This window comes from Heptranchias perlo, chromosome 1 (genome assembly GCF_035084215.1).
Source record: "Heptranchias perlo isolate sHepPer1 chromosome 1, sHepPer1.hap1, whole genome shotgun sequence".
NCBI classification, from domain to species: Eukaryota; Metazoa; Chordata; class Chondrichthyes; order Hexanchiformes; family Hexanchidae; genus Heptranchias; species Heptranchias perlo.
In genome coordinates, this window is record NC_090325.1 from 137,364,371 (window position 1) to 137,499,660 (window position 135,290).

General features: G+C 42.5%; 3 protein-coding genes across 6 annotated transcripts; 2 read left to right on the forward strand and 1 right to left on the reverse strand.

The window, feature by feature from the left end:
• Positions 1–13,972: 13,972 nt before the first annotated feature.
• Positions 13,973–64,368, reverse strand: zbtb49 (zinc finger and BTB domain containing 49). Of its 3 annotated transcripts, none has more exons than XM_067991407.1 (8): positions 64,065–64,368; positions 54,144–54,312; positions 51,946–53,129; positions 29,147–29,193; positions 22,980–23,053; positions 22,089–22,171; positions 19,359–19,520; positions 13,973–14,837 (listed from the first exon to the last, which is right to left on the reverse strand). In XM_067991407.1, exons 2-8 carry the CDS (start codon positions 54,299–54,301, stop codon positions 14,146–14,148), a joined length of 2,400 nt encoding a protein of 799 aa, XP_067847508.1. In that variant the 5' UTR covers positions 54,302–54,312; positions 64,065–64,368; the 3' UTR covers positions 13,973–14,145. The 3 variants fall into 3 exon arrangements, with proteins under 3 accessions (XP_067847508.1, XP_067847498.1, XP_067847488.1); XM_067991397.1 differs by having other exon boundaries at positions 54,144–54,308; positions 63,776–64,368; XM_067991387.1 differs by having other exon boundaries at positions 63,776–64,368.
• Positions 64,369–64,419: 51 nt separating this feature from the next.
• lyar (Ly1 antibody reactive homolog (mouse)) lies at positions 64,420–89,968 on the forward strand. Of its 2 annotated transcripts, none has more exons than XM_067991420.1 (9): positions 64,420–64,534; positions 70,141–70,309; positions 71,299–71,413; positions 81,098–81,205; positions 82,902–82,985; positions 85,789–86,188; positions 86,964–87,041; positions 89,257–89,342; positions 89,612–89,968. In XM_067991420.1, exons 2-9 carry the CDS (start codon positions 70,188–70,190, stop codon positions 89,747–89,749), a joined length of 1,131 nt encoding a protein of 376 aa, XP_067847521.1. In that variant the 5' UTR covers positions 64,420–64,534; positions 70,141–70,187; the 3' UTR covers positions 89,750–89,968. The 2 variants fall into 2 exon arrangements, with proteins under 2 accessions (XP_067847521.1, XP_067847531.1); XM_067991430.1 differs by having other exon boundaries at positions 64,420–64,522.
• Positions 89,969–126,079: 36,111 nt separating this feature from the next.
• On the forward strand, positions 126,080–132,976 carry tmem128 (transmembrane protein 128). Its single transcript, XM_067991443.1, has 3 exons — positions 126,080–126,280; positions 129,544–129,688; positions 132,866–132,976. Exons 1-3 carry the CDS (start codon positions 126,187–126,189, stop codon positions 132,885–132,887), a joined length of 261 nt encoding a protein of 86 aa, XP_067847544.1. The 5' UTR covers positions 126,080–126,186; the 3' UTR covers positions 132,888–132,976.
• Positions 132,977–135,290: the final 2,314 nt, after the last annotated feature.

The window sequence follows — 135,290 nt, forward strand, 5'->3', positions numbered from 1 at the left end:
TCCTAGCTCTTTTAAAGGCTGCACTGCTCCACTCCAAGCTCCCCCTGGTGCAGTAGACCTGTGCTGCATGGGATTTGCTCCACTGAGCTGCCAAAAGACATGCAAATGAGCTGCCCCACTAATTACAGCATACCAGCACTGGATGACATTGGCGGGCACAATTTCTGCCCAAGGGGCACAGCAATGGCCCACGGGAATTTCAGGGCCAATTGTTTCAAAAGAACAGTTACCTGTTCTGGTTACCTGTTAACTAGTTATTTCAAAACATCATGGTCATTTTCACATTAAAAGGGTGTGGGTTTTAAACCAGTGAATATCTTTTATTTTTGACTCTATAGATGCAGTTATTTTTTTGTGGGGAAAGGGTCCAAAGTTCCTCAGGTCATGATCCCGATGGTTACACTAGGATAGTGCCTGATGATACCCTTCAGTGCTGATCCTGCCGGATGTTTGCGGGGTCAGTGGGAGGGCATCTCATTAGCCTAGGGTAAGAGGGCGCAAGCATCAATACGGGTGCATCTGTGGCTTTTGCCTGCCCCAATCTTATAGAAACTCACCCATTTCTTCTCTCTTGAGGGAGGGGGAAGGGTTTTGCCCAGGCTCCCTTCCTCCCACTACGGCCAGATGTTACTCAGCCACAGAGCAAGAAGCCTGATTTGGATATTTTTTTTAAATTCTGAAGTCTCTGGGGGTCCAGACCACTTGCCTGGCCTGGGTCCCACTGGTTGGCCTCACATACATCCTGTGGAAGCTGGTATGTCTGCACTTACTTGGGTACCGACAACCGCAGAAATACTGGGTCTCTTTCCATGGTTAGGAGTGGCAACTTCGGCTTAGCGTATCTCCGCCCCTGGCTCCACTCCCTGACTTTCATTTGGTGTAAAGTTTCACCTCTTACAAGGCAGTCAGGAAACGGCAGAGACCTAGCACAACCAGGTCACCACTGTTTTCCTGGGGGTTTCGCCAGTGTCCTGCCAGAGTTATGTGTTCTTGCACCATGCACCAACTGCCCACATACTCTTATTAGGTGAAGAACTGAGGGGATCCATCCAACTGAAACAGATGGATTTGAGTGACAGCTACCCCTGGGACTTGCCTCCACAGCTTTCCTGTCAAGAGTTAAATACTGGGCCACTTCCACAATATTGTGCTGTCCACAAGAGATCTTTATTGTGCAATTTAAGGCTGCTAAGCAGCTTCTTAATCATTCTCAAGTTAATTCTGAAAGCTTGGATTCCAGTCAAGCTCAGGGACAGGTCTCTTTCCTCTGATGGCTGTCGTGAACACAAATAAATCAATTCTGACAGCACTAGTGCAGTTCCTAGTTGGCATGTACAGCACAAGCCTGTCAATTGTTTGCTGCTTTTAATTTCACACCAAAGTGAAAATAACAAAATTGAAAATACAACATTGTTTTATTGCGGCCGGTCTTCAGCTTCCAATCTGTTGACTGGACAGTATTTAGATTGGACAAGAATACAGATAATTTAATGAAATTACAGACATTGTTTACAAAGCAAAATAATTTGATTAGTTCTGCATTGTTGTCACTAAACTCTAATATATGGACATTTAAGGATAAATGTTGTGATTCACAGTGCTCCATGCTTCCGATTTTCCACCAATTACTTTTAATGATCTGAAAATTGGGAGCACTGCAAATCAGACATGCTGACCTCCATCCTCAATTCTCCAATCCACCCACCCGTTGACTGAAGCTATGGTACCGGGAACCCCACCTCGCAAAAGTTAACCCATAACTAACTCAAACTAGAACTGATCATCGTACTGTATATATGCCCAAATTGATATTAAGGCCAATTTTTCTGGGACCTGCATTGGGGACTGAAATAGAATGGAAGATTGGAAGTGCTCCTCCCCACCCCGCCCCGAGGTCACAGATTAACACCCTAATTTCTTGTTGATGTTAATTTTAGAATGTGGGGACAGTTACATGAGTGAGCGCAGAGAAGGAGGGGCAGAAAAGTGGAAAACTGCTACAGGCTTAAAGGCTCGTGGCAGCTTAAAAGGGATGCAGCTTCTTGGTTCTGTGGGAAAGCCTGCGCAGGAAACACTAGAGTAAATTGTGCCCTTTGGAAAGCTTGCAACCTCATTACAAAAATCCTGGAAGTTATATGTGCCAGAAGTTCAAAATAAAAATTGCCAAGTAGAAATAACTAGTGCCAGATTTAAAATATTCTGCAAACGTAAAGGCACCCTGCTTTGATAATGAGGCAATTTCCCAGCATGGAAGGAAGGCACTTGAGGTTGTAGTTTACAGAGCATGGCAAAAAGGTGGCAGCACTGTCCACAGGACATGGGCTCAATGCAGGAGGGGGAAAGTAAGCGTGAAGTGTTACACCTGTAAAGCTGCTTATGAGCTCCTAATGTATCCCATCCCAGAATGTAGTTAAATTAGATAATGGCCCGGAATTTGCTCTGAAAATAATGGCAATCCTAACAGGGCTCAGCGTTATTACAGGGCAAATGGAAGAACAACTTCCGGCGAGCTCACATGCGCCGGCAAACGCAGAAACCCGGAAGTCGCTCTACCAGATGCCCTGCTCCTCCGAAAGCTGGGTGGGAAGGACAGCTTGCTGGCTGACTCACCGGTCAAATGGCTACAACGGCACGAAGTTGCTGCACTGCCCAGCTGGAAACAAATTATTTTTGCCAGGAAAAGATACGTCCAGTATTTTTAAATCTAACCAAAATTTTAATGGCGTTGTGAGTCTTAATGACTGCCAAACTACCTCTCTGGCACCGAAAATTAACTTTTACAAGCGTGGAGTCTCATTCCTTCAAAATGTAATTGTTTTTGGACATTTAAAAAAAAAAATTTTTTTTACTTTTTCTTTTTTTTTAAACTCTCTTTTAATTCAATATTTCTTACCCTCTCTTTATTTCATTTTCTGTAACTGATTTTACATTGAATTTACTAATCTAACTAACACTTCCTGATTCTGTGTCTGCATGGCTGATTAACGATGCTTCAATCCGTTGGTTAAGGGGATACACAGTTCCTTGCCCCGCTCACACGGCTCACAGATGCCTGCGAAAGGGCGTTGTACTTTTTTGGATCCCCATTGCAGGAAGTTGGCCCCCCAAAAGCCAGTTGATAGTTTGTGGGTAAGTTTAAATCTAATGAACAGCAGGCACCGTTCGTTCGCCACTCAGTGCAAAATCTGGGCCAATGTAACCCTGCAGATTCTTCTGCCCACTTAGGAATATCTTCCCAGTCACAACCTACATACACTGATTCCACACAGGTGCTTGAATGGATCTAATGCATGAAGAAACATTAACCAGCAGCAACCGCTATTTGGGCACAACTCCTTATTAATGCGCCAGGAGAGGAGTCAACTAATATTGGACAGATTCCCAATACTACTGTCAGTGTTGAAAGTCTCATATGTCTCTGCTGGAGCAGGCCCTTTTATCAGAAAACCTGCAACTATCCACGAAATCTCCCAGTTTGAATAAAGAGCTATAGAGCTGAAAGGACTTGAGAGAGGTGGCAGGAGATGGTGAAATGGATGGGTAAGTCAGGCGGTTTGCCTCTTTTTAATAAACCAGTTAGGAGACACTGGGTTGCCCCAATGTTATCAACCTAAAATAATAGAAATCTACCAAAAGGGACCCCTTTTTAGAGGGGCACAAACAATAAACACCCAAATCATACCAAAGAAAAAGGAAACATATCAAATTAAATCATAATGTTGTTGTCGATGTCAACTATGCAATCCAATCCCTGTGGTGTCCATTGGTTGCGGCAGAGTACACTTGCTGGCACTCACACAGCCTCCGTAAGTCAATGGGATCTGTGACCATGAGGAGCACATCATCGGCATAAGCCGAAAGAATGACCTCCATGCCCAGCTCGTGCAGAACCCGTCCCGACAGCCTCTTCCGCAAGAAGCGCAGGAAAGGCTCCACGCAGATGGTGTATAATTGGCCAGACATGGGGTACTCCTGACGCACTCCTCTCCCAAAGCGAAGGGAGGTTGTCAAAGATCCATTAACCTTAATCAGACGTTCTGCGGCAGCGTAGAGAAGGCGGATCCAGGCGACAAAATGCTTCATGATCCCGAATGCGCGCAGAGACCCGAATAAATATTCATCATCCACCCTGTCGAATGCCTTTTCCTGATCCAGAGAAAGGAAGGCAACTAACAGACCAGCCCTCCGGGAATGGTGGACCAGTTCCCAGACCCGATGGATGTTATCATGGGTGGTCCAGCCTGGGAACGTGTAGGACTGGTCAGGGTGGATCATGTGGCCCAGCATGGTGCCAAATCGAACAGACATGACCCTGGCAAAGATCTTGTAATCTGTGGGGAGGAGGGAGACCGGGCGCCAGTTTTAAGTGGCAGAGATCTTCCTTCAGCAGCAGAACAACAACTGCCCTGCGCTAAGAAAGGGGCATCTCCCCGGTCGCCAGACATTCCCCCAGGACCCCCGCGTAGTCAACCCCCAGAACGCCCTGTGGAACTCCACGCTCAGCCCTAGGGCTTTCCCCTAGAGAGCTGGAGGAGGTCACCGTTCGGAACCCTCCAGGCTGACCTTCATCAGGTCTTCCCACAAAACTCTGCGAGCATCCTCGCTGAACGGATCCGGAGAGAACAGAGCCCCATACTACGTGTGGTCCAGTATATGGACCCCACCCCAAGGAACAAAGCAAGCTCCATCCACACTAGCTGGTGATCCGAACACAGCACTGGCCGTGTGGAAGATGACAGAACGCAGGAGACATAAGCCCGGGAAATGTAACGGTGATCAATTCTGGACCTCCCCGCTCCAGCCCTCACAAAAGTGAAGGCAATGGAGTTGGGATGGAGATTCTGCCAGTCGTCCACCAAGTCGAAGGACCCAACCAGGTTCCTCAACTTCTCCATCGACAGCAAGCACTGCTGGTGACCGGAGCGGTCCCTCGTCTCGAGGGTTACATAGAGATTACAGCACAGAAACAGGCCATTCGGTCCAACTGGACTATACCGGCGTTTATGCTCCACGCAAGCTTCCTCCCTCCCTACTTCATCTCACCCTTTCAGGATACCCTTCTATTCCTTTCTCCCTCGTGTGCTTATCTAGCTTCCCCTGCAGGGTGCAGTTGAAATCCATCCCACCCCACCCCGAGATAATGCACTCACCAGCGTCGATGGAGTCAAGGTAAGTGGACACTTCTTCAAAGAAGCGCACTTGCTGAGCACCGGCCGGGTGGGCACACAGGTCCCCGAGGCAAACAGCGAGATGCAGCAAGCGGCCTGGCACTGCATCGTTGACCAAGATCTATGACTGAAAATGTGAGGCCGACAAGATGGCCACCCACTTGAAGTGGTGGCAAGATGGCTCATGTAGCCCCTTCCCTCCTAATTCCAGAATCCACCTAATTTCGTCTCCCGAAACGGTGTGGGTTTCCTTCCCTCTCAATCATAATTTCAGAAAGCCAACACTGATGACATTCCTTAGAAGATGAAACTGATGATATAGGTGGATAAATAGACCTTAAGTTCATTCTGCATTTGGTTTTATGATTGTCCCTTTTTCTATCCTCACAGGAACAGCACCAGCAGATTCCAGATTCCTTTGTTCAGCTGAATGCAGAGTGGCGACCGCTGAAACAGGCCAGATTATATGTACTGCTGTATTGATTCCAGTGTGTCAGGTGACTGGGCTCTCAGTGAGTGATAGCCTAGTTCTGTTTCGCAGTAAACTCATGTTGTATCCAGATGTGTCAAGCATTTCTTCTGTGTTTGCCACTGATAGAGGGGCTCAGCATCTGCCCTGAGAAAGATGAGTTTGGAGGCATGAAAGACCCCTGTTACAGAGGGACAACACCCTCAAGTTCTGTAATTTTTTTGAGTGGAAGAAAATACAGTGGGCCAGATTTTGCTGGAGGGGAGCATCCTGTGGCATGCCCTGTTAGACTTGTTTGTGCACGTTTAGGTTTTAAAATTTTTTGCTCACAAAGTTGCTGGAAGTGCGAGCTGATAACCGTACGGTGAAGGCAACAGGACATCTGGGACCTTGGTGAAAAACGGGACAAACAGTTTATCTCCTTAACTGATGAGATTTAAGGATTGAGAAATAATCAGAGAAGGAGGCTGAATTAGAGTGGGTGAATTCAATGTCAAATCAGATACAGGAAGAGAAATAGAGAGGAAAAGAAAGTTTGGATTAAGGGAGAGGGAAAGCTAGAGACAGAAAGGAAAAGTAAGAAAATTTTTTTTAAATTTGACATTTTTAAAATCTCCTGTAACAATTCACAACCTGAAGGAATGAGACTCCACACATAACTGTTCACTTTCTAGGCAAGAGGTTGATTGGTAGTCATTAACAATTGTCTTGTTGTTGAAAAGATGCTTACGCTTATAATTATTAGACTTAACTTTCTGTGGCGAGCTTAATGGGCAATTAATGTGAAAATGCAGCAACTTCATGAAAATCAAGGGGAGGTTAAGGGTGAAATGTCGTTTTCGCAAAGCGGCGCATATCGACCAGCAACTTGTGACGATTCGCAATTCACGGGATATCCCCTCCTCACTACAAGTTACTGGTCGATTTGCGCATTAATGACGGCGTGCGTTGTTCAGACGCCATTATTTTTTCAGCAAAATCTGGCCCAATATCACATGCTAGAACATGTTGTAGATGGGTGCACTATAATCAGCTGGCCAGCACTACCACCTTGTGGAGTACCTCTAGCCTTGCAGTCTAGAGCAGCTCATTGCTATGAAGGCTCACATTTAATTTCCCTTAGTTGTGCTCGTTAACACATTCGTATGCAATTCCTTTGTACGCTGTTTTAATGCAGTCGCTAAACTGTTTAAAATAAATCTATTGATTATCACTCAAAGGATGGTATGTGAGCGTGTTAACCAGCATGTTACCAGAGGGATTTAAACCCCTAAGCCATTTGCAGTGTGCACTTCTGGTACATTGTAAAATGTGACCAATTCACATTTGCGATATACTGAGAAACCAAAGCATGCATAATTTTCTAAACTGGATGACAAAAACACATGCAAACACTTGTAGGTGTTCCTATTTGGAACTAATGTATGTCCCCCACCCCCAACAAGTGTACATAACTACTACCTTCAAAGTAGAAATATTGGTTATTTAATGACATATTTTGGCAGAAAAGTAAGTGAAGGATGGGCTTAATCAGATTTCTAGGTTGTAACCTGTAGTGAAAATCAGCATTATTTCTAAATGCTGGATTAACCTGTTTAAATTAACACCAGCACTAATCCAGGCTGAACTGTTCTTTTTGTTTTGACTGAATCCAACAATCATCTCCTGGGGGCTGCTTTGCTGACAGGAGAGCAAGTCAGATTTGTAGTGTTATCTGTAAATACCCACCGAGATGGCCCAAAGACACTGGTAATTTCATGTAGCCTCCTAAAGTGATGTGCCATGATCTTACTAGAGTTTACACACTTACTAGCTGTTAGAATACAGTAGCATTTTTTTTCTCATATCTTAGGATATTCTAGGAGATTGTATCTATTTTTGTACATTACAGATGGCTTAACAATGAGGACTCTGAAATGGCCGTCTCCACTAATTTTAGCAAAACAGTAGATGTAACTAAAAAGTGGTGTGATACTGCTTTTTATTCGCATCTACTTTTTCTTTAAAACTTGTGATGACAGGAATTTCGGCCCCAAATCTAACTGGAGAAAGAGATGAGAACAGATAGGGGGCTGGGATCAGGAATGCCCATTCTGGACAAAGGGGAGAATTGTGGTTAGTGAAGGACGGGGAGTTTGTTGTGCAGCTTTGCAGGAGAATTTATGGGGCTAAGAAAACAGGGATCTGATGTCAGCTGGAACTGTTTAGGCAGACGAAAGTGGGTGCGATGCTGCAGGCAGAATCAGTGGCATTGGGTAACCCCAGTCCTACTTTCATCGCTAGGGATTAGTTGTGATGATTCGGCAGCGGAAGGATCAACCAATTCATCTGTGGTGGAAGTTCAATAGTTGTTGAGCCCTGGAACCTTTGAAGGTGGACTTTTTGGATAGACCAGGGACAAGAAGTCAATGGTATCCTGAGGGCTTAATGCCTGCTATAGCAGTTACAGGACACAATGTGAGAAAAGTAATGCTCTCATTTCTTGTTGGCATTTCTGTCAGAGTGTATATTTTTTCCATTGCTTGTAATATATTAACAATACTAGTTTATAACTAATTATTGCACTGTGCTCATCTTAAAACTATAATGAATACCAATGATTCAAAGTCAATTTGTGCTTGAAGGAGTAAAACACATCTTGAATTATATGACCTGCAGCCATCAGCAAACCATTTCTCCAATCAGCCTTAAATAAACAAAAAAAAACATGGAACAGTTGGGTAGGATTAGCTGATAACCACGTTCTATGACATTGGTGTAATTAACTTGAAATACTGCCTGATCCTCTACTTAATATATTTATATTTAAAGCATTATTTTAAAATTAGCTGATTGTTAAGGCATGAAGAATGCAAACAAATTCAACTAAACCTTTTCTATGCCATACTATGCAGTATACATAGAAAATTTATGGCACAGAAGGAAGCCATTTGGCCCATCGTGTCTGTGCCAGTCGAAATAGAGCTGCCCAGCTTAATACAACTTTCCAGCACTAGGTCCATAGCCCTGTAGGTTACAGCACTTCAAGTGCATATCCAGGTACTTTTAAATGTGATGAGGGTTTCTGCCTCCACCACCCTTTCAGGCAGTGAGTTCCAGACCCCTACCACCCTCTGAGTGAAAAATGTTTTCCTCAGCTCCCCTCTAATGCTTCTACCAATTACTTTAAATCTATGCCTCCTGGTTATTGACCTCTCTAAGGGAAATAGGTCCTTCCTATCCACTCTATCTAGGCCCCTCATAATTTTAAACACCTCAATTAAATCTCTCCTCAGCCTCCTCTGTTCCAAAGAAAACAACACCAGCCTATCCAATCTTTCCTCTTAGCTAAAATTTAAGTCTAAATCATTAATATATACCACAAATATCAAGCGACCTAGTACTGAGCCTTGCGGAACCCCACTGGAAACAGCCTTCCAGTCACAAAAACACCCGTCGACCATTACCCTTTGCTTCCTGCCACTGAGCCAATTTTGGATCCAATTTGCCACTTTCCCTTGGATCCCATGGGCTTTTACTTTGCGACTGTCTTCACAAAAGAGGGGGACGATGCAGAGATTGTAGTTCAGGAGGAGGAGTGTGAAATATTGGATGTGGCTACAAGAGCAGGTCAGAGGTTGGATATTCTTCAGCCAGTCTGCCATGTAGAACCTTGTCAATAGCCTTGCTAAAATCCATGTAGACTACATCAAATGCATTACCCTCATCCATCCTCCTTGTTACCTCCTCAAAAAATTCAATCAAGTTAGTCAGACACGACCACCCCTCAACAAATCCACACTGACTGTCCTTGATTAACCCGTGCCTTTCTAAGCGACGATTGATGATGTCCCTCGGGATCAAGTCCTATAATTTGCCCACCACTGAGGTTAGACTGACTGGCCTGTAATTACCAGGTCTATCCTTTTCTCCCTTTTTAAACAATGGTATGACGTTAGCAGTCCTCCAATCCTCCGGCACCACGCCTGTATCCAGTGAGGATCGGAAAATGATGGTCAGAGCCTCCGCTATTTCCTCCCTTGATTCTTTTTACAGTCTGGGATACATTTCATCCAGGTGATTTATCTAATTTCAAAGATCCTAAACCCCTTAACACTTCCTCTCTCACTATGTTTTTTTTTATTCGTTCATGGGATGTGGGTGTCGCAGGCAAGGTCAGCATTTATTGCCCATCCCTAATTGCCCTTGAGAAGGTGGTGGTTAGCCACCTTCTTGAACCACTGCAGTCCATGTGGTGAAGGTTCTCCCACAGTGCTGTTAGGGAGTTCCGGGATTTTGACCCAGCGACGATGAAGGAACGGCGATATATTTCCAAGTCGGGATGGTGTGTGACTTGGAGGGGAACGTGCAGGTGGTGTTTTTCCCATGTGCCTGCTGCCTTGTCCTTCCAGGTGGTAGAGGTCACAGGTTTGGGAGGTGGTGTCGAAGAAGCCTTGGCGAGTTGCTGCAGTGCATCCTGTGGATGGGACACACTGCAGCCACTGTGCGCCAGTGGTGAAGGGAGTGAATGTTTAGGGTGGTGGATGGGGTGCCAATCAAGCGGGCTGCTTTGTCCTGGATGGTGTCGAGCTTCTTGAGTGTTGTTGGAGCTGCACTCATCCAGGCAAGTGGAGAGTATTCCATCACACTCCTGACTTGTGCCTTGTAGATGGTAGAAAGGCTTTCGGGAGTCAAGAGGTGAGTCACTTGCTGCAGAATATCCAGCCTCTGACCTGCTCTTGTAGCTACATCCAATATTTCACACTCCTCCTCCTGAACTACAATCTCTGCATCGTCCCCCTCTTTTGTGAAGACAGTCGCAAAGTATTCATTAAGAACCATACCCACATCTTCTGCCTCCACACATAGGTTACCTTTTTGGTCTCTAATAGGCCCCTACTCTTTCCTTAGATATCCTCTTGCTCTTTATGTATTTATAAAACATTTTGGGGTTTACTTTAATTTTACTTGTCAATTTTTTTTATGTCCTCTTTTTGCTTTCCTAATTTCCTCTTTAATTTCACCCCTGCACTTTCTATACTCCTCTAGGCTTTCTGCAGTATTGAGCTCTCGGTGTCTGACATAAGCTTCCCTTTTTTGCCTTATCTTACCCTGTATACTCCTTGTCATCCAGGGGCTCTAGATTTGGCAGTCCCACCCTTTTTCTTTGTGGGAACATGTTTACTCTGCACCCCTTGAATGTCTCCCACTGCTCTGACACTGATTTACCTTCAAGTGGCTGTTTCCAGTCCACTTTTGCTAAATCACTTCTCAGCTTAGTAAAATTGGTCTTCCCCTAATTTAGAACTTTAACTCCTGTTCTATCTTTGTTCTTTTCCATAACTATGCTAAATCTAACTGAATTATGATCATCACCACCAAAATGCGCTCCCACTGATATTCCTTCCACCTGCCCAGCTTCATTCCCTAAAACTAAATCCAGAACTGCCCTCCTGCTTGTTGAACTTTCTACGCACTGGCTAAAAAAGTGCTCCTGAATGTAATTTAAGAATTCTGCACCCTCTATACCTTTTACACTGATTCTATCCCAGTTAATATTAGGGTAGTTGAAATCCCCTATTGGTTTTTCACTTCTCAGAAATTTGCCTACATATTTGCTCTTCTATCTCTCTCTGACTGTTTGGGGGTCTATAGTACACTCCCAACAGTGCGACTGCCCCTTTTTTGTTCTTTAGCTCAACCCATATGGCCTCATTTGATGATCCTTCTAACATATCATCCCTCCTCACAGCTGGAATTGTTTCATTAACCAATATTGCCACCCCCCCCTCCTTTTTATCCCCCCTGTAACAAGGAATGTTGAGCTGCCATTCCTGCCCCACTTTAAGCCATGTTTCTGTAATAGCTATGATATCATACTTCCACAAGTCTATCTGTGCCCTCAGCTCATCTGCCTTATTCACTATACTCCTTGCATTGAGATACATGCCATTAAGCACTGCCAAACTCCTTTGTTGTCTAGTATGTGGACAATCATCAAAGTACCTGTGAAATCCAAAAGTTTGGGATTGCGTAACTACAACTGTAATTATATCAGAACTTTACGCACATGAACGGGTTTCTGCTGAACTTCCGGTGGCGGTACAGGACAAGCCCTGAGGAAATTCACCCCCCCCATTACTCTCCCAACATCACCCTTCTTTGGCTTAGACCCTGCTGTGCTTCATCCCCACTCTAGTTTAAAGGCGCTGGACCACCATCTCACTCCCTCCCATCCTTGGGCCCTATTCCCCTTCCATCCTCAGACTCCACAAGCTCCCGCCCAGGCCTACTTTCTCTTTCACCTGTTTTGGTTATATCCACAAACCGAAATAGCAGGTCACAAAGTTATGGTCTAGGGTGGAACACATCCTGGTGTGTGAGTATATGTATGTATGTATGTGCATATGTGTGTGTGTACATGTGTACACAAATTCATGTACATGCATCTGCAATTGGAAAAAGATTTCTGCACTAGCAAATAATTGCACAACACTAATAAAGTAGCTCTTAAAAGCCTTTACAAATACTGTAGCTTAATTAAAGGAGCAATTTTTGTGCAATATTTACTTTACAAACACCAGCTGATCCCAATGGCAAGTGAAAGAGACCCGAAGAAAGTTGGAGTTATTGATGTAGTAAGAGAAGGTCTACCTGACCCAGATGAAAAATTTTCAAGTGTTCAGAATCTCTGACTTTTCCAGCTGCTTAGCTTACCTAAGAAAGGATATACTTGCCATAGAGGGAGTGCAGCGAAGGTTAACCAGACTGATTCCTGGGATGGCAGGACTATCGTATGAGGAGATTGGGTCGACTTGGCCTGTATTCACTACAGTTTAGAAGAATGAGAGGGGATTTCATTGAAACATATAAAATTCTGACAGGTCTAGACAGACTGGATGCAGGGAGGATGTTTCCCCTAGCTGGGGGGGGGGGGGGGGGGGTCTAGAACGAGGGGTCACAGTCTCAGGATATGGGGTAGGACATTTAAGACTGAGATGAGGAGAAATTTCTTCACTCAGAGGGTGGCGAACCTACGGAATTCTCTACCACAGAAGGCTGTGGAGGCCAAGTCACTGAATATATTTAAGAAGGAGCTAGATAGATTTCTAGACACAAAAGGCATCAAGGGGTATGGGGAGGGAGTGGGAATAAGGTATTGAGATAGAGGATGACCTTTACTCCCTCATAAGGTCAGAAATGGGGATGTTCGCTGATGACTGCACAGTGTTCAGTTTCATTCGGAACCCCTCAGATAATGAAGCAGTCTGAGCCCACATGCAGCAAGACCTGGACAACATCCAGGCTTGGGCTCATAAGTGGCAAGTAACATTCGCTCCAGACAAATGCCAGGCAATGACCATCTCCAACAAGAGAGAGTCTATCCACCTCCCCTTGACATTCAATGGCATTACCATCGCCGAATCCCCCACCATCAACATCCTGGGGGTCACCATTGACCAGAAACTTAACTGGACCAGCCATATAAACACTGTGGCTACAAGAGCAGGTCAGAGGTTGGGTATTCTGTGGTGAGTGACTCACCTCCTGACTCCCCAAAGCCTTTCCACCATCTACAAGGCACAAGTCAGGAGTGTGATGGAATACTCTCCACTTGCCTGGATGAGTGCAGCTCCAACAACACTCAAGAAGCTCGACACCATCCAGGACAAAGCAGCCCGCTTGATTGGCACCCCATCCACCACCCTAAACATTCACTCCGGTGCACAGTGGCTGCAGTGTGTACCATCCACAGGATGCACTGCAGCAACTCACCAAGGCTTCTTTGACACCACCTCCCAAACCTGTGACCTCTACCATCTAGAAGGACAAGGGCAGCAGGCACATGGGAACAACACCACCTGCATGTTCCCCTCCAAGTCACACACCATCCCGACTTGGAAATATATCACCGTTCCTTCATCAAAATCCTGGAACTCCCTTCTTAACAGCGCTGTGGGAGAACCTTCACCACACGGACTGCAGTGGTTCAAGAAGGCGGCTCACCATCACCTTCTCAAGGGCAATTAGGGATGGGCAATAAATGCTGGCCTCGCCAGCGACGCCCATATCCCATGAATGAATAAAAAAGGATCAGCCATGATCATATTGAATGGCCTACTCCTGCTCCTATTTTCTATGTTTCTATGTTACCTTACTCATGGTTTGCGGACTGTAAGGAATTGAAGAATCAAGCAGTGTTAGATAGGAAGAGTTTGGTAAGTCTATCAAGTCTTTGCAATGAACTTGCTTCTTATATTGAAACAAATTGCTGAGGCATTTGGGTTCTATAAGACAAAGTTATTTTTGTTTATAAAAATAAGATGCACCACCACAGACTTTATGGTCCCACTGATCAGATTCTGTTAAATATCTAAGATTGCATTTATTAAAACTTACAAAAATACATTTCCCGAGACTCCCCCCCCACCCCCCCACCCCGCGAGTCAGTAATTACACCAAAAATAAAATCAAAAAGTGCATTCTAATTGTCACTTATATTAGTTGAATTTCTAAAATAATAGACTGTCATTGATCTAACTCATTATCATTCTGCAAAGTTTTCATAGCTAGACCCCACAGCGTCAGGCTAGAGAGGAATGGTCCTTCATTTGTTCGATATGAAACACTAGGTGTATGATTTCCAAAGGGCACGTTAATGTGAATGTCCAGACTAGTCACTGATGATCGCACAGTTGAGGGATTTTGGGATGGCAGCGACTCTTCAGGCCTTGGACTGCTGTCAACAGTGTGAGTATGGGACTGATGGGAAGCTTGAGGCTTGTCGGTTTTGGCAGAACTCAAGGCCATCTTGCTTTGATGATCAACTGCTTGTTGTTGAACCAAAGAACTGTATTCAGAATGAGAATTTTCCTGCATAGTTGCTGATGTCTCAATCACCCCAGCAGAAGGCTGTTCTGGGTCACCACGAAGCTTGTCTAAGGGAGATACAGGCAACAGTGCAACTTGCATAACCTGGCTGAGCGGCTCAGAGTTTGGTGATCTTTGCTCCACAGACTGTTGATAATTTTCCTCAGAGCTGTCAATTTCTTCATTTCTTACTTCATGATTTCCGTTGTACCTGCAGTGCATTCGTTTGTGTCTGTGCAGAACAGCTGAACGTGTGAAGCACTTGCCACAGGTCTCACAGTTATATGGCCTTTCACCAGTGTGCGTTCGGACATGGCGACGCAAATCACCAGAACCCGCAAACCGTTTCCCTGCAAGTTAAAATAAGAAAGGTCATTAGGGTATTTACCATGTATACACTGTTTATGTAATTCAGCACCAAGGAAAACTGTTTTTACAATTGACACCAGTTCAATAAAAGGTAGGATTGTGTCAAATTAACATGACATAAATGTAATCCCCATCATCTCTACCTCTAAAATGTCCTAAACAAATAAAGAAAATGACATTCACAAAGTATCCCATGTTAGCTATCAAGCTGAAATGTCCATCTGTACAGACATAATATGCCGTTGAAATTAATTTTTCTGCTTGTGCCATCCGCACTATTAAATTAAGCGCTTTGAGCATTTTTATGATTGATTATAGCACATCAATATTAGGACACTATGTAACTGTTAGTGAAATCTATTAAGAGCCTGCTATAAATTATGGTCATTTTTTTGTTTGAGTTGTTCCAATCAATTAGCAGCAACTGAGATTGTAGCTTTCATTAATGTTGATAATTTTTTCCTATTGTCACCAATGTGGCAGAGCTTTCATATGATCGAAATTGGGATCTTGCTGGTGAAAAATCTGTGATCTTATTTGACAAGAAATTGATGAAGAGGGAGAAAATAGAATATGAGAGTAAACTAGCAAGGAATATAAGAAACAGGATGTAAGAGCTTCTACAAGTATATAAAAAGGAAGAGATTAGCAAAAGTAAACGTCAGTCCCTTAGAGGCAGAGACAGAGAAATTATAATGGGGAATAAGGAAATGGTAGAGATGTTAAATAAATATTTTGTATCTGTCTTCACAGTAGAAGACACAAAAAACATACTGGAAATAGTGGGGAACCAAGGGTGAGAGTGAGGAACTTAAAGTAATTAAGATTAGTAAAGAAAAAGTACTGGAGAAATTAATGGGACTAAAAGCCGACAAATCCCCTGGACCTGATGGCCTACATCCTAGGGTTTACAAAAAGAGATGGCTGCAGAGATAGTGGATGCATTGGTTTTGATCTTCTAGAACTCCCTAGATTCTAAATGGTCACCGTGGATTGGAAGGTAGTAAATGTAACCCCGCTATTCAAGAAAGGAGAAGAGAAAAAACACAGAACTATAGGCCAGTTAACCTGCTATCAGTAGTAGGGAAAATGTAAGAATCTATTATTAGGGATATGGCAACAGGGCTGCATTAAGGTTACGGTTAGGGTTAGGGTTAGAAAATTACAATATGATTAGGCAGAGTCAACACGATTTTATGAAAGGGAAATCGTGTTTCACAAATCTATTACAGTTTTTTGAGGGTGTAACTAACAGGGTAGAGAAGGGGGAACCAGTGGATGTAGTATATTTGGATTTTCAAAAGGCATTTGATAAGGTGCCACACAAGAGGTTGTTATGCAAGATTAGGACTCATGAGATTGGGGGTAATATATTAGCATAGATTGAGGATTGGTAAATGGACAGAAAACAGAGAATAGGAATAAACGGGTCATTTTCGGGTTAGAAATCATAGGTTACAGCCATTCGGCCCATCGAGTCCGCACCGGCTCTATGCAAGAGCAATCCAGCTAGTCCCTTTCCCCTTAGCCCTGCAAATTTTTTCCTTTCAAGTACTTATCCAATTCCCTTTTGAAGGCCATGATTGAATCTGCCTCCACCACCCCCTCGGGCAGTGCATTCCAGATCCTACCCACTCGCTGTGTAAAAAAGTTTTCCCCTCATGTCACCTTTGGTTCTTTTGCCAATCACCTTAAATCTAAGTCCTCTGGTTCTTGACCCTTCCGCCAATGGGATCAGTTTCTCTCTATCTACTCTGTCTAAACCCTTCATGATTTTGAATACCTCTATCAAATCTCCTCGTAACCGTCTCTGTTCCAAGGAGAACAACCCCAGCTTCTCCAGTTTATCCACGTAACTAAAGTCCCTCATCCCTGGAATCATTCTAGTAAATCTCTTCTGCACCCTTTCTAAGGCCTTCACATCTTTCCTGAAGTGCGGTGCCCAGAATTGGACACAGTACTCCAGTTGTGGCCAAACCAGTGTTTTATAAAGTTTCATCATGACTTCCATACTTTTGTACTCTATGCCTCTATTTATAAAGCCCAGGATCCTGTATGCTTTTTTAACCACTTTCTCAAACTGCCCGGCCACTTTCAACGATTTGTGCACATAAACCCCCAGATCTCTCTGTTCCTGTACTCCTTTTAGAGTTGTGCCCTCTAGTTTATATTGCCTCTCCTCGTTCTTCCTACTAAAATGTATCGCTTCGCATTTTTCTGCGTTAAATTTAATCTGCCACGTGTCCGCCCATGCCACCAACCTGTCTACATCCTCTTGAAGTCTATCACGATACTCCTCACAGTTTACTACCCTTCCAAGTTTTTGTGTCATCTGCAAATTTTGAAATTGTGCCCTGTACACCCAAGTCCAAGGAGGATGCAAAGGGAAATAGGCAGGTTAAGTGAGTGGGCAAGAAGGTGGCAGATGGAGTATAATGTGGAGAAATGTGAAATTATCCACTTTGGTAGGAAGAATAGAAAAGCAGAATAATTTTTAAATGGTGAGAGACTAAGAAATGCTGGTAGCCAGAGGGATATTAGTGTCCTTGTACACGAATCACAGAAAGTTAGCATGCAGGTACAGCAAGCAATTAGGAAAGCAAATGGTATGTTGGGCTTTATTGCAAGAGGTTTGGAGTATAAGAGTGAGGAAGTCTTACTACAATTATACAAGGCTTTGGTGAGACCACACCTGGAGTACTGTGTACAGTTTTAGTCTCCTTATCTGAGGAAGGATATACTTACCTTAGAGAGAGGGGGTGCAACAAAGGTTCACTGGATGGATTCCTGGGATGAGAGGGTTGTCCTATGAGGAGAGGTTGAGCAGAATGGGCCTATATTCTCTGGAGTTTAGAAGAATGAGAGGTGATCTCATTGCAACATATAAAATTCTTGGAGAGCTTGACAGGGTAGATGCTGAGAGACTGTTTCCCCTGGCTGGAGAGTCTAGAATTAGGGGTGATAGTCTCAGGATAAGGGACTGGCCATTTAGGGCTGAGATGAAGAGAAATTTCTTCACTCAGGAGGATTGTGAATCTTTGGAATTCTCTACCCCAGAGGGCAGTCGTTGAGTATATTCAAAACCGAGATTGATAGATTTTTGGATACTGAGGGAATCAAGGGATGTGGGGATAGGACAGGAAAGTGGAGTTGAGGTAGAAGATCAGCCATGATTTTACTGAATGGCAGAGCAGGATCGAGGAGCCGTATGACCTACTCCTGCTCCTACTTTTTATAAGAAGGGACAGTACACTGTTTTAATCAGGGCATTATCTATACTTTTAGAATATGTAAATGAATGATCAGGTATTTGAGATACACTGCTAACATCAACAGTGACTTGTTAGAGCTTCTCTAAAGGCTCAATAGATAACTGCATCATCAAGTATGGTACTAAATCACAGATTGGGAAGGTCTCAGGCTTAATCTCTGATCTATGCTGACATTAAGGCATTACAAATGGGCTTGAGCACCCATGGTCTGGAGATGGAGGGTTGGGGAACATTAGCTAGGGTTCCTGCTTTCAATTGCTGTCCCGTCTGGAAGTGTGTGTGTGTGTGTGTGTGTGTGTGTGTGAGAGAGAGAGTGTGTATACGTATAGATAGATGGCTCAGCTGTGGTATCGTCCACAGTTGAAGAACTTGCTGATACACACTGCTGCGGATCATATCTGAAAGAACGGCTACTTGGCTGAGGTACCGAAAGGTGTTTGACACCAATAGAACCACATCCCAGCACAAGACAATGCCTTTAGGAGAGGAGGGGTAGAAACAACTCTTAAGAAAAATGTTTCACTATAGTATTCCCTCAACTGAATTACTCTTGAAAAGTTCCATTTTTTGTTTTTGTGGCATTCCTCATATACATTATGAAATGCTGGCCTGGCAGTCCTGGGTTCAACCAACTGCTCAGAGTGATGAACAGATGAGACTTCAGGCAAAGAAACCTTTAAAGGTATCAGAACACGAATCATCCTGAGGAAAAGTATCTAAGTTTTCACAATATAAAAGGTAACATAATAATTAAGAAAAACAAAGCATTTGATTTTCAGCTACAAAAAGACACTTAATTTTTGTAATCATGTTCATGATTTGGAAGCTGAAAGTCTATATTTATATTTCTGAACTAAAATTCCACACCTATTGAAAAAAATTACATCATAAAAAAATCCATAAACTTATCAAAACAGAAATTTACTGTTTGAGTTCTGGGATTTCCTTTGATTATTACAGCACAATCTAACCATGCAGTCCATTGAAACATCCTTTCTCTATCCACTCACAACATACGCTCAGCACCCTCATTTGTATTGGTTAATACATATTGTGACAATAAGTACACTACACAGCACCACCAGGGATTAAACCTGAGACCTTCCTGATCTGTGTTGTTCGGCTACTAACTGGAAAAGCTTGCTGAGCCATCAGTGAACCAACAAACATCATAAGAAAAAAAAATGTTAAGAACACAAACATAACTAGATGTTTTAACAATGAACCTACCGCAAGTTAAACAATTATATGGTCGCTCTCCTGTATGACGGATTCTGTGTTTGACAAGCTTTCTCTGCATGTTAAAGGACTTTCCACACTGGTCACAAGTGAACAATTTATCTGCACTGTGTGTCTTCTTGTGTTCCTTTAAATTACTGAAGTTACTAAAACCTATGCAAAATTTAACAAGTTAAAATTTTAAAAAATCACACATACTGCAACACAAGTAATCAGAGAATTTGATTAGTTTATTATCAAGTAGCGTTGTCACTAGCATGTCAGTACAGTATCAATATGCTGTAGGAAAAATTGTTTGTAAACTGATAAACTAGGAGAAACCCACAAGCAGTAGATCACCTCAAATTGCTCTCATCATCGTCACCAGTATTTCTAACACAAGGTAAGTTAGAAGAAGAAAATCTATTATTGTATTGCAGAATTTTTTTTTCATAATTCAAGTAGTTATACTTTTTTAAAGTCCTACTGAAAACACTGCCAAGCATGAAGCCATGTGATTTTTTTTTCCAAAACCAGCAAGGGTGTGAAGAAGTCAGCATGGTGCATCAACATGCTGTGCTAGGGGAGCAGATTTAAACCTGTGATTTTCCACAAAGCCAGTTACTGTTCGCAGTAGCCCTGATGGCGGGTGGTTAGGAAGAGAGGCCAGGTTTGTGTCCAGTGGAAGAGTAAAAAAAAAATCAGGAAAATCACACAAGCCACTTTTGTGCTCACAGATGTTGGCCGATAAGCTGAAGCTCATCTGTTTGTACTGTTGAGTTGGAAAATAGTCTATTGCTATGTTTGGAAGCTTAAAAAAATGTGAGGAGGAAAAAAGAGGGCAAAAACTAACTAAAATCATTAGTCTGATTCCAGTAACATCAGCTTTGGTGAATAGTTTGTAAGCAGCGTGTGCTGTAGCTCTTTGAAAACAAATGGAAACTGAAGTCTGGGTGGCCCTTGACCTTTCACTTCTGTGATTGGAGTTCCAAAGCAGCCCTAAAGATTGTTAAAAAAAATCTTATGGTTACGTAGGATCGAAGGTCAGGTAAATCAAAAGAGCTCCAGTCTGGTTCCCATTGACACGTGTCTTCAGCACAAGACAGTCTATTCATTATCAGACATTAACTTGGCAAATAGACTGGATAAGATTATTATGACAACATTAGAAATAAGCACACAAGAGCATGCTTTAACTGTGCATCAAATCACACTGTTGCTCTACATAGCATCTGACCAAATAAGAAATTGTGACTTAGTAAGAGAAAAAGGCACAAAAGGCAAGAGACCATGATAAAAAGAGATGCCCAAAAGACAGAAATTGAGGATACTCACTAACAGACCTGGTTTCCCATCATTTTTTTTAAGTTAAACTTTAAAGTCTTATGGATACAATAACAAGTTGTGAATTATATCATAATTTATGAACATAGGAACAGGAGTAGGCCATTCAACCCATCAAGACTGTTCCACCATTCAATGAGATCATAGCTGATCTGCATCATAACTCCATCCACCCGCACCATACCCCTTGGCGAGCAAAAATCTATCAATCTCAGATTTAAAATTATTAATTGAACTAGCATCTACTGCTTTTTGTGGGAGAGAGTTCCACACTTCTACCACCCTTTGTGTGAAGAAGTGATTCCTAATTTCACTCCTGAATGTGGAGATGCCGGTGATGGACTGGGGTTGACAATTGTAAACAATTTTACAACACCAAGTTATAGTCCAGCAATTTTATTTTAAATTCACAAGCTTTCGGAGGCTACCTCCTTCCACATCGTTCACCTGAGGAAGGAGGTAGCCTCCGAAAGCTTGTGAATTTAAAATAAAATTGCTGGACTCTAACTTGGTGTTGTAAAATTGTTTACAATTGTCACTCCTGAATGGCATGGCTCTGATTTTAAGGTTACATCCCCTTGTCCTAGACTCCCCCACCAGCAGAAAAAGTTTCTCTCTACCTTATCAATTCCTTTCAAAATCCTAAAAGCCTCAATCAAATCACCCCTTAATCTTCTATATTCCAGGGAATACAAGCCTAGTTTATGTAATCTCTCCTCATAATCTAACCCTTGGAGCCCTGGTAACATTCTGGTGAATCTGCACTGCGCGCCTTCCATGGCAAATGTATCCTTTCTAAGGCGCGGTGCCCAGAACTGTACACCATACTCCAGATGTGGTCTAACCAGGACATTGTATAGCTGTAGCAAAACTTCCTTCCCTTTATATTCTAGCCCCCTAGATATAAAAGCTAACATTCCATTAACCTTTTTGATTATTTTTTGTACCTAACCACTGAATTTTCGTGATCTGTGTACACGGACCCCTAAATCATTTTGGACCTCTGCTGTTCCTAGCTATTCACCATTTAAAAAATACTCGGATCTATCCTTTTTTGATCCAAAATGGATGACCTCACACTTACCTGCATTGAAATCCATCTGTCATAGTTTTGCCCACTAGTCAATCTTGTAATATCTCCCACATCGAGCCATGTCTCAATTTGCTGTATGTTGAAAGACAGCATTGCTAAAAACATGCGTAGCAGTACCGATTCCCTCTTTAACTTAATGGTAGTAATGGACATTTCAAAAGGTTTTAAGTTGGAATAATGAACTCAGCTTTACCCCGTCTTTGCCTTCCATTCCATCAAAAACACATTGGATCTTAGATTAAAGGTCAGAGTTCATACATCATCAGTTTATAGATGAAGAGAAATGAAATATGGCAAACACAAACCTCGGCCACAAATGTCACATAGGTGAGGTTTCTGGCCTGTGTGAATAACAATATGGCGTTGTACATCACCTGAGGCAGCAAACCTGAAATAAAGGACAAGGTTTTAGAGATAAAGAAAGAACTAGTTTGCTTTTTTAAACAATGAACCATTACAACTTTTGAAATATTGTACACTCTCCCATGCAATAGACTATCTTCCCCACAAAAATCTCATGCAAACTTATAACACCAGACAGTAAAATTACCAGACATTCATACTGTGCGTTCTTTTGAACGTTAATCTGGTTATCTCATTTCTATCTATAGTACAGAAATCTTACCACAATTTGAAATCCCTTATTTAGATCTAAAAATGTTTTGTCCTCTCCACACACTCTCTATATGATGTGATAATCACTTTACAAAATAATGGCATGCACACCAAATAAAACATGGTCCTGTTGCCTGTTAGCTTTGAAAAATATCCACCCAGGTACCCCTGACTTTACCAAACTCAGGCCTCCCTGTCTCTCCAATCATCAACCCAACTTGGCTCTCTTGGCCTTCCTGACCTGACACAACTCTTCAGGTTTTCTCTGCAATCCGCCCACTTATCGCAGACTGATCCTCGACACAACAGGGTCAATTTTAACCTAACCCACCCGATGTGAAATTGACAAGAGCGGGTGTAACGCTGGTTTTTACATCCCGCCCGATTTTAATCTCCAGGGGAGTTCCAGCCGATCCCGTGGGTTTCCCACCCAGCGAATTAGGTTAAAATTACCCACAATGTGTCCCGTCTGTCCCGCGGCTACTGTAACCGGTCAAATCAGGTCTCATGAATTAAGCAATTTACACTACAGTAAATAAGTCTATCAATAATACGTTTTAAAAATAGGTTGCTACCATTACCTTTTGCCACAGATCTCACAAATGTATGGCTTTTCACCAGAGTGTCGTCGTAAATGAGTTTGCAGATTTCCTGCCTGGCAAAAGTTAAAATTAAAATTTAATCCAATAAATTAAAATCCACAACACAAAGGGATATACAAGCTTAAACGCCAACTTCCCCACCATATACAGTCATCATCATTCTTTGTATAGAAGTATCCTCCACACACCACTAAGAGTGAGACCAGTCCCCAACAGAAAGGCAATACAGCCTTTAAGATGCTTTTTATGTCTCTCATGACAATTACATGAGTTAATCTTTCCCACACCAGGGTGGTTTATTTCAGGGGCCATAACTTCTTTGCCCAGCAAAGGCACTGGTAACAACAAACAAAAAACAGCAATACATCTGTAGCAGAGATAATCAGATAAACCAGACAAACACATTAACATATACAGAAATTTCATTGGTTTATCTAGATAGGACGATCAGACAAACTGCAACTTGTGTGCGTCCAAGTTGTTTTGTTTTAATGTTCCTTGACTCGACGCCATACCACTCCAGGTCTCCAACCTGGCAACACCACTGGACTCTTCAGACCTCACGAAGCCCACCCGATTCTCCACCATGGGCCTCCTCAATCTCCACATGTCCGCTCACCCTACTGATCTCCTTGACCTGACACAAATCTCCAGATAGCCTCTATCCAGCACACCCAGGCCTCCTCGATCTGACCTAGCCTTCCAGGCCTCCCAGAGTCTCCACAATCAGCACCTACTGCAGTCATATTCACGCATGTCCCATGGCTGTTGTAATCAAACAGATATATAAGCAGCTATAATAAATGACTGCAGCAATAACTCTCTACATAACTGATCTCTCTGAAAGGTACAGAACATGGACAACTGGACATGTGGGTATGTGAATGATACTTCCATTCATCCATATATCAACAGGTTCTGACTTAATGGTTCCTCAGAACAGTAAGAAGAATCTTTCAGGTCTACATTCAAAAATACAAATACCAACACCCCAAATATTTTTTAGCAGATCCAAACAGCAGTGTTTGGCAGATGTATTGACGATTAATCCAACAGTTTTACCGATTCTTTCCAAATTAACCTTGAGGTTGGTCTAAGATGCAGCTGCAAAGCAATACTAATGGCTTATAACATTTACTGATGGTTGCCTCCCCACTAAATGGGTAACAGTGTAAAACATATTCCACTAACTCTATTTGGAAATTAGAGCCCAAATGGCATGAGGTCCAATTGATAAAAACAACTGTTTTTAATGAATTGGTCTAGTCTGTTTCATTGTAAGGTACAACTGGAGTTACTAACTTTCTTGGCCCCAAGTCATCAAGACTGTTTTCTATGTTGTAAATTCAAGATTACAGGAACTGAATAGCTCTAAAAGAAATGTATATAAAGCTACCAGAAACCCAAATTTAGATGCCACAAAGGCAGCAGAAGGTTATATGTTGGGAAATTCTTTCAGGTTCTCTTTAAGCAGCAGATGAGCGTCTGCTCCCCCAGAAAGTATTCTGTTAAGGGAAAGAGGGAAGACTGCCACAGCTGCCACATGTGCACATTTGGAACTTGTTTTCAGATGCCTGTTTGGCAGCTGCTAGAAGTTCTTCAATTAGTGAGATCTCACAAGATACGGGATTGTGGTTTTGTACCAGAGAACAGATTTCTTCGATCTCTTATTGGCAGAAGTCTCATTGAAGACCCATGAAATCATCAATATGGACGGTGGAAGACATTCCGAAAAGGAGTGAACTCATTCAATATCCTGGACATCAATTGCAAATTGTCTGTGAAAGGATGCAAACTTCTGCCTTTAACAAAGACCGAAAACCTGCCTACTATGACAGTGAGATCAGAAAGTCAAAATCTGAGTGATGTCCATGATCTGCTTTTCCAATAAAGGGTAATGAGAATGACCTCAATTTCATCCATCCATAACTTCTGCAGAGCTTTAAGAGTCAGAGTAAATGAAAGGAACATATACATGTTCCTCAAAGACATGGTTAGACTGCCAAAGTGGTTCAACAGTTTCTCTGACTGCAACAAAACTAGAAGTCTCCTATTGGAGTGTGTTAGTCTGGGATTTATGACTGGAAAAGAAAGCAGTGTTACCCCCCCACCATGGCAGGGGTTTACTCCTTGAAGGCCATAGTTTTGAACCAGTCAAAAAAGAAACTCTGGCTGGATTTGATTTGTACTGACCCAGGCTTGCTTAAAAGGTAATTTCTCCACTATTCCTCTGAATCTGTAAGAGTTAGGAAAATGTTTTGATCCATGAGAATGCATAAAATTCCAGGAACATGCTTCATCACATAAATCTGAGCCTATGCTCACGTAACTTTTGTGTTGCTACTAATGCTAAAGATGCATCTAAACAAAGGAACTAGAATATATGTCCCACTGTTTCCTTAATGGAGGCACACATGGGTGAATAGCTGTTACTGATAGTTGGGTAAGATGACATAAATTCCTTGAGAACAACTATACATAAAAGTTCAAAGCAGATAGTGATGGATGGGCAGCTCCTGATATTTAAATGCACTGAAAATGCATCATGACACAGAGGGTCAGTAATGAAGAATGTGACTCAGCACTAAGCATTGGGCTCGATTTTCAGACGTCCGAGACGGCGGGTTCGTGGTGGGGGGGGTTCCAAAAATCGGGGATTCTTGGGGCGGGTCCCACTTAAACCAAGTAATTAGATAGTTCAGGTCGTTTGCAGACCTGATTTGTAGGATATTTTAGGAGGGGTGGGATTTTCAACTCAACTGAGCGTGTTTCCCCTACTGGGGTCAGCACTCCCAGTTGAAATGGACGTGTGACAGCCACCAGCCTGTTGTAGCTGCAAGGGTCCATTTGACAGGTGACGGGGGGGGGGGGGGGAAAAGAGACCCTGACTCATTGCAGGAGGCCACTCTGTCACTTTGGACAAAGTTTGGCCTCCACCACCCTCCTCCAAACAAGAAAATTCACAAACTTGCACACTTACCCCGGTGTCCAGACATATGTACCTACCTTGCGGACCCCCTCAAATGTACATCTTCCGGATGGGGGCCGCCGGAGCTGCAGTCATGACCTCCTCGGAGGACGAACAGCATCACCAGCCTCGCCGTCCACCTCTGACACATGGAGCTCCACAACAGAGTGCTGTGACACATCCACCTGGACAGCAGGAGGGAGGGCAACCGCAGAGAGAGATGCGTCGCGGAAGGCACTATCCTCGCCATAGGGTTCACAGACCGAGGCTCAGCTTCCTGGACCTCTCTGAGCAGCAGTGCACACGGAGGCTCAGAGTCACTCGACATGTAGTCGTGGACATCTGCAGCCTCCTTCATGCCGAGCTGCTCCCGGCTGGCCCGAGCACCATCTTCTTGCCTGTCGCTGTCAAGGTCACCAATGCCCTCAACAACTTCTCCTCCACATCCTTCCAGGGTGCCACCGGGGACATCGCTGACATCTCTCAGTCGTCTGCACAAAAGAGCCCTGCAGATACACCTACACCCACTCTGCAGTGACACAATGGGTGACATCAGGTGTGGGTCTTCATGGTGATCCTCAGGAAAGGGCATTATTGCACAAACCAGACAAGATTTGCAAAGACGTGGCAGTAGTGGTGATAATATAATATGTAATGTGAGCTGATCAGAAATGAAATATATGTAAAAACCATGACAAACCCTCAAACACCCTTGTGCATCCCCTTCATGCTCACGACACGTTTGTCTCACGCTTCCTACTGCACATATGTAATGCATGCCTTGTGGCTGCAACACAGGTAGTGGCAGGTTGAGTGAGGCTGACCGTGAAAGAGATGCATGAGCGGGTGAGTATGAGATAGAGCCATGAGATTGTATGAGGATTGGGTTGAGTGGTAGTGGTGGGACGAGTACTGGCAAGGTGAGTAAGTGCAGGTAAGATGAGGATTAGCTTTGAGTGGGTGTGAGGAGTGATGTGATAGTGTAGTGTTGGCAGTGCAGAAGGAGATGTGGGGTGGGGGTGGTGATGTGGCAGACGGAGTGTAGGGGAATGAGTAAGTGTACTCACTTCGGCTGACCTACTTAGGTCATTGAAGCGCCTCCTGTATGCAGGTGCATGATATGTTGGTGGTGCTGGTGACCTCCTCTGCCACCTCGAGCCAGGCCTTCGTGGTGGCAGAGGCAGGCCACTTCCTCCCGTCCACCAGGGAGAAGATCTCTGTCCTCCTCCTCCTCCTCCTCACCCCATCCAGTAGGACCTGGAGTGAGGCATCATTAAACCTGGGAGCAGCCTTCCACCTGGGCAGCTCCATGCTGTAATTTTGGCTCCTTTCTGCAGCATCAGTCAGCGGAGGACTGCCCCTTTAAATAGGGCTCCTCCAGCTGACAACCTATAATGCGGCTGCGCAGTTCCGCCCACTGCGCAGCTTTCCAGCGCAAAACCCAGAAGCCAACGTAAGTGCCTTCAATTAGGCTGCGATCGCGTGCAGAGCACCCCGAATTCACTGGACGCGTTACCCACGCGCCCAGTCGACCCCCCCGCTGCCAACCTGCCTCCTTTCTAAAATCGAGCCCATTAGCACCAACCACAACAGAATTAGACAAAACACAATCCCATTGAAAGAATCCCAGGAGCCACAAGATTGGTTGGTACAGCAGACCTCAGCACTAAACTACCAAACAAATGCAGCAATTTCTGTGGATTGCCCATTCCCTATTCTGGACTTGTGATAACTTGGCACCAAATGGCAATATGGATCAATGTGCCTTTGGCGAGGGTTTTCTCTCTTCAGCTAAAGACCTAGACCAAATGATCAGTATGGCCAGTACGCAGCTTGTATTCAAACAGTATTTTGAAACATCTGTGCAACTTTCAAGTTGAGGTTTTGTCATAAGCTGCAATAATTTGGATGATTTCCATACTCAGTCCTCTGTAATTTAGCCTGAATAATCTGCAGTGGCTACCTTTGTTATTACCAGTATCAGATTGTTTCTTCCTGTAACTGCTGTGTGATCTGATTGGAACCAAACACCAAGAGATGTCAATGAACATGTTTCAGTAGGGTTGGAATGGTAACTTCTCCCCACTTACAAGAAAAACCAGGGTGAGGCAACATCTCCATTTGAAACATGATCGATGTAGATCGTTGTGCTAACATGGATGAGCATTTTTGTGGAGATCCTGGCCACAAAGGACAGACCAAAGGGCAATATTCATGTCTGAAACATTTTCCTGCTACTTTAAGGTAAAGATACTTTCTGTGGCACATCACAATGGCTACAAAACAGTAGTCACATTGAGAAGTCACTCCCATATAGAAGCAAATCCTTGTTACAGTTTAGGATCTTGTGACCATTTTCCATTGAAAGTATTTGACGAAACAAAGTTACTTTAAATGTCGTGTTTTAAAAGCATATTTTCTACCTGCAAGTGCTTGTCCCCATTATCAATAAACACCTCACATCCATAGTGTTGGATGTTTTTTTAAATCTCTTTCTGATTATGAACAGTCAGGAATAAAGCAGTGTTAGACACTTAAAGGCAGTCTCGTTTTTGCAACAGAGAAGCTGCAAAGGCAGAAAGATCCCAGGAAAGCAAGGCTCAAAAAGTTAGCATGCAGAGGAGTTAGTCTGCTTAAGTCAAGCAAGGCGACCCAGTGGAGTAGCGTAGTGTGTTCGTTATCTTTATGTTACGACACGGAGATAAGTTGTATCAATTGAACTAGGTGAATCTGATCTTAACTGTTGCTCTGTATGTTTAACTTACTGTGTAATAAAGCAGTTTAACAATTCGAATCAAGCCTTGCCTCATCTAGTGTTAACTTGGTCCACTACAGAGAGACTGAAGAAATACACGTGCGAAAGACATGAGGGTCTGGTCCAAATCACAAGAAGATGTTATTGTTACATCACTGGGTTATGCTAGCGTACAAATAGATATAGGGCAGTGTGAGTCACTGCCATAAATGTAAGTTGCTCAGACCACTGAAGGGAACGACTGACACCACGGTACCCAAGAAGGTATCTATGACAGACCCAAATTTGTAACAGTCCCGCCCCACACAGGCAAGGTATCAAATTAAAAGATATCAAAATTTTGAGCCTTTAACCTTGTTTAACAAAAATAGCAAAAAAAAATGTATAATACGGATGACCATACTTTTACAATAACTATTTTACCTGTGAAAAGTGCTTCCCGCAAATGTTGCACTCAAATGGTTTCTCTCCTGTTAAATACAATGAAATACATATATTAGGAAGATAGTCAAAATTATTCACAATAGACATCGGTCATCCTTCCTTTGTATATGTATACTGGTCACCTACAACATTTAGCAAAAGAAGAAACTTTAAATGGGTCTCATTATCAGGAATCATTGACAAAAGTTATGTAAAGTACCAAGTTGTCAGTTACTTATTTAATGACAATAGTTGCTGCCATCTGGCTTCCCTTCAAGTAAAAAGTGGCCTTAGAGTCAATTCTACTCCTCTTTACACCTTTCTGTGTGCAGTGAAGTAACTGGATGTATAAATAATTAGGAACATGTTTTTACCAAACTATAACATTTGGTGCACCTCCTGTGGCATTGCTCACAGAAAAAAATAATTTAAAAATATTGAACAGTTTAAAAATAACCTATTATTTGTACTTTATTAGTTCTCCATATCAACCTGTTCATTATACATAATTGTAAAAGCTTTACTTCTGGTAAATTGACTTATCTGAAGTACATGAAGCATCCTGACTGAATCAAATTTCATATTGGCTGAAAAATAAAATATTGGGCATGATTTTCACTCGGAGCCGGGTACCCCGCATGTCCGTAGATATTCGCTTGGGGAACTCGAAAGCGAATTGAGTGTGTCGCAATCTGCGATCACAACTCAACTGAAGGTGATTATTTGTGCTTCCGGGTTTCACACACGCCAAGCAGCCAGATTAACAGGCTGGCTGCCTGTCGGGAGTGAAAGGAGCTGGAAATCAGAGAGGGGGGCGGGAGGGAGAGATCATCGGCCTTGGAAAAAATCGGAGGGAGGGGGTCAGCCAGCATTGGTGGCGGGGGTGTCCAGCATTGGGGACGGTTGGTTGTTTGGGGGTGGGGGGAGAAAAAAAGAGGTCGGCCGATCGCGGGGTTCCTGTCAGCCAGGTGAGCTTGTCTGGACTGGATGAAGCACTCCTACTCTTCTGGGTCCACAAGCAGTGCAATAAAGGCACTCACCTCATGGATCCAGCCCTTCCCACCTGCTTTCACCTGACGTAAATTGGAAGTGATGGGAAACCAGAACAAGTAAAGTTAAATTCATTTTACTTTTGTAATACATAAAATATTAAGTACCTCAACTATTTCAATTAAGTATATTGCCCTTTTAAGTATCGGCCCGCCAGCTTTAAGTGGGGGCGGGACTTCCTGGTGTCTGTTGTGCACATGCATACAAACTTGCCTGTGTTAAACCCAGAAGTTGGAGCCGTAATGCGGTCCTGTTCCAAAAAGTTATTATTTTAACCTCCCAACTGCCTTCTACCCACCCGTTCTTGGAGGTTAAAATTACCCCCCTTGTGTCACTCTCAAAAGAATTTACATTCACTAAAAATGCAGGAAGATTTTAAGGAGTTAGGAAAGAGAGTAAGAAGTAGGACCTCAAAAGTAGTAATCTCTGAATTGCTCCCGGTGCCATGTGCTAGTGCGTATAGAAATAGGAGGATAGAGCAGATGAATGCGTGGCTGGAGAGATGGTGCAGGAGGGAGGGCTTTACAATCCTGGGGAATTGGGACTGGTTCTGGGGAAGGTGGGACCTGTACAAGCAGGACGGGTTGCACCTCAACAGGGCCAGGACCAATATCCTTGCGGGGAGGTTTGCTAGTGCTGTTGGGGAGGGTTTAAACTAGCTTGGCAGGGGGATGGGAACCTGAGTGAAGATTCAGATGGGACAGAATCAGAACTGGAAATGGAAGGCAAAAAATTAGTAAGTGACTTAGGAAGGCAGAGGAAACAAAGGTTAGAAAATAAATAATAGCGAGGGAGCTTGGCCGTGCTTAATGGTATATACCTCAATGCAAGGATATTAGTGAATAAGGCAGATAAGCTGAGGGCACAGATAGACACGTGGCAGTACAATATCTTAGCTATTACAGAAACATGGCTTAAAGAGGGGCAGGAATGGCAGCTCAATGTTCCTGGTTACAGGGTTTTCAGAAGAGATAGAGAAGGGGATAAAAAGGGGGGGGGGGGAGGCAATTTTGGTTAAAGAAACAATTACAGCTGTGAGGAGGGATGATATGTAAGAAGGATCATCAAATGAGGCCATATGGGTTGAGCTAAGGAACAAAAAAGGGGCAGTCACACTACTGGGAGTGTACGATAGACCCCCAGTCAGAGGGAGATAGAAGAGCAAATATGCAGGCAAATTTCTGAGAAATGCAAAAACAGTAGGGCAGTAATAATAGGGGATTTCAACTAATCTAATATTAACTTTAGGGCTTTAAACTAAATAAGGGGGGGGAGGGGAGGGTCCCGGTGGGGAGAAATCTAGACTGCTAAAGAGAAAAGACAAGGAAGCAGTGCAGGAAAGTGACTGGGGTAAGGATAACCAGATTGTGTCAGGAAGGGACAGAGCGTACAAACAAAAGAGTGCACCAACAAATGGGGTCCGGGTAAGAAAAAACTGTAAGACAAATAGGGCCATAGTACAAAAAAAAGTTAAGATGTCTAAAAATGTTAAAAAGACAAATCTAAAGGCACTGTATCTGAATGCACGAAACATTCGTAATAAAGTAGACAAATTAACAGCGCATACAGATGTAAATGGATACGATATAATTGCAATTACAGAGACATGGCTGCAGGATGACCAAGACTGGGAGTTGAATATCCAAGGGTATTCGATATTTAGGAAGGACAGGCAAAAAGGAAAAGGAGGTGGGATGGCGTTGATAGTAAAGGATGAAATCAGAGCAATAGTGAGAAAGGATATTGGCTCAGAAAATCAAGATATAGGGCCCGATATTAGGAGGGCGGCGGATTGGCAGCGAGGGGTCAACTGGGCGCGTGGGTAATGCGCCCAGTGAAATCGGGGTGCTCCTCACGCAATCGCAGCTTGATTGAACGTACTTACCTTTGCTTCCGGGTTTCGCGCTGGAAAGCTGCGCAGCGGGCAGACTGCGCATGCGCCGCATAAGCTGTCAGCTGGAGGAGCCCTATTTAAGGGGGCAGTCCTCCACTGACTGATGCTGCAGAAAATAGGACAAATTGCAGCACGGAGCAGCCCAGGGGGAAGGCTGTTCCCAGGTTTAATGATGCCTCATTCCAGGTCTTATTAGATGGGGTGAGGAGGAGGGGGAGGACAGAGATCTTCTCCCCGGCGGGCGGGAGGAAGTGGCCTGCCTCTGCCACCAAGAAGGCCTGGCTCGAGGTGACAGAGGAGGTCACCAGCACCACCAACATATCGCGCACCTGCATACAGTGCAGGAGGCGCTTCAATGACTTAAGTAGGTCAGCCGAAGTGAGTACACTTACTCATTCCCCTACACTCCATCTGCCCCATCACCACCCACATCTCCTTCTGCACTGCCAACACTACACTATCACATCACTCCTCACACCCACTCAAAGCTCATCCTCATCTTACCTGCACTTACTCACCTCGCCAGTACTCATCCCACCACTACCACTCAACCCAATCCTCATACAATCGCATGGCGCTATCTCATACTTACCCTCTCATGCATCTCTTTCACGGTCAGCCTCACTCAACCTGCCACTACCTATGCTGCAGCCACAGGGCATGCATCACATATGTGCAGTAGGAAGCGCAAGGCAAACGTGTCGTGAGCATCAAGGGGATGCACAAGGGTGTTTGAGGATTTTTCATGGTTTTTACTTCTATTTAATTTCTGATCAACTCATATTACATATTATATTGTCACCACTACTGCCATGTCTTTGCGAATCTTGTCTGGTTTGTGCAATAATGCCCTTTCCTGAGGATCACAATGAAGACCCACAACTGATGACACCCATTGTGTCACTGCAGAATGGGTGTAGGTGTATTTGCAGGGCTCTTTTGTGCAGACGACTGAGAGACGTCGGCGATGTCCCCGGTGGCACCCTGGAAGGATGCGGAGGAGAAGTTGTTGTGGGCAGTGGTGACTTTGACAGCGACAAGTAAGGAGTTGGTGCTCGGGCCAGCCGGGAACAGCTCGGCATGAAGGGGGCTGCAGATGTCCACGACTACATGTCGAGTGGCTCCGAGCCTCCATGTGCACTGCTGCTCAGAGAGGTCCAGGAAGCTGAGCCTCGATCTGTAGACCCTGTGCCGAGGGTAGTGCCTTCTGCGACGCATCTCTCTCTGCCGTTGCCCTCCCTCCTGCTGTCCAGGTGGATGTGTCACAGCACTCTGTTGTGGAGCTCCACGTGTCAGAGGTGGACGGAGTGGCTGGCGAGGCTGGTGATGCTGTTCGTCCTCCGAGGAGGTCATGACTGCAGCTCCGGTGGCCCCCATCTGGAAGATGTACGTTTGAGGGGGTCCACAAGGTAGGTAAATGTGTCTAGACACTGGGGTAAGTGTGCAAGTTTGTGAATTTTATTGTTAGGAGGAGAGTGGTGGAGGCCAACTTTGTCCAAAGTGACAGAGTGGCCTCCTGCAATGAGTGAGGGTCCCCACCCGTCAAGTGGACCTTTAACTGCCACAGGCTGATGGCTGCAACACGTCCATTTGAACTGGGAGTGTTTTCCCCAGTACGGGAAACAGTCCCAGTTGACTTGAAAATCCCTCCCCTCCTAAAATATCAGGTCAATCAGGTCTGCAAATGACCTGAAGTACCTACTTAATTACTTTAAGTGGCATCCTGCCGGCTTTAATTGCCGGCGGGAGTCCCACATGCGGGGGCTGCGTGCGCATGTAAGCGCGTCACTGGGGAACCCGGAAGTGAGCGGGTTGGAGCCGGGTTCTGGACCCGCCCCGGGAATCTCCGATTTTCGGAGCCCCCCAGCCATGAACGCAGCCGCTCGGGGGGTGTGAAAATCGAGCCCATAAAATCAGTCTGGGTGGAGTTAAGAAGCACCAAGGAGCAGAAAGCACTGGTGGGAGTTGTCTATAGGCCTCCAGACAGTAGTGGTAATGTAGGGGATGGGATCAAACAGGAAATTAGAGATGCATGTAACAAGGGTACTACAGTAGTCATGGGTGATTTTAATCTACATATAGACTGGCCAAACCAAATTTGCAATAATACTGTGGAGGATGAATTCCTGGAGTGTGTACAAGATGGTTTTTTAGACCAGTACGTTCGGAGCCAACTAGGGAACAGGCTATCCTAGATGGGTATTGTGCAATGAGAAGGGGTTAATTAATAATCTTGTTGTGCAGGGTCCTTTAGGTAAGAGTGATCATAACATGATAGAATTCTTCATTAAGATGAAAAGTGAAGTAGTCCAATCCGAAACGAGGGTCCTAAATCTAAACAAAGGAAACTACGAAGGTATGAGGAGTGAGTTGGCTATGATACATTGGGAAGCTTCATTAAAAGGCATGACGGTGGATAGGCAATGGCTAATATTTAAGAAACACATGCATGAATTGCAATGGTTATACATTCCTTTCTGGCGCAAAAACACAAAAGGAAAAGAGGCCCAACTATGGCTAACAAAAGAAATTAAGGATAGTATTAGATCCAAAGAGGTGTCATATAAAGTTGCCAGAAAAAGTAGCAAGCCTGAGGATTGGGAGCAGTTTAGAATTTAGCAAAAAAAGGACCAAGAGATTGATTAAGAGGGGAAAAATAGAGTATGAGAGTAAACTTGCAAGGAACATAAAAGCAGACTAAAAGCTTCTATAAGTATGTAAAAAGAAAAAGATTAGTGAAGACAAATGTAGTCCCTTACAGTCAGAAACGGGAGAATTTATAAAGGGGAACAAGGAAATGGCAGAGCAATCAAACAAATACTTTGGTTCTGCCTTCACGGAAGAGGACGCAATGCTAGGGAACCAAGGGACTAGTGAGAAGGAGGAATTAAAGGAAATTAGTATTAGTAAAAAAAGTGCTAGAGAAATTAATGGGATTGAAACCGTTAAATTCCCAGAGTACTAAAAGAGGTAGCCATGGAAATAGTGGATGCATTGGTTGTCATCTTCCAAAACTCTATAGATTATGGAACAGTTCCTGCAGATTGGAGTAGCAAATGTAATCCCACTATTTAAAAAAGGAGGGAGAAAAAAAACAAGTTGAGTGAGTGGGCAAATATATGGCAGATGTAGTATTATGTGGATAAATGTGAAGTTACCCACTTAGGAAGGAAAAACAGAAAGCCTGAGTACTATTTAAATGGCCTTCACATCTTTCCTAAAGTGCGGTGCCCAGAACTGGACACAATACTCTAGTTGCAGCTGAACCACTGTTTTATAAAGGTTCATCATGACTTCCATACTTTTGTATTCTATGCCTCTATTTATAAAGCCAAGGACCCCGTATGCTTTGTTAACCGCTTTCTCAACCTGCCCTGCCACCTTCAACGATTTATGCACATATACCCCCCGATCTCTCTGTTCCTGTACCGCTTTTAGATTTGTGCCCTCTAGTTTATATTGCCAAGTTCATAATTCAGTTGTTTTAGCATAGTTATGGAAAAGGACAAAGATAGAACTGGAGTTAAAGTTCACAATTGGGGAAAGGCCAATTTTACTAAGCTAAGAAGTGATTTAGCAAAAGTGGACTGGAAACAGCTACTTGAAGGCAAATCAATATCAGATCAGTGGGAGGCATTCCAGGGGAAGATTCAACAGGTGCAGAGTAAACATGTTCCTACAAAGAAAAAGGGTGGGGCTGCCAAATCTAGAGCCCCCTGGATGTCAAGGAGCATACTGGATAAGATAAGGCAGAAAAGTAAAGCTTATGTCAGACACCGAGAACTCAATACTACAGAAAGCCTAGCGGCGTATAGAAAGTGCAGGGGCGAAATTAAAAAGGAAATTAGGAAAGCAAAGAGAGGGCATAAAAAAATATTGGCAAGTAAAATCAAGGAAAACCCAAAGATGTTTTATAAATATATTAAGAGCAAGAAGATAACTAAGGAAAGAGTAGGGCCTTTTAGAGACCAAAAAGGTAACCTATGTGAGGAGGCGGAAGATGTTGATATGATTCTTAATGAATATTTTGCGTCTGTCTTCACAAAAGAGAGAGGGGCGATGCAGACATTGTAGCTAACGAGGAGGAATGTGAAATATTGGATGGGATAAACTTAGTGAGAGAGGAAGTATTAAGGGGATTAGCGTCTTTGAAAGTAGATAAATCACCAGGCCTGGATGAAATGTATCCCAGGCTGTAAAAAGAAGCAAGGGAGGAAAAAGCGGCGGCTCTGACAATCATTTTCCAATCCTCACTGGATACAGGCGTAGTGCCGGAGGATTGGAGGACTGCTAATATTGTACTGTTACTTAAAAAGGGAGCGAGGGATAGACCAAGTAATTACAGGCCAGTCAGTCTAACCTCGGTGGTGGGCAAATTATTGGAATCAATTCTGAGGGACAGGATAAACCGTCACTTAGAAAGGCAAGGAGTAATCAAGGACAGTCAGCACGGATTTGTTAAGGGAAGGTCGTGTTTGACTAACTTGTTTGAATTTTTTGAGAAGGTAACAAGGAGGGCCGATGTGGGTCGTGCATTTGAGGTTGCCTTCATGGAATTTAGCAAGGCTTTTGACAAGGTCCCACATGGCAGACTGGTCAAAGAAGTACAAGCCCCTGGGATCCAAGGGAGAGTGGCGATTAGGATGCAAAATTGGCTCAGTGGCAAGAAGCAAAGGGTAACGGTTGACAGGTGTTTTTGTGACTGGAAGGCTGTTTCCAGTGGGGTTCCACAGGGCTCAGTACTGGGTCCCTTGCTTTTTGTGATATATATTAATGATTTGGACTTAAATGTAGGGGGCATGATTAAGAAGTTTGCAGATGACAAAAAATTGGCCGTGTGGTTGATAATGAGGAGAAAAGTTGTAGACTGCAGGAAGATATCAATGGACTGGTCAGGTAGGCAGAAAAGTGACAAATGAAATTCAATCTGGAGAAGTGTGAGGTAATGCATTTGGGGAGAGCAAACAAGGCAAGGGAGTACACAATAAATGGGAGGATAGTGAAAGGTGTAGAGGAAATGAGGGACCTTGGATTGCATGTCCACAGATCCCTGAAGGTAGCAGGACAGGTGGATAAGGTTGTTAAGAAGACATATGGAATATTTTCCTTTATTAGCCAAGGCATAGAATATAAGAACAGGGGGGTTATGCTGGAACTGAATAAAACACTGGTAAGGCCACAGCTTGAGTACTGTGTGAGGTTTTGGTCGCCACATTACAGGAAGGATGTAATTACACTAGAGAGAGTACAGAGGAGATTTATGAGGATGTTGTCATAAATTTTAGCTATGAGGTTAGATTTGGATAGGTTGGGGCTGTTCTCTTTGGAACAGAGGAGGCTGAGGGGTGATTTAATTGAGGTGTACAAAATTATGAGGGGCCTAGATAGAGTGGATAGGAAGGACCTATTTCTCTAAATAGAGAGGTCAATAACCAGGGGGCATAGATTTAAAGTGATTGGTAGAAGGATTAGAGGGGAGCCGAGGAAATTTTTTTCACCCAAAGGGCGGTAGGGGTCTGGAACTCACTGCCTGAAAGAGTGGTAGAGGCAGAAACCCTCATCACATTTAAAAAGTACCGGGATGTGCACCTGAAATGCAGTGACCTTCAAGGCTATGGACCAATTGCTGGAAAGTGGGGTTAGGCTGGGTGGCTCATTTTCGGCCAGCATGGACATGATGGGCCGAATGGCCTCCTTCTGTGCCGTAAATTTTCTTTGATTCTATGTGACCAATTACATTCCTTAAGACATTTTTTGTAACCCATCTACTCCAATATATAAAGCATATGGTTTTAAATTATATTCTTATTTCTTAACAACAAAAAATGTGATTGAATCAAGACATTTTTATTGGAAGGCAGTGATGGACATTGGGCTAGAGGCTGAAGTAGGGAACAGCACTGATGCAAAGATAACAGAAAGCACAGGGTTCAGGGTGGAAGATGTTCTCCTAAGTGGAGGAAGAGTGGTGGGAGTAGGCTTGTATGGGAAGTGACAGCAGTTTGAGCAGGGCTGTAAATCCATTACCAGACTTGGAGGGTGGTAGACAACCAGATCAGGGTGGGACCATGAGGGACTGTAGTCCACAAGGGAGTGGTAAATTGTGGCCCAAGTGCCACATGATGGCTTCTGGGAGTTGCAGTTTGCTTCCCTGGTTATGTTACATCAGCTTCACAGTGTAATTGTGCTCTTTGTATTGGAGACGTGGACGCATAGTAGCACCTGGGAATTGCAATTTTTGGCTCAGAATATTGGGCTTCAGCTGAGCTGTGAAGTATCAGGAGGAGGGTGCACTCCAAGATCAGGAATATTCAGGAAGTCTGGCAGGTTACATGAGGCTGTGCATGCAAGCATGCATGGGGTAGGGAGAACAGTTTTTGGAGTCTTTGGAAGGTGAGGTAAATAATTTTAATGAGTACATTTTCTAAATTGTTGCATTTGTGTTTAATCATATTATAAATACAATGACTACACTTCAAAAGTACTTTATGGCTGTGAAGAGGTTTGGGGCATTTGAGATTGTGGAAGGTGCTATATGAATACAAGTTTTTTCATATTATAAATGTTATGTTAGGGTTTTAGAGTGAATAGAGAAATTGTCACAGCAGTTGTATCTCAGAATTTTTTGCTGGAATGCGAGTGGGGGAAATTTGAAAGGTTTTGCGCCATCTAGTTGATGAATAATGAAGGTAGAAAATAACCAATTAGCAAGAGACAAACACTTATCCAATTATGAAGAAAATTCACTGATGGTTCAACATCGATGACAGATTTGGTGTCATAAAATTTCTTGTTAATCAACTGCAAATTATTCCTCGATAAATTGCAACGACAATCTCACAACCATAAACCCTCCAATTTGAATGTTGTTTTAGATCAATGATAAGTAAAGCATAGCTCCAACACACACTGCCACCTTAAGGCGGCTCCAAAATGGAATAAGGCCACCCCACAAATTATATTTATACAAACAAGACGTTCTTGAGTGATTTCAAGGCAGTAAACCCCATGTTAGATTTTACATAGCTAGTTCTAACGACCTGAGCTTCCTTCATAGTTTCATGATGTGGAGATGCCGGTGACGGGCTGGGGTTGACAAATGTAAGGAATCTTACAACACCAGGTTATAGTCCAACAGTTTTATTTGAAAATCACAAGCTTTCGGAGGCTTTCTCCTTCGTCAGGTGAAGTGTGGGATTCCTTGAATGTTACCGCATTTATAGTCAGAGAACAATGCCTGGTGATTACAGATAATCTTTCCAACTGCCCGTTGTCAAGGCAATCAAAGTGTTCAGGCAGAGAGACATTGCATACAGGACCACCGAATATACAAACGGCCAGAACAAAAGACAGACAGACAGACAGAGAGAGAGAGAGAAACATCCGAAAGGAAGAGAAAGAGCGAGAATGACCCGTTGTATTAAAAACAGGTAACTTTTTTTCGCTGGTGGGGTTACGTGTAGCGTGACATGAACCCAAGATCCCGGTTGAGGCCGTCCTCATGGGTGCGGAACTTGGTTATCAATTTCTGCTCGACGATTTTGCGTTGTCGTGTGTCTCGAAGGCCGCCTTGGAACTCTGACCAAAGAACACACCCACCAGCTCAACAAACTGATCAAAACCTTCGATCCAGACCTTCAAAGCATCCTACGCGCTCTCATCCCGCGTAGGAGACTTCTATTGCCTCCCAAAGATACACAAAGCCAACACACCCGGATGTCCTATCGTATCAGGCAACGGAACCCTGTGTGAGAACCTCTCTGGATACGTCGAGGGCATCCTGAAACCCATCGTACAGGGAACCCCCAGCTTCTGTCGCGACACTACAGACTTCCTACAAAAACTCAGCACCCACAGACCAGTTGAACCAGGAACACTTCTCACCACGATGGACGTCTCGGCACTCTACACCAGTATCCCCCACGATGACGGCATCGCTGCAACAGCATCAATACTCAATCACCAACAACAGCCAATCTCCAGACGCCATCCTACAACTCATCCGCTTCATCCTGGATCACAATGTCTTCACCTTCGATAACCAGTTCTTTACCCAAACACACGGAACAGCCATGGGGACCAAATTCGCACCCCAATACGCCAACATTTTCATGCACAAGTTCGAGCACGACTTCTTCACTGCACAGGACCTCCAACCAACGCTATACACCAGATACATCGATGACATTTTCTTCCTATGGACCCACAGCGAAGAATCACTGAAGAGACTACACGATAACATCAACAAGTTCCATCCCACCATCAAGCTCACCATGGACTACTCCTCAGAATCGGTTTCTTTCTTGGACAAACAAATCTCCATCAAAGACGGGCACCTCAGCACCTCACTCTACCGCAAGCACACGCACAACCTCACGATGATCCACTTTTCCAGCTTCCACCCTAACCACGTCAAAGAGGCCATCCCCTATGGACAGGCCCTGCGAATACACAGGATCTGCTCAGACGAGGAGGAACGCGATGGACACCTACAGACACTGAAAGACGCCCTCGTAAGAACGAGGTATGACGCTCGACTCGTCGATCGACAGTTCAGACGGGCCACAGCGAAAAATCGCATAGACCTCCTCAGAAGACTAACACGGGACGCAACCAACAGAGTACCCTTCGTCGTCCAGTCCCCGGAGCGGAGAAACTACGCCATGTTCTCCGCAGCCTTCAACATGTCATCGATGACGACGAACACCTCGCTAAGGCCATCCCCACGCCTCCACTGCTCGCCTTTAAACAGCCACCCAACCTCAAACAGACCATCGTTCGCAGCAAATTACCCAGCTTTCAGGAGAACAGCGTCCACGACACCACACAACCCTGCCATGGCAACCTCTGCAAGACATGCCAGATCATCGACACAGATACCACCATCACACGAGAGGACACCACCCACCAGGTACATGGTTCATACTCCTGTGACTCGGCCAACGTTGTCTACCTCATACGTTGCAGGAAAGGATGCCCCGGAGCATGGTACATTGGCGAGACCATGCAGACACTGCGACAACGGATGAACGGACACCGCGCAACAATTGTCAGACAGGAGGGTTAGCTCCCAGTCGGGGAACACTTCAGCAGTCAAGGACATTCAGCCACCGATCTTCGGGTAAGCGTTCTCCAAGGCGGCCTTCGAGACACACGACAACGCAAAATCGTCGAGCAGAAATTGATAGCCAAGTTCCGACACTCATGAGGACGGCCTCAACCGGGATCTTGGGTTCATGTCACGCTACACGTAACCCCACCAGCGAATAAAAGTTATCTGTTTTTAATACAACGGGTCATTCTCTCTCTTTCTCTTCCTTTCGAATGTTTCTCTCTCTCTCTCTGTCTGTCTGTCTGTCTTTTGTTCTGGCCGTTTGTATATTCGGTGGTCCTGTATGCAATGTCTCTCTGCCTGAACACTTTGATTGCCTTGACAACGGGCAGTTGGAAAGATTATCTGTAATCACCAGGCATTGTTCTCTGACTATAAATGCGGTAACATTCAAGGAATCCCACACTTCACCTGACGAAGGAGAAAGCCTCCGAAAGCTTGTGATTTTCAAATAAAACTGTTGGACTATAACCTGGTGTTGTAAGATTCCTTACATTCATAGTTTCAGACATCATTTGGCATCGATTAGATTATAATCTTCTAATGACTCCCAAGCACCCATTCCTCTAGATACGAACACTAGAACTAAATAATATCAATTCTACTCTGGGTTAGGAGAAAATAACAACATACCTTCAAACAAAGGGAAGCTATTCTACTTTTATGAGCAATATGAAATGCAGCCTATAGAGGCTCAGTGGAAGGGAAGAACATGCTTCTATTGCACATTATTTGACAAGTGATTTTTAATCTTAATGTTGATGAAATAATCCACCATCAAATAACAATTCTGATTTGAATTGCAGGAGATGTCAGTCTAAAAACATATCGCCCAAAGTAAATTTGTTCTTATTTAATCACAGTTGTGTTTATGAAATATAGGTCAACTTCACAAGATCAGCCTACCAAAAGGTCCTTTGGGCCATTTAATCTCATCTTTCCAGGATACTACTCCTACTGTCCTTTTACAGCTTTTTAATGACACCTCTGACATTGCAGCATGCCCCCAGTACAGGACTGATATGTCATCCTAGATTATAAATTTGAACTCACCACTTCCTGATCCAGAGGTAATAGTGCTATCAACTGAGACATACAAAGTGGTATTTGAACCTCGGACTTCTCACAGCTTATGAATGACATTCCTAAAGTGAGTATCCTGGGGGTGATTTTAACCCCCAAGAACGGGTGGGTTGGGGCCGGGTAGGTAGTCAAAATAATGGATATTTGGAGCGGTTCACTAGGTTGATTCCGAGTATGGAGGGTTGTCTTATGAGGAAAGATTGAACAGGTTGGGTCTATGCTCATTGGAGTTTAGAAGAGTGAGAGGAGATCTTATTGAAACATATAAGATTCTGAGGGATCTCGATAGGGTAGATGCTGAGAGGATGTTACCCCTCATGGAGGAATCTAAAACTAGGGGGCATAGTCTCAGCATAAGGGGTCACCTGTTTAAGATGGAAATTAGGAGGAATTTCTTCTCCCAGAGGGTCGAGAATCTTTGGAATTCTTTACCCCAAGAAGCTGCGGAGGCTGAGTCATTGAATACATTCAAGGCTGAGTTAGACACATTTTTGATCAGCAAGGGAGTCGAAGGATATGGGGAAAGGGCGGGAAAGTGGAGTTGAGGTAAAAATCAGCTCAGCCGTGATCTCATTAAATGGCGGAGCAGGCTCAAGGGGCCGAATGGCCTGCTCCTGCTCCTGTCTCTTCTGGTCTTATGGACGGCATCCCGGCTCCAACACGTCCACTTCTGGGTTTAACCCACACAGACTTGTGAGAGTGGGCACAGCAGACACCAGGAAGGAGTAGCAGTGGGAGAGCATTTTGGTGGTAGTGATCATAATTCAGTTAGATTTAGCATAGTTATGGAAAAGGACAAAGATAGAACAGGAGTTAAAGTTCTCAATCGGGGAAAGGCAAATTTTACGAAGCTGAGAAGTGATTTAGAAAAAATGGACTGGATACAGCTATTTGAAGGTAAATAAATGTCAGAGCAGTGGGAGGCATTCAAGGGGTTCAGAGTAAACATGTTCCCACAAAGAAAAAGGGTGGGACTGCCAAATCCATAGCCCCCTGGATGTCAAGGAGCATACAGGGTAAGATAAGGCAGCAGAAAGCGTAGAGGAGTACAGAAGGTGCAGAGGCGAAATTAAAAAGGCAATTAGGAAAGCAAAGAAAGGACATAAAAAATATTGGCAAGTAAAATCAAGGAAAACCCAAAGATGTTTTATAAATACATTAAGAGCAAGAGGATAACTAAGGAAAGAGTAGGGCCTATTAGAGACCAAAAAGGTAACCTACGTATGGAGGCGGAAGATATTGGTATGGTTCTTAATGAATACTTTGCGTCTGCCTTCACAAGAGTGGGACGATGCAGACATTGTAGTTAGGGAGGAAAAGTGTGAAATATTGGATGGGATAAATATAGTGAGAGGAAGTATTAAGGGGATTAGTATCTTTGAAAGTAGATAAATCACCAGGCCCAGATGAAATGTATCCCAGGCTGTTAAAAGAAGCAAGGGAGGAAATAGCGGAGGCTCTGACCATCACCTTCCAATCCTCATTGGATACAAGCGTAGTGCCGGAGGATTTGAGAACTGCTAACGTTGTACTGTTGTTTAAAAAGGGAGCGAGGGATAGACTGAGTAGTTACAGGCCAGTCAGTCTAACCTCGGCAGTGGGCAAATTATTGGAATCAATTGAGGGACAGGATAAACCATCACTTAGAAAGGCACGGAGTAATCAAGGAATCAGCATGGATTTGTTAAGGGAAGGTCGTGTCTGACTAACTTGATTGAATTTTTTGAGGAGGTAACAAGGAGGGTCAATGAGGATAGTGTGCTTGATGTAGTCTACGTGGATTTTAGCAAGGCTTTTGACAAGATCCCACATGGCAGACTGGTCAAAAAAGTAGAAGCCCGTGGGATCCAAGAGAAAGTGGCAAGTTGCATGCAAACTTGGCTCAGTGACAGGAAATAAAGGGTAATAGTCGATGGGTGTTGTGACTGGAGGGCTGTTTCCAGGGGGTTCCGCAAGGCTCACTACTAGGTCCCTTGCTTTTTGTTATATATATTAATGATTTGGACTTAAACGTAGGGGGCATGATTAAGAAGCTTGCAGATGATATAAAGATTGGCCGTGTGGTTGATGGTGAGGAGGAAAGTTATAGACTGCAGGAAGATATCAATGGTCAGGTAGGCAGAAAAGTGGCAAATGGCGTTCAGTCTGGAGAAGTGTGAGGTAATGCATTTGGGGAGGGCGAACAAGGCAAGGGAATACATAATAAATGGGAGGATTCTGAAAGGTGTAGAGGAAGTGAGGGACCTTGGAGTGTATGTCCACAGATCTCTGAAGGTAGCAGGACACGTAGATAAGGTTGTTAAGAAGGCATATGGAATACTTCCCTTTATTACCGAGGCACAGAGTATAAGTGCAGGGAGGTTATTCTGGAACTGTACAAAAAAAAGTCAGGCCACAGCTTGAGTACTGCATACAGTTCTGGTCACATTACAGGAAAGATGTGATTGCACTAGAGAGGGTATTGAAGAGATTTACAAGGATGTTGCCAGGACTGGAGAATTTTTAGCTATGATGAAAGATGGATAGGCTGGGGATGTTTTCTTTGGAGCAGAGGAGGCTTAAATTGAGGGTGATTAAATTGAGGTATACAAAATTATACAAAAGTATACAAAATTATGAGGGGTCTAGATAGAGTGGTTAGGAAGGACATATTTCCCTTAGCAGAGAAATGTAAGGAATCTTACAACACCAGGTTATAGTCCAACAGTTTTATTTGAAAATCACAAGCTTTCGGAGGCTTTCTCCTTCGTGACGAAGGAGAAAGCCTCCGAAAGCTTGTGATTTTCAAATAAAACTGGACTATAACCTGGTGTTGTAAGATTCCTTACATTTGTCAACCTCAGTCCATCACCGGCATCTCCACACCTTAGCAGAGAGATCAATAACCAGGCAGCATAGATTTAAAGTAATTGGCAGAAGGATTAGAGGGGAGCTGAAGAAAAGTTTTTTCACCCAGAGGGCTTTGGGGGTCTGAAACTCACTGCCTGAATGGGTGGTAGAGGCAGAAACCCTCAACTCATTTAAAAAGTACCTGGATATACACCTGAAGTGCCATAACCTACAAGGCTACTGACCAAGTGCTGGAAAGTGGGATTAGGCTGGGTGGCTCATTTTCAGCCGGCAGACACGATGGGCCGATAAGCCTCCTTCTGTGCTGTAAATTTTCAATGATTCTATGAAGTTCCGCCCCCACTTAAAGCCAGCGGGCCAATACTTAAATGGGCACTGTACCTCATTAAAATACTAAGGTATTTAATATTGTGTGTATTGGAAAACCTAAATGAATACCTGTTCAGGTTTCCCATCGCTTACGATTCACGTCAGGTGAAAGCAGGCACCCCCATCCCACCCCCGATGGTAGACCCCCCTCCCGATGCTGGACTCCCCCGATCTCCGATTCTGTCTGACTCCCCTGATGTCGACCATGTTCCCCGACTTGCCACCCCCAAGTCCGATTTTTTCCAAGCCCGATGATCTCTCTCTCTCACCCTCCTGCGCCCCCGCTCTGATTTGCAGCTCCTTTCACTGCCGACAGGCAGCTAGCCTGTTAATCTGGCTGCCTGGTGGATGGGAAACCCGGAAGCTCAAATACTCACCTTCAACTGAGTTGCGATCACAGATTGCGATGCACTCAATGCGCTTCCGGGTCCCCCACGCAAATATCTGCAGACCCGTGCGGTACCCGGCTCCAAGTAAAAATCATGCCCCGTATCTCTGGAGCAAGGAGCTAGCTGTTGGACGCAGACTTGAACGTTTATGGCGGCCATATGGTTTAGCCATTCATCGTCAGGTCTGTCTGGACCACATAAAGCATTATTGGGTCCTGCTCTCCTCTGCCAAAACTGCTCACTATTCCAAGATCATCCTGGAATGCAAAGATAACCCCCCGCTTCTCTTCTCCACCACAAACCGTCTTGCTAAACCCCTCTCCCCAGCCTCCTCCACCCTCACCTCCAACAACAAATGCGAGGAGCTCATGGACAACTTTGTCACTAAGATTGAGACCATCCGTTTGCCGCATCCCTCCCTTCCCCTATCCCACCAAGCCAAACTTCCCCACGGTTCCCCCTGCCCTTGCCCTGTACTTGCATCTTTCTCTAGTTTCTTTCCTATCTCCCCTCATGCCCTTTACTAGCTCATCTTGACTCTGAGACCCACCTCCTGCTCCCTCGACCCTATTCCCACCAAACTGATGGCCACCCAACTTCCCTTCCTGGCCCCCATGTTAGCTGATATTTTTAACAGTTCCCTCTCCTCAGGTACTGCCCCCCTCACACCCCTCCTCAAAAAACCCACCTATGATCCCTCTACCTTTGCAAACTACCGCCCCATCTCCAATCACCCTTTCCTCTCCAAAGTCCTTGAACGCGTTGTCGCCTCCCAAATCTGTGCCCATCTTTCCCACATGTTTGAATCCCTCCTATCAGGTTTCCGCCCCTGCCACAGTACTGAAATGGCCCTTATCAAAGTCACAAATGCCATCCCATGTGACTGTGACCATGGCAAACCATCCCTCCTCATCCTTCTTGACTGTCTGCAGTCTTTGACACGGTTGACTATACCATCTTCCTCCAATGCCTCTCCTCCGTCGTCCAGCCGGGTGGGACTGCCCTCGCCTGGTTCCATTCTTATCTATCCAGTCGTAGCCAGAGAATCACCTGCAATGGCTTCTCTTCCCGCTCCCGCAATGTTACCTCTGCAGTCCCCCAAGGAGCTATCCTTGGCACCCTCCAATTTCTCATCTACATTCTGCCCCTTGGCAACATCATCCGAAAACACATGTCAGGTTCCACATGTACGGTGACGACACCCATCTCTACCTCATCACTTCCTCTCTCGACCCCTCCACTGTCTCTCATTTGTCACACTGCTTGTCTGACATCCAGTACTGGATGAGCAAAAATTTTCTCCAGCTAAATATTGGAAGACCGAAGCCATTGGCCTCCATTGTAGCACCCGCTATCGGGTGCGTTCCTGGCGGGGGGGGGCTCCGAAAATCGGGGAATCCCGGAGCGGGTCGGGAGCCCGGCTCCAACCCGCCCACTTCCGGGTTCCCCACAGACGCGCCGACGTGCGCGCGCAGCCCCCGCATGTGGGACTCCCGCAGGCAATTAAAGCCAGCGGGGTGCCACTTGAGACTATTTACCTAGGTATTTCAGGTCATTAACAGACCTGATTAAGGGAATATGTCAGGAGGGGTGGGATTTTAGAAACAACTGGGAATGTTTCCCATACTGGGGGAAACACTCCCAGTTGAAATGGACACGTTGCAGCTATCAGCCTGTGGCAGCTGCAAAGGTCCATTTGACAGGTGGGGGGAGGAGACCCTCACTCATTGCAGGAGGCCACTCTGTCACTTGGGACAAAGTTTGGCCTCCACCACCCTCCTCCTGACAAGAAAATTCACCAACTTGCACACTTACCCCAGGGTCCAGAGACATATACCTACCTTGCGGACCCCCTCAGATGTACACCTTCCAGATGGGGGCCGCCGTAGCTGCAGTCATGACCTCCTCGGAGGGCGAACAGTATCACCAGCCTCGCTAGCCAAGCCGTCCACCTCTGACACGTGGAGCTCCACAACACAGTGCTGTGACACATCCACCTGCACAGCAGGAGGGAGGGCAACCGCAGAGAGAGATGCGTCGCAGGGGGCACTACCCTCACCACAGGGTCCACAGACAGAGGCTCAGCTTCCTGGACCTCTCTGAGCAGCAGTGCACACGGAGGCTCAGAGTCACTCGACATGTAATCGTGGACATCTGCAGCTTCCTTCATGCCGAGCTGCTCCCGGCTGGCCTGAGCACCATCTTCTTAAATGTCGCTGTCAACGTCACCACTGCCCTCAACAACTTCTCCTCCGCATCCTTCCAGGGTGCCACTGGGGACATCACCGACGTCTCTCAGTCGTCTGCACAAAAGAGCCCTGCAAATACACCTACACCCACTCTGCAGTGACACAATGGGTGGCATTAGGTGTGGGTCTTCATTGTGATCCTCAGGAAGTGGCATTATTGCACAAACCAGACAAGATTCGCAACGACGTGGCAGTAGTTGTGCCAATATAATATGTGATGTGAGTTGATCAGAAATTAAATAGAAGTAAAAACCATGACAAACCCTCAAACACCCTTGTGCATCCCCTTCATGCTGACAACACGTTTGCCTTACGCTTCCTACTGCACATATGTAATACATGCCCTGTGGCTGCAACACAGGTAGTGGCAGGTTGAGTGAGGCTGACCGTGAAAGAGATGCATGAGAGGGTGAGTATGAGATAGAGCCATGAGATTGTATGAGGATTGGGTTGAGTGGTAGTGGCGGGATGAGTACTGGCGAGGTGAGTAAGTGCAGGTAAGATGAGGATGAGCTTTGAGTGGGTATGAGGGGTGATGTGACAGAGTAGTGTTGGCAGTGCAGAAGGAGATGTGGGGTGGGGGCGGTGATGTGGCAGACGGAGTGGAGGGGAATGAGTAAGTGTACTCACTTTGGCTGACCTACTTAGGTCATTGCAGCGCCTCCTGCACTGTATGCAGGTGCGTGATATGTTGGTGGTGCAGGTGACCTCCTCTGCCACCTCGAGCCAGGCATTCCTGGTGGCAGAGGCAGGCCACTTCCTCCTGCCCGCCGGGGGGGGGGGGGAGAATCTCTGTCCTCCCCCTCCTCCTCACCCCATCTAATGATACCTGGAGTGAGGCATCATTAAACTGGGAGCAGCCTTCCCCCTGGGCTGCTCCATGCTGTAATTTTTCCTATTTCTTGCAGCATCAGTCAGTGGAGGACTGCCCCTTTAAATAGAGCTCCTCCAGCTGACAGACCTTACTGCGCATGCGCAGTCTGCCCGACGCGCAGATCAGCAGTGGGGAACCCGGAAGACTAGGTAAGTGGATCCAATTAGGCTGCAATCACGCGGGGGGGCAGACTGATTTCGCCGGGCGCGTGGGCCCCCGCCGCGAACCCACAGCCCTGGTAACATCGAGCCCATTGTCTTTGGTCCCCGCCATCAACCCCATCCCTCCCCCGGCCACTGTCTGAGGCTGAACCAGACCGTTTGCAACCTTGGTGTCCTGTTTGACCCTGAGATGAGCTTCCGACCACATATCCGCTCCATCACCAAGACCGCCTAATTCCACCTCCATAACATTGCACGTCTCTGTCCCGCCTCAGCTCCTCTGCAGCTGAAACCCTCAACCATGCCTTGGTTACCTCTAGACTTTGTTAATTGTATCCATATGATTTATATCAATTAGTGTTAATTATATTCAGGTGAAGCGTATCAATTGGGGACTCTCTTGTCTCCATTTATACGAGAGCTTATTTAGGGTATGGAGTGGGTAATGTGGATCTCTGAATAAAAGCTTGGCAGCAACTGAAGATTAAGATCTGGTATTCTATCCTTTACCACCTGGCTATCCAATTTATTGCAGACTTGACTATTCCAATACTCTCCTGGTCAGCCTCCCATCTTCCACCCTCAATATACTTGAGCTCATCCAAAACTCTGCTGCACGTATCCTAACTTGCAATTCTAAGTCTTGTTCACCCATCAGCCCTGTGCTCGCTGACCTATATTGGCTCCTGGCCCACCAACACCTTGATTAAAAAATTTTCATCCTCATTTTGAAATCCCTCCATGGACTCACACCTTCCTATTTGAACATGGTAGAGTCAGCGCTGTGCATTCTCTGAACTCGGGAGTATTAGCACTGTGTTCTCTGAAATTAGTAGTGTTAGCACTGTGCGTTTGCTGAACTCGGTAGTGTTAGCGCTGTGCATTCTCTGAAATCGGTAGTGTTAGCGCTGTGCATTCTCTGAAATCGGTAGTGTTAGCGCTGTGCATTCTCTGAAATCGGTAATGTTAGCGCTGTGCATTCTCTGAAATCGGTAGTGTTAGCGCTGTGCATTCTCTGAAATCGGTAATGTTAGCGCTGTGCATTCTCTGAAATCGGTAGTGTTAGCGCTGTGCATTCTCTGAAATCGGTAGTGTCGGCGCTGTGCATTCTCTGAAATCGGTAGTGTCGGCGCTGTGCATTCTCTGAAATCGGTAGTGTCGGCGCTGTGCATTCTCTGAAATCGGTAGTGTCGGCGCTGTGCATTCTCTGAAATCGGTAGTGTCGGCGCTGTGCATTCTCTGAAATCGGCAGTGTCGGCGCTGTGTCTTGTCTGAACTCAGTAGTGTTGGCGCTGTGCCTTGTCTGAACTCTGTAGCCTGCCTGACAATGACTGGATCAAATTGCAAATTCCAGAGAACTTGAATTACTCTGCAGCAGACTAGATCAAATTACACATTCCAGACAAAGGGTTGGGTGAGTACTCTCCTCCCACATCCTTTCGGTGGCAATACCAGAATGTGCTACTGCCACCATAGTGGTGGCAGTAGACCCAGCCATTTGCTGTCAACATACAACCATACTAACACTCCTCACAAGACACATGGCATCCGCTGAACTATAGGCAAATCACAAGGACTTGACCGGGGTGGAGAAAACTGTATCTTCACAATTCCCTTCCCTCCTAAGTAGACGTAATAAATATTGATGCAAGCTATCCAAGTTGTTCACAAGCCATACAAGACTACATATTACCAATCAAATTGTACCACATATAACATCCATCAACAGTGCATTATGAAGTGTATACCATGGGTGGCCAACTCGTGACTTATGGGCTTCATGTCACCAAAGTGCAGCTCCTTTCCTCTGTATTCAAATTCCCTGTTGTGCAGTATTCCCTACATCATTAGCTGAACCAGTGCTAGAGTGATCCATCAACGTCTGTTGTTGATCGGGCAGCCACCGCAGTTGCACGCACAGAACGGAGCATGAACAAGCAGCATAGAGAAAGGAGTAGCAAGAAGCGAGGAGCATTGAGCAGAGAGCATAGGGGAGCATGGTCCATCAGCAAGCAAACTGGTGAGTCAGACGTAAACAGCAAAAAATAATTTTGTTTCGAGTGTCATGGAAAAAAGTTGTACTTCCATAACAGTCAACTAAAGTAATTCACTTCGTGGGAAGTGTTTTGAGACTTTTCCACATAAGGTTCTATATAAATACAAGTCTTTCTTCCCAAGGAAATGTTGATTAATTCAATTCAAATTATTGTCAAAGTGCAGAGCTGAACATTTAGGGGAACTTGGATGGGGAAAATAGAAAAATAATTTTTGTGCAGTTTGAGTGGAAGACCCAGACCCAGACCCAGGCTGTGCTATGCAAGTATTTTAAATTAAGACTTTTTTTTTATAAGCATCAATTTTCATACAAGCATGGGTCTGTCCCATGGTAGGCTACACTGATAATATGAATTATGGAAAATATCCTAGAGCAGCTCTATTGTAAACAGCAGGGTCGAGAGTCCAAACCAGCCCGAGGGCTGCTCTGGAGCTGCCTAACTCAAAAAACTATTATCTTGATTGCAGTGTCAACTGTGGGCAGGCAGTTTTTGCACAGTCAACGACAGCACTCTTGAACATAAATTTTCAAACCTCTGCGGTTTGACAACAGGGACTCTTCATCTGATCCAATTTTTTTTCTGGCTCTTCAGCTTTGAATGATTGACTAACTCTCATGTGTACAACACAAAGCCCACCATGATGTACTGTAATTACATATTTTCAAAACAGAAATAAAATTAAAAATTGAGCGTTTCCAACACTTACTGTACCTGTATGAGAGCGTCTATGTAGCTCTAGGTTGCTTGGGTGCTTAAAGGTTTTCCCACACAGTTCACAACAATATTGCTTCTGTGACTGACAAAGTTGGGATTGAACATTTGAATTATTTAAAGACTGGTCAAGAACTTCCTCTGAATCTCCAGTAGCTGCATGGTCAACTTGTACCACATCACTCCCCCTCAAAGGCGAGTCAATTAGTTTCATTTGTTCCTGATCTTTTTCCCCTGTACCATTGCCTTGACTCAGATTCTCTTTGGGCTGCTTGTTTGAACCGAGTTCATTCATTTTCTCTGCTTCGGTTGCTTCATTCACTTTAGGTAGCACAGAAGGTGACTCGAGCAGCTTCTGGGACCTTAAGTAATCATACTTCTTCAGAGGGATTGTCTTTTTCACATGAGGCAACTGCCTGATGGGTTGAGGTTCGATGTTCCCTGCACCCTGACCAAAGGACCACCTTTCTTCTGTATGCATGGCCATGTCAGACGAGGAGGGCTCCTGACTAGCAGTGTTGCATTCTGAATGCTCAAGGACAGATACATCCTTAGTGGTTACTGCCGCGCTTAAACCATCATCGAGATCTGCTCTTCTTTGTTCCCCTTGATTATTATTGAAAAAAGGCGACAGATTTTGTTTGAACATTTCTTTTCCATAACAACTGTACAATTTAGAAGGCTGTTGAGAACTATGCCTCATTGGATAATCTGAAGAATTCCTGTCCGGAAGTCCAGGTGTTTGGTTCTGTAAAGTGGCTGATATTTCAGCTTGGGAAATATCTGGGAGCGGTCTATATAAAAGGCCCAGCTCCTGTGCTTTATGAATATGACTCTGTATCCCAAATGAGCAGTCGCGATTTATCTCAGTGCCATCGTTATTCTCTAACATGTCCTCTGTATCGGTTGTCAAGGCCCCATGCAGTGAAATGGCACCAGTGGCTGTCAAGTTTCCGGTACCACCTGTGACATTTGCTGAAACCTTAAGGAAAGTATAACACAAACTGAGCACGTTTGGTACCTGTAAACACTGAGCAATGTCCAACACTGCCTGGACATTTTCATGGCTAAGATCAAGGTGGGAAGTATACATAAAATCCAGAATCTGACCAATGCCACCAACATTTTTAATGTCCAAATGGAAGACATCACGGCTTTGACCTGAAGAATTCTGAAATAAGGTCCTGAAACATAACAGATACAAAATAAAATGACTTCCAGTTGAAAAGTATAATTGACAGCACTTTACTACTTTAACGACTTTAGTAAAAAAACAAATGAAGCCCTAAAGTCATTTACTTGAAAAAAATAAGATCTTAAATTGTCACAATATTTGCTGTAATGGTGAAAGTGACTATTTGATGTTTTTAGTTCACTCCATAAACACTATGCTGCACAATAATTTAAAAGTGCGCTAAAGGCATTCCATGAAGAGTTTTCAACAAGAAATGTGGTCAGTCAGCCAATAACTCCAGCTGGCTGATAAACCACATGTCTAGCAAAAAGCACTTCCCTAGATGTCTTTAGAGAAGATTTGCCACTGGTGTTATTGGCTGATGGATCACTATCATCTAAAATCCATAATTTATTTTGACTTTAAAGAGCACAAAAAGATACATTCAAAACATAACTAACAACTTCTAGATTATTCAAACACAGAAAATCTGTGGAAAGGAGTCAATATGAAAAATTTGTGGTACGTTAAACATAACTTGCAACAACAAAAACCCCCACCAAATTAGAAAGGCTCGTACACATCTACAGTAAAGTTACAGATAGCTGTATATCCAGCCAAATTCAGGTGGATTCTGACACATTGTAATGTGAATTATAATGAAATAAAAGTTAATTAGGAAAACTGTTTGAAACATGCCATATGCATTAAAATTAAATGTATTTTTTCACCATCTATTTATGGAAATGAACAAATCTCCCATTGTGTTGCTCAGTCAGCTGGAGGAGTGCGATCTGGAAATGTGTGATGGGGAATTTTTCATAGGGAGCATGTGTGACAATAGAGGAAGTGTTTGCTACATGAAAGACTTTTAATATATTATATACACGTGAACACTTCCATTTGTCAGTTGTGAGCATTCAGCAAAGGCTGGCTGATATAAAAATAAAACAGATGGCTTTTAGAGTGAATATAATTCCAGTAGAGAATTTCAAAATAAACATTACAAATATTTCATACCCACCTAAAATACTGGCTGAATGCAGCCAGCACATTCTTATGGGCCTTAAAGCAGACACCCTTCACCACCAGCATGCAGTCACATAGAAAGCCTTGGATTCGCTGTTCATGAAGCTGCTGTAAAAGATGGCAGCTGTGGTTTCCGAGGGATTCAGCTGCCATTCTTTAGCTACCTTAGGACAGAAAAAAAACTCCTACTTAACATGAGACATACTTAAAAGATACACAACCAAATGGAGGGGATGTGGTTTGATTTGTATGGTGGGATGAATCAAACTCAGCTTAGGCAGAAAGCCATTCACAGATTACAATTAAACCAAGAGGTTTTGCAACGTTTTTCACAAGTTACAAACAAAATGGTCAGTTAATATTATTTGTACAACTTGCATTAATTAAAATGTAACTTTCTTATGTATGGTTCATAAGAAAAACCTACCTGGCATATTTATACAGTTTTGCAGTTAAAATTAATATTATTTTACGGCAGTATGTTTATGCTATGCTTTCATCTGTGTAGTGCATAGGAAACACTGGTTGGGATGTTTTATTACATTAAATGCACCACACAATGCAAGTTATTGTAGTAAAAGGTACAAGTTCAAAGTTGTAATTAACTCCCAAATAATGGAACGGTTTTATTTCCTTTTAAAAGGGCCCACTGAGACTGCCCTCACTGTAAACGTACCATAGTCAAACATTATTACAAATGGGAATGAGGAGGACGAAAAAGGGGGAAGGAAGCGTGGAAAAACATGAAGAAAATATTGTCAGCACCAAAATAGTTGCAAGCATCTTGCTGCTAGCAACGATAGCATATCGGTTATGTTACTGGACTAATAATCTGGAAGATACGAGTTCAAATCCCGCCACGGCAGATGGGGAATTTAAATTCAGTTAATTAAATAAAAAATCTGGAATAACAAGCTAGTATCAGTAATGGCGACCATGAAACTATGGATCGTCGTAAAAACTCATCTGGTTCACTAATGCCCTTTAGGGAAGGAAAGCTGCCGTCCTTACCTGGTCTAACCTATATGTGACAGCAATGTGGATGATTCTGAACTGCCCTCTGAAATAGCCTAGCAAGCCACTCAGTTGTACAATCCCACTACAAAAGTCATAATAAGAATTAAACCAGACCGACCACTGGCATCAGACCACTAGGCACCGGACACGACAAAGGCAAACCAAGCCCAGTCGACCCTGCAAAGTCCTCCTCACTAACATCTGGGGACTTGTGCCAAATTGGGAGAGCTGTCCCACACACTGATCAAGCAACAGCTTGACATAGCCACACTCACAGGGTCATACCTTTCAGCCAACGTCCCAGACTCTTCCATCATCATCCCTGGGTATGTCCTGTCCCAGCTGCAGGACAGACCCACCAGAGGTGGTGGCACAGTAGTATACAGTCAGGAGGAAGTGGCCCTGGGAGTTCTCAACAATGACTCCGGACCCCATGAAGTCTCATGGCATCAGGTCAAACATGGGCAAGGAAACCTCCTGCTGATTAACACCTACCGTCCTCTCTCAGCTGATGAATCAGTCCTCCTCCATGTTGAGCATGAAAAGTGGCTCAGTAGCACCACTACTGACTGAGCTGGCTGAGTCCTGAAGGTCATAACTGCCAGACTGGGCCTGCAGCAGGTGGTGAGACAACTAACACGAGGGAAAAGCCTACTTGACTTCGTCCTCACCAATCTACCTGTCGCAGATGCATCTCTCCATGACAGTATTGGTAGGAGTGACCACCACATAGTCCTTGTGGAGACAAAGTCCCGTCTTCACATTGAGGACACTGTCCATCGTGTTGTGTGGCACTACCACCTTGCTAAATGTGATAGATTCGGAATAGATCTAGCTGCTCAAAACTGGGCATCCATGGGATTCTGTGGGTCAACACCAGCAGCAGAATTGTATTCCAGCACAATCTGTAACCTCATGGCCCAGCACATCCCTCATTCTACCATTACCAACAAGCCAGGGGATCAACCCTGGTACAATGAGGAGTGTAGGTGAGCATGCCAGGAGCAGCACCAGGCGTACCTAAAAATGAGGTGCCAACCTGGTGAAGCTACAACACAGGACTAAATGCATGCTAAACAGCAGAAGTAACAAGCTATAGACAGAGCTAAGCGATCCCACAACTAACGGATCAGATCAAAGGTCTGCAGTCCTGCCACATCCAGTTGTGAACGGTGGTGGACGATTAAACAACTAACGGGAGGAGGAGGCTCTGTAAACATCCTCATCCTCAATGATGGCAGAGCTCAGCACGTGAGTGCAAAAGGCAAGGCTGAAGTGTTTGCAACCATCTGCAGCCAGAAGTGCCGAGTGGATGATCCATCTCAGCATCCTCCCGAGATCCTCATCATCACAGAAGCCAGTCTTAAGCCAATTCGATTCACTCCACGTGATATCAAGAAACGGCTGAGTGCACTGGATACAGCAAAGGCTATGGGCTCCGACAACATCCTGGCTGTAGTGCTGAAGATTTGTGCTCCAGAACTAGCCACGCCTCTAGCCAAGCTGTTCCAGTACAGCTACAACACTAGCATCTACCCAACAAAGTGGAAAATTGCCCAGGTATGTCCTGTCCACAAAAAGCAGGACAAATGCAATCCGGCCAATTACCGCCCCATCAGTCTACTCTCAATCATCAGCAAAGTGATGGAAGGTGTCGTCGACAGTGCTATCAAGTGACACTTACTCATCAATAACCTGCTAAGCGATGCTCGATTTGGGTTCCACCAGGACCGCTCAGCTCCAGACCTCATTACAGCCTTGGTCCAAACATGGACAAAAGAGCTGAATTCCAGAGGTGGGGTGAGAGTGACTACGCTTGACATCAAGGCAGCATTTGACCGACTGCGGCATCAAGGAGCCCTAGTAAAATTGAAGTCAATGGGAATCGAGGGGAAAACTCTCCAATAGCTCGAGTCATACCTAACACAAAGGAAGATGCTAGTAGTTGTTGGAGGCCAATCACCTCAGCCCCAGGACATCGCTGAAGGAGTTCCTCAGGTCAGTGTCCTAGGCCCAACCATCTTCAGCTGCTTCATCAATGACCTTCCCTCCATCATAAGGTCAGAAGCGGGGATGTTCGCTGATGATTGCACAGTGTTCAGTTCCATTCGCAACCCCTCAGATAATGAAGCAGTCCATGCCCGCATGCAGCAAGGCCTGGCAACATCCAGGCTTGGGCTCATAAGTGGCAAGTAACATTTGTGCCACATAAGTGCAAGGCAATAACCATCTCCAACAAGAGTGAGTCTAACCACCTCCCCTTGACATTCAACGGCACTACGATCGCCGAATCCCCCACCATCAACATCCTGGGGGTCACCATTGATCAGAAACATAACTGGACCAGCCACATAAATACTGTGGCTACAAGTGCAGGTCAGAGGCTGGGAATTCTGTGGCGAGTGACTCACCTTCTAACTCCCCAAAGCCTTTCCACCACCTATAGGGCACAAGTCAGGAGTGTGATGGAATACTGTCCACTCTCCATTTTCTTATAGAAAATAAATTCTGTTCCTGTTGCAGTGTAACCCGATAGCTTTTTCTGGTGTTTAAGTCAACTGTTTCACTTTAGAATAATAAATAACACCCTACTTTCATTTGTTCCATATTAGTAGGCTTGGGTTAAAACTGAATTGACCACAGATCTGTTTAAAAAGGAGAAATCACTTTTGGTTCGATGATTTAATGCCTAATTTACTTTTCTAAATACCTTACTTCCAACTTGCAACACATTTCAAACATCTCTTTGCCAACATATACCATATTTATATAGTTAGTTAAAGAGCTGTCCATAGTTATAATTTTTTCACACAAATACAATAACTTCCAAAACTGTACAGTAAAATTGGCTATACATAGTGTGCATGGGTCAATATCCTTTCTATTCATTCCAGAGTATCCTTCACATGCCTGGAAAAATAATGGTATGTGATCTGAGGAATATCAGCTGGAAAGTCTTTTTGACCTTTCAAAGTATGCAGAATTGTTCCGTCAAGTAACATTTAATTTTGTCTGCATTTTGGATACTAAATATACATTACAAAGCAGAATCAGTTGCAAATGTACAAAACCATTGAACAGCTTCTGATAGCTGGGAAAAGAAAAATGGAACTTACCTTGTAGCTTCCTAGTTGGCTGCCCTGAGTCACTTTTTTGTTAATTTTACATTTTCTAAATCAACAATTTCTGCAGTTCCTTCACATTCTTGTGACATTGATGTTAATACATGTAAGCTTATGGTTAGTCAACAGGAAAACAGACACCACACAAGCAGCACAATAGCACTTGGAACAGCAAAGATGTTGAAGGCTGCAACTATTCTGTAAGTTATGGTTATAATGTGGAAAAGTGATTTAACGCCACTGTAATTTGTTCTATGGTGCAGAATTAGTACTTTCCTCTGCTGGCTGATTTTACTGAAAATTACACAAATAAAGGAATGTTCCCCATTTTATACTTTTCACTGAAAATAGCAAAGATGAAAATATACCCTACAATTTCTGCAAGCTCCTGCAGTTTGAGGAAAACTAAACTTTTAAATCAGCTGTCTGCAAAACAAGATGATAAACGGCAGCGAGGTGCCTCAGCGGGGAAAGGTGCAAAACGTTGCCTGCAGAAGGCAGCACTCCAAGGTTGAATGGTGGATATGCAAGGGAGAATTCTGGTATTCTGCTTGTTTACCTTTGGGCATCAGGGAGTATCTATGAAGAGCGTTTTCTCAGGAGATTAAATGGGTGAGGTAGAGTCCATGAGAAAAAAGATTGAATATTGTTTTGGAAGGAATGAGTTTGATGATCTGTATGGCCTTTTTGTCCCATGCTTAACAGTCTCATTGATCTAACTGGAGAAAATTTAAAAATTCAATATTAGCAATATATATATATATATTATGTAAAAACCTTTAATGCCACAAAACATCCCAAAGCACCACAGTTGGCAGTCAGACAAGATTAGGAGGGGTGTTACAGGAGGTGGTCAAAGGCATAATTGAAGATGTAGGTTTTTAGGAGGCGTTTGAAGGTGGAGAGAAATTTCGCAAGGCAGAAGGGTTTAAGAAAAATAAAGAATTCCAGAGTGTGGGGGCAAGTTGAAAGTCTGTCAACAATGGTCGAACACAGGGAGGGGTGGAATGCATAGCAGACCAGAATTGGAAGAGCAGAGAGTATGAGCACGGATTCAGGGCTAGAGGAAGGGGCAGAGGTAGGGAGGAGCGAGGCTGAGGAAAGATTTGTAAATGAGGACTTTGAAGTCAATTTGCTGAGGAACTGGGAGCCAATACAGCTTTTTTTTTTATTCGTTCATGGGATGTGGGCGTCGCTGGCAAGGCCAGCATTTATTGCCCATCCGTAATTGCCCGTGAGAAGGTGGTGGTGAGTCGCCTTCTTGAACCGCTGTGTGGTGAAGGTTCTCCCATAGTGCTGTCAGGAATGGAGTTCCAGGATTTTGACCCAACGATGATATATTTCCAAGACGGGATGGTGTGTGACTTGGAGGGGAACGTGCAGGCGGTGTTGCTCCCATGTGCCTGCTGCCCTTGTCCTTCTAGGTGGTCGAGGTCACGGGTTTGGGAGGTGCTGTTGAAGAAGCTTGGCGAGTTGCTGCAGTGCATCCTGTGGATGGTACACACTGCAGCCACAGTGCGCCGGTGGTGAAGGGAGTGAATGGTTAGGGTGGTGGATGGGGTGCCAATCAAGTGGGCTGCTTTGTCCTGGATGGTGTCAAGCTTCTTGAGTGTTGTTGGAGCTGCACTCATCCGGCAAGTGGAGAGTATCCATCACACTCCTGACTTGTGCCTTATGGATGATGGAAAGGCTTTGGGGAGTCAGGAGGTGAGTTACTCACTGCAGAATACTCAGCCTCTGACCTGCTTTTGTAGCCACAATATTTATATGGCTGGTCCAGTTAAGTTTCTGGTCAATGGTGACCCCCAGGATGTTGATGGTGGGGGAAACGGTGATGGTAATGCTGTTGAATGTCAAGGGCAAGTGGTTAGACTCTCTCTTGTTGGAGATGGTCATTGCCTGGCACTTGTCTGGCGCAAATGTTACTTGCCACTTATTAGCCCAAGCCTGGATGTTGTCCAGGTCTTACTGCATGCGGGCACGGACTGCTTCATTATCTGAGGAATTGCGAATGGAGCTGAACACTATGCAATCATCAGCGAACATCCCCATTTCTGACCTTATGATAGAGGGAAGGTCATTAATGAAGCAGCTGAAGATGGTTGGGCCTAGGACACTGCCCTGAGGAACTCCTGCAGCAATGTCCTGGGGCTGAGATGATTGGCCTCCAACAACCACTACCATCTTCCTTTGTGCCAGGTATGACTCCAGCCACTGGGGAGTTTCCCCCGATTCCCATTGACTAGGGCTCCTTGGTGCCACACTCAGTCAAAAAGAGCTTGGCAAGGACTTGGGGAATAGGTAAGTGGGACTTTATGCAGGATGGGATGCAGGCGGTAAAGTTCTGGAAGAGTTGGAGTTTAAGGAGGGTGGAGCTCAGGAAGCTGATTAGGAAAATGTTGAAATTGCCATGGCAGTGAAGATGTGCATGCAGGTTTTCAGTGGCAGTGGGTGTGAAGTAGGGATGACGATGAGTGATATTTCTGAGGTGGAAATAGGCAGTCATGCTGCTGCATTAGACATGGGGTTTGAATCTCAGCTCAGGGACAAGTAGAACACTGAGGTTGCGGGTAAATGAGGCAGAAAAACTTTATTCAGAACTTGCTTGAACACTATCTGCTGAAAAATGTTAATGTCAAGCTCTGACATTAATTAACATAGTTCTATACTCACCATTATTAAGAAAGTACCCTCCAAATTATTCATCATTTAAATATAATTCTAGATATTTACTAACATATGGCTCTATTATATGTTTTCCAACTGAACATTATAAAGAGAGTAGCCTTCATGTTATACATTATTTTTTATAAGATATTGCTAGAATTAAATGTAATGGAAATAGCATCCTTTCTAATTGTAAGAATACATTCCATGCATTATTTGTTTCATTGAGAACTTTTTCAGAGGAAAAACAGCAATACTCGTGATTGACAACATCAATAATTTATATGGAGTACTGTAGGAAATGCCACATTCATGAAGGCTCCAATATTAAAAATTACAAATTATTTTTAAAATATTAAGACTATGGAATAAAATAATCTGGTGAGTTCCATTCACCTGAGATCAGATCTTGCAATCCATCCCAGATGGATAAAGTTAAAAACTTCTCCCTACCACTAAGGTGCTGAGTAAAATAAACATTAGAAATCTCATTGGCTCCCACTGAGTTTACAAAGAGAGTTGGTGTGGGAAATGGAAATGTCATACTGGTTCACTTTCGATGTAAGCAGTTAAAGCACACTGTTGAGTAAGATTATAAAGAGTTTTACTTAGCAACGGTCTCATGCTGTATCTGATCTGAGAATGCTTGATGCCCATGCCAAAATTGACATTCCTTACCCTACCATCTGAAAGGACTACTGGATCTCAATTTTTGATTGCAATTCTCCCCACACCGCTTATCTTTGGTCACCCAGTGCCCAGGTCAGAGTACCTTCTGGTGGATCTGCTCGTAGGCTTGGTGAAAACAAAAAAAAAGCCACTGTGCACAGGTTCAACAAGCTCTAATCACCAGGGAAGGTCTGATGGCTGTTTACTCATGTTCTGGTTTCTGGTACTTGCCCTGGTGACTATGGAATACAACCACACAGTATCAACTGGCTCACTTGAAGCCTTCTGCAACCGTTAGGAATTGAACTACACCGATTGTTTTACCAACTGAAATTGTTTAAAAGATTTTAACTGGCAGGCAATTTTAATTTTAACAGGCTGGTGCTCTACTTCGTGGATGGGGGGGGAGGTGCTTTTAAGTCGTTCTATCCACCCAACGCCAGTCCATTAGCCTGAACAAGGAGAATATGCCTTAAACAAAAGCAAAATACTGCGAATGCTCTAAATCTGAAATTAAAACAGAAAAAGCTGGAAACACTCAGCAGGTCAGGCAGCACCTGTGGAGAGAGAAACAGAGTTAACGTTTCAGGAAAGGTGACCGACCTAAAACGTTAATTCTGTTCCTCGTTCCAGCTGCCTTTTCTTAATAAAACAATAAGGAGACACTGAGTTGCCCCAGTGACATCAAACAAAAGTGCACCCTTTTTAGAGGGGTACAACTAATAAAGAACTAAACCATAAACAAAGGAAACTTATAAAATTAAATAAGAATATTATCACCCATGCCCAGCGCACGGTACCAGGGATGAGGGACTTCAGTTACCTGGAGAGCTGGGGTTCTACTTAGAGCAGAGAAGGTTAAGAGGAGATTTGATAGAGGTGTTCAAAATCATGAACGGTTTTGATACAGTAAATAAGGAGAAACTGTTTCCAGTGGCAGAAGGGTTGGTAACCAGAGGACACAGATTTAAGGTGATCGGCAAAAGAGCCAGAGGCGAAATGAGGAAACTTTTTTTTTTACACAGCGAGTTGTAATGATCTGGAATGCACTGCCTGGAAGGGTAGTAGAAGCAGATTCAATACTAACTTTCAAAAGGAAATTTGATAAATACTTAAAGGAAAAAAATTTTACAGGGCTATGGGGAAAGAGCAGGGGAATGGGACTAATTGGAGAGCTCTTTCAAAGAGCCGGCACAAGCACGATGGGCCGAATTACCTCCTCCTGTGCTGTACATACTGTGATACACACTCCAGTCCCTGTGATGCCCACTGGTCGTGGAAGGCCTCAAGCGTACACTGCGTGCTCCTTCTCCAGGGCCACCCTCTCCACAGATGTCTCTTTTAGTGAATCCATAAGGACACTGGGTTGCCCCAGCAGTGTCATCAACTAAAAAAAATCTAACAAAAGTGCCCACTTTTTGGAATGCACAACTAATAAACACCCAAATCATACAAAAGAGAAAGGAAACGCATCAAATTAAACCATAATGTTATTACCAGTGTCAACTATGCACTCCAGTCCCTGTGGTGCCCACCGGCCTCAAGCTTATCGGCAGATACCGCGTGCTCCTTCTCCAGAGCCACCCTCTCCACAGATAATCCTGACCTGCTGAGTGTTTTCAGCATTTTCTGTTTTTAGGACATTCCTTACCTTGCTGAGTAACAAGAGTTCAAGTGGATGGATTAAAAAATGTTTAATTACTGTTATTATTCGTGGTGACAGGTGGAACAGATCCAAGCTTATTAGCAAGAAATGACATATAAAGTAACTCAGTACAAGGGACTGTGATGTAGACCTGCATCAGGGTACTGAACCACACGACAGATATTAATTAGTCACTTATCTTGTGTCTGTACTAGCAGCTTGTTTGGCACACTGTATTTATCAACAATGAAAAATAAATCTCTTAACACATTACTCTCTTAATCACATCCAGCATGTCTATAGATTCTGACTGATTACGTATACGCGAAACACTTAAAATCGGGATAAATTCCACATACTGAATGAAATAGCGACGACTAAAACATTTTTACCGAGCAGCTAGATAGAAACCAAACCCTCATTCCATCTTTAAAATTATATAATTACATTAAATTTTAAATGCCACTTTCCTTCTCAATAGGTTTTAATTCTGCAGAAGATTCTCACCCTCAATCATATTGCATCCTTTCTCTCTGGCATCACTGCCGAGCCCGAGTAGAGGTTTTCCCTGATTCGGTTTCCAGGACAACAGTCACTGGAAAGAACTCGAGGCCTAACTCGGACGCTGTGCAGCGCAGTGAAGAATACGAAGGAGCTGGGTCGGGTCGTGCCGTGCCGTGCAACACCAACACCGAGGAGGGAGGGCAGCGATCGAATCAACCGGTCTGGTGGCGCCTCAAAACTCTTTTTTTTCCCCCCTGGTACCAGGTCACATCAAAGGGAGCTGCCTCCTCACCCTTTTAAAGAGAAACATGTCGCAGTTTAAGACTGGGCGGTGATGCTGATCCTCCACAGTAGTCGCTCAAACAACTGGAACAAGTCCCGGGCCGCGCGCTCGCCGGGACGGCGTTCTATTCCCGGGCAACGTTCTGAAGCGGGTTCTTCACCGAACGGTTTGTGAAGCCCCCGCTACCACTCTCCGCGCGTCACGTCCTCCTGTGTTTTTTCCCCCCCCCTCTCTCTCTCTCTCTCTGGGTAGCTCTTTAACATCTCTATTTCCTTCTTTCACTCTTTACACTGAGCTTCCAACAGCGCCGGAACCCGTGCACCGGGAGGGGGGGGAGGAGGAGAAAAGGGAAGGGACAGAACGTTGCACCTTTTTCCGGTACCGCACGTGGAATATGCTCGGGCTCGTTGGAGGGGAGCCGCGGTATTTTAGACTCGAAACGGCGGCTGGTGTGTCTGAGGGACCAGGTGCGAATGTTTGTAAGTGCGCGTTGAGGTGCTCGAGCTCTGAGTAGAGTTGAACGATAACTTGTGATTCATTCGGTTTAAGAGAGTCGCCCATTTCTATAATATAGGAATTGTCAGTTTCGTTCAGTGTCCTTTTTGCTTTGGTCTAAATTAAGCACGATGTTCCAGTCGTTGTAGTTCATTTTTCAGATCTTATTGAATCATTTTCCTGCAGACTTGATTGTTCTAGAATGTTCCCTCCGTTTTTGTTGCCTAGTTGTATTTTGTGCTTTTCTTCCTTTCGCCCCCTTGGTTTATACAGAAACTTACCTAGTTCAGACCTTGGATATTCCAGAATGTCCTTAAAAAAATTGACCCGGTGGCCTCAGTCTCTTTCATAGAAAGTTACGGCACAGAAGGAGGCCATTCGGCCCATCGTGTCCGTGCCTGCCGAAAAAGAGCTATCCAGCTTAATCCCACTTTCCAGCACTTGGTCTGTAGTCCTGTAGGTTACAGCACTTCAAGTGCACATCCAAGTACTTTTTAAATGAGTTGAGGGTTTCTGCCTCTACCACCCTTTCAGGCAGTGAGTTCCAGACCCCCATCACCCTCTGGGTGAAAAAAAATTCTCTTCAGTTCCCCACTAATGTTTCTGCCAATTTCTTTTAATCTATGCCCCCACCCCCACCCCCACCCAGTCACTGACCCCTCTGCTAAGGGAAATAGGTCCTCCCTATCCACTCTATCTAGTCCCATCATAATTTTATACACCTCAATCAAATCACCCCTCCGCCTCATTTGTTTCAAAGGAAACAACCCCAGCCTATCCAATCTTTTCTTATAGCCAAAATTCTCCAGCCCTGGCAATATCCTCATAAATCTCCTCTGTACCCTCTCTAGTGCAATCACATCTTTCCTGTAATGTGGTGACCAGAACTGCCCGCAGTACTCAAGCTGTGGCCTAACTAGTGTTTTATACAGGTCTAGCATAACCTCCCTGCTCTTATATTCCTTGGCTAATAAAGGAAAGTACCCCGTATGCCTTTTTAACCGCCTTATCTACCTGAGCTGCTACCTTCAGGGATCAGTGGACATGCAATCCAAGGTCCTGCATTTCCTCTACACTTTTCAGTATCCTCCCATTTATTGTGTACTCCCTTGCCTTGTTTGCCCTCCCCAAATGCATTACCTCACACTTCTCTGGATTGAATTCCATTTGCCACTTTTCTGCCCACCTGACCAGTCCATTGATATCTTCCTGCAGTCTACAGCTTTCCTCCTCACTATCAACCACAAGGCCAATTTTTGTATCATCTGCAAACTTCTTGATCAAGCCCCCCACATTCGAGTCCAAATCATTAATATATACCACAAAAAGCAAGGGACCCAGCACTGAGCCTTGCAGAACCCCACTGGAAACAGCCTTCCAGTCGCAAAAACACCCATCAACCATTACCCTTTGTTTCCTGCCATGTGCTTGTACTTTTTTGACCAGTCTGCCATGTGGGACCTTGTCAAAAGCCTTGCTAAAATCCATGTACACTAGATCAAACGCGTTATCCTCATCGACCCTCCTTGTTACCTCCTCAAAAAATTCAATCAAGTTAGTTAGACACGACCTTCCTTTAATAAATCCATGCTAACTGTCCTTGATTAACCCGTGCCTTTCTAAATGACGATTTATGCTGCCCTCAGAATTGATTCCAATAATTTGCCATCACCGAGGTTAGACTGATTGGCCTATAATTGCTCAGTCTATCTTTTTTTCCCTTTTTAAACAACGGTACAACGTTAGCAGTCCTCCAATCCTCCGGCACCATGCCTGTAGCCAGGGAGGATTGTAAAATGATGGTTAGAGCCTCTGCTATTTCCTCCCTTGCTTCTCTTAACAGCCTGGGGTACGTTTTGTCCGGGCCTGGTGATTTATCTACTTTCAAAGATGCTAAACCCTTTAATACTTCCTCTTTCACTATGTTTATCCCATCTGATATTTCACGCTCCTCCTCCTTAAATATAATCTCCGCAGTGTCCCCCTCTTCTGTGAAGACAGACGCAAAGTATTCATTAAGAATCATACCCACATCTTTCTCTAAATTAATGATATTTATTGAACTGTAATTTCTATAGAAAGAAAGACTTGCATTTATATGGTTCCTTTCACGACCTTTGGATGCCCCAAAGCATTTTACAGATAATTAAGTACTTTTGAAGTGTAGTCACTTGTAATGTAGGAAACGTGGCAGCCAATATGCACACAGCAAGGTCCCATAAACAGCAATGAAATAATAACCAACATCGCTAAAAAGATTATCTGGTCGAGGGATAAACATTGGCCATGTCACCAGGGAGAGCTCCCCTGCTCATCTTTGAAATAGTGCCATGAGACCTTTTACGTCCACCTGGGAGGGCAGAAGGGGCCTCTGTTTAATGTCTCATGCAAAAGATGGCACCCCCAACAGTGCAGGACTCCCTTAGTACTGCACTGGAGTGTCAGCCTGGATTATATATTCAAGTGTCTGGAGTGGGACTTGAACCTACAACCTTCTGACTCAGGTGATATAATGATTTATAGTATCAATTTTGGTCTCTTGATGTAGTGGTGGGAGACAGGTTCATAATCCTGCATTTGATGGAACTTCTGGTCTTAGTTGTTTCTCATCTCTCTTACCACCCATCTAATCTCACTTCAAACTGTTCTGCCCTCACCCTCTGTCCCTGGACAGAAACTCCCTTAGCTTCATTGCCAGCACCTTTACAACTTCCTCTCCATTGTCCTAACAATTGCCTTGACATTACTCACTGCCAACCTGCCTTGACTCCTTTTGACACCCTCATCCTCACCAGATTCTGGACAGTTTAACACTCCCCCTACAATGGTGCAACAGACGTCTTTGCAGCCTGAAATCTGAAGGCTGCAGACTTGAGTGTACATGGCTCACAGCTGGCTTGATTGGTCAAGCCAGCTATAGCAGTAGATAGTCATGTTGGGATTTCTGACTATGCCTCCACAAGAGGGTCATGGTGTAATTCAGAGTTCAGATTTTGTTCCGCTTTTTAACAATAACCATTGCATTTCCTTCTTTACAATTGTGTGGAACTTCTCCACTTGTCTGCAGCCAAGGCCCCACAACTTCCTCCCTAGTCTCATTGATAACCTTATGATGTATGCCATCTGCCATTGAAATTTGTTGGACTTCATCCACTTAACCTTTCAAGAGCCTCTTCCACACTGATTCAAAATCCTCTAGATTATATGTTCAGCTGAAATTATTATATAATGTATTTTTTCTTTCCTAGTGACTACTTCTAGAAAATAATCATTAAATTCTATTTTCTCTTCATCAAATACTCTACCATATTTATCCTTTAGAGATCTAACTTCCTTCCGAAGAGAACATTTTTGCTGTTCTGCTGAAAATAAGTTTTGTTATTGTGATTAACATCTTTTGCTGTTTCCTCTCTCATGTCCTCTTTGCACCCAATACCTTTTATTTGCTCTGCTTTAGCAATTTTCACTTTTCTCTGTAAGCTTTATATGGATTATTTTGCTTCCCTTATTTCAAATTGAAATACTCTTCATCCATTTTGGATACTGTTTGTTTAGCATGCATGTTTTCTTATGTATGTCTTGCGAATTCAATCTTCATTATAGCTTTTTAAAAATTCTGTTTTTCCTCAACTGAGCTATTTCTCAGTAATTTGTCCAACTTAATTTCTTGTTTGCTTAGCATTCTAGTTGCCATTCTTGAGATCATCTGTTTATATATCTATTATCTATATGTCTTGCACTGCATGCACTGGTGGTAACATTTGCTTCTATCACACATTTTGGCCACACTTCTCAGTCACTCTTAATCAAGATATTCTTAGTCAAATTTATTATAAGTATCCCCCACTGTATTCTATTAGACCCAAGTTTCTATTAACTTGGCACTGATTGTCTCATTCTAACACACGATCGACGACCAGCCTTGGCTTCCACTTTCTCGAGAGCTATAGTATGTCAAATAAGTTGAAATAAACTAACAACCATTGAATAGCTCCAAGCTGGATTTAAATGCAGGAAAATTTAAACTTAATGATTCTTACAATTAGGGTAACGTACCCTTTCTACCTCCTGCACTTGGCTCTCTTTTTATGGATGCAAAACATTTGTAAAATGCTGTGTTTCAGCTCCATCTTTCCACTTTTCCATTGGATGCAAACTGTTCATTCACCTGTCAGATAAACTCAGTTTTGATTGACAGCTGAATTTTAATTGACCCCAACATTCATTTCTAGAATGCAGAGTTGTAAAGCAACACACACCTTCACTCTGTTTTCCGTGGTATAATGTTTCTGCCCTTATAAAATAATGCATTCTGTCACCTACCGTGACTAGCGCAATGGGAGATTTACTTGTAATATAACACTTTACATTAGTGCACACTTTCCTGTCCATCACACTTCAGATAGCACACATTGTCTAATGTAAGTTTTTGTGGCACAATTTTTAAAAAATATAGAAACAAGCTACGGTTATTTTGGAATGTGCAGACAAACTCTCCAGCGACGCAAAATACCAGAGCCCCAATGTCGTAATTCATCTGGGTATGAATTTACCTAATGTTTACTTAACATAAGTAGATTTTGTAGCCTTAAAGGGCAAAACTCCACGCTGTAACTTTTCACATGGTATAGTGTTCCTGTCTTTATAAAATGGAGCATTCTCTCTCATACTGTAAGCAGTGCCGTTGGAGTTTCGCATATTATATATAACATTTCTCTCACGTATTTCATTTGTCATACACCAGATATCACATTTTGTTACGGATGCAAAAAAGGGAAGCCAGTCACTTAATACTGATTGCTTCTGACCTAGAAGCTGACCTTAGAAGCATTTTCCAATCTGCGCACTTCCCTCACCAATCCATTCTGATTGACTTGAAGTTGGATTTTTTGAACTTAAAGGGACATTGCTACAGTTAGCAATAGAATAATACATTGTACTTTTGTATGTTGCAGTGCTCTTGTCCTTATAAGAGGGTGTCATCCAGTTTACAGTGAGCAATGCCATTGAAGATCTGCTACATGTTTCTCTCATATTTCTCTTAAAATTTGTGTTTTTCCCTGACAAAAGCATTACTTTGTGCTGAGTGAAGAGAAGCTTAAACTTGAACCTAGTATAAACTGTAGAGTGGCAAAGCTTACAAATGCTGGGGTCAGCTGTGAACTTGAACTTCCTGGCAAGATCAGCTGCTGGTATACTGCCAATGCTCTACAGCTGATCCTGACAGTGAAGTCATGAAAGCAGCCCTAAAATCATTGCAGAGACTGGTTATTCCTCTCCTGATACATTAACTACAAAATCTGCTCATAACATACTAGTATACTTAAGCAAGCAAGTCCTGGCTTCATCGGGAGTGGAACACATAGACTCTGCAACAATTTTAAAATTGGAGTCTGAGGAGGAATCTGGGCAAAGTGTAAATAAGAATTATCTGAGGTATGCAATTATCCATTATAACCAGAGTGGATATAGTAGAGCCGACTGTAGAAGTTTTTTTTAAAAAGGTAAGATAAAATCTGCATAAACGGAGCCTATATTGGAACCGATTGCTCTTCTATTTCTCATAAATGTATATATTTGTTCCTGACAGGCTTTGCTTTATGGTGTGTGAGGAGAAGGTGCCTAGAATAAAATAAAATGGTCTTCTTCATCTGTAGTGGATGTGGAGAGTCTGTCAAGAAAGCTCAAGTGGAAAAACATTTGAATATCTGTCGGAAATGCTCATGTTTGTCTTGTATTGACTGTGGCAAGGACTTTTGGTAAGCATTTGGTAATGGGATGTATAAGGTTTTGTGTTGTGCACACATATTGTATTCTATCTGAATTTAAGGTTTTAGTATTATATCTTTAATTTACCTCTTTTGGGTTTCACTGCACTATGCACCAAACATCCAGTACAGAGAGTAGACAAACTGCTTCCAGGTATCTGCCCAAGTTACTGATCACTAAGAGATACAAGAGGGTGCTTCAGGAAACTCTCCATCAGGTTTATACCTCCCTCTCTGAAAAAGCACCTAGCCTTTTTAGCAGGTGTCCTTCACAGTACAACAGAGATTATGAACTCTCATTGGCGTAGCAGTCCAGTGGGTTCTGATGTGCTTTTTTACCACATTGTATGTTAAAATAGCTTTCTTTGCCTGAAATTTATGGTTTGGTATCTTTACAACAACATCTTGCATTTATATAACATCTTTAACATAGTAAAACTTCTCAAGGCGTTTCACAGGAGCATTATTAGACCAAATTTGACACTGAGCCACATAAGGAGATACTGAAGATTTAGCAAAAACATGCATAGTACATTGGCCCCAAACATTTAAATGTGCAAAATGAAAAGCTAATGTGGAAAATTTTGCTTGATACTTGTATTTTTTTATGTGACAAATTGAGAGAGTTTTACATTGATCTTCATCATTATAGATAGTCTGTATGGTTGCCCCATTATTTCTCGGACTCACTACTTTGATCAGCTACTTCTATTAGTACTACTGCTGATGTACAGCATAGTTCTGAAATGGTTAAATTGATAACACTGTACAGTTCAATATTCTATCAGCGCATGTAGAGCAAAATTATTAAACTTCTTCAGCTACAGTTTTGAAGAATTAATTTTAGGGTTTTGCTGTGGGCTATTGGCTTCACCCAATGAAACACACAACAGAAACTCACTCCTAGGCAATCTAGGTTCTCTGCTAGACAAAGTATTATTTCGCATTTCCTCCTAATAGAGGTCTGTTAATGTTTATAGGGGAGAGGATTATGTGACCCATACTAAATGCATTAGTGAAGATCAGAAGTATGGTGGTAAAGGATATGAAGCCAAGGCCAAAAAAGGAGATATGAAACAACAAGAGTGGATACAGGTAAATATATCTTAGTACGTATGTTACTCTTATTGTGCTTCTGGGAACTCAAAAGCTACAGTAGTTCATTCCTGAATATTTAAAATGACTGGGTAAATTGTTTTTTCAGCTGTAGTGGGCTGCTCAACTTTCTAATCAAATCTTGTCCACCTTTTGTATTGTCAATGGTAGTCATGTGGAAGACTCTATTAAAAAGTTGTGATAAAAATTGCATTCAGCATCATTGAATGAGACTACAACTCATGACCAACAAGTCTTAAGTGAGTTATTTGGGACTTCATGAATGGAATAAACACATTGAAGAACTTTTTGTGCAGCATTCTGATACAATGTACATGTTTGACTTCAGAAGTAAAAACTGAAAATGCTGCTAAGCACAGCAGGTTAATCAGCCTCTTTGAAGAGAAAAAGAACAATTATTGTGTTTTGTTTAAAACAGATTTAAGTTTACAGTAGTTTGGTTCTGGTACAGTACAGTTTACACCGAGGCACTGCCCACTCAGTTGAATGTAAAAGATTCCATGGCATTCTGGCCAACATTTATCCCCTCAAATAACATCACTGAAACAAGTTATCTGATCATTTATTTCCCTGCTGTTGGATCTTGCTGTGCACAAATTGACTGCTCCGTTTCCTACATTGCAACAGTGACTTCATTTCAAAAGTAGTTCATTGGCTGTGAAGTGTTTGGGATGTCATGAGATTTTGAAAGGCAAAGTTCCTTCTTTCTTATTTGTGGTACTGCTGCGAGTGGATAGTTGTCTTTTTTAAACTGCCTGTGACACTCAGGAAGTTAGGTCCACTTGGACTATCCCGTGAAATAAATTCCATAGAAAATAGGAGCAGGAGGAGACCATTCGGCCCTTCGAGCCTGCACCGCCATTCAGTATGATCATGGCTGATATCATATTCCCACTCTCTCCCCATACCCCTTGATGCCTTTTGTGTCTAGGAATCTATCTAGCTTCTTCCCAAGGACACCCAGGTCCCTCTGAGTGAAGAAATTTCTCCTCATCTCAGTCATAGAGTTATACAGCACGGATAGAGGCCCTTCGGCCCATCGTGTCCACGCCGGCCATCAGCCCTGTCTACTCTAATCCCATATTCCAGCATTTGGTCCGTAGCCTTGTATGCTATGGCATTTCAAGTGCTCATCCAAATGCTTCTTGAATGTTGTGAGGGTTCCTGCCTCCACAACCCTTTCAGGCAGTGAGTTCCAGACTCCAACCACCCGCTGGGTGAAAAAGTTCTTTCTCAAATCCCCTCTAAACCTCCCGCCTTTTACCTTGAATCTATGTCCCCTTGTTATAGAACCCTCAACGAAGGGAAAAAGCTCCTTAGTATCCATCCTATCTGTGCCCCTCATAATTTTGTACACCTCAATCATGTCCCCCCTCAGCCTCCTCTGCTCCAAGGAAAACAAACCCAATCTTCCCAGTCTCTCTTCATAGCTGAAGCGCTCCAGCCCTGGTAACATCCTGGTGAATCTCCTCTGCACCCTCTCCAAAGCGATCACATCCTTCCTGTAGTGTGGCGACCAGAACTGCACACAGTACTCCAGCTGTGGCCTAACCAGTGTTTTATACAGCTCCATCATAACCTCCTTGCTCTTATATTCTATGCCTCGGCTAATAAAGGCAAGTATCCCATATGCCTTCTTTACCACCTTATCTACCTGTTCCGCCGCCTTCAGGGATCTGTGAACTTGCACACCAAGATCCCTCTGACCCTCTGTCTTGCCTAGGGTCCTCCCATTCATTGTGTATTCCCTTGCCTTGTTAGTCCCTCCAAAGTGCATCACCTCGCACTTTTCCGGGTTAAATTCCATTTGCCACTGTTCCGCCCATCTGACCAACCCATCTATATCGTCCTGCAGACTGAGGCTATCCTCCTCGCTATTTACCACCCTACCAATCTTTGTATCATCAGCGAACTTACTGATCATACCTTTTACATTCATATCCAAGTCATTAATGTAGACCACAAACAGCAAGGGACTCAGCACCGATCCCTGTGGTACCCCACTGGCCACAGGCTTCCAGTCACAAAAACAACCTTCGACCATCACCCTCTGCCTTCTGCCACTAAGCCAGTTTTGTATCCAAAGTGCCAAGGCACCCTGGATTCCATGGGCTCGTACCTTCTTGACCAGTCTCCTGTGGGGGACTTTATCGAAGGCCTTACTGAAATCCATGTATACCACATCCACTGCGTTACCCTCATCCACACGCCTAGTCACCCCTCAAAAAATTCAATCAAATTAGTCAGACATGATCTTCCCTTGACAAAGCCATGTTGACTATCCCTGATTAATCCTTGCTTCTCCAAGTGGAGACTAATTTTGTCCTTCAGAATTTTTTCCAATAATTTTCCTACCACTGATGTTAGGCTCACTGGCCTGTAGTTCCCCGGTTTTTCCCTACTCCCCTTCTTGAATAATGGTGTTACATTAGCGGTTCTCCAGTCCTCTGGCACATCCCCTGTGGCCAGAGAGGTTCTGAATATATGTGTCAGAGCCCCCGCAATCTCCTCCTTTGCCTCACACAGTAGCCTGGGATACATTTCGTCCGGGCCTGGGGATTTATCCATTTTTAGGCCTGCTAAAACTGCCAATACCTCCTCCCGCTCGATGTTAATATGTTCGAGTATATCACAGTCCCCCTGCCGTATTTCTATGTCTACATCGTCCTTCTCCAAAGTGAAAACAGATGCAAAAAATTCATTTAGAACCCCTCCTACATCTGCCGGCTCCACACACAGATTGCCATTTTTGTCCCTAATGGGCCCTATTTTTTCCCTAGTCATCCTCTTACCCTTAATATACTTATAAAACATCTTAGGATTTTCCTTTATTTTGCTCGCCAGTGTTATTTCATGGCCCCTCCTTGATCTCCTAATTTCTTTTTTAAGTATCCCCCTGCTCTTTTTGTACTCCTCTAGGGCTTCCTCCGTCTTTAGCCTTTTGTATCTGCCAAAAGCCCTCCTTTTTTTCCTAATCCATTCTCGTATATCCCCTGACATCCAAGGTTCCCTGGAGTTCTTGGAACCACCCTTGACCTTTACGGGAACATGTTGCCATTGTATGGTCTCAATCTCCCTTCTGAAAGACTCCCATTGCTCCGATGCGGATTTTCCTACAAGCAGCTGATCCCAGTCCATTTTGGCCAGATCCTGCCGTATCCTATTAAAATCGACCTTCCCCCAATTTAGAACCTTTATTTCCGGCCCCTCCCTGTCCTTTTCCATGACCACCTTAAATATCCTACCTCATATCCTGAGTCTCTGACCCCTCGTTCTGGGGAAACATCCTCCCTGCATCCAGTCTGTCTAGCCCTGTCAGAATTTTATATGTTTCAATGAGATCCCCTCTCCTTCTAAACTCGAATGAATACAGGCCGAGTCAATCCAATCTGTCCTCATACGACAGTCCTGCCATCCCAGGAATCGGACTGGTGAACCTTCGCCGCACTCCCTCAATGGCAAGTATATCCTTTCTTGGGTAAGGAGACCAAAACTGCACTCAGTACTCCAGGTGTGGTCTCACCAAGGCCCTGTATAACTGCAGTAAGACAACCTTGCTCCTGTACTCAAATCCTCTTGCAATGAAGGCCAACATACCATTTGCCTTCCTAACTGGTTTTTGCACCTGCATGTTTGCTTTCAGTGACTGGTGTACAAGGACACCCAGGTCCCTTTTGTACATCAACATTCCCCAATCTATTACCATTTAAATAATACTCTGCCTTTCTGTTTTTCTTTCCGAAGTGGATAACTTCACATTTATCCACGTTATACTGCATCTGCCATGTATTTGCCCACTCACTCAACTTGTCTAAATCGCCTTGTAGCTGCTTTGCATCCTCCTCAACTCACGATCCCACCTAGTTTTGTGTTGTCAGCAAACTTGGAAATATTACATTTGGTTCCCTCATCCAAATCATTGATATATATTGTGACTAGCTGGGGCCCGAGCACTGATCCCTGTGGTACCCCACTAGTCACCGCCTGCCACCCTGAAAAAGACCCATTTATTCCTACTCTCTGTTTCCTATCTGTTAACCAATTTTCAATCCATGCCAGTATATTACCACCAATCCCATGTGCTTTAATTTTGCACACTAACCTCTTATGTGGGACTTTATCAAAAGCCTTCTGAAAATCCAAATACACCACATCCACTGGTTCTCCCTTATCTATTCTACCAGTTACATCCTCAAAAAACTCCTGTAGGTTTATCAAACATGATTTCCCTTTCATAAATCCATGTTAACTTTGTCTAATCCCATTGATATTTTCTAAGTGTCCTGTTATCACATCCTTTATAATAGACTCTAGCATTTTCCCTACTACTGATGTTAGGCTAACCAGTCTGTAGTTCCCTATTTTCTCTCCCTCCCTTTTTAAATAGTGGGGTTACATTTGCCACCCTCCAATCTGCAGGAACTGTTCCATAATCTATAGAATTTTGGAAGATGACAACTAATGCATCCACTATTTCCATGGCTACCTCCTTTTCTGGGATGCAGATTATCAGGCTCTGGGGACTTATCGGCTTTTAGTCCCATTAATTTCTCCAGCACTTTTTTACTAATACTAAATTCCTTTAATTCCTCCTTCTCACTAGTTCCTTGGTTCCCTAGCATTTCTGGGAAGTTATTTGTGTCCTCTTCCGTGAAGACAGAACCAAAGTATTTGTTTAATTGCTCTGCCATTTCCCTGTTCCCCATTATAAATTCTCCCGTTTCTGACTGTAAGGGACCTACATTTGTCTTCACTAATCTATTTCTTTTTACATACTTGTAGAAGCTTTTACAGTCCATTTTTACGTTCCTTGCAAGTTTACTCTCATACTCTATTTTTCCCCTCTTAATCAATCTCTTGGTCCTTTTTTGCTGAATTCTAAACTGCTCCCAATCCTCAGACTTGCTACTTTTTCTGGCAACTTTATATGACTCCTCTTTGGATCTAATACTATCCTTAATTTCTTTTGTTAGCCATGGTTGGGCCACTTTTCCTTTTGTGTTTTTGCCCCAGAAAGGAATGTATAATTGTTGCAATTTATGCATTTGTTTCTTAAATGTTAGCCATTGTCCATCCACCGTAATGCCTTTTAATGAAGCTCCCCAATCTATCATAGCCAGCTCACTCCTCATACCTTTGTAGTTTCCTTTGTTTAAATTCATGACCCTAGTTTTGGATTGGACTACTACTTCACTTTCCATCTTAATGATGAATTCTATCATGTTACGGTCACTCTTCCCTAAAGAACCCCGGACAACAAGATTATTATTTAACCCCTTCTCATTGCACAATACCCAATCTAGGATAGCCTGTTCCCTGATTGGCTCCTCAACGTACTGGTCTAAAAAACCATCTCATACACACTTCAGGAATTCATCCTCCACAGTATTATTGCTAATTTGGTTTGGCCAGTCCATGTAACAGGGGTACTACAGTAAAGTCACCGATGATTACTGTAGTACCCTTGTTACATGCATCTCTAATTTCCTGTTTGATCCCATCCTCTACATTACCACTACTGTTTGGAGGCCTATAGACAATTCCCACCAGTGTTTTCTGCCCCTTGGTGCTTCTTAACTCCACCCAGACTGATTCTATATCTTGATTTTCTGAGCCAGTATCTTTTCTCACTTGCTCTGATTTCATCCATTACTAACAACGCCACCCCACCTCCTTTTCCTTTTTGACACTCCTTCCTAAATATCGAATACCCTTGGATATTCAGACCCCCGCCTTGGTCACCCTGCAGCAATGTCTCTGTAATTGCTATTATTATCATATCCATTTACATTTATTTGCGCTGTTAATTCATCTACCTTATTACGAATGCTTCGTGCATTCAGATACAGTGCCTTTAGATTTGTCTTTTTAACATTTTTAGACATCTTAACATTTATTTGTACTATGGCCCTGTTTGTCGTCTTATCATTTTTTTCTTACCCAGTCCCTATTTGTTAGTGCACTCTTTTTGTACATATTCCATGTAAGTGAAGTAATGCAAATATGCTAATAGGAGAGGGGGGGGGGAGTTAAAAAGGCACAAGAGGTCCATGTACAACAAAAGGAAGTAATGGTGGAAAAACAAATTTTAAAAAACTAAAGGTATAACAGAAATGAAATGAAAACAGAAGATGCAAGCAAAGCACAATGGATCCACCAATTGCAAGTAGAGAATAAAGAACAGGTCCCGACTCTGCACTGGCAGCCTTATTTTTATTTCTCTCGTTATTTCTAATCCTTTTGTTATACTTGGACCTCTTGTGTCTTTTCGCTCCTGCTCAACCATTTGCACGTGCGTTTGTCGTTTCTGTATGTGTGCATTATTTCAATGATTTCCATTAAGCAGTTTGTGGGTCACTTAACACATTAACCACCACAATGAAGACCTATGCCTGAAACATTAACATTCTTCCTTTATTTACAAGTGCTGCCTGGCTTGCTGTATCTTTTTATTTCATAGAATAGAATTATGGAAAGTTACGGCACAAGGAGGAGGCTATTTGGCCCATCCATGCTGGCTGAGAGAGTTATCCAGCTTAATCCCACTTTCCAGCACTTGATCGGTAGCCCTGTAGTTACCACTTCAAGTGCACGACCAAGTACTTTTTAAATGAGTTGAGGTTTCTGCCTCTACCACCCTTTCAGGCAGTGAGTTCCGGATTCCTACCACCCTCTGGATGAGAAACTTTCCGCTCAGCTCTCCTCTAATGCTTCTACCAGTCACTTTAAATCTATGCCCCCTGGTCACTGACCCCTCTGCTAAGGGAAATAGGTCCTTCCTATCCACTCTATGTTGCCCCCCCCCCCCATAATTTTATATACCTCAATTAAATTGCCCCTCAGCCTCCTGTTCCAATGAAAACAACCCTAGCCTATCCAATCTTTCCTCATACCTAAAATTCTCCAGCCCTGGCAACATCCTCGTAAATCTCCTCTGTACCCTCTCTAGTGCAATTGCATCTTTCCTGTAATGTGGTGACCAGAACTGTACGCAGTACTCGAGCTGTGGCCTAACTAGTGTTTTATACAGTTCTAGCATAACCTCCCTGCACTTATATTCTATGCCTCAGCTAATAAAGGAAAGTATCCTGTGTGCCTTTTTAACCACCTTATCAACCTGTCCTGCTACCTTCAGGGATCTGTGGACATGCACCCCAAGGTCCCTCTGTTCCTCTACACCTCTCAGTACCCTCCCATTTATTGTGAATTCCCTTGCCTTGTTTGTCCTCCCCAACTGCATTACCTCACACTTCTCCGGATTGAATTCCATTTGCCACTTTTCTGCCCACCTGATCAGTCCATTGATAGCTTAGAATCATAGAATGTTACAGCACAGAAGGAGGCCATTCGGTCCGTTGAGTCCGTGCCAGTTGTCTGCAAGAGCAATCCAGCTAGGCCCACTCCCCCGCCCTTTCCCCGTAGCCCTGCAATTTTTTTCCCTTCAAGTACTTGCCCAATTCCCTTTTGAAAGCCATGATTGAATCTGCCTCCACCCTCCCCTCGGGCAGTGCATTCCAGATCATAACCACTCGCTGTGTTTTAAAATAAAGTTTTTCCTCGTGTTGCCTTTGGTTCTTTTGCCAATCACCGTAAATCTTTGTCCTCTGGTTCTTGACCCTTCTGCCAATGGGAACAGTTTCTCTCTCTACTCTCAGTTTCTCTCTCTACTCTGTCTAGACCCTTCATGTTTTGAATACCTCTATCAAATCGCCTCTCAACTTTCTCTGCTCTAAGGAGAACAACTCCAGCTTCTCCAGTCTACCCACGTAATTGAAGTCCTTCATCCTTGGAACCATTCTAGTAAATCTCTTCTGCACCCTCTCTAAGGCCTTCACATCCTTCATTTTTTTTGCAGTCTACAGCTTTCCTCCTCGCTATCAACCACATGGCCAATTTTTGTATCATCTGCAAACTTCTAAATCATGCCCCTTACATTTAGGTCTAAATCATTAATATAAACCACAAAAAGCAAGGGACCTAGTACTGAACCCTGTGGAAGCCCACTTTTAACTGTCGTCCTGTCACCATAACACCCGTCGACCGTCACCCTTTGCTTCCTGCCACTAAGCCAATTTTGGATCCAACTTGCCACTTTCCCTTGGATCCCATGGGCTTTTACTTTTCTGACCAGTCTATCATGTGGGACCTTGTCAAAAGCCTTGCTAAAATCCACGTAGACTACATCAAATGCACTACCCTCGACCCTCCTTGTAACCGCCTCAAAAAATTCGATCAAGTTAGTCAGACACTACCTTCCCTTAACAAATCTATGCTGACTGTCCTTGATTAATTTGTGCCTTTTTAAATTACGATTTATATCGTCCCACAGAATTGTTTCTAATAATTTGCCCACCACCTAGGTTAGGCTGACTGGCCTGTAATTGCTCGGTCTATCCTTTTCCTCCCTTTTTAAACAACGGTACAACATTAGCAGTCCTCCAATCCTCCAGCACTACGCCTGTAGCCAGAGAAAATTAGAAAATTTCACTCCCACTTTTTGACGAGTGTATCTTTTGGTTCCCCGGCCCTTTGTTCTATTTTTCCAGCCTTATCTGTTTATCTCTCTGCTTTCAGTCTGATGAAGGATATATGCATGAATCATCATAACTTGTCTTTTCTCTTTACAGATCCTAACTGACCTGCTGTATGTCTCCAGAATTTTCTGGATTTATTTCATTTGCACTTTTTCCTTTTTATTTTACTTCCAAACTTCTAGTATTTGCAACTGATCATGGAGTTATGGGCAGATATTTTTCTCGTGAATTATTTTATAATACCTGTAGTATGTATGGATGTTCAATACACCATGAAAAACAATTGCTCTGTATGTTGTTCTGACTGGTTTGAAAATTGGTATCTACAATCATATTTAACTGTGTCAGTTGTTACTCACAGCGTAGCCAAATAAATAATGTTGGTCCTGTAGAGCTACAGTTGAAAAACATGCATCCACGAGTGATGCTTTCCTAATGTGGTGTAATTGAACTTGGGATCTGTAAAATGTTTTGAACCACGATCCAAGAAAGAACAAGGCAGCATCACTTTGTATGTGATATGATGCATATAATTAAAGTCCCAGACACTCTTGCCCGCTCTGGTTACAAAGCACAATCTGCAGTGTGTACAAGGTTTCCTGTTATTGAAGGAGCCAGTAATACCGCAGTTACGACTTGATTTGAGACACTTTCAATTTTGTCAAGTGATATGAGAGCACTTTTCGAGGAGGCAGTCTTGAACCATGGACTTTACATCAGTTGCAGTATAACAGCAACTGGTGTGAAACTATCTTTTTAAACTTTAAATAGTTTTGTGGGCATCCTGAGTGGAGTTCTGCGTGCATGTTAAGCACGAATATCCGGCGCTCCACTTTGTGTAAGTACAAAGTGGCACACAGCTGGTATTAAACTTCTTTGCTGCCTCCTCACACTGCTTTAGATAGAGGTATCAAACTAGTTCCAGTAGTATAAAGGAGCCATAAGGGTTGCATTTTATTATAGTGGACTGTTTACTGCAGTTTGTGTTTGTAACATTTGCCGCAGTTGATTTGTAATAATGGGTCAGATGCATATTTATAGTGTATCGTGTGTAAAAGTCAATAAAGACAGTATGCATTATTATGGTACAGCTGCATATGTTTATTTTAGTCTTTTTTCCTGCATATAGAAAATTCATGAAGTTATGAACAAATCAAATGTTAGTTCCGGGGTGCGTGAAATTCTGGAGCAAATGAATTCTTATGACAACATACCACGAAAAAAAGCCAAATTTCAGGTATCTTTTTTTTAAAAAAAACTTTTCCTGATTTTAATATTGTTTCAAATTGCTGAAGATACATTTTTTTATCAGACTCTGCAACTGAATAGCTTTTGTATTGTGTAGATTTTTGCATATAATATTGACACAAAGTGCCTCTAAACTAAATGTGGGATATTTCAACATGTTTAGTAAAGCACTAATTCCATAAAGCAAATAATTTAAACAGGAACTGGCCCAAGGTGAGCAGTATCATATACACCTTCACCATTCATAACTGTATTGTTCCATATCCTCTATCTGCTAGATAACTGCAGATGTACAACATTATGAATTCTGGTTTCTTGCTAGGTGCCTGTCCTTCCTTATGTTTGGTAACTTGAAATAAATTGGAAGCTACTCAATATGAATAAATGTGAGAAATGGAAGTCACTTTTTTGACCTGTAAAATTTTAACTAGCTACTTACAGATCTCCTGTGGTGTTGCTCACAGTGTCAATAATATAGGCCCTGATTTTGCTGTCAAAATAATGGTGAGGCCGATAGCACTCACTGTTATTTATGCGCAAATGCTACAGCAACTTCAGGCGAGGGGCAGATGCGTGTTCAAATATCCAAAAGTTGCTGTCTGAGTTGTGTTGCTCCGCCGTTTACTTCGCAAAAATAGCATCTCGCTGTCTGACTCATCATTGAAATGCATTGAACGATATGAAGTTGCTGTACTTGCGTGGTAGATACGAACTAAATTCATCACAGAAAGTTAAGCCTTGTCCATTTCAAGCCTAAGTACCCTTTTAACGATGTGGTAAGTGTTAATTACTGCAGTCAACCCCTCTGGCACTGAAAATTAACTATTACAAGTATGGAGTCTCATTCATTTACGTTTTAATTGTTGGAGATTTTTTTTTAAATTTCAGAAATTTTTACTTTTCCTTTTGTCTATTTTCTCTCTCTAATCCAATCTTTCTTTCCCTCTCTCTTTCTTTATTTCTCTTTCTGTACCTGATTTGACATTGAATTCACCTGCTCTAATTTACACTTCCTTCTCGGACCTTGCACTGTTAATTTCACCCAGTATTTTAAGACTGTTTTGCATCTGTAACAAGGTGACACCTGTGTATACTAGCTGCTCTGTTTTTATTACATACATACATGTGTGGGTGCTTTCAAATATAGACAATTTACAAATGTTAATGTAGTTTCCAAAATCTGAAAGTGTATGCTTTAAAACATCTTTGACTTAATATGCAGCTTTATAGATTGATGATCGAACAACTTTTCAATAAAATGAAAAGAAAAACTGCAAATGCTGGAAATCTGAAACGAAAACAAAAAATACCCACCAAGTCAGTCAGCATCTGTAAAGAGAAAAGATAGATTGTAATATTTCAAGTGTGTAACCCATCAGGTTCTGATAAAAGGTACATACTTGAAACATCATAACTTTTCTCTTTACGGGCGTTGACTGAGTGCATAATGCCAGCATTTTATGTTTTTATTTTGAACAGGTTATCAACTTCTGAAGGTCCAAAGTTGAATTTATCAGATTATGGCTTTGCAAATGGTCCTTAGTAAGCTCAATTCTGATACTCTTTTAAAAACAAAAGTTTTAGAAGCCTCAATTTAATATGAATGGTGGTTCTGAGAAACAACATAAACATTTTATGCAGATTATAGAAATGATATTACCAGATACTTTTTCATTGTGTTTCAGAACTGGATGAAAAACAGTTTGAACATCTATAATGAGGCTCTACAGGGGCAGGTGTGGGAGATCTTTGCTGCTGCTATCAGCAATGTAAGTTGCAACATGTACAAAATTAATTCAAACAAAAAAAATCACCTGAAATTGAAATTGGAAAGAAATGGAATGTGCTGTGTCTTAATGATTTCCCACCTGTTGGCAAATTCCAAGGCCGACACCCACTGCAATATGCTGACCGGCAGGGATGTCAAGTGAACAAATCATGGCTTTTGAATCTAGATCATCACTTTGAATAAAACATTAATCCACATGGTAATTCGAACTAACCCAGTTCAAATTTGCTGTGTTGGACTGTAGCAGTCTTTCAGCCCAGGAATGTCACAGGTTCAATCCCTGGTCAGTTCTGAGGTGGCTCAACTCAACCAGATTTGCCTAAGTGCCCTGGGTTAGGGAGTGTAAAATCAGCCAGGATTTCTGCTGGAATTTCGCTATCTAGGCACCTCTGCTGGAAGCACATGCATGGTCATTGGGTGAGGTTAGGATTGAGCCACACGTGAATATTGACCATCCATGTGAGGTTCAGAAGGGTGACCGGTGCCCGTTGAACTATACCCTAGCAATTTTCTCCCCTCTTCAGAGAAACGGGGAGAAAATTGGATTGGGGAGTGGGTGGATTGGTGAAATTAACCTTAATATAGTTCAGAAAATTATGACATTTATTATTAAATCTCATATATACTTTGGCCCAACTTCAGTAAATCAATGTTGATGCTGAGTCATCCAAAATATTTGCTGGAGGTATATTCTACATACTGTAATATAGTATTGGATCAGTCTTATTCCCAAGTCTGATGTTATAGCTTGGATTGATTGCATCTTCCATGATATAAAGATATCAACATCATGTAAATATTGTTTTGAATACATTGACTTCTAGAATCCCACGTAAAATGGACTTACACTAATTTGTTGGCTGTATGTCCTGTTTTACTTTCAAATTGCCTGTAGATGGTGTTGTATAACAAAGAACATGCTTTTTATGTTTAGTCTTCAGAATGAAAGTTAAATCGATGAATTCAACTTTGTGTTTATGTTGGAGGAGACTTTTTTAAAAAATTGATATGCTATTTGCAGCCAATGTGAGAATTAGAATTAGAACTTGCATTTGAAGAGAGCTATATAAATGCAGGAAAGTATCTGAGTGCTTTTTAGTAAGGGGGGGAAGGCTATGGTGGACACAGCACAGTGAGAAGAGAGAGTAATAGGCTAAGATGCAGAACCAAAGGTATCGTTGAAGAGGGGAGTCTTGAGGAAATTTTTGACAGCAGAGAGGGAGATGGCAATATGGTTGGAATTGGGTAGAGAATTCCATAAGGATGCAGTGGGTTGATGAATGACTAACAAGGAGCAAAGGATAAAGAGAAGTCTGCTATTGGAGGAACAGAGAGTGCATGTGAGGCAGGAGGAGATCACTAAGATAGGGTGGGGCGAGGCCATGAAGAGATTTGAAAACAAGGATGAGAATTTTGAAATCTGTGTGTTTGGGACACAGAGCCAGTGGAATTTGGAGAGGATGGGGCTGATTTATGAGACTTAATGCAAGTGAGGGTGAGGGCTTGAATCATTTTGGGTTAGTCAAAGCTTGCAGAAGGTTAAGGTGGGGAGGTCAACTCGGAGGGCATTGGGGACATCAAGCCTTGAGGTGATTTAAAGCAAGGACTAGAGCTTCAGCAACAGGCACTGGCAGAGGTGGGCAATGTTGTGGAGTTGGAGCAAAGTGGTTTTGGAACAAAGTGGATGTGGGAGAGGAAGCTGAGCTTGTACAAATCGCATGAGCCCCTCCAGACGTAGCTTGAGAGGTCAGCCAGAGGGGTTGATGAAATCTAGACTAAAGGCAGGGAGGTACTAACTGGTGAAAGAGGTTGGTTTCAATTTTGCAACCTTGAAATTGGAGGAAGTTTTTGCTCATCCAGGTCTTGATATTAAGCAAGAAATTTGAAAGTGTAGCAACAACCTGGGTTGAAGAGTGCTGTGTGCTTTCAGATGTTATTGATTAGTGAAAAGGATGGGGTCACAGATGGATCTCTGGGATACACTGGAATGTGACCATGAGAGCAAAAGGGGGAGAAGACAGCAATTTAGCACCTGTGTGCTGGTTAACTGAAAAAAGAACTAAAAGCAACTTCAGGAGGATATAGACAGGTTTGATTGGGCACTTAGATGAAAATTAATGTGAGGATAAATTTTGGGAGAAAGAATGAGAGGACATAATACACTAAACTTTAAAAGGAGTAGAAGGGCAGACAGACTTAAAGGTTTAGATAAACGGAAAAAATGGGAAGACCATTTTTTAAAAAGCATTTGGGATCCTAGGTTTTATAAATCGTGGCATAAAATACAAAAGCAAAGAGGTAATGCTAAACCTTTGCAAATCATTGGTTAGGCCACCTTTTGGGTACCTCATTATAGGAAGGATATCAAGGCCATCGAAAAGTTATGGAAGAGGTTCACTAAATGGTACCGAAGATGAAAGGCTTTATTTACATGGAGAGACTAGAGAAGCTGGAGTTCTTTACAATGGAACAACAGGGCATCATTTTAAAATTAGAGCTGGGCCATTTAGGAATGAAATCAGGCAACACTTTTTCACACAAAGGGTAGTAGAAATCTGGAGCTTGCTCCCCCAAAAGGTTGTGGGTTCTGGGTCAATTAAAATTTTCAAGACAGATCGATAGATGAATGGCCTACTCCTGCTCCTATGTAACAGAAGGTTAAGAGGAGATCTTCTTTAAAATGTAGTAGGAATATGCAACTGGTACAGAAAATGTAAAACCTTTGTTTAACTGCGTAATCTTGATAATTCTGTGATGTAATAAATGATATTTGTTTTGCTAAGGATAAAAACAACCAACAACGAAACCAGAAACACTCTCAGAATGGTAAACGCCCATCAGAATCGGTAGAAGCAAACCAGGATCAGGCAGCTGTAGCAGAAAATGAAGAGAAGAAAAGAAACAAACGGGAAAGGAAAGCAGAAAGGCAAAAGAAATCCAAAAAAGAAAAGAAACACTTAAACTCAAAAGAAGATGAAAATTGTTTAAAGCATGAACCAGATTCCAAAACAAATCAGCTGGAAGAGAAAAAGAAGAAAAAACTTAAAAAGAAGCATAACAAAGATGGAGTCCATATGGTAGAGGAAAATGGCAATCAAGCAAAGGGCTATGAGCAACAGGACGGTGAAAATTTACATGGCAACAAGAAGAGCAAGAAACGTAAACATGAAAAATCTAGTGAAGGTTGGTAATTAGTGTTTTAGTTCTTTAGTGAAATCTGACTATTTGTGAGAAAACCAGATTATCCACTATTATCAGCATTCCTTGGATAGCGGAATTCATTTTAAATTTCAGTCAGCAATGAGTGATTTTTGGCTTTTTTTTAAAAAAAATGTCACCTGTAATTTCCAGTGGGGCTCTCCGGTGGTTTCAAGAGAACCCCCAGAGAAATGGCTTCAACAACTGTAAACCACCGTTTCTACCTTCTTACCACGGGTTCTGTCAAAGTTGAGGTGGGAGATAGGGAAAACCCCTTGAAAATTCAGGGACAATGTGTCTATTTTAGAGAACACCTCCACTGAAAAGCTGTACTGATGTTATTCAGCAAGCACCTCTCCTCTTGGTCTCCATGTATAGCTCCCTGCTGGAGTGACCATACAGTTAAACTGTCCCCTGATCATTGCCAGTTGTGTGTGTTTTTTTGCGTGTGTTTTGAAGGGCGAGAATCTATATGCAATATTTGGGTTTTCTTATTACTGTGACATGTACTATTCAGTAACATTTTTCTTTTTTTCTTTTGGGGAAAAAAGGTACATGTTCTTTGGAACTGGGTATGAGTAGATGGTGTAGAGGTTCTCTTCCTCACCACACTCCCTCCCCCTTTTTATAACTTTAGCCTTTAGTATTGATCCAAATGGCTTCCTTGGTAAGACTGTGCCCTAATCATGGCCAACTACTGTCTTTTTATCCAAGACTGGAAACGTATGATTTTCTGATACTCTTCTTGCACCTTAAACAGATGAACCCAACTCTAAACAGAAGAAAGTTGAAATTGCAGAAACCGAGGAAGTGGAAGAAAATGATGAGGCAAAGCAAGGTATTTATTTATCTCTAATATATTAGAAATCTTGCAACTAAGTGGACTTGCTCTCTGCTCCACTGACTTCCTGTTCACATGTATTTGCCACTTGTTAACTTTTTCCCATTATAATTTCCTATGTCAACATTTATAAGTTTTGCACATATCACAGAATTATACAAATTGGCTGCTTGGTGGCTTAGTACCAAATTCGCAAGTATCCTCAGGCTAACTCTCAGAAAACATTCTGCCCTTCCAGTCACACTTTTTCTTACTCTGCACATAAGTTTTTGTTTTCTTGATTGAGGTTGATTCTTTCTTTTTCATTTTATTTTAAATTTGTTAATTTCTTTGGTCTATGTAGACTTAAAGCCTTCAGCCTGATATCTCCCTGTTGAATTTAAAAGTTGAATGATTCCTCTCTTCCCCACCCCTTTATATTGCTGTCACTGGAGTATTCCTTCCTATCCAAACTTCCCCAACGAGAGGGAGATGGGGAAGGAGCTGGGTCAGGGGTAAGAAGAAGGACTAGGAGTTGAGGGAGGAGCAGGAGAGGAGGGTTTAGATGAGTGGTATTAAAATGACCCAATTCCCTTCCTATTCCTCTTAGAACTACCTGCTCAACCCCTGTGTCCCCTCCTCTTCCTCTCTTCCAGCTTTCCCCCTCCTTCCCGACTATAATATTTAAAAATTCTTCAGTCTGTATGTACTTCCTGTCCAACATTTTCAATTATAAATCCCGGTGTACACATTTACAGTGGAAACTATCAATGTAAACTTATCAGTTTAATTATTTTCTCTGGTGGAGGGGCTGCAATGCCACCACTGGGGAGAGGGCATAATTACAGCATGCCAAGTTTATATACGCAGTTTCCATTATAGGTGTGGACGTGGGGATTTATAATGAAAATATAAAAATAAAGACATAATCCAAGACTTTCAAATGAATACTGAATTATGTCTGTGTGCCCTAATCCAATTATCTCCCACCTTCTAACCTGGCTTCACCTGAAGGCTACAATTGGTCTTTACTCCCTTTGTGCAATGCAATGGGAGATCGACCGGTGTTAATAAAAATTAGAAAGGCTGTGAATGTTCCCTTTAAATCTCTGATTTGTATATGCTTAAGTTGTTAACTATCCTAGTGGGCATTCATTGTTTATATCGTGCTGTCCAGTATTTTTGACGTGTTCATTAATATACAACGCTCAACTCATCATTAACTTGAGATGAGAAAATTGTGTTTTGGAAATGTTCCAGCAATCACTTCAGAAATATTGTATAAATGATACAGTATTGGTCCGCTGTTAGATTAACAGCATGCAACTAGTGTGAACTGTGGTACCTGGACACTTTTCTCTAATGAGCTTTGATATTCTGCGTCCATAATAGAAAGAAAGAACTTGCATTTATATAGCGTCTTTTAGGATCTCAGGGAGTCCCAAAGCATTTTACAGCCAATGATGTACTTTAGAAGTGTAGTCACTGTTGTAATGTAGGGAAACGCAGTAGCCAATTTGCGCACAGCAAGATCCCACAGACAGTAATGAGTTAAATGACCAAATAATCTGTTGTAGGGATGTTGGTTTAGGGATAAATATTGGCCAGGATACCGGGGAGAACTCTCCTGCTTTTTAAATAATGCCATGGGATCTTTTATGTCCACCTGAGGGGGCAGGTGGGGTCTCAGTTTATTGTCTCATCCAAAAGACGGCACCTCTGACTGAAGTGCATTTTGTGCTCAAGTCTCTGGAGTGGGACTTGAACCTACAACCTTCTGACTCAAGCGAGCGTGCTACCACTGAGATAAGGCATAAAATTGTATTCTTTATGGGTATTATCTCCTTATGTGGCTCGGTGTCAAATTTTGTTTGGTAAAACGTCCCAAGGCTACGTTAAAGGCGCTCTATAAATGCAAGTCCTTGTTGTTCAACAAGGTCCATAAGTGCTCAGTTTTCGAAAACAGTACTTGTTTACAAACAGCAGCTTGTATTCCAAGTATGGTGTGGGTCAAATAATTATATTTGCAGAAAGCTGTGGATTTTTGGATGCACATAAGTGTAAAGGGTGCATACCCAATTGACAGACAAACTCATAGAGTGCTATTGCATATTTGGGACTAAACAAGTTCCAATAAACTGGAAGATGCTACATTGTGAATTCTGTTTACTTAAGTTGCTTTTAGCTTCCAATTCTGAAGTTAATATCTTTTACATAATTGACTTTGTTTCAGGAAAATTCAACTGGAAAAGAACAATCAAGATTGTTCTACAGCAGTCTCCAGAGCAAGAAATTTCTATTAAAAAATTAAGGAAAAAGGTACGGTTCACTGGCTTTAAAAATGTGTGCACATCATAGCTGTGATAAGATATTGATATAGTAATGTTGTCAAAATTAAAAATATGAAATTGTGGTCAATATTAGAAATAATTCTTGCACTCAATGTCTATTTTGTATTGCCCTGTTGAATATTGAAAAAGATCATTTGTTTTAGATAGTTATTTTAGCTGGTGTTTTTCTAATGTATTAAAATAATATTAACTACTCTTTGTAACAGTCTCACTTGGTTTGTATCCAAACTCTTGCAGGTTCTATCCCAGTACTATGCTGACAGTGGTGATAATAACTACAAGTCTGAAGAGGAACTCCTGGCAGCTTTCAACAAGAAGATAACCTGTAACCCCAAATTTAAAGTACTGAAGGATAAAGTGAAACTTGTGAAATAACATTCTCTAGGACTGATCTGTTGTTGTATTTTAGGTAGCAACACACTGGGTCATATATAGGCAGATAATTAATTTATTCTGTCTCTTTTTCTGTAATTGGATTTCAGAATACTTTGCTTTTTTATCTAATGCTGAATTGGCAGCATTGAGTTGGGTGACAACTTGTGCTTCACTGTAGATTAGAGATGTCCTACTCTTTAATAAAATAAATTAATTCTACTTTCTGACAAACATATTTTAAAAATGGAGAAATCACTTTGCAAAATCTAGTTTTGAACATGAACATTCCTCCGTACGAACTTTCCTTAATCCCAACATGCAGCACTGGAGCAGATTGTTGGGAACAGGGCTTTTCCCAATTGGAGTCTAGCTTCAGTCAGTCAGTTACCATAATCAGACTGAGCATGTATACAACAACCTTGCTATCACACAGTCCCCTCTGCCCCAGTACTTGTTTTCCCATTGTCACTCTTCCACTCAGGTCTTCCTGAATACAGTTCCACCATCTCAGCTTTGACCTTCCACAAGGTGTTTTCTGATTTTTCAAGAAAGAAAAATGATGGACAAAACAGTGATTTGGTTCAGTTTCTGCTTTTTGTTTTAATTGGTAGATTTCTCAATTAGTGAATTCTGATGTGTTGCAGACAAAAGGATTTTGAAAACATTTTTTGAGTGGTTTAATTGGTTATTTCATTTTTTGATCCATAAATATTTGAGTGTTCATTGAGTTCTGATTTGCTGCAGATTTATGAATATTAAATTTGAGTGAATCAATGAAAATTTGACACAAATTTGCTTGTTCTGAGGTGTGATGTCAAAGTGTGACAAAGGAAGTGTTACATACAACGATCTTACCTTTTCCTAAGGTCCTGCCATGCCTCTGTAATTTTCAGAGCCTGCACCTAATAATACAGAACTTGCTTATTGTATGTGTATTAAGAGAATTTTAATGTACACTGTAAGGAAACTATTTAGGGTATTCCTAAATAAGTCAGAAGTGGTATAATTAAAGAAATCGTAATTGTCAGAGGGATCCTGCCAGTTGGTGACTGTGTCAGAAACATGAGACTGTTGACCATTGCACCAGATCTGTTAAAATTGGAAAGTACCAAGGGGGAGATTTTGAACTTTCACCCAAAATGGACACAAAGTCAACAGTGCGGCAGCCTGACAGATTCAGCGGGAGGCCCAAAGCATTTTCAGGTTCGGGCCTCATTTGAATATAGTCTGTGCACTGCCCAGCGCTCAATGAGCACTAGCAGGCAACCCACCAAACTGGGGGGGGGGCGGGGGAGAAATCAGGAGACTCTATTGGCGAGCCAATCTAGAAGTTGACAGAAATGGGGGAAGGCACACTTTGAGGTGCTCCTGGTCCCATAAAAGTTCCCCCAAAAATGTTCCAGGTGGTTTTTGAAGCGCTCTCCAATGGTACCTTTAAAGACTGCTGGTTAAGCTACATTTTGCCTGGTACAAATGGGTGGAGAGTGCGCAGCGAGCACTCTGGCCATTTGTACTTGAAAATTTGCATATGTAAGCAGCCTCCCGCCTGTTTCGGGCAGGATTTCTGGGCGCCCGTTTACTGGCTAGCCTGAAAATCACATCAAGTGAACCTCGTGCATTCAATGGATGGCCACTATTTCCCTGCCATTTTCAGCTGTTGAACGCCTAGTAAAAATCGCCTCCCAATTATCTTCACTGTTTGAATTTAGGCATTGTTCCATCTCAGTTGGAGGCAGCAGGAGAGGGAGAGTAGTATGCTCACACTACCTGATATTAATAGGATCCTGGAAAGGGTTTAAACTAAAATATAACCAGCCATCATTCTGACAGGGATTCATCACCAACCAGAATACAACAGAATGACTATTTGGGAATGTATTTTACAGTATGGTTAGAAATACAATGGCCAGGAATATCCTCAGAACTGTTCCTACTTTGCCGAAAGTGCAATGGAAACCCCGTTTATACATGTAAACAACGTTTCCGCTACTCTTCTGCAGAGTTACGGCGGCAGCGAGGGTGCTGCACTGAGGAAACTCCCAGCACATCTGTTCAAGTTGCATGTAAGAAGTCTGTACTAGGGCCTTTCACTATAAATGAACAAATCTCTCAATTTGTGAATGTAGGATTTCAAACCAGCTGGTGAATGATTTTGCCATATGTCCTTCATTTTCATGATACGGTTCCCTATAGCACCCTCAAGAATAGAATGCTACCTGTGCTTATTATTTATTTTTGATCTACCAAGATATTTGATTTGGGAAGATCGAAGGGACCATTGAGATCAAGCCACTTAATTTCATTGTACACAACATTTTTATGACTTGTTACTTTTAATTAGGAATACATTGTGTTTTTGTTGGGGGGGGAGTAAGGGTTGGAGTATTTTTTGAAAATAATTTAGTATATGAACCAGCAGAGCAGCTTTTCCAAATGAAATTGAGGAATTGTCTTTTTAAGAGCAAGTATTACATCAAATTTACTTCATCTCACCCTACCACCATACCTTCTATTCCTTTCTCCCTCATGTGTTTATCTGGCTTCCCTTTAAATGCATCTATACTATTCGCCTCAACTACTCCGTGCAGCAGCAAGTTCCAGATTCTCACCACTCTGAGTAAAGAAGTTTCTCCTGAGTTCCTTATTTGATTTATTAGTGACTATCTTATAATTATGGCCTCCAGTTTTGGACTCCCCCACAAATGGAAACATCTCTACATCTAGCCTATCAAGCCACTTCATAATTTTAAAGACCTCCATCAGCTCACCTCTCAATCTTCTCTTTTCTAGCGTATTGAGTCTTTCCTGATAGTTGTACCCTCTCAGTTCTGGTATCATCCTTGTAAATCTTTTTTTGCACTTTCTCCAGTTCTATATCCTTCTTGTAATATGGAGGCCAGAACTGTGCACAGTACTCTTAAGTGTGGTTTTAGTAACTATTGAAAAGATCAGTCTAAGCCACAGAGGAAAGCTGTACTGTTAAAAAAATTTTAAAAGCCCCTTTGAAAACTAGATAGCAGGAGAGAACTTTTTTTTTAAATTGGAAAACACCATATCTGTCAGCATTGAGAATAAAATTAGGTTAATGTTTCAAGTATATAGCCTCCATCTGTACATAAGATTTTCTGAGGCTTTTCTATTGCACAAACTGTTGAAAACTGCAACAGTGGGATAAAGATGACTGAGAAAAGTTAACTCAAAATGGCCAGAGTCTTTTAGAGACATGTAATCTGTCTTGGTACAGCAAAGGTCCCAGTTTCCAATGTGAAACGACCAGAAACATCAGAAAACAGTATGGTGATCACTGCACTTCCTGTGTTTTTTTTCTCCACATCTTTGTTGACACTTATTTTGGGAAAGATGAAAAACTTGAATGTATGAATTGAACTTGAGACTTTTTGGTGCTGAATCTGGCATCCAGCTGAGCTACCTGATGTCGATGTACTGAAAAAAAGAAAGGGAGCTTTTATTTACATTGTTCCCCTTCCCCTAAGGGATGTGGAGCAAAGGCAGGCAAATAGAGTTGGGGTACAGATCAACCATGATCTAATTGAATGGCAGAACAGGCCCGAGGGGCTGAATGGCCTACTCCTGTTCCTATGTTCCCTTTCAGCTTTCCGTTTTCCTCTCCGTCTTCTTCCTTTCTCTTCTCATCCTCCTTTTCTCTCTTCCTTTTCCTCTCCTCCTTCCCCTCTGTCTTTCTATCTTCCCTTCTTCCCTGTTCCAAAACAAATATGGTTAGAAGCAATTATATTAACTGTTTAGAAATAGGCATTTTCTCTGTGAATCATTTATAGATACATAATATGGAAAATGAACTGACCTCTATTACACAAACTTAAACACACGAGCCAAGTTATGACCATGTTTTATTCAAATTTTTCTCAATTCTCTATACAGTTTTCATAAAATTCAACTGTACAATCGCTTCTATGCTAATCTGTTATTCTCTCCGATGTACACAGGCACATATAAGTTAATCTGTCATGGTGTTGCACACAAAGTCATGTGGTTGTCAGGAGAAGCAGGGTTGGAAGGTAGGGAATAATTGTAAATACACTCTTCTGCCAATGGTGGTGCCACTGCAGCACCTCCATTGATGGGAGAGTGTGTTTAAAGTATAACGAGTTTACTTAGGCAGTTTCCATTAAAAATGGCATAGGATTTATGCATTGCAAGAGTTGACGGGAAGTGCACAAGGAGTAAGATTTTTAATATGCTATTAGTTGATCACCTGTGGCGTTGGAATCAAGACCAAGTGTGCTCTTCAAGTGAAGCAGGTTAGAGGCTGTGGATAATTGGACCAGGGTGTGCAAACATAATTCACTCCCCATTTTAAAGTCATGCATTCTGTCCTTAATTTTATATTTCCAGTATAAATTCCTATATTCACATTTATAACTAAAGCTGTCTATGTAAACTTGTCATGCTGTAATTACACCCTCCTGCCAGTGGTGTTGCTACTGTGCCTCCACCGGCAGGAGAGTGTACTTAGAGACGACAAATTTATTTAGGCAGTTTTCAATAGAATTGTGGACAAAGGAATTTATAATGGAAATAGTTGACATGAAGTGCAGACAGAAAGATTTTGTAATATATTACTAGTTAACGTTGCACATAGAGAGTCAAGACCAAGTGTAATCTTCAAGTGAAATAGGGTTAGATGGCAGGGAATAATGGGTCAAGAGTGCACAAACTTAATTCAGTCTGCATTTTAAAGCCATACATTCTGCAATTTATTTTTATAAATTTCCATTACAAATTCCTATGTCCACACTTATAATGGAAAGTGCCTGTGTAAACTTGTCACTCTGTAATTACACCTATTTTTCATTATAATTGTGAACGTTGGAATTTATAATGGTAATGTTGACAAGAAGTGCCTATGGCAAGATTTTTAATATGTTATATGTAAAAACAATTGCATTTTTATCTATAATGTGTATCAACTATTAAATGTAATTTGTATGTAATATTCCATATATGAATGATATAAAAGTATTAAGAAAATGTAATATTTGTCTGTCACTTTCTATGGTGATTTCAGCAGAAATGCAAAGCTCAGTATGTTGGTGTTAATGAGGCCTGAGGCCCAATTTCAGGCCATCCTGGTTCAGCATGCGCTGCCTGGGTAGTGCTGATTATGGGCCCATGCGATTTTTCTACCCCAGTGTGTCTGTCTTCATGATAAGTTAAATTTCACAAAAACACACCAGTTGAATTTTGAAGCCAACTAATTATCTCACTCGTGTTTTATTGACAGTAGAGATAATTGCTAATTTCTTACAGCTATGAAGCAGAAATTCTAAATACTAGCACCTGAACATGAGAGAGATAAAGAGAGGAGTAAGTAGTATCTTTCCTCATTTTGAAGTGGTTTGATAGGGTAGATGTAGAGAAGATGTTTCCACTTGTGGGGGAGTCCAAAACAAGGGGCCATAAATATAAAGAGAAACTTCTTCACCCAGAGAGTGGTTAGAATATGGAACTTGCCACCACATGTAGTATTTGAGGGGAATAGCATAGATGCCTTTAAGGGGAAGCTAGACAAGTACATGACTGACAAAGGAATAGAAGGATATGTAAATAGGGTTAGATGAAGTAGGGTGAATCATAGAATCATAGAAGTTTACAACATGGAAACAGGCCCTTCGGCCCAACATGTCCATGTCGCCCAGTTTATACCACTAAGCTAGTCCCAATTGCCTGCACTTTGCCCATATCCCTCTATACCCATCTTACCCATGTAACTGTCCAAATGCTTTTTAAAAGACAAAATTGTACCCGCCTCTACTACTGCCTCTGGCAGCTCGTTCCAGACACTCACCACCCTTTGAGTGAAAAAATTGCCCCTCTGGACCCTTTTGTATCTCTCCCCTCTCACCTTAAATCTATGCCCCCTTGTTATAGACTCCTCTACCTTTGGGAAAATATTTTGACTATCTACCTTATCTATGCCCCTCATTATTTTATAGACTTCTATAAGATCACCCCTAAACCTCCTACTCTCCAGGGAAAAAAGTCTCAGTCTATCTAACCTCTCCCTATAAGTTGAACCATCAAGTCCTGGTAGCATCCTAGTAAATCTTTTCTGCACTCTTTCTAGTTTAATAATATTCTTTCTATAATAGGGTGACCAGAACTGTACACAGTATTCCAAGTGTGGGCTTACTAATGTCTTGTACAACTTCAACAAGACATCCCAACTCCTGTATTCAATGTTCTGACCAATGAAACCAAGCATGCTGAATGCCTTCTTCACCACCCCATCCACCTGTGACTCCACTTTCAAGGAGCTATGAACCTGTACTCCTAGATCTCTTTGTTCTATAACTCTCCCCAACGCCCTACCATTAACGGAGTAGGTCCTGGCCCGATTCGATCTACCAAAATGCATCACCTCACATTTATCTAAATTAAACTCCATCTGCCATTCATCGGCCCACTGGCCCAATTTATCAAGATCCCGTTGCAATCCTAGATAACCTTCTTCACTGTCCACAATGCCACCGATCTTGGTGTCATCTGCAAACTTACTAACCATGCCTCCTAAATTCTCATCCAAATCATTAATATAAATAACAAATAACAGCGGACCCAGCACCGATCCCTGAGGCACACCGCTGGTCACAGGCCTCCAATTTGAAAAACAACCCTCTACAACCACCCTCTGTCTTCTGTCGTCAATCCAATTTTGTATCCAATTGGCTACCTCACCTTGGATCCCGTGAGATTTAACCTTATGTAACAACCTACCATGCATCACCTTGTCAAAGGCTTTGCTAAAGTCCATGTAGACCACATCTATTGCACAGCCCTCATCTATCTTCTTGGTTACCCCTTCAAAAAACTCAATCAAATTCGTGAGACATGATTTTCCTCTCACAAAACCATTCTGATTGTTCCTAATCAGTCCCTGCCTCTCCAAATGCCTGTAGATCCTGTCTCAGAATACCCTCTAACAACTTACCCACTACAGATGTCAGGCTCACCGGTCTGTAGTTCCCAGGCTTTTCCCTGCTGCCCTTCTTAAACAAAGGCACAACATTTGCTACCCTCCAATCTTCAGGCACCTCACCTGTAGCTGTCGATGATTCAAATATCTCTGCTAGGGGACCCGCAATTTCCTCCCTAACCTCCCATAACGTCCTGGGATACATTTCATCAGGTCCCGGAGATTTATCTACCTTGATGCGCGTTACGACTTCCAGCACCTCCCTCTCTGTAATATGTACACTGCTCAAGACATCACTATTTATTTCCCCAAGTTCCCTAACATCCATGCCTTTCTCAACCATAAATACCGATGTGAAATATTCATTTAGGATCTCACCCATCTCTTGTGGTTCTGCACATAGATGACCTTGTTGATCCTTAAGAGGCCCTACTCTCTCCCTAGTTACTCTTTTGCCCTTTATGTATTTGTAGAAGCTCTTTGCATTCTCCTTTGCCTTATCTGCCAAAGCAATCTCATGACCCCTTTTTGCCCTCCTGATTTCTCTCTTAACTCTACTCCGGCAATCTCTATACTCTTCAAGGGATCCACTTGATCCCAGCTGCCTATGCATGTCATATGCCTCCTTTTTGACTAGGGCCACAATCTCCCGAGTCATCCAAGGTTCCCTACTTCTACCAGCCTTGTCCTTCACTTTATAAGGAATGTGCTTACCCTGAACCCTGGTTAACACACTTTTGAAAGCCTCCCACTTACCAGATGTCCCTTTGCCTGCCAACAGACTCTCCCAATCAACTTCTGAAAGTTCCTGTCTAATACCATCAAAATTGGCCTTTCCCCAATTTAGAATTTTAACTTTTGGGCCAGACCTATCATTCTCCATAGCTATCTTAAAACTAATGGAATTATGATCACTTGTCCCAAAGTGATCCCTCACTAACACTTCTGTCACCTGCCCTTCCTTATTTCCCAAGAGGAGGTCAAGTTTTGCCCCCTCTCTAGTCGGGCCATCCACATACTGAATGAGAAATTCCTCCTGAATACACTCAACAAATTTCTCTCCATCCAAGCCCCTAATGCTATGGCTGTCCCAGTCAATGTTGGGAAAGTTAAAGTCCCCTACTATTACCACCCTATTTTTCTTGCAGCTGTCTGTAATCTCCTTACATATTTGCTCCTCAATTTCCCGTTGACTATTTGGGGGTCTGTAGTACAATCCTATCAAAGTGATCTCTCCCTTCTTATTCTTCAGTTCTACCCATGCAGACTCAGTGGGCGAACCCTCGGATATATCCCCTCTCACTACTGCCGTGATGTTCTCCCTAATCAAGAACGCAACTCCCCCTCCTCTCTTACCTCCTGCTCTATCTTTCCTATAGCATCTGTACCCTGGAACATTGAGCTGCCAGTCCTGCCCCTCCCTTAGCCATGTTTCAGTAATAGCTATAACATCCCAGTCCCATGTACCCATCCATGCCCTGAGTTCATCTGCCTTGCCCATCAGACTTCTTGCATTGAAATAAATGGGTGAGAGGAGGCTCGTGGAGCATTAACTCCAGCATAGACCATTTGGGCTGAATGGCCTGTTTCTGTGCTGCAGATTCTATGTAATTCTTCTTACTAACCCTGAGCAATGCCATGGGAAATCTAATAGTAATTATTAAAAGCAACACTGTGGATAAATTTCAGTTTTGAAGTGACAGATGAACACTTACTGGTTCCAAACTTCAAAACTGATCCTGCTATTGATACTTATGTAGTGACCCTACTTGGCAGTGCCTATGTCTAAATGTTAGGTGAAGACAGGATAAGTCTTGGGTAATGCTCTGCATTGTTGAATAGCCTGTAGAAATTTGCTGCTTAGGCGCACACACACAAGGATTGACCAATTGAGTGAGGTACCAGAGGATTACTTGTGCCTTTGGAATTGCACACCAGCATGAGTAAGCATCTTCAGAATAGATGGGGAAGGGGAAGAGAAATAAGTTATTTTCCACAGTTTGTTAATGTGGCGTGCTTGTGAGACAGTGAAGTCCATTGTATTGTGCGCAATCTATCAACTACGTTTACGCAACTAGAAAGAGAAGGGAAAGTGGGAGGATTCCAGAAATACTGCACAACGTGAGCATAGTAATTAGAGGCATTTGAAAATTCAAGTCAACCTTTAAATTAGAAATCTTTCATCAGGAGCTGTAATTAGACTCCAAGAACCTGAGATTCAGCAAGAGTTATAAACATTTTGGTGTTGCATGAGCATAAATCACTTAGTTAGGGGCAGGACTATTTCCGTCAAATTACCATTTTTTTAAGCAGAAGATAATTAACGAGGTTTTCTATAACTTTTTTCCCCAAAATAGAAAGTATGTAATGCAATGTAATTGCCATTCCATTCTTCACTGGTTTATATGAAAGTTGCGTTAGTCTAGTTAATTAAATGTAATGCCAAAATTTTCTGGAGACTTGTGCCATTGGAATGGTGCATCTACAGCATTGGGTTTGTTTTATACCCTAAAAGTCACAGGAAATTTTGGCATAAGTGAGTTATGCTGCACCATAATTTCCTGGGACTTTTGCGCTGCTCCACCATTACCCTCGCTGAAACCGTGCAAAATTGATTATCTTAGCTTCGCCCCGCTCCAGTTAGGTCAGATATCCTGGATTTATGCCAGTGTTCTCGCAGCAGCCACTTAGCCTGAAAAATAATGGCGCAGGTAAATGTATTTAAATAAATAAGTTCAAAATAATTGATTAAAGTAAAATAAAATCTCTGTTCTTTCTTGATATATTTAATTCTTGGCTAAAACCCATGAAAACACTAATTTTTGTCATTGTGTGATAGGTTTAGTGTATATTGTGTGCACGTGTAGGGCACTGAAGTGCCTGCACATGCCATTGATGAAAGTGAGAGTGGGGAAGAAATTCATTTTGGCTCATCTTCGGGCGAGAAACGGTTGACACGCTCGCAGCAAGTACCAGAAGCTGGAGGCCCAAGACTTGTTTGAAATTGGGCCTCGGGCCTCATCTAAATAATTCTGGTGAGTTGCAAGCACCTGTCTGGTCTCCTGAGGCAGCTCACCGGGTTCCTCTGGACCAATTTGAGCCAACTGTGATGCTGGCAATGGCCACCAGGTAGGTCCTGGGCGAAAGGAAGTGGGATTAGAAGGGGATAGGCGGATGTGGCTGACAGATACAAGGAAGTGGTCAGAGATGGCTTTGTCTGTGACCAAGACCACGGGAATAGAAAAGCCACAGGAGAATGCAAGGTTGAGGGGGTTGCTATGAATGTGGGTAGGAGAGTTTATATGGAGAGCAGAGGAGAGGTGCAAGGTAAATTGAGATGGAGATTGAAATCACCAAGGAGCGGAGTTGTTCAGTGCGGAGGTCAAGGGCGGATGTCTTGGGGAGAAACTCAGGAGGGGGCAGTACAGAATGAGGATTTTAGAGGAGAAATAAGTAGAGTCGAACAGGATGAGATGCTTGAAGTAGGAGAAGATGCCAGAGGTAGGTGGAGAGACCAATTTGGTGATAAAGGCCATGCTGCCACTGCTGTGTTTTGGGTGGAGCAGGTGGTGGAAAGTTTAGCCACAGTGGGAGGCTTCAATAAGTGACAGTGTTGCTACCCGTAAGCCAAATTTCAGTCAAAGCCAAGATATCAATGAAATTGTCCACAATAAGGTTGTGGATGGCAAGGGCCTTGTTCATGAGTGAATGAACATTCTGGAGGGATATACTGTGTTGGGCGTTGATTGTTCATCTGCCTTTCTAGATTGGCGTGTATGAAATGAATATGTTTTTCTTTAAAAATCTACATAAAATGACATCAGCAGGATATAATGTTCTTGGGTGCACTACTCAAGCCCATTATGGCTCATAACCAACTAAATGCCACAAACACTATTGTCATATACCCTGACTATTGTCGGAACAGTGCCCCATAAAATTGCCCAGAGGGTTGACTTCGAGATTCGTTCGGGAAATACCCTGCAAACTGCCTGAAGCTACCCATATAATATAAGTGCTCGGAAGGGAACGTTGAATACAGGCTTTTAAGTAATAAAGTCATTATCCATGGCTCAGGTCCAGGGGAGAAGCACCTAGTGAGTCGTAAACAGGTCACAGCCCGGGTCTATTTGTTAAAAGACTGCAAGGTAGGGGGGGATGGGTTTTAAAAGTGAAGCTGACCTATGTGGAGATTAATGCTTCAGTACTGACTTGTTGAGGATGATTGACACAAAAAGGGATTTGACATGGATTACTCAAAAGCAGAGTTTTCTTTGTCTTTAGTAGAAGTAGCAGAATTGCTTAGTCTCTCAATCAGAAGATGACTTTTATTTCCTCTATTCTGTAAAAACTTTTACCTAGCAGATGTAAGCTGTCCTTACCAGTACAAGGTACCTATAAGGACAGAGTGTAAGAGGGTAAAAGCTAAATAAACGGACACCAGTCCCTTACAGGCAGAGCTGAGTGTCACTTAAGTACGAGTAGTCTGAAATCGAGAAAGGTAAGAGGGAAGCCAGCTCAGATATCGTCATTCATGTAAGGTGGTCAGAACCAAAGATCCAAGTGAAACAGATAACCCCACCTTAAAGGAGTTCATTTGCTCTATTCCAGAAGCTAACGTCTGTGTCCCAGGGAAGGAAGGAGATCGACTCAACCACACTGCTCATGAGGATGAGGACATGTAAGCTCTGAACGTGTGTAGACTTGAGCTATTGGATAGACTGGTTATTGAGAGCAGTTAATTTGTCAGTTATCTAAGAAATAACTCAAAGTAATCTCACCTATTTATAACCTCAGACTCTGGTCATCGCTATAGTTAATAACACTCATTAGCATTAGTTTACAGTAATACACTAAATTACCTCGGTAACCTTTGCTACTCGTTTTGTTAAGTAACTTTGTCCATTAATGATTTGCTGCTCAATGACTAGATAACTCTGATTAAATTTATGCATGTTTATTAAACTCATTACATTTATGCAATAGCGTTTAGTGCATGACTTGTAGTCTTGCTTCTTCCTGGATGATCTGGCAAGAAACTTGAGGGTAATGTAATCGAGGGTTCGTAAATTAAATTAATTTTGATCTGAACTGGTGACTGTTTGGTGAGCCAAGTCAGACGTCATTCATCCCTAGACCTATGCTGGGAAGTAAAACCCTGGACGGTTTCTTAGTAAAAAGGTAAAGGAGGGAATTTAAGGATTCATCTGGTTCCTCAGCATGTATTTGTCAAGATACCGAAACCCAACTTTTTTGCACTATCCACTCTTCTGTATAATGTATTGGTTGAGCTAGCAGGTATATGCCTAGTACAATTTATGGTCAATCATGATGTGCCCCTTCAGCTCCTCATTTACAACTTTTTAAAAAATGTTTTATTCATTTCCTGAAAACATTGACACTTGTTGCAGTACAGTTCCACAGACAGCAATGGCCTTGCAGTACATCACCCAAATAGTTTTTCTTCATTCGTGAGCTTGGGATTGGACAGTGAGGATGAGCTGGGTATTGGACAAGGTGGGCCATTGTCACTGTTCTTACCCAGCGTCCACATGCTGGTATGTTTTTCAACAAGGGTCACTGGACAGTGATCAGGAGTGGGAGCCATGAGTGACTGTAATAAATTAAAGTATGGCCAGACAAAATAGATGTGATCTAATACTGACTTGATGGATACCTTGTTTAGTGTTCCAAGTGGACATTGGATTTGTATGTTAATTCTGCCAAATGTTCTATCTGCTTGGTACACTAAAGGTTGTAAACTCCAGAACTCTGACAGCACTCTAATATCAGTCCAGACTGGTCTTGGCCAGTAAATGGGCCCCATGCTGCACTCTTGAATCCTACCCACCTTAAAATAACTTTTCTGCCACTACCCTAGACCACTTCACCCTTCCTTAGGTGGCTGCTCCTCATGTGCAGCAGTTTTCCCCCTATCGATCTTGTTCAATGCACAGGGACTTGATGAAGAAATTTTAAAATATTAGGTACAGATTACAGCATGTACACAAATACAGTGTGTTTGTGTACATGTGTCATTCTTGTACATTGAGGTTTTTTTTAAATGAAAAAAACAATTTTCAACTGGATCCAAGTCACTGACTAGGTAGTTTGGGAGGTAATTGCTGTGTCAGAGGATAAGTAAGCTATGGGAGACTGATAGCAGCCTGGGCTATTTTCTACTAATTGCTGGTTTGAAACTCTTTGCCCAAATATATAAAGGTTAGTTTTATGAGCTGGCAGGAAATAGGGGCATCAATTTATGTGCAAATTTTGCCAAATTTGCTACCCATTTGAATAGGAAACACATCATAAAAGATTATATCAATTCTCAGGGCATCCATATGAGTTCATGGAATAAGAACATAAGAAATAGGAGCAGGAGCAGGCCAATCGGCCCCTCGAGGCTCCTCCGCCATTCAATAAGATCATGGCTGAACTGATCCTAACCTCAAATTTAAATTCATGTCCAATTTCCTGCCCGCTCCCTGTAACCCCTAATTCCCTTTACTTCTAGGAAACTGTCTATTTCTGTTTTAAATTTATTTAATGATGTAGCTAATTTATTTAATGATGTAGCTAAAGAGAGTGAGAGTGAAGATCAGAGCAAGTCACATCTAGGCTATCAATAATAAATTTAAAAACTTATGTTGGAGCAGACTTCCCGTCTACAAAACCATACTTTCTGTTGTTACAATTTTGTGTTTAAATGTTCCAGTTATAAATCCCTAAGTCCACATTTAAAATGGATAATGCCAATGTAAACTCATCAGTCTGATTGCACAATCTGGCCATTGAGTTCCCACAATTTGCTCTCTTTCTGAAATTCTTTTCATGTGGTATTCCTTGCTTCAGTAACTGAAATTTCTAATATCCAAAATAATGGTTTAATCAAAATTTTAAAAAATGACATTCTTGTATACTTACGAACTGCAAGTTTTAAAATTCAGTGTTTGAGATTTGGACAAAATCAACGCTATTTAGATCCACATTTTTCGTTTAAGCTTGCTGGAGTACAGCAGCATGACTCTGGCTGTGGACACTTAATTCGTAGCAACCAGCTCTTTTATAAAATTTAACAGACACTCCAAGAAATAAAATGGTGTTTAATACCCTGAATATTTTATGGCAAGGCATCCCATTAAATCTCCCTGAATGAACAGTTCAATTGCAAAATTGGTAAGCATAATCAAGAACTACTGAAACATATAAACTGATATAAAACAGAAAAAAACAAGAACAAATTACAGATAGGGTTGCCAACCTTCACATATTGTCCTGGAGTCTCCAGGAATGAAAGATGAAATCCTGGACACTGCTGTTAACAACCTAAGCAATCGGTTGATGTTTCAACCTTATAAAGGTTGGGTCCCATGTAATTGAGTGTCTTTGCTCACAGTTTCGTGCCAGAGTACTTCCTTCGCCTGCTCGTGGGCGGCCTTCCGGTTCTTGGAACTTCTCACAAGAAACTAGGAGCAGAGATGAAATTACAGGGGAACCAACCTTTATAAGATAAATTCAATAATGTTTGCGAGCAAGTGTGATCAGAATCATGTGATCACATGTCACACATTGTGTGATCAGATGTCACATGATCAAAAATTATGTGATCAAACACCATGTGAACAAACCTCCAGGATATATCCAACCGAATTTGGCATCGCTAAATCTGCCCCTTTCTCTGGGGCTTGCTGCTTGAATTCTGCTCCATTTCTGGAACTAACAAAATCCACCTCCACTTCCATCTTCATTGCCAGTATTTCCTGGGTTCTGTGCATATGCAGCCTCAGTGCCCTGCCCCTCAATCCCTCTTTTGGAACCCCTCTCATTTGCCTCTCATTGCCACTTATTATACATGTGGCTCCAGATTTTACTGCACCTAACCCCACACTGACTTATTAAGAATGTGTTTTGTTTCCTTTTGGCCAGTCTCCCTGCTGTTTTAACTCCTGGGTCTCACTCCTGATTGAGATTAAAGCTGCATTTACACTACAGCTACAACAATGGTGTGAAGCAGTTTTACTACACGCCAACTCTAAGAAACTGCAATGTAAATCCAGAATTAGGAAACCACCTGACTCTGGAGTGAGACTTCCTGCTCCAGGGACAATCTATGTGTGCAGCAGAATGCATAGGGGCTATTTCAACAAATACAGAAAATGTATTGTTTTGTGTACATGTTCCATCAGCTCCACCCCTCTCTTTTAGGATGAATATTGGAAAGGCTGTGTCTTTGAGGTCATATTTATAAACACATTCTGGTCTGCCCATGCTTCCAAATCTTCTGGTTGGGATTTATGCAACAATATAGATCAACGATAGACTTAATCGTCCCCCAGAAGCCTGTGATAGCTACTTGACCTCTGACCCAGGGACACAGGGCCCTCTTCAGTGCACAGGCAACTCACAGCAAGAAAGTACATCCTCTTATGGTGCAGCTCAGCCTCCCCCATAATAAACATATGAGCAAAATTTGCCAATCCAAACAGGAAATATATGAACTGTGTTTGAGAGTGAGCAAACATCAATCTACCTGGATCCCTGTCCTATAGCTCACCACTCTCAACCTCCAGGGATCACGATCCTTCTTGCCAACCAGTAAGGAGCAGGGTTGCGCGCATGCCATACCTCCTATAATTCCCCCAGCTACTAATCCCTGCAACACAAACTATTGTATATAAACTCCAACGTGTTCAAAACGCAGGCTCCTGTCCCGCACCACATCCCATTAACCCATCGCCTCCTGCTGACATACAGTGGCTCCCTGGCCCCAATTCCTTGAACAAAAAAATCCTTGTCCTTATTTTCAATCCTTCCACGGCCCTAGCTTGCCGTGTCTCTGCAATCTGATTGAGTCTTATATCCCCTCCCACACCCTCCAGTCCTCTAACTTTGGGCTTTTGTACAATCCTGGTTCCTCCACCCTACCATTGTTGGTGGAGCCTTCAGCTGCCCTGGCCCTATTTGCTCGAATTCTCTCCTTAAACTCCTCTACTTCTCTCATCACCTTTAAAAAGTTTCTCAAATCCATCCATTGGACCAAGCTTCTTCCTATCTCCCCTATGCACAGTGCCTGTTCCTTTATCCCTTTTCATCTATTTTTTTCTCCCTCTCTGTAAAACACCTTGCATGTTTTCTACATTGAAAGCATTACGTAGAGAGGAACTGGGTAGACCAGTGGGCTCGACACTAGCCTTTCACCTTTGGGACTTCGTTTCAAATCCATCTCAGACTGATGGGATAAAAATTGCCTGTGTCAATAAAGGTCCAGTGTAAAATGAGTTTAGGTAGTTTCTATTCTGTTGCTATTGGGCATAGGCTTACAGACAAAACTGTCACTAGTTGGCAATCTCACTCAGGGAGGCACATGATTGCTGGTATGGGAAATGGAAAAATGTCACACTGGTGCAGCAGGGCATATTCTTGTGAGATTGGGATATCCTTAAGCAGAGTAGAGAACACTTTACTCTGCATCTGGCTGTACTAGACTTGACCTGGGAGTGTTTAAGAACATAAGAAATAGCAGGAGTAGGCCAGGTGAGCCTGCTCCGCCATTCAATATGACCATGGCTGATCTTCGACCTCAACTCCACTTTTCCGCCCGATCCCCATATCCCTTGATTCCCTTAGAGTCCAAAAATCTATTGATCTCAATCTTGAATATACTTTGATGCTGACACTGGATGCCTGAAATAGGAAGAGTTCCATTGCCTAGCACTAAGGTCCCTCACCTTAATGAACACAAAAAATAATTTAAAAAAAAACAAAAAGAGTGCCTAATAACACAAGTTGCTGTTGTTAAGTTAACCATCAGTGTACACTACAGAATTCCAATAATGTTCTTTAAAAAGAACTGAGTGCCCCAATAATTTGGTGTGCAAAGGCACTGCCTGGTAAAGCACTAAACAATACAGGCCAGAAGATCCCAGGCTTTGTTCCCAGTGAGTGATAAGTTATCTGATCTTAGCTAGGGTACTACAATCGGCTTCAGTGATCCAGACATAGAGAAGGTAAAAATCGGCCAGGGTTCTCACTCACGACCATTATTCAAGAGTTCTTGCTGAAAGTGAACATTGGATGGGGACAGAAGAATAGCCTGTAAACTATGTCTAACTTCACACATGAAGAATAGTCACTTGAACCAGGGCAACTGGTGCCTGTGGAAAAAGTACCCCAGCAAAAGTCAGCACCTTCAGAAAAGTGGGGAAAATTATAAAATTTAAGCTGACATCTAACAGTTTGAAGAATACTATATGATATGGAGTAAACGTAAAGATTAGAGTGTCTCCTTTACTACTAATAGTATTACATAAAAAATAAAAATTGCACTCATTAATCGAAACATAGTGATTATTATGAAATAATAGTTTGAAATTATTAAAATTTCTTTCTTTGATAAACATTGGCCAAAGAAAATAATTTAAAAGCACTTTGCAACAGTAAATAAACATTTTGATGATTGATTAAAATCCTTATCCTAAACACAAAGTCATTTCGAAGTAGTGAATATTTTTAGTGCTGATGGAAATGTCTTGGCAATTTATCTAAGACTGAATTTCTTTTGTATTATAGTTCATTATCTTACTAATTAAAAATAACCCTTATACACAAACTTACTAGTAGAATATCTGATGACTAGCTGCATTCAATGGTGAAGATTATAAAATGCAGTGTGGTTACATGAAGAAAAATTCTTCCTGTTTGATAACCAATCCCTCCTGAAGACTCTTCATCAACAATTGTCCTTTCCACCATCTGGTCATAAGTGTCATGGAATGCTTTCCACTCTTCATTATCATCCTCTGCCTACTCTAAGTGAAATTGCCAATTTAGTGCTAATTTGTGCTGAGTAATTGATAGTTTTGCACAGTGGGTTTTCACTCGTTAGGAAGTCCATTGAAATTGCCCAAACTTATTTCCTGTAACACTACTACAATCAGCAATGAAGAGACTTCATTCTCTTCAGTATAAACTGGATTTGACTCAGGTGCCACAGGTAAAGACACAGTTGGGATCATTTTATGAGTTTATTATGGTCAGAAAGTCATAGACAGTACATGCCCAAATTTCCAGTATGCACTGGCATTACAGGCTCATAAAATTACCGCTATTATTCCAAATCACTAATCCACTGCAACTCAGATTCTCACAAATGCTTTAGTATCTTCCTGTGAATTTGCAATACATTAAATTAGGCATAGTTTATCTTAAATATGGTAACTAAACCAAATATTGGAATAATTGTGAATTGAACTCACTATGGAATGGATTACCTTAATCCCATTTCACCTGGTACAATGGCTCATGACAAGGATGCCCATATTTTCCATAGAGTACATAGAGTCTACAGCACAGAACCAGGCCATTCGGCTCAACTAGTCTATGCTGGCGTTTACTCAAGTCCCCTCCCACCCCTCTTCCTCTAACCCTATCAGTATATCCTTCTATTCCTTTCTCTGTCATGTGCATACGTAACTTCCCCCTAAATGTATCTATACTATTTGCTTCAACTACTCCTTATGGTAGCATGTTCCACATTCTTACCATTCTTTGGGTAAAGAAGTTTCTCCTGAATTCCCCATTGGATTTATTTGTGACTATCTTATATTCATGGCCTCTAGTTTTGGACATCCTCACAAGTGGAAACATTTTCTCTCAGTCTATACTATCAAATTGTTTCATTATCTTATTGACCTATATCAGATCACCCCTGAGCCTTCTCTTTTCTAGAGAAAAGAGCCCCAGCCTGATAAGTTCTGGTATCATCTTTGTAAATCTTTTTTGCACCTTCTCCAATGCCTCTTTATCTTTTTTATAATATGGAGACCAGAACTGTGCACAGTACTCCAAGTGTGGTCTAACCAAGGTTAAAACAAAAGAACATAAGAAATAGGAGCAGGAGTAGGCCATAAAGCCCCTCGAGCCTGCTCCACCATTCAATAAGATCATGGTTGATCTTCTACCTCAACTCCACTTTCCTACGCTATCCCCGTATCCCTTGATTCCCTTAGTGTCCATATATCCATCGACCTCAGTCTTGAATCTACTCAACGACTGAGCATCCATAGGACTCGGGGGTACAAAATTCCAAAGATTCACAACCCTCTGAGTGATGAAATTTTTCCCCATCTCGGTCCTAAATGGCAACTCCCCCCTTATCTTGAGACTATCACCCCTAGTCCTAGACACTCCAGCCGGGAGAAACAGCCTCTCAGCATCTATCCTGTCAAGCCGTCTAAGAATTTTATACGTTTCAATGAGATCACCTCTCATTCTTCTAAACTTCAGAGAACATAGGCCCATTCTACTCAATCTTTCCTCATAGGACAACCCTCTCATTCCAGGAATCAATCCAGTGAACCTTCATTGCACCCCCTTTAAGGCAAGTATATCCTTCCTTAGGTAAGGAGACCAAAACTATACACAGTGCTCCGGGTGTGGTCTCACCAGAGCCCTATATAATTGCAGCAAGACCTCCTTATTCTTACACTCCAACCCCCTTGCAATAAAGGCTAACATACCAATTGCCTTCCTAATTGCTTGCTGTACCTGCATGTTAACTTTCTGTGATTCGTGTACAAGGACACCCAAATTCATCTGACTACCAACATTTCTTAGTCTCTCATCATTTAAAAAATATTCTGCTTTTCTATTCTTCCTACCAAATTGGATAATTTCACATTTTCCCACAATATACTCCATCTGCCACCTTCTCGCCCATTCACTTAACCTGTCTATATCCCTTTGCAGCATCTTTGTGTCCTCCTCACAGCTTACTTTCCCACCTAGCGGCACCCCCAATAGTTACAACCTACCAACCCAACCCGCTTATTCTTTCTCTGTTTCTGTCCGTTAACCAACTATTAATCCATGCTAATATATTACCCCAAATCCCATGAGCCCTAATCTTGTGTAACAACCCTTTGTGTGGCACCTTATCGAATGCCTTTTGAAAATCCAAATATACTACATCCACCGGTTCCCTCTTATCTACCCTGCTAGTTATACCCTCAAAAAACTCGAATAGATTTATCATACACGATTTCCCTTTCATAAAACCATGCTGACTCTACCTAATCATATTATGATTTTTTAAGTGTACTGCTAATAGATTCTAGCTGTTCCTCTACTACTGATGCCAGGCTAACTGGCCTGTAGTTCCCTGTGTTCTCGCTCCCTCCTTTCTTGAATAGCAGGGTTACGTTTGCTATCTTCCAATCCACGGGGACCATTCTAGAATCTAGGGAATTCTGAAAGATCAAAACCAATGCATCCATTATCTCTGCAGCCACCTCTTTTTGTAAACCCTAGGATGTAGGCCATCAGGTCCAGGGGATTTGTCAGCTTTTAGTCCCATTAATTTCTCCAGTACTTTTTCTTTATTAATCTTAATTACTTTAAGTTTCTCACTCTAATTAGACCCTTGGTTACCCACTATTTCCGATATGTTGTTTATGTCTTCTACTGTGAAGACGGATGCAAAATATTTGTTAACGTCTCTGCAATATTCCCCATTATAATTTCTCCTGTCTCTGCCTCTAAGGGACCCACGTTTACTTTTACTAATCTCTTCCTTTTTACATACTTGTAGAAGCTCTTACAATCTGTTTTTATATTTCTTGTTGGTTTACTCTCATATTCAATTTTCCCTCTCTATCAATTTCTTGGTCATTTCTTTGCTGATTTCTAAAACCCTACCAATCCTTAGGCTTACTACTCTTTTTGGCAACATTGTAAGCCTCTTTTAATCTAATACTATCCTTAACTTCTCTAGTTAGCCACTGTTGGATGGCTTTTCCCGTAAAGCTTTTATTCCTCAAGGGAGTGTATACTCGTGGAGAATTATAAATTATTTCATTAAATGTTTGCCATTGCTTATCTACCGTCATATCTTTTAATCTAATTTCCCAATCTACCTTAGCCAACTCACCCTACATACCTACGCAATTGAATTTGTTTAAATTTAAGATCCTAGTTTCGGACTTAACTACTTCACTCTCAAACTCAATTTGAAATTCTATCATATCACTCTGCCCCAGAGGATCCTTAACTATAATATGACTAATTAACCCTGTCTCATTACACAATACAAGATCTAAAATAGCTTGTTCCTACTTGGTTCCTCGACATATTGTTCTAAAAAACTGTCTCGAACGCATTCCATAAACTTGTCCTCCAAACTACTTTTGCCAATTTGGTTTGCCTAGTCTATGCGAAGATTAAAGTCCCCCACGATTATTGCTTGTTAAAGGCTCCTCTAATTTCCTGATTTATACTCTGTCCAACACTATAAAACTGCTAGGGGGCCTATAAACTACATCCACCAGTGTTTTCTGCCCTTTGCCATTTCTTAGCTCCACCCATATTGATTCTACATCCTGATTTTCTGAGCTAAGATCCTTTCTTACTACTGCCTTTATCTCGTCCTTTTACAAGTTTAACATAACTTCTCTGCTTTTCAATTCTATCCCTCTAGAAATGAACCCTAGGGCCTGGTTTGCTTTTTTTATGGCCCTATTAACCTGTGACGCTACTTTTAGTGATTTGTGTATCTGTACCCCTAGATCCCTTTGCTCCTCTAACCCATTCAGACACTTATTATCCAAACATTATGTGACCTCCTTGGTCTTCCTACCAAAATGCACCACCTCACACTTATCTATATTGAAATTCATTTGCCATTTACATGCCCATTCTGCAAGTTTATTAATGTCTTCCTGTATTTTGTCGTATTCTTCCTTTGTATTAACTACACCTCCAATTTGGTGGTGTCTGCAAATTTTGAAATTGTACTTCCGATTCCCGAGTCCAAATCATGAATGTAAATTGTGAACAACAGTGGTCCCAGCACCGATCCCTGTGGAACACCACTTTAGACCTTTTGCCAGTCTGAGTAGCTACCAATAACCCCTACTCTCTGTTTTGTTTGGTGTGAGCTTTTTGAACACAGTTTATATTATTTAAAGAAAGTTCAGTCCACTTGAACAGTGCATACTTACAGTCTTGATGGACTGTTTGTTCTAAACATGGGTTATGCACCGAACCTCAGGAAGGATATATTGGAATTGGAGGGACCAATTCCAATATCAAAATGATATCAGGGCTTAAAGGGTTAAATTGTGAGGACAGGTTACCTAAGCTTGGCTTGTATTCCCTTGATTTTAACAGGTTGAGGGGGTGATCTGATGTTTAAAATGATAAAGGGATTTGATTGGGTAAATACAAAGGAACTATTTCCTCTGCTGGGAGAATCAAAAACAAGAGGGCATAATCTTAAAATTAGAGCAAGGCCTACTCCTGTTCCTATGTTCCTAAAACACTGAATGAGTGTTTTTTCCCCCTGTCTGAAGATCCAGCAAATCTTGTATTCACAACAAAAATAAGATGAAAGATATTTCTTCTTAGATGTTATGCATTACAAATGTTAGACAATAAGCCAAATTTGTTTGTTTTTCACAAAAAAATTGAAAATTTAACTTGTTTTGTGGGACTATAATGAAAGGTGAAACATTGTTGGCTTCAATGTTATATAACATCATATTTTATTTTCGAGAAGAGAATTATATAATGAATGACTTGCAAATTAGCTAGTTATTTGTCAGATCAGGAGTACATCACTAAATACATGCAAATATTGCTGATTTTTAAAAAAAATATTCATGATTTTCTTTGGCAGTACCATAATAAATGTTGTAATATAAACATTTTAGGGATAAAAATATTTACCTTTAGAGCAAAAAGTTTAACTACAAAGTGGAATTACATTTACCTTTGCAAATCAATGTCCCAGGATAATTACAGGATAGTTTCTAGTCCAAATTTAGGCTTTTATGATTAAATAATGATGCATATGCAATTAAAAATGTTTATTATCATTCAACATATTTTATGTTCAGAACTGTGAGGAAAATGTGGCCTTCAGCAGCTCCCTTTCCATTCCCTCCCCCCAATTACTCATGCTTCCCCACCTCTCCCCTCCAATCATGGTCCTTATCCCATCACCTTTTTACTACCCATCCCCCTTCCTTCCACACTCTCACTCCCATCATCATCCCTACTCCCTACCTCTTCCCCTTTGAACTACCATTCATCCCCAATATTCTCGCCTCCTCCTTGCTGCATTAGCACTCACCACACCCACTCAGTCACCCAAGTGCAGGTGGTGAATAGCCATCGGTGCCCCCACTTTCAACCAGTTTCCCTCATGCTCTTCCCCTCCCACCCTGCCTTTCTAAGAGATCTCCCAAAGAGATTTTGTTTGCTCTCAAAATTCAACTTTTTTTTTAGAAGAAACATATCAAATTAGAATGAGGAAAGAAGCTAGTTATGGATGAAGTAAAGATCTAACAGTTTTTAAGGAAGTATAGAGCAAGTGAGAATAAGGCTCCTGCCTGGGCCACCTATGTGCAGGCCCCCAAGAAAACGGTGACGTTAAACATATCAGCATACGAACGTATGAAATTGATGGGCAGGAAAAGACCAACTGGTCGATCAGGCCTGCCCCACACCATGATGGCTGGACCATCATGACTAAACACTTCTTCCCTCCACCGACCTATCACCCTCTCACCCACCCCCACAGCCATGTAATCTCCTGGGAGAGGCAGAAAACAGAAAAAAACCAGGGCCAATAAGAGAAAAAATACAGCGTAAAATTCCTCTTTGACCCCCTAAGGCAATCGAAAACCAGTCCAAGAGATCATATGGACCAAGTGTTATCTATAATGACACCTACCTTCTATATGATGCGATCTCTGCCGCAGTCAGGAACCGGTCCAGCTCCCTCTTGAAGGCATGCAGAGAGTCAGCACCCACCATACCAGCCGGCAATGCATTCCAGAGGCTCACAATTCTCTGGGAAAAGAAGAACCGCCTAACATCCAGTCTATTCCTACTCTTCCATAGTTTAAACTCGTGCCACATGTGAGGCTGTGTGCAGTCCCCTGGTTCCCTGGTCCTCCTCAACCTGTTAAACTGGAATAATCTATCAACAGGGATGTGATCCAGGCCTTTAATTATTTTATAGACATCTATCAAGTCACCTCTAAGTCTACGCTGCTCTAAAGTAAATAGACCAAGGTCCTTGAGCCTATTTGAGTAGCTGAGGTTCTTAAACTAGGAACCATTCTTGTAGCTCTCCTCTGGACCTTTTCCAAGGCCGTTATATCACTACCGCCCCGTTCCCACCAGATGTTGACAGCTAAAATTGATCCCAGTCTCCCAGTTGAAAACAGTCTCACTGTTCTAAAAAGAAGAATCAATATGAACTTTTGAAAACAAAACTTTGCAGCTAAAACTACTAGAAGCTAAAGGAAATATTCCTCAATATAGTTGACTGAACAATACTGCATCATGCAAAATTAAATACATTGCACATGATCAGACTGCACAATCCCAATTCAGCTCACAGCATCACAGATTTCGGTGAGACTGAAGGTATTCAAAGATGCAAAATTCAGTGGATAAATGTAATCATGTTATTGTGAAATATGTTGTTGGCTTATTTTGGCAAAACCGTTATTTTGGATATAAGAAGTTTCAGTTGCTGGGGATAAAATGGCTGAAGAAAACAAATTTAGAAAGCATTGTGGGAATCCAGGGCCAGATTGTGCAATCAGAGTGACGTGCTTACATAGCTATTTTTCATTATATATGTGGACATTGGAATTTATAATGGAAAAGTTAACAACAGGAAATCAAATTGCGCACACAGAAAGTGCAGGCAGACATTATTATTGATTAAAAAATCAAATAGTTGAAAAGCACTCTGATTAGTTTTAGTGGCCTTTTGTGTTTGCTGTTTATTTTTGTTTAAACAGTGAATGTGATGACATTATCAGTAGAACTGCTTTGGAAAAGTTATTGAACCGACAGCATTGCAGAATTAATTTAACTCCCACACAGAGATAGTCAGTAACTATGGTGCTTCGGTGGTTTTGTAACTTCAACAGTGTAAATTAATTTAACTCACTGAAACTCTTAGTAACTTTAGTAACTCTTCCAAGTGACAAAGATGTAATTAGCACTTATTAATGAGGCAAGAATACTCCAAATAGAGCTACTTAAATTTCTATAACACTCCTGATGTACAGAAAGACATCTCAAATTAGGTTACAGGAGAGTGGGAAACATTGAGTGAAAAAGTGAGGACAGAAAAAATTAGGTTGGGCACCCAAAGCCTGATTGAAGAGACAGAAATAAAAAGAAAATAGACAAAATATAGTTAAAATCAATTAAGATTCTTTGTAACTGATTTGTAATGGCAAATCCTGTTAGCATTGCTCACTTTATATATTGTGTTTTCTTCAGTAATTACTTCTTTTCAAACCTCAATCACCTTTGGTTTGTTGGAAACACTGAAATAAGGTTAATTTACTCACTATATTTCCAGTTCAGTTCCATTTTTTTTAGTACACGTAAACATGTGTATCTTCATTTCAACCACTCAGTCACGTAATTGAAGTTTTCATTAGTGCCCTTGTATTAGTCATGGTTAGTGATTTAACACAAAGAATTGATGTGAGCTGACCATATCAAGTGCATCGCTTTTTAGATTAACCAAGACAATAATCCAGGTGCAGGTTGCAGCAATCCTAATTTTGGTGTACATTATCCATCTCACATTTCACTGAAACTGATTCCATTTTTCTGAGAAAACCAATCCAGGACATGACTATAACAAATTACACACCCTGATCAAATATGGAATTGCATAAACAGGAAATGGGTGTTTTTTTTCTAAACAATGGCTCTTTGAATTGTTGACCAGAGGTCACCGGTTACGGTTACTGGCTTAGTACAAAGAGGAGAAGAGTCAATTCTCTCTTATCTCTCAATTCACTTTATTCACGCCGTTAGATCATATACATATAGCTTATACGTCTGGTTAGATATAGACATGCAGCTTACACCAGGTTATACAGTTTTATACCCAAACTAAGATCTAAACGCACACCCACTAGGTTTCTCTGACACTCCCTGAGTGGTCACAGAATATAAAGGATAATACCCGAAAAGGAGAGCTGACGCTGGCCAGGCGTTCCGTTCTCTCTCCCTTTCGACGTCGTCTCTACGTCCCTGATGTAGGGTCTTCCACTTCCGCGATGGTTGGTCTCCGGAGTCTTCGCTCTGGCTCCATGCCCCAGATCCTTCATTGTTATTCCGAATCTTATCTCTTCAAGCTGTGTTGTCTCTCTCTTTCGTTGGTTTAGGCTTGCTCGGTTACCCTGTGTCTTCTCCTCATTGGCTCTGTCCCAAGGACTTAGGTAGCATTACCTCATTACTCCTTTTCTAAATAAGGACTTGTGTCTTATCACATCTCCTTTGTCTTTCACAAAACTTAACTAATTCAAACCGGTTCCAGCCAGCTCAGGCCAGCGACTGAACTCAGGTTACTTCAGTTCAAAAGTTGTTCTTGCCTGTGTATCAGCAGCTGGGGAATCTCAGGTTACTTTCTGCAGCCCCTAGCCAACAGAATGTCTCAGATTGCTTGATCTTTCCAACTCATCTTTGTCTTTTTCCCAACAGACAACAATTGAACCCATGATGAAGAAGGATTACTGAACAAAACAAATAAAGAACACAGTAGTGAGATTATGAAATCATAGTACCATCGTACGGTGCAGCAAAGGGGGAAGCCATTCGGCCCATCATGCCTGTGCTGGCTCTTTGAAAGTGCTATCCAATTAGTTCCATTCCGATGCTCTTTCCCCATAGCCCTGTAAATTCTTTTCATTCAAGTATTTATCCAATTCCCTTTTGAAAGTTACTATTGAATCTGCTTCCAACACACTTCCGCACAGTGCATTCCAGATCATTACAACTCACTGGATAAAAAATGTTTCCTCATATTGCCTCTGGCTCTTTTACCAATCACCTTAAATCTGTTTCCTCTGGTTTCCAACCCTTCTGCCACTGGAAACAGTTTCTCCTTATTTAGTCTATCAAAACCGTTCATGAGTTTGAACACCTCTATCAAATCTCCTCTTAACCTTCTCAGCTCTAAGGAGAACAATCCCAGCTTCTCCAGTCTCTCCACATGACTGAAGACCCTCATCCCTGGTACCATTCTAGTAAATCTCTTCTGCATCCTCTGTAAGGCCTTGACATCATTCCTAAAGTGTGGTGCCCAGAATTGAACACAATACTCCAGCTGAGGCCTAACCAGTGTTTTATAAAGGTTTAGCATAACATCCTTTCTTTTGTACTCTAGGGGGGAAAAATTCATTAAGGGTCGTTTTCGGGCGGGGATAGCGTGATGCATTAGTACCCCGCGCCAGATGGACCCTACACAGGCAGCACGTGAACTTCGTGCTGCCTGCTAATTATCATGATATCTCTGTGCAGCCAGTGCCACCCGCACTGCTGAGAGGCTGCATGGAGAATGAGGAAGTTGAAAATGGGGCGTGCACAGCGCACGTCTTCAGCAGCCTGCACCTCTTAAAGGTGCAGGTGTAAATTTCAAATGGCAGGTACACAGTTTATTTGGAGGAGGGAAAGATAGCCAGTGGATAGCAGGACAGGCACGAGAGAGGGCCCCACGCTTCTCTGATGATGCTCTGGAGGCCCTGGTGGAAAGCGTGGACGAAAGGAGGGCCAACATGTACACGCAGGGTGACCAGAAACCCTCCAAATTGCAGCTCCGCAGGCATTGTAAGGCTGTGGCGCAGGAAGTAAACGCCAGGAGCATTGCACCATGCATGTGGATGCAGTGCCAAAAGAAGTTCAATGATTTGATACGATTGGCCAAGGTGAGTGAATACAAATGTCAAGTGGCACATCCTACCAACTACGCCACTGCTCCATGCATCACACTCCCCGTCACCCACCCACCAACAAACACTGCCCATCCATACACAATGCTGCACTCGGCATGCTGCATCTCACCCGCACATAGTACCACACTTGCAGGCCACATGACCACTATTCGCAAGTCACACAAACTGGCAGCTATTCGACCACGACAGGCACATCACCCACACACCGTGCAGGAGACTCACTGACACACTGTCCTCTGTCTTGCAGGAGAAGGTGGCGTATAACAACCAGCAGCAGGAGGGACCTGAGGGTGAACGGGCATGTTTACACGTCCTCACCCCCCACCCCCCAACAGAGGAGACAGTGCATAGGATCATTGGGCAGGCCTTCGCTACAGCCGTCACAACATGCCACACTGGAGGTCCCAATGAAGGGGGTCTCTGCATATCTAATGCTCCTTCTCCTTTTCCGCATTTCCCTCCACCCATAATCTTTTCTGACTCACGTGTTGCAGATGCTGTCAGCATACACATTTTACTTGCTCCTCTCCCTACTCCACAACTCAACTGTTTCCCTTTGTCATTGCAGATACTCAAGATCACGTGGCGTCACCGTCCGAGGAGGAGGAGGACACTGAAGCCACACCGTCACTCGATCTAACTCGCTTCCACCAGCTCAGAGGCTGACACTGCGCGTCCTTTAGAGGTTTGGTTAGAGGAGAGATCTGCACGTGGTGGAGACACCGAGCACAAGTGGGCGGGGGGAACGGATACCACAGGTGCCAGCTCGCCGGAGGCTGAGGTCGCTCACGAGTTCTGCTGCAGAGGAGTCAGATGGGGACTTCGATGGGCCAGGTTACAGAAGACGGCTGATGGACGTACACCAACAAATGCTTGGGGCAGTGGAAAGCCTACCAGAAAGCCTGCGCACAAGGGGCATGGAGGAGTCCAGCTCCAAATTGGCACAGGGCTTTGCGCAGAGCATGGAGCCCATCCTTTCCAACATGGAATGGGTGGTCACCTCCATCAGCGCACCTGTGGAACCCACCATGATGCAGTGTCTGATGACTGATGTCACAGCTTCTATTGCAGCACAAACATCTGCCATCCATGGAGTGACTGCTGCATTTGGAGCTCAGACTGCTGCCTTGGAAGCTCAGACTGCTGCTATTGTGGGTATGGGGACCACAGTGGAACGGGCTTCCAGGGCATCACAGCACTCCAGCAGTCCGTTCTCCAGCTGATCACCAGGATTGCTGAGGCACCGCCCCGGGAGAGTGGCAGTGGTGCCATGGCAGTTGAACCTGCTGTCCTCTTTCAGGATGACAGCTCCCACCCCTGCCACTCTACCAGTGCCCCTGTTGTTGCCTATCGGCCAGCCAGGTCAGACTGCTGAAGCCCATGCTGAGATGGTGAAGTCTGAAGCCGGGCCCTCCCGGCCCAGGGCTGTTCGAGGTCATTCTCCAAGGCCAACTCGATGCTCCTCCATTGAAGGCCAGCAGCCTCCCACCACACATGCTCCAGCCACAGGGGAAGCACCTTGTAGGAGCACCAGGATAGGTAAAGGCACACAAACAAAAGGCACTAAGGGAATGCACAAGGGTGAATACTTCTGTTATGTTTGCATAATTTCATTTACTCATTGATAAATGAGACTTTGATTTTGCATTTGGTGGTGGTTTTTATTTATGCAATGAGCTGAGAGGGAAACCAATGTGTAATCAGATGGAGGAGGATTTGATTGTCTTGTGGGAGCGGAAAGGTGGGGAGTGTAGGACTGTTGGTGAGTTGGGAGATGTAGTTCAAATTATTGATAGTGGGCAAGGATCAGGCAAGCACGCAGAGCCCTTGCAGACAAGGCGTGTGGTTCCTGTTGCACCCTTGCGTCTTCCTCCACTTCCTCTTCTGGCTCCATCCCCCTCCTCCTCCTCCTCCTCAGCCTCTTCCTCCTCAGCCCACTCCTCCTCCACCTCTGGCTCAGGGTCTTCTCTGGTCATTGGGGGCAAAAGCTGGTCCCTCATGATGGCGAGGTTTTGCAGCATGAAGCATACCACCACAAATCTGCCCACCCACTCAGGGGAGTACTGCAGGGCTCCTCCAGACTGGTCCAGGCAGCAGAAGCGTTGCTTGAGGAGGCCAATGGTGTGCTCCACGATGTTGCGTGTGGCAGCATGGCTCTCATTATAGGCCTGCTGTGCACGTGTCATCAGCCACATCATGAGGGGTAGCCCTTGTTGCCCAGTAGCCAGCCTTTGACTTGCTGAGTCGGATGAAAGATAGCTGGACTGCCGCACGACGAAGGTGTCGTGACTGCTCCCAGGGTAGCGGGCATCGACCTCCGTGATTCGATGCATGTGGTCGCACACCAGCTGCACGTTCAGGGAGTGGAAGCCCTTTCAGTTGATGAAGACGGCTGAGTTGGTGTGCGGGGCATGCAGATCAATGGCTGCCTGCACCATGGGGAAGCCAGCAATGTGAGCGAACCCCCGTGCTTGCTCGTTCTGTTTCTCTCTGTGGAGAGGTAAGGTGATGAACCTGTTCCTCATCTGGTACAGTGCATCTGTGACCTCCCTTATGCAGCAGTGCACTGCATACTGCGAGATGTTGCACATGTCGCCAGCAGAATCCTGAAATGATCCTGAGCCGTAGAAATTCAGCGCCACGGTGACCTTCACAGCCACAGGCAACGCTGTCCTTGTCCTGCTCTGAGGCTGTAGTTGTGGCCGCACCAGTTAACAGATCTCGGTCACGGCTTCCTTGGTGAACCTCAGGCATCTGATGCAATCCTCCTCGGTCATACTGAGGTAAGCGAATTGATCCCGGAAGGCCCTCATTGGGTAGGGCCTCCTGCTCAGTGCCCTGCGCCTCCTCATCCTCCGTCTCCTCGCAGCTTGACCTGCTGGGCATGACCTCTCTGCATGCTCCCAGTCATGCTCAATGCCCAGCGGGAGCCCTAGCAGACCGTCCATGGTTGGCAGGAATGTTGTGCAACCACGATTGTAACTTTCCGACCCCTAAGACAGTACCTGCCAAAGCACTCTCAAATGTAGTCTAGGAACTCTCAGTAAGAATAGGGAGCTTCAAAAAACACTTCCTACTCCACCAGCAGCCAGAAGCAATAATCCAGCAACTAACCTGCAACACCTGCATGGCCCCTTTAAATAGCATTGTAAAACACATTCAGATGGTCGGGGTTAAGACTGTGCGTTGAGTTGAGCGTTAAGGTCGAAAATGGTGTCTATCACTTTAAATCAGCATTGCACACTGATTACACCCATTTTCTCCCTACTTTACATGCTTCTAGCGTTCGGTATTTGCGCATGTGCTAACTCCTATACCAAGATGGTGTCTGGCACAAGTCACGCTGGAAATGTGCGTGCGCATCCAAGACACCATCTTGGATGTCAAAAAGGCCTCGTAGTGCCGAATCAACGGGCGCTGCACGGCCCAATTTAGCGCCCTATGCCTCTATTAATAAAGCCCAGGACCCCATATGCTTTTTTAACAGCGTCTCAACTTGTCCTACCACCTTCAAGAATTTGTGTACATACACCTTCAGGTCTCTCTGTCCCTGCACCTGCTTTAAAATTGTACCATTTAGTTTATATTGCCTCTCCTCATTCTTCCGACTAAATTGTATCACTTCACACTTCTCAGCGTTAAATTTCATCTACCATGTGTCTGCCCATTTCACCAGTCTCTCTATGCCCTCCTAAAGTCTGTTACTATCCTCCACATTGTTTACTATATTTCCGAGTTTTGTGTCATCTGCAAACTTTGAAATTATACCCTCTATACCCGCGTCATTAATATACATCAAAAAGAGCAGTGGTCCTAATACTGACCCCTGGGGAACACCACTGTATACTTCCCTCCAGTCTGAAAAACAACCATTTATCACTACTCTCTGTTTTCTGTCCCTTAGCCAATTTTGTATCCACACTGCCACTGTCCCTTTAATCCCATGGGCTTTAATTTTGCTAACATGTCTATTATATGGTACTTTATCAAATGCCTTTTGAAAGTCCATATACACAATATCAAGCACACTAGCCTCATCAAACCTCTCCATTACTTCATCAAAGAACTCAATCAAGTTAGTCAAACACGATTTTCCTTTAACAAATCTGTGCTGACATTAATTTATTACTTTTTCAAGTGCCAATTAATTTTGTCCCGGCTTATTGTTTCTAAAAGTTTCCCCATCACCGACGTTAAGCTGACTGGACTGTAATTGCCGGGTTTATCCCTCTCCCCTTTTTTAATAGGGGTGTAACATTTGCAATCCTCCGGTCCTCTGGCACCATCCCTATATCTAAGAAGGATTGGAAGATTGTGGCCAGAACCTCTGCAATTTCTCCCCTTACTTCCCTCAGTAACATAGGATGCATCCTATCTGGACCGGGTGACTATTCTACTTTGAGCACTGCCAACCTTTTTAGTACCACTTTATTTATTTTTATCCAATTCAATTTCTCTACCACCTCCTCCTTTACTGTGACATTGGCAGCATCCTCTTCTTTAGTGAAGACAGTTACAATGTCTTCATTTAGTACCTCAGTCATGCCCTCTGCCTCCACAAGAAGATGAACTTTTTGGCCCCTAATCAGTCCCAACCTTCCTTTGACTACCGTTTTACTATTTATATGTTTATAAAAGATTTTTGGGTTCCCTTTTATGTTAGCCGCTAATCTATTCTCGTACTCTCTCTTTGCCCCTCTTATTGACTTTATTAGATCTCCTCTGTACTTTGCTATTCAGCCTGATTCTCTACTATGTAATGAATCTTACATTCGTCATAAGCCTACTTTATCTGTTTCATTTTAATCTCTATATCTTTAGTCATCCACTTTGGATTCCTTTCTTTCCCCCTCGTGGGAATGTCTACCCTGTACCGGACCATCTCCTCCTCGAAGGCCTCCCATTGTTCAATTGCCGTTTTGCCTACCAATTTTTGATTCCAATCCATCTGGGCAAGATCCCTTTTTAACTCAGTGAAATTAGCCCTCCTCCAGTTAAGTATTTTCATATTTGATTTTTCCTTGTCCTTTTCCACAACTATTCTGTGCACTGATATAACAATTTGACAATTCAAAAAGAAAATAATGCTAAACGAAGAACTAGGCATCAAATTTAATGACATCACCATAGAAAGAGTTATTATTTGTAGTAGCCTTTCTTACTGATTTCGTTTAAATGAGAGTTAATTAAAAAATTCTGCTGATCCTCACTGTGTTGGTCATGGGTAGTCCAGAGCCTGGATTGCAGTTGTGATCTTTAAGGTTGCCCCATTCCAAACCAGGGAGTGGAATAGAATAGTTTGGGGGGGTGGGTGACTGTGTGAGTGGAACTCAGCAGAGACCTGGGCAGCAGAGCACAGTTAGGAGTTGAGGAGTGTATAGTGAGGTGGGGACATGGAGTAAAGCTTAAAATGGGGATGGTGGGGGATTAGGAGCAGAAGAGGGCACTGCCACAGGGAGCAGATTACAGAATTTTAAAAATAAAACCAAGAGACTTGATGAGAAGTAGAGGCTTACCTGATTAGAAGGGTGAGGGACATGGTGAACTGTGACAGCAAGAAAAGTTTACATAGTCAGTCTCCATTATAAATGTCGATGTAGGAATTTATTATGGAAATAGTTGACAGGAATTGTGTGTAGATGTAAGAATTTTAATATAGGTGGAAACAATTGTCCATATGTCACCTCACAATTTAGTAGTTCACTTTATTCAATTAATGTGATCTCATGTTTTAATGTCAGTTTGGCTCAACGGTAGCATTTGAATCAGAAGGTTGTGGGTTCAAGCCCCACATATTAATTGCATCCATATGATTTATATCAATTAATGTTAAGTGTATTCAGGTGGTGCATATCAACTGGGGACTCTCTTGTATCCATTTATATGAGAGATTATCTAGGGTGTGGAGTGGAGAATGTGGATCTCTGTGAATAAAGGCTTGGAAGCAACTGAAGATCAGTCTGTAGTATTCTATCCTTCACCACCTGGCTATCCAATTTATTACATCACATTGAGCACATAATCTCGGCTGACAGCTTAGTGCAATACTGAGGGAATGCTGCACTATCAGAGGTACCATCTTTCAGATGAGACATTCTGTTCAGGTGGAGGGGAAAAATACCATGGCATTTTTTCTTATCAGCTAGCAGGGAGTTCTCCCAATGTCATGTCCAACATTCATTCCTCAGCAAATACCACTGAAATAGATTAACTGGTTGTTTATCTCATTTGTTGTTTGTGGGACCTTGATGTGCACAAAATAGCTGTCATATTTACAAAGACAACAATGACTACATTTCAAAAATAACTTATTAGCTGTGATGTGCTTTGGAACGTCCTGAGGATGTGAAATCTCATTTCACACAACAAAATTACTGTTCCCATTCAGAAAAAAATCAAACAATGAAGGGTTTCATAGTTTTGTGGACAGATAACCGGGTGTACTCTCTTTCCTTTGTTTTCCTCTCCATTGCCCTCCTCCTTCAGCTTGGCCATGGCTGCTGTCAACAGTTCTCTAAAGTAGTTGATAAGAAGCACAATAATTGCAGCAGAATAGATTTCCCTGATGATCTTTCCTGCCCCTTTCTAAGTTAGTGCTATTGTAAAGGTATACCGTCCAGTGGCTCCAGCCCATGGCTGGCAAAATATCTGTGCGTGAATGGCAGTCAAGGATGGAATTTGATCCCATGCTTCCAAAATACAATCCAACACTTTACAAGTACTTTTAAATTTAGATCATGAGTGTTATAATTATTAATTGAGATAATTAACAGTAATTGTTAAATTTCTTTTACTTAGTGTTTTCCGGGCTCAGTTCAGAAATACCATACTCAGCTGGAGGCAGATTCAATTTTTTTTTCATTTTTCTCAGATTGTACTTTGAATAGTTCTGTCAATATGCCTTTTCTTTGTTCTCATGGGATTCTGTAAGATTCCACAGTTTTCTGAGGAATGTTACATTAGAGTTTGTTTAACTGCTGCAAAAGTGTTTCCCAGGGACAAAACCTACCATTCAGCTCTTAAAAGATCATGGACCTTAAAATCCTCAGGTTACAATTAGGCTGGGATCATGCTTTGCGGTGCACTCATCAACCCTGCAGGTGTTTACAGGTGAATGTTGGGGTGGGGTGCAGGAGAATGATTAGTCTTACTATTGTGATAGATGGATTAAGGATAACCCAGTGGGATTGAGGAACCCAGAAAAAAAATGACTGAAGGAAACTATGTGACTAACAACTTTTTCACCAGTAATGCCTTTGTTAAAACTATAGTCTAAACTTATTTCAGCATTCACAGAGGTAAAGCTGATCAATACAGTGTAAACATTAGTGCTTTATATGTGATGGTCACAAGAAGTGTAACATTGTACATGAGGTGAGTACTGGCTACAGTTACACTGTACAAATGGTGGGTATTGTCTGCAGTAGCACCGTACATATGGTGGTACCGACTGGCTGCTTTAATTATTAATTCTGCTCATATGGACAAATGGAGGTACCAGCTGCAGTAACACTGTACATGTGGTGAGTAATGGCTGCAGTAACGTAGCACATAAATACATAGAGGAGTTAAGGGTGAGAAAAGCTCTAGTACTCTAATTCCCCCATTCAGTTACATTTTGGATGTCACTAATGCTTTTGTCTCTACTGCCTGGAAGATTATGCTAAACATTTATCACTCTATCACCCTTTGAGTAAAGAAGTTCTTTCTGATAATGGTCTTAAATATATTTTCAGGTTCTACTTTCCTTGATTACCCACAGTTGATACTGGCTGCAGTCATAGTTTACATGTAGTAAAAAAAAAATTTCTCTCGGGATATGAGCAATGCCAGCATGGCGGCATTTACTGCCCATCCCTAATTGCCCATAAATATTCATGGGCCTTCTCCTGGAACCACTGTAGTCTTTGTGCTGATGGTGCTTCCATGGTGGTGTTAGATAGGGAATTCCAGGATTTTGGGCCCATTACAATGAAGGAATGACAGTATATGTCCAAGTCAGGATGTTGTGTGACTCGGACGTGACAGTGTTCTCACGATCTTGTTACTCTTATCCTCCTTGGTGGTAGAGATTGCGGGGCTAGGAGTACACTTGGAGAGTTGCTAGTGCATCCTGTAGATAGTGCAACCACAAAGCAGTCATGATGGATGGGATGGCTATTGAGTTAAGTGGCAGGGGCACTGATCTGGCAGACTGCTTGGTACTGGCAAACAATAAAAGTTTATACATAGTGGTTATTGGGTGCAGTCCCACCCTGTATATGGTGGGCATTTGATGCAGTAACACTGTATAGACCAGTATTCAGCTGTTGCAATACTATGCACGTGGTAGTACTTGCTGCAGTGCGTATAATGAGCATTGGCTGCATTGATAGTAACACGTAGTGCGATTGATCTAGTGACACTGTGCATACAATGAGCATTGGCTGCAGTGACAGGTCACACATGGTGCGGATTGGCTGCAGTGATAGTTGTGCAAGGTGTACATTTGGCTGCAGTGACACGGAACATAAAATGCGTATTGGCTCCAGCATTAATTGCACACGGTGCGTATTTGACCGCAGTGCTAGTTCTCCATGGTGTACATTAGCCTGCAAGAACACTGCGCGCGTGTTAACGCTTATTCCGCGCAGGGTCCCCCCCACGGTCACCTTCGGTGATGTCAGCGCGTGGTTGCGTGATGACGTAACTGGTTCCTTACTAAGATGGCGGAGGACACCGAGGGGATGCTGCGGTTCAGGAGGGGCCGGATTCAGCCAGAAGCGTTCACAGGGGAGGCCCCGCGGCCGGCGGCAGGAGGTGAGTAGCGGGCGTGGTCGAGGAAATTGACGCGAGTTTTAGTGGAGCCGAGTGTGGGGCCCCGGGTTGTCGGCGGGGCGGGGCAAACTAATGGGTGGGTGTCAGGGCCGGGAGGGGGCGGAGCTCACTGAGCCCATCGAGCACCAGACCCAGGTCCTGGAGGATTCTGCAGTAATAACCAAGCTTCTGTACAAATGTGCGCGGTTATAACAATTGTAAACAATTTTACAACACCAAGTTATAGTCCAGCAATTTTATTTTAAATTCACAAGCTTTCGGAGGCTTCCTCCTCCCTCAGGCCCATTACGATGTTCACCTGAGGGAGGAGGAAGCCTCCGAAAGCTTGTGAATTTAAAATAAAATTGCTGGACTATAACTTGGTGTTGTAAAATTGTTTACAATTGTCAACCCCAGTCCATCACCGGCATCTCCACATCTCGGTTATAACAAAGTGACGGAGCATTGAGGTCTTCCTGTGCAATACCGAGGAAGGGCTACACTGTCGGCTTTCGGATGAGACGTTAAACTGTCGGGTGGATGTAAACTATCCCATGGCACTATTACAAAGAAGAGTAGGGGAGTGCTCCATGTTGTCCTGGCCAATATTTATCCCTCAACCAACATCACTAAAAACAGATCATCTGGTGATTATCTCATTGCTGTTTGTGGGAGTTTCCTACATTACAACAGTGACTACACTTCAGAAATACTTCATTGGCTGTAAATTGCTTTGGGATGTCCTGAGGTCATGAAAGGCACTATAATAAATGCAAGTTTTTTTTGTTTTTGTGGGGGATAAATGTTGGCCAGGACATGAAGAATTACCCTGCTCTTTTTGAATAGTGTCACCTGAGATGGAAGATGAGTCCTTGTTTTAATGTCTCATCCAAAAGATAGTAGCTCCAACAGTGCAGTGCTCCATCAGTACTGCACTGAAGTGTCAGCCTACATTATGTACTCAAGTCTCTAGAGTGAGGCTTGAACCCACAACCTTCTGGCTCAGTGGCGACAGAATACTGCATGACAGAGCAGGTGGAAAAAGACTAGATACTACACATGTTTAGAAAATAAAGTCTGAGATTCAATCAAACTATCCCTAAACACTGTAGATCTTATGTGAGAATGCTAGCAGTCCTAGAGGATATTGTATGCAGTTTGCCTACATTCTGTCATGATGCTAATGTGCTTGTAAAAATGTCCTCAGTGAAAAACGAAAAGAACAACTTGCATTTATATAACGTCTTTCACGATCACAGGATGTCCCAAAACGCTTTATAGTGAATTAGGAACTTTTTGAAGTGTAGTCACTATTGTAATGTCGGAAATGTGACAGCCAGTTTGTGCACAACATGCTCCCACAAATAGCGGTGAAATAAATGACCAGGTCATCTGATTTAGGTGTTGGTTGAGGGCTAAATGTTGGTCAGGAGAACTCTCCTCTTCAAATAGTGCTGTGGGATCTTTTGCATCCACTTGAGAGGGCAGACGGGCCTCGGTTTAATGTCTCATCCGAGCGGTCCTAGTTAAGAACAACTAGCAATTATTTAGCGCCTTTACCATAGAATTATATCCCAAGGCACTTGAGGCATAATCAGAAGTAAATGGATTCTGAGCCAACAAGTGAGATATTAAGAGCGGTAACCAAAAGCGTGGTCATACAGGTGGGCTTTACGGAGGGTCTTAAAATAGGGGAAGGAGGTTGAGAGGCTTAGACGGGGAATTCCAGAACCTGGGAGCCTGGGAAGCTGAAGGCACTGGTGGGGTGAAAGTAAGGAGGCAGTCAGAAATGACTGGAAAGAGTTTGAGGGGGGTTGTAGAGCTGGAGCAGATTACACGGAGGGGTGAGGTTATGAAGGGATTTAAACACAGGGATGAGAATTTTAAATTGGAAGCAGTGGGAGACTGGGAACCAGGACAGGAGAGAGAGGCGAGTGGGACTTGGGGCAAGATAGAATATGGGCCATAGAGTCTTAGATGAGCTGAAGTTTATGAAGAGTGGAGGGTGGGATGCATTGGAATAGTTGAGTCTGGAAGAAACAAAGGTTATGGATAAGGGTTTCAGAGGCGGATGGGCTGAGGTAGGGGTCAATGTTACGGAGGTAGAAATAGGTGGTTCTTGTAATGAGAGAATATAGGAAGCTTTGGGGTTGTATAGAACATCAAAGTTACAAACAGTCTGGTTCAGCGTGAGATGATGGGCTGGGGTGGAGGTGGCAAGCGTATGGAGTTTGTGGCAGGGGCCATAAATGATAGTCTCCCCATTATTTTACTGTAGGAAATTGCAGTTTATCCAAGACTGGATGTCGGACAAGCAGTCTGACAGCACAGGGGCAGTGGGTGGAGAGGTAGAGGTGGGTGTTGACTGCGTACATGTGGAAGCTGACCCTATGTCTGTGGATGATGTTATCAAGGGGTAGCATGTGGATAAGGAAGAGCAGGGGGTCGAAGACAAATGCTTGGGGGACTCCAGAAGTAACAGTTTGGGAGTTGAAAGAGAAACCATTTCTGGAGATACTCTGGCTACGATTGGATAGATAAGAGTGGAACCAAGCGAAAGAAGTTCCGCTGAGATAGGCGAGAAACTAGAGAACAACGTGGGTCCAAGGCTAGAGCTGGGGAGAGGATTGGCTAGGTGGGAAAGGGGAGAAGCAGCAGAGGCAGCTGAATGGATGGTCTCAATCTTAGTGACCATGAGCTCCTTGCGGAATGTTCACGGTGAGGGTGGAGGAGGCACGGGAGAGGGATTTAAAGAGATGTTTCGTAGTGGAGTAAAGAAGACTAGCTGTTTTTGCTGGAGTAGAGGGTGGTTTTGGCAGAGGAGAGTGAGGTTTTTATTTACTCTTGCACAGCATGTTCAGTTGATTCTCACAACTAACAAGTTAATAGATCACGTGCAGAAGGGTTTGTTTCATAGTGGGAGAACGCAAGAGTAAGAATGGTAGCTTCCAGTTTGGAGGAAAGACGAAATAAGTGAGAAACAGCTATGTACATTTCATATTTTGTAACCTGTTCTTTTTGAGGGGGTGTGGAGAGATTATCGGTTGTACTGTATTACTGATTTTTCAGTCTTTAATTTGTTATACAATTTGTATTAGTTCCATTGGACAGTCAAAAGGACTGCCTCTGGATACACAGAAACTGCGTTTGATTTCATCAGGCTTTGCTGTCTAAAGCTGCTCGCGCATCTTCTGTATGAAAGTGAGTCCTGTTCTAACTGTGACCAGTATCAGGCAGTTTTAACAATATCCTTTGTTTATAAGCAGATTTAGAAGATGAGGAGGAAAGGAAGAAGGAAAAACCACTTCCTCGATTTAATATGCACTCTGTATTCTGGATTTTATCTTCAATCGCAGTGACGTATTATGTTGAATTTTTTTCCACAATTAAAACAGATTACCGAATAGAAGGGTAAATAATTTAAATATATGTTTTACTTTTGGTATTTCTTTGTTATATTTTGAAGCTTCAAAATGTAGGATTGTTTTGTTTTTCTCCTGCTTTCCTCCTATCCTGGCTTGAAACTGCTAACTGTCACTGGGATATAGTTACATGGATGTTGGTAGCCCTCTGGTTCGTTGACCAAGTAGCTAATCTTCACATCACAGCCTAGACAGAGTTAGCACAGTCTTATCTTTACCTGATGTCCACAAATGTCCACTTTCCAGCAAGAGTCATCTCTGGTAGTGATCAGGAGCAGGAATCCTGGCTGGTATGTTTTTTCTTCCCTTGCTCAGGAGTGCAGGCAGCCCTTCAAAACATTGGGTTAAAGAGGGGAATAATTACTGTCAACCATATGTGTAATGCCCTTAGAGGTGTGTAATGATCAGTTTAGGAGACAGCAGAGTTAATATAATCAGATTTTAAAGGCGTAATACAATAAAAAGAAAAGACTAGCATTTATATGTTTACAACCAATGAAGTACTTCTGAAGTGTAGTCACTGTTGTAATGTAGGAAACGTGACAGCCAGTTTGCGCACAGCAAGGTCCCACAACAGCAGTGTGATAATGACTAGATAATCTGTTTGTGGTGTTCGTTGAAGGATAAATATTGGCCAGGGCACCGGGGAGAACTCCCATGTTCTTCGAGATAGTGCCATGGGATATTTAACGAAGTCAGCAAGAAACATTATTCACCACTTTGTTTTTTTAAGAACAGTTTTATCATTTTTAGCCCGTATAGCCCCCCACTCTTCCCCAAACCCCCCCGCCACCACAAAATTAACATTTTCTACCAGTTGGCACAACAATGTGCAGAATTGTCTGTGGCTTCAGCAGAACTTTCAGGGCTGGTTCTGTTATTTTCATCATACTACCTTTGTTGTCCACAGAAAGTTAATTCAGCTAAATGTTGCATTTTTAGATATGTAAATCAAAAAATGTTGTGTTGTGACCTACAGTATGATTTTTCAACAAAAGAGGAAAACACCTAAGTTATTGAACACCATATTTAGCCCATAAATAAAGGAAATCACCAAACTCATAAGCAAAGAAATTATTCAACATCAGAAATATAAAACTGCATGTGGGCTTGCCTGTTGTCAATTAATGAATATAGATTTTTTTTTAATATACAAGAAAATGACAGAATTGGGAGAGAAACTTAAATCTGGCTCCATGGAGCTAGCTAGTAGCCAGAGCCTTCAGCTACATTGTGACAGTTGGCATAGCAAAATTGAATAGAAACTGTGGACTGGCAGTTTACAATGGTAAATGTTGATAGAAAAAGTGACCAAAAATCGTGACAATGGGAATATGCGCTAGTATAATTGCTATGATGTTGCTCACAAACAGTCAAAAGTTTTATAAGAGCAGAAATGTTATGCAAAGTAGTATTACCAGGGACACTGACTTTTTAGCATTCGGGGTGGACCTGGAATCTGGCAGTCCTGAAATGGTGTCTTGTAATATTTGATGAGGGCTTCCAGGATCTGGGAACGTTGGGTGGGGGATGGGAAGAGCTTCTAGGAAGATGAGAGCTGTTGGGAGAGAGACCTTGGTGAGAGACAGTGGCACTGGAGAGGATGTTCTTAAGGTCTGGGAGTGGTGGAGCTCGGGGGATGGGGTTAGAGCATTAGACATTGCTGCAATCTGGCACTTTCTGGTTGAGCAGGATCTAACACCCCTGTGGAGATGGGGGGGCCCAGGAAAATGGGACCCAGACTACTGATGGCCCCTTTCATACCATCAGGCCTCCAACTCCCATGTGTTCCCTGGTCACAATTGTAATGTATTTGTATAAATTTATCACTTGTGTGAAATAAAAGCTTTGAGAATTCAAGTGTCTTTCAGTGACTTTTGGAAAGGCACAAACTCTCAAATCTTTGAACTCCTATTGATGCACAGATTATAGTCTGGGAAATTCTACAAACTGCACATGCTCAGAATGCACAGTTGTGATTGAAAACTTTCTTAACTGTTGTGGGGTAATGATATTCAGTTGAAGCCCAGACTATTAAGACAGGTGGAGGGCCCGTAAAAACTTTGAAGGCATTAAAGATGCAAAAGAGAATTTAATGGATAAATTTAATTGTTACTGTGTAATGTAATTTTTAAAATTTTGTTAAATCTTTATCTTGGAAATTTTAATTACTGAGGAGAAATGGCAACTGAATAAATTTTCAGAAAGCATATTGTGATTTTTGCAACCTCAGTAATATTACTCTAGCTATAAAATTGTAACAATTGTGTGACGTCTTTAAGACTGAAAACATGAGCACCCTTACAGGAGTAACATGTACTGCAGGTATTTAATGAGTTTCCATGAAAGGTGTGCTCCACATACAGAATTATATATATTAATTATGTCTTTTGATCCATTATGCTCAGTTGTTGTGCAGTGCACGTTGATTATTGGCAATCATTGTTCTACTATATATGTTATCAGTTGGTGGTTGGCTGTGGAGGATGATGCAATGATGGAGTACATGTGAAAACTGGTTATTTTAAAGTGGGGGAGGTTTGCCTTTAGTTCAGTGGGTTTATGGTAAGCAGATCCACTGATCAGCAATAACTGAATAGGTCCAATTCTATTTTTATTACATGGGATTCTGGGATTTTTACTGTTGTTTTGGGATCAAGTTCTGTAATTCCATATTTTTCTGTGAACACCGCAAACCAGTACCTGTAACGGTGAGGACAGAAATAACTAAAGCAAATTTACCTCAACCCAGATAATCCAATGGATCACTATCTTGAGTTGGGCATACATGCCTGATACTTATGGAGATGGATCTGTGAAGGCGAGAGATATTATGGCGTAGCTGCTACTTGCTGATGCTAAGAGTAAACATACAATTGAAATCTTTTTACCCCGACTGGCAGTAGTTTGTGGAAATGTAGTTCTGGACATGAGGCAGGTAGGGTTGGGAGAGTTCAGGAGGTTTTCTTGAATAGAAATACTAAATTCCATATCCCACTTGTGACATAAATATTTATCATATGGTGTTACTAGCCATGTATTGCTAAGTCTCTTTCCACAATGTACCTGTCCAAGAATATTGAAACTGCATTTATTCTGTTCATAGCTGTTTCTTGTCAGTAATCCTTTATTTTCTCTCTCTAAATCAGTCGCTGGTTCCTTTTAGGCACCTCGCTACTGATAATTAGCTTGGTCATTGCCTTCTACTGCATATTCTACTTGGAATGGTACAAAGGGATCAGAGAATATGAACAGTATAACCCTACCCTGGTTCCTTCAGCTACAGCTTCTTTCATTGCTGCAGCAGTATGGTAAGTTTTACAGTCAATATCCAAAGATCAGTCTGCTGATTTTTAATTTAGGCTTCTGCTTACAATAAATAAACTTCTGTGCAACTAAATTGAGTTGTTGTGATGTGCTGGCACTAAATGCAAATCTTAAACATGCGGTTTGGTTCTGGTTTATATTGGGAATTAATGCAATGGGATTTTGGTGTTTTAATCTTAATTAGTGGGATAATTGGATGAATTATTGCTGATTAAAGACACTATTATAATAACAACCTTATCTATACCGTTTGATTAATATGCTATCTCTAACTAAAGTGTCAGCTTGGCTTGGTGGTAGCACTCACCTTCAAGTCAGGTTGAAGCCCCACTGCAGAACTGAAACATGTGATCTAGGCTGACACTTCAGTGTAGCACTGAGGAAGTGGTGCATTGTTCATGTCATTCAGTTGCAATATTAAACTGAGACTCCTTCAGGTAGAAAAGTAAAAGATGCTATGCCAGTATTTGATGAAGAACAGTGAGTTCTCCCATTGTCCTGGCTAATATTCCCCCCCCCTCAGCAGTGACACTAAAAACAGATAAATTGGCCATTCATCTCATTTGCTGTTTGTAGGATCTTGCTGTGCACACATTGTTGTGTCTGGCTACATAATGGTGAATGCACATAAAAAGTAATTTATTGGTTGTGGGATGTCCTGAAGGTGCAGTGAGGTGCAAATGTAATGAATGTTTTTTACCTTAATAATATAACGTAAATTATGGACCACTGCTTTTAACTGATCACAATACAAAAAGCTCAAATTTAATGATGTAACAGAGTGAATGTATAGAATTTTCAAACTAGAATGTTAAATTGGCAATTGATCTTTTAAGCTACCATAAATATTTTCTAAATATCAATTTTATTACAATTTTTGCTTTTAAAGCTTTTTTTTTGCAATACAGAATTTATCATCTCTACTAGAAAAAATGGAGAAAAAAATAGGAATATCTATCAAGTAGATTTTTAAAACTTTTCTCCCCAAAGTGCTTAGACTTTTTTGGCAAAGAAATGAGGGAAAGAAAGGGATTGAAGGGCAATTGTTTCCAATTTCTTTGGTAATCTAATCATCACATCAGTATTTTCAAAGGTTTCCTTGTCTGCTTTTGTAGATTGTATGTCCCATATCTCTCCTGTGATCTCACCAGATTAATTATAGCTCCACTATGTATCCTAAGAGATTTTGTATATTTGATTCTTATTTTGTTATCTAATAATCAGTGTAGCGTCTACATCAGGTATAAATAATCAGAAGATTTTCTGTTGCTGAATGGGGTCTAAAGGCTAGCAACCTTTTGACCTTCCAAAGGATCAAACGTTTATATAATAGTTATTGTGCACACAGAAGTACAACCTGCGTTTTAGAGAACAAAATGAATGAAACCATTTTCTTAAGTTACCTAAAATAACCTAATGCCCAGTTCTACATATTTTATCTGAAATGTATATAATGATTTGTCTTGAATATATCATAGTTTTTGCTACCTGGATGCATCTTGGATATTTATGAAAGTTGATATTCTTTATTCCATATATATTTTACCTGTACAGTGTAGATTGCTTATTGTCTTTAATTCACGATCTCATAGAACTTTAAAATAATAAACCATTTCCTGTTCAGTCTGACTATAATTCAGCCCATTTCAGTAATCGACATTTGTTGTTGAATCTTGGTCAAAACTTCTAAAAGAACCCAGATGACCTTAGTTCAAACACATCTTAATTGCAGCTAGTATATTAGCGTTTTATTTAATAGGTGTTTTATTACCACATGTATAAATCGGCATCTACAGGAAAAAGAGTGGTAAAGTTAATTACAGTTTATTTCTAAAAGGACACTATTACTGAAATATCAGTGTTTCAATACCACAGTTCAATCATTTAAATTCAGTTGTTTGCTCAAAAAAAAATTGAACTATCTAATAAAATTGCATAATTTGAATTAAAACAGCACAGGAGATATTTTTCCACTGTTTCAATTTGAATTAATCAATTTTAGACTGTAATGGTTTCAACCTTTACAAAATTTCTTTTGTTGGTCAGCTGTGTTGTGTTCTTCTGTTAATTTGCTACTTCATTAATTAAGTCTCTTGTGTTTACTTTTTTTTTCTAGTTGGTTATTTTTCACTTGTTATTCAGTAATTGTACTGTGCAAAATCTTGATCCCCAATTTCAGCTTGCACCCAAGCACATTCCACCCAAAAAAACTACCGAATCACATTCTACTAAAATCCGCACCTGGAATACTGTATACAGTTTTG

What these genes read in the sequence shown, in the direction of transcription:
- lyar (XM_067991420.1), top strand. Translation starts at nt 70,188, where the DNA reads ATGGTCTTCTTCATCTGTAGTGGATGTGGAGAGTCTGTCAAGAAAGCT. An exon ending in GAAAAAAAGCCAAATTTCAG is followed by an intron (nt 81,206 to 82,901) that starts GTATCTTTTTTT and finishes ATTGTGTTTCAG; the next exon opens with AACTGGATGAAAAACAGTTT. An exon ending in AAATGATGAGGCAAAGCAAG is followed by an intron (nt 87,042 to 89,256) that starts GTATTTATTTAT and finishes ACTTTGTTTCAG; the next exon opens with GAAAATTCAACTGGAAAAGA.
- tmem128 (XM_067991443.1), top strand. Translation starts at nt 126,187, where the DNA reads ATGGCGGAGGACACCGAGGGGATGCTGCGGTTCAGGAGGGGCCGGATT. An exon ending in CCCGCGGCCGGCGGCAGGAG is followed by an intron (nt 126,281 to 129,543) that starts GTGAGTAGCGGG and finishes GTTTATAAGCAG; the next exon opens with ATTTAGAAGATGAGGAGGAA. An exon ending in ACAGATTACCGAATAGAAGG is followed by an intron (nt 129,689 to 132,865) that starts GTAAATAATTTA and finishes GGTTCCTTTTAG; the next exon opens with GCACCTCGCTACTGATAATT.
- zbtb49 (XM_067991407.1), bottom strand. Translation starts at nt 54,301, where the DNA reads ATGGCAGCTGAATCCCTCGGAAACCACAGCTGCCATCTTTTACAGCAG. An exon ending in TGTGAGATCTGTGGCAAAAG is followed by an intron (nt 22,172 to 22,979) that starts GTAATGGTAGCA and finishes CCTTTATTTCAG; the next exon opens with GTTTGCTGCCTCAGGTGATG. An exon ending in ATGTGACATTTGTGGCCGAG is followed by an intron (nt 19,521 to 22,088) that starts GTTTGTGTTTGC and finishes AATTTTGCATAG; the next exon opens with GTTTTAGTAACTTCAGTAAT.